Source organism: Cryptomeria japonica, chromosome 7 (genome assembly GCF_030272615.1).
Source record: "Cryptomeria japonica chromosome 7, Sugi_1.0, whole genome shotgun sequence".
Lineage (NCBI taxonomy): Eukaryota > Viridiplantae > Streptophyta > Pinopsida > Cupressales > Cupressaceae > Cryptomeria > Cryptomeria japonica.
In genome coordinates, this window is record NC_081411.1 from 715,836,460 (window position 1) to 715,980,638 (window position 144,179).

General features: G+C 37.8%; 1 protein-coding gene across 2 annotated transcripts; it reads left to right on the forward strand.

The window, feature by feature from the left end:
• Nucleotides 1–12,425: 12,425 nt before the first annotated feature.
• Nucleotides 12,426–72,498, forward strand: LOC131040261 (OPA3-like protein). Of its 2 annotated transcripts, XM_057973157.2 has the most exons (4): nt 12,430–12,752; nt 36,160–36,294; nt 36,678–36,764; nt 72,159–72,498. In XM_057973157.2, the coding sequence occupies exons 1-4, from the start codon at nt 12,624–12,626 to the stop codon at nt 72,324–72,326; spliced, it is 519 nt and encodes a 172-aa protein (XP_057829140.1). In that variant the 5' UTR covers nt 12,430–12,623; the 3' UTR covers nt 72,327–72,498. The 2 variants fall into 2 exon arrangements, with proteins under 2 accessions (XP_057829141.1, XP_057829140.1); XM_057973158.2 differs by lacking the exon at nt 36,678–36,764 and having other exon boundaries at nt 12,426–12,752.
• Nucleotides 72,499–144,179: the final 71,681 nt, after the last annotated feature.

The following is a 144,179-nucleotide window of genomic DNA, read 5'->3' on the forward strand; positions in this document are numbered from 1 at the left end:
TAATTACATAATTTTGTCTGATAATGAAGTTACAACCTTTGCTTCCCGATCACAAGAAACTAATGAACTTTGGGTTATGGATTTCGATGGGAGTTGTTCAATATCAGGCTCAAGAGCAGGAGTTGTTCTTATTCCCCCTTCTGGAAAATATCTTCCTTTTTCTTTCAAGTTGGAGTTTAAGAACACAAATAATACTACTGAGTATGAAGCTCTATTATTAGGACTCTCTGAGGCAAAGAAATTGGGAGTTCAGTTGTTGCAGGCCAAGGGTGATGTTGAGTTGATTGTGAAACAAGTTAGAGGGTTGTTTAATGTCAAGAATGAGATGTTGCGACATTACAGGAATAGAGTGTGGAATGAAATTGAAGGTTTTGATGCTTTCTCTATTGAGGCCATTCCCAGGGAGCAAAATTCTAAAGCTGATTCTTTAGCGGTATCAACTTCTCTTCTAGTCCCTCATCCCGAGTTCACAGATGATACTTACCAAGTAGAGTTGATTTATCGACCAAGTGTACCTAATAATTTAGAATTTTGGCAGGTCTTTGAAAATGACAAGCAAATCAAGAATTTCTTGCATTGCGCATAAATGTTCACTGCCACCTTTTTCGAAGGATCAGAGGCTGAGTACAAGAAGTTTTCTCCGGAACCAAGTCAAGAGACAAATGATGGAGTAATACAGCTAAAAGGAAATAAGATTCCTAAAGGATTAGTCTCTTTGGAAAGTCTCTTTGATCACCATGATGCTTTTAGGAAAAAGGAGGATGAGCGAATTCTTGCAACTCAGGATGCAGGTGAATATGAAAGAGTTAATATTGGAACAGAGAAGGATCCTAAGTATGTTAACTTAGGAAAATGTTGCACGCCTGAAGAAAAGAGAAGGTTCATAAGTCTCTTGATGGAATTCAAAGACGTGTTTGCCTGGTGTTACGATGACTTAAAAAAATTTAGAGAAGGAAAGGTTCAACATCATATTCCTTTGAAGCCTAGAACAAGCCCTTTTCGGCAAAAACTGAGGAATTTTAACCCCAAAGTTGTTGAGGCCATTTTTAAAGAGGTTGATAAGATGTTAAAAGCAAAGATTATTTATCCTATTCATCATTATACTTGAGTAGCTAATATAGTTCCTGTTTGTAAGAAGAATGGAGAGATAAGGATATGTGTGGACTTCAAAAAATTTGAATCAAGCCAGCCTAAAAGATAACTATCTGTTGCCTGCAATGGATAATATTCTGCAAACAATCTCAGGTTCAAAAATGATGTCCATGCTTGATGGTTTTTCTGGTTATAACCAGATTAGTGTTGCAGAGAAAGACCAACATTAAACAACTTTCATTACCCCCTGGGGCACCTTCGCATACAATAGGATGCCATTTGGTCTAATTAATGCTGGAGCAACTTTTTAGAGGGTAATGGACTTGTCTTTTGGTCACCTGAAGGATAAAATAATTTTCGTATATCTTGATGATTTAATGGTCTTTTCAAAAAGAAGAAAATATCACCTAAGGGACTTAAGGCGGGTATTACAAAGATACAGGGAGCATGGAGTGCCTTTGAATCCAAAAAAATCAGTGTTTGGTGTCACCGAAGGCAAATTATTGGGTCACATTGTTTCAAAAGAAGGTGTCAAAGTAGACCCTGAAAGGGTGAAGACAATCCAACAATTAAGTTTACCATCTAATAGAAATAGAGTTAGGTCTTTCTTTGGACAGGTAAATTTTCTGAGAAGGTTTGTCCCAGATTTCGCAGAGATCACTTGGAATATTGTGAACTTGATGAGTGAAAAGCAGGTATTTAAGTGGAGTGATGAGGGAAAGAAAGCCTTCGAAGCAATAAAAGAAGCTATAGCACATGCACCTACTCTGGTTAATCCCGATTTAAAAAAAGACTATCATTTATTGTTATACCTCATAACATACTATGTCAGGAATCTTGTTGCAGAAGAATGACAACAATGAGGAAATTCACATAGCATTAATGAGTGTCCCATTGAAAACGCATGAATTCAAATATTCACTGATGGAAAAGAAAGCCTTTGTTGTTGTGAAAGCAGTAAAACAATTCAGGTACTACATTCTTCATTCTCATGCAGTAGTATATGTGCCTCACTCCGCTATTAAGAGTATTCTAACACAACAGGATATCAGGATGAAAAATAGAGCTTCATGGGTGTCCAAGATCTAGGAATTCAATCTAGATATCAAACCAACTAAACTAGTAAGAGGACAAGGCCTGTGAAAATTAATTGCAGAAAGTAAGAGTGAAAGGAATGAGGAATTACCCTTGGTTTTCTTTGTTGGACTTCAAGACACTTGGTTTGCAAATGTTGCTTATTACTTGACTTATGGAGATTGTCCAACGCATCTCTCTCTGAGAGAAAAGTGAAATCTTATATTAAAGGCCACTAAATATGTCATTTTTAAGGATGTGTTGTACAAGAAAGGGTTGGATGGAACTTTCTTGCGTTGTGTAGATAAGCCACTTCAAGAGTCACTGTTGAAAACTTTTCATGATGAAGCCTGTGGTGGTCATTTTTCATCAACAATAACTGCTTATAAAATCCTGAGGAATTGTTATTATTGGCTGGGTATGTTCAAAGACGCTTATGTTTGGGTAGCTAAGTGTGAAAAATGTAAATTATTCACTAGGAGGCCACAACTTGCAACATTACCTCTCAGACTTGTAGTTATTGATGAACCATTTAAACAGTGGGGTTTAGATTTTATAGGTCCATTGTCACCTCCATCAAGTACTAGACATAATCACATATTGAGGGCCACTGATTACTTTACTAAATGGGTTGAAGTCATTCCTGTGAGGAAGACAATGTCTGAGGTTGTTTGTAATTTTTTTAACGAAAATATTTTGGTTCGTTTTGAGGTTCCTCAGAAAATTGTGGTTGATAATGCAACCAATTTCTCTTCCACTGAGATCTCAATGTTTTGTTATGACCATGGAATTTCTCTTGCTCACTCTTCAGATTATTACCCACAGGGTAATGGCCAGGCATAATCAAGCAATAAAAATTTGATAAAAATTATGAAGAAGTTAGTGAGTGAGAACTTCAAAGATTGGCACAAAAAGTTGTATGAGGCTCTCTGGGCAGATCACACAACCATAAAAAGAGCAATTGGAATGTCGCTATTTGAACTAGTGTATGGCATGGGAGCTCAATTATCACTTCTTTTGGAACTTGCGGCTTCGAAGTTACAAACAGTTGTTGAGGATGCATATTTTCAAGATTCTTCGGAGAAGAGAATTATGCATTTAATGAGAATTGAAGAGGAAAGAGATAAATTGGTTGATCAAATTATAGAGCATTAGATGCAGGTCAAGAAAATATTTGACAGAAGGGCCAGGCCACGAAAATTTATGCAGGGTGATCAATTTTTACTTTGGGATAGCAGAAGGGAATTAAAAGGGGCACATGGAAAGTTTGAATCACTCTGGAAAGGACCGTTCTTGATTCATGAGGTAAAATGGCCAAATTCATTTAAACTTGCATATAAGGATGGTATCGTTCTTCCCCTATCCTATAATGGATAGGATTTGAAATTATATCAATTGTAAACAGGAGTCCCCTGTAGGTCTCGTATATAAAGTTTTGTTGTGTTTAGTTAGTCGTTGGTTTTGTTTTGTTGTGTTTCAGTCCTTTCTTTTCGAAGACTTGTTTGCATAACCAGAGATTATGAAGTCCATGTCTTGGTCCTTTACTATCCTAGTCCCCAGTCAGAGCCAATGTTAGTCCACACTTGTATTATGTTTTTCCGCATCCTTCAAATTTTCTCTTTGTAATTTTTCTTGAACTGAACCTGTCGTTTGAACCTTTTCAAAAGTTCAAGGTTCAAGTTCAGGTGCGGTATGTGGTATAATGGCTTTGTTTTTTTAATAAGGTGCTAAAGGTCTTGGTGGTAATAGCTCATTGAACTTGAACTTTAAAACTTTCTAGTGGTTCAAGGTTCACGGTTCAACATGTCAAAGCAAGTCTTGTGTAAGTCATGTTTTATAATGTGTGAGCTTAGGTATGTTCGTATGTTTTTCTCTAATGTTATTTTGAAATTGAACCTTGAACTACTTTTCGAAGGGTTCAAAGTTCATGGTTCAAGGATCGATGACTTTGGAGATAAAATGAAGAAGTGTCAGCATGTAGGGAATATTTTGGATTTAAAAGATGAACCTCGAGAAAATGAATTGTGATGAAAGTTCATACTTGGGAATAATCATTCCAAAGAAGGATATGGAGGGAAAAGACTTGTTATTAATAAATTGTCAGGATTAAATATTTTTGGCATGATTTGGCACAGATAAGTATGCAGTTTCAAATCATGATGAATCGTGCGACCAATATTTTAGGCCAATCCCTAAGATCTATTTTATTTAAAACAAGTTACTTGCGTTTTATCATTTTCCCAATTTGGTAAGTAGAAGATTAGTGCAGGCGATATTTCTTGCTCCCGACTCTGTGAATTCTCAGTTCTGCATGAAAGGTGAGCTCAAGTTCTTCCTCTTTTCCTTCTAGTTTTCATAAATTAAAAGTGTTATTTGATACTTCAGTCAGTTCAATCAATTCTTCCTGCTGTGCATTTTCTGGTTCTAAAGCTAAAATGAGACCTAAAGTACCTCAAACAAACCAGGAATCTTGGTTAGTCTACTCCTTGCCTGACATAGGGGATTCTTTTCTGTCGTTAGTAGACTTAGAGGAATTCCATGGAAGAGCACATAATTCTATTGGTTCCCCTTTAATACAGGAAATTTTAGATAGTGGGTTGGTAGAAGCTGCAACATTTCGTCCAGCTGTGTCATGTCTAGAAGTAGTTTTGGAATGTATGACCAGATATGATCCTGCTAAGAGGTGTATAAGGGATGCAGAGGGTAAGGTTTTGCTTACAATTAGTCGGTAGGTTATTACTGTTGTAATGAAAATAGCAGAGAAGGAGCAATATGAGGACTGGATGGTATGTAAGTCGCAAGGGCTTTTCTTTGAGAAGAAGTCATGTTATAGGAGTGTCATTGCTAGAAATTGGTTACAAAAGTTACAAAAGGGGGGTTCTAGACTGCCAAGCCCATTAACCCGAGAGCATCTAATTCAAGAAGTAAGGAATATAGTCATTTTACTACATAGAATGCGGGGAAATCAAATAGCCTTTTATTTGGAGAATTGGATGTATTTCTTTATTCAGGTCATTTTTGGTGAACAGAGATACATAGATTGGGCAGAGTTAATTATGGAAAGAATAAATGAGGGTTTAAGTCATTTTGGTAACAAAAAATTCTATATATCCTCTTACCTCATATACTGTTTAGCCTACACCCGTCAATGGGTAGGTCTGTATCATGAAAAATGGCAGAATGACATGAGGATATATGAATATTACCCGCATTTGCAACAACATGGAGTCACTGAAAATTATTACAAGGTTCATAATATTTTTCTTGGCAGGTTAGTGTTTGAGTTAAAAGGAGATATTCATGAGAGATTAACTGAGGAAGCCATGCAGTTTATAAACATATATGGTAGCTTCTATATCCAGTTCTCCAGGTTCACTTATTTGAGGGTTGGTGGTTTTGAAGGTGAACCCTACAAGTTGTCGAGATATGTCTTTGACAGACAAGTTTTAATTGAAGTGTGCAGGAAAATTGCTCATATAGACAAGAAATATAGGGAAGAACACCAAACAGGGGTTTCTTTTCCCATTGAACTGACATATTACACTTGTAACAATATTTCAGATGCTTTGAATTTAGAATTAGAGTTCAAAAAGTTCAATTTTTAGTTGTATATTCCTCACACTAAGTTTGATATTAAAGGATTTCCAATGACCCACCTTACACTCAGGGATGATTTTTAAACATGTACCAGGTGTAGAAGACTTTTGGGCAGATTGTGTGGATGAGTACGAGGTTCAAAGAAGAGCTCACTTAAGATTCACAGTGCAACAAATTAGGGATTATAGTCTGAAGATAAACACTGCAAATGTTGTTGATGATGAAAATGATTTGCTTGATTCCCAATTTATTGATGGTATGCAGCAAGGAGTAATACCAGAGATTGACTGGAAAAGAATGAGGAAGAGAAGATTCAAATTAGGACATTCTCGGTCATTCAAAGAATAGAAAAGTGGCTTAAAGAGCGAAGACTGAGTAGAAGCTCAAGGAAAGATTCAACCTCACCCACTAAGGTCCTAGTATCTAATTCACTCGTTCCATCTTGTGCTGGAGGTTATTCATAGAAACAGAGTAAAGGAGGATAGAGAGAAAAGACAGTGCAAAGCAAAGAGGAGTCAACTTCTGTTAGAATCACCTGCTCCAAAGCAAGGAGCAAAAGAAGATCCTCGCCTGTTGATATTGTGATAGTTGACCTTGAGATGGATACCACCTCAATTGATTCGAATAAAGAACAACGAGGTTTGGCTGATGAGAGTAGTAATCAACAAGTGCAAGAAGCCTTAAATGTGGTCACTACGATGATAGTAAGAAATGAAAAAGAAACAGGAACAGATCCAGATAAGTCTCAAGTTCCTTCAGGACCAATATGGTTAGAAAATATATTAAGCAGCAAGAAGAGAAACATTGTTCCAACCTCAATTCCAGTAGAGGACATGGTGAGTAAATGCCTGGGAAAAACTCCTAAAGCGAAGAAGTAAAAAACTATGCCAAAAATTGATTTTGATGCAGATAGTGGGAATTGGATTACAGAGATAGCACATCCGTTGACAGATGAAAAGACAAAAAACCCTACAGCTCAGGGCTTTGCTATTGAAAAAGTAAATATTGGAACTGCTTCTCGAGTTACAGATGTTCTTCATCTCGAGGCTTCAACAAAGAAGATCATGACCAGGACTTGGAAAGATGAGACAGATAAGCATCAGATGAAAGAAATGTTACGAAGGATGGCAGAGTATATTGAGGCAATTAATGATCCAAACCCTCAACCTTTGTCACAGATTACAATGTCTTTTGATCCTAAGTGCAGAGTTATGGGGTAATGAAGTTTCTTGCTGAAAAACCTGTGGTAGGCCTGGATGATAGCATTTTATATGTTTGTTAGAGGAACATTGAATGGAGAAATTCCTTGAGAAAATAGGCTTATGAGGAATTGCGAAGTTGGTAAATTAACTTGCAGAATTAGTTACCTCCATGAGAAATGAACTTGTGTGCATTGGAATAAAATGTCTGAAAGATGATGGAAGAACCCTCGAAGTGGTTGAGGTTATAACAGAATCATTTAAAGGCAAAATCAATTATGTGAAAGAAGCTAAGGGTCTAATTCCGGATGAATTAAGTATCATTGCTAAAATTGAATCGCTCTTGTTTTTATGCATTGGACATTTGGATAGTCACTTCGACAAAGTTGCACAGGTTCACAGGGAAAAAGAGGTCTGGAAGCAACGAATGACACACGTGGGATTGCCTCATAACACAACCATTCAACACTTTGTCGTTGCTCATGCGGATTGGAAGAAAGGAGCAGTTATCAAAACTGCTTAGTAATGTTTTCCGTAGATGATAGGTCCTGTTCACTTGTTAGTTGCAAGATAATTTTATTCTGTTTAAATGCTAGTTCCACTGACTTTGCGGGGCAGAAGTTGTTGGCTTTTCATGTTTCCCGTTATAACCGTTGGCCAGGTTGTGGCTATATAACTATGTTTTTGATACTTTAGAAAGCTCTGAAACTTTTTTAGCGAGATAGAACAAGGGCTTTTTTTTTTGCAGTGTTATGTATTTGTTGAAAGAAGGACAATATGATATGTGAATGAAATTGCATCAAGTTCCATTTATTAAATTTGTGTATTTAATATATTGAATGCTAATCTCTGTGAAGATTTGATTCAAATCCAGAATTTGTTATCTTTCTTTTCATTATATGTGAATGCACAAAAGAAAACTTGGAAAAATCTATCTTGCTGTTAAAAAAATGAAAGTCTGTGATCTTTGAAGAAAATTTGTATTTTAAATATTTGTCGTATTCATCTTGTGTTGACAAATGAATACTTGTATGCCTTTAATACTTTCGGGTAAAAAGTGTGCATAAAAATTGTGATAACTTGAAGCTTATTGAAAACCATTTTTTAGGGAGTTGTACCCATATACAAAGGGTAGCTATTTTAATAGTTATCCAACTGTTGGTTGGTTTTGTTTTTTAATTAATGGGCATGTAGAGATCAAAGAATGGAAATGTGTGAAAGACAAATCTGTTAACCAACAATGTCAAATAACACATAATAACTAAAAATGAATAGACTAAAAAACTAAAGCATATCGGAGCCTTAGATGGATGTGCTATGGTTGCAGGAGGTAAAGTCATAGATGAATCGGTTATGATCATTTCCTATATCCATGGTAAGTGATCCAGAAGGAGTTAACAAGAGGGTTTCAACTCCGTTGTGCACTTAGTGAAAAATAGTTGATCTAAGACAGACATACCTTTTCCCTTTGTCTTGTTGGATCCCATATTATATGTGTAGGACTTCTAATGAAATGGAATGGTAGAACATCAGCAGGAAGTTTGGAAGGGGTCTGCAATAGGTTAAAGACAATTATACAAGTTAATAACCCAAAGTTGTTGACAAACTAGATAGAACAACTATTTTTAACATATGTAGAACAAATGCACACTGAAGCCTCGTATAGTTGTCCCGTAACCTTAGGAGGCCTAATCGAATTTGATGCAGCTATTACCATTTCCTGTATGAAAAATGATAACATATGATATAAACATAAAAGGATTTAGTTATTTCAAACAAGGAAGAATGCAATCCAAAGTGAATATGAAGATATCACCTCTTCCCTCTACTGAACCTCATCGACATTAGGTGCGTTCATTAATTCCGTAAACCCCATATGTTTCTGTATATAAAACAAATAAATTAAGTGCATTTATCAATATCTACATATACATGTTTAATCATAATACATTTCAACAAATGAATTTAAATTGTATTGAATTACCTTCTGTCGTTTGGGTGTCAGGGAGGATATCTTTTTCTGCCTCAGAGTGCTAGAGGATGGCTTTCTCACACGAGATGTCCTCGAGGCAGGTGGGGTAAACTAACATAAAAAAATTAACATAAGGGAAAAGATCATGTATTTAATATATCACTTAAGTCAAAAATATATAAATCTAAATGGTAATGCATAGCTATCTTGACCAAAGTCAATGGACGAAAGCATGATATCATCAAGTTGGGACATCTTAGCCCCTGATAAGCCCTATAAAACACCAAGTAATGATACATATAATTAACAAAGGAAATTTTGAAACCAATATATTATTATATTTTTAACAAATTTATAAATCTTTACCTACGGTGGGGAAACTACTTGTGACCATGGAGTCGACTGAAAAGTATGCGGTGTACTCCCACCACCTGCTGCACCCTGCAATGCATTTTATTTATGTCACTTTAAATTGTTCTAAAAATAAAAATTCATCTCTTTTTATAAGATTTAGTCACTTAATTGATAACATGTCATAAACATAATTAAATGCACATGTGTCTAATAGCGAGGGAACAACATACTGATCAGGTTGTCGGTGAGGGCCACATCCTCTGTAGTGAAAGCATGGCATCTACTCCCACAACACGTACACAAATGAGATGTCGAACCATCCTCATCTGCATCAGTGTCTACAACAGAACATACACCCTGGCAGGTGGTGCACATATGCTGAATGGGTTGGCTTGTGCCAAAAGATGCATGAGGTGACGTTGATGAAGGAGGTTCCACTGATGAAGGAGGTGCCGCAGGTGCTGGTACATCCTCTGCTTTGACCAACTGTGTGCCATGCTGAAGAATGACATCAGTCAGTGATGCAAATACCTAAAGAGTCTGTAATTCCATAGACTCCTTCAAGGATATAGGGACAATGACATGAACCATGGGTTTAGGAGTTGTACTCCTCTTATGCTATGGTTGTACCACCCTATGGGCCCTAGGTATATCCCGCAGAGCCTCTCCCTCTACCCTGAAATTATCGGATGTCAAAGTAATTCGACTTCTCGCTAAGGATAAACTCACAATACAACTTTCTCAAAAAATATAGAGGCACCTCCCAATTATTACAAGATGGTTGGTCAAAGACCATATACCACCTATCCCAAAAAGCTTCTTTTAGCCTAACATGAACACACCAATGTATAGGAAACTGAGTCGTATTTAGTTCTAGGTTGTTACTGGTAACAAGATTGGTGAAAAGAGCACATATGTCAGCTTTAAGTATGCCCTTTTTTTTCACTTGATCATATGGCAACCCATTCGCATAAAATGTTCAACATCGAGCCCTCCATGAACCCCATTTCGTAACCTCCTTAGATACCTCATTTGCACTATTGGCCATTGTTTCTAGTGTTGTGGCGAGGGTTGAGTGGTGCTCAAGCCTAGAGGACCTCAACCTATTCACCAATATAGAATTTTGGGCACTATTTTGTGTAAGGCAATTGATGAGATCCTCTTGTGTGGCATCTACACAATCTAATGGAGGACGTGGAGGGTTTCGAGGTGCTGGTGGTTGTTGAGGAGCAACATTTTGAGGATTTTGTGGTTGTGGAGCAATGTCTTGAGGGTTTTCTTGTTGCTCATGTGCAATGTTTACATGGTTTGCTTGTGTTGCTTGTGCAAGAGGAGGTCTTTGTTGTCTATTTTCGTTTTTGGGGATTACTTAAAGAATCTGACATCAAATCAATATAAACAAAACTTAAATCAATTAAAAAATCCCACTTCAATTAAAATGCAAACAAAAATAATCAAACCAATCAAATCTTACCTGTTCGAAGGGGCACTGCCATTGTTGAAAATTGCTCTTAATGCTGGAAAATCCGAAATGATTACAAACCCGTGCAGGTTCTGTGGTTTTTTGGCTTCCTTTTGCTACTGTTCCACAGGTTTTGGCGTGGGCTACCTAAAAATATAATGTTGTACGGGTTTTGAGGAACTTTTGATTTTTTATTTAAAAACATAATGTTCCTCAAAACCCATACGAGTTTTGAGGAACTTTTTGTTTTTTAAATTGTTTTTGGCTAGGCTTGGTGTTTTTGAATTTTCAGAACCTCCACGGGTTATGAAAAATTTAGTTTTTTTTGGCATGTGGCCACTTTTCTGTTCACCATCTTGGGTGCACTTACCCATGATGATGAAAGATTTGATAGAAGATAGAATGAAAGAAGCTTCAATAGAAAATCAAACAACACAAAAATACATTGAAATGACTCTTATTTATAGATTTTTCAATAAAAAATCAAGAGCCAAGATACATGGGTTGATGAATGGATAATATTAATGAAGATTAGGGTTTGGATTAAAAGTTGTAGTCATGTGACAAGTGTTACATGAAGGATAGGGGCTAAATTTAGGATTAGCATTAGAACACATCCTTGTGTGAATGATTGAGATTTGAAGATGTAGTATGAAGTGAATGAATGATATGCTAGTTAGTTTGACTTTTGTGGCAAGTGTCTAAGTTTAGTGAATTTAGACAAGGTTTTAGTTAGTCATGTGACTCAACAATAAAATTATTCAATTAATTATCGAGGAATGGTGATGTGAGATGACATATTAAATAAAAAACTTTTTAAATTAATTTGACTACTTGAAAAAATGGATTAATTAATTAAATAAGATCTTATTTAATTGATTAATTTAAAAAATACCATAAATGTATAACATAAGGTGTTGTTAGGAGGATGAACGACTATGTAATGTTAGAAACATCTAATGGATGTGGTCAATTTCAAGTGTATACAACTACAATTTATCAACACAACCCTAACTCTAACCTTAATTCTAACTTTAATTGTAGCCCTAACCTTACATCAATGCTAACTGCTAATAACTAAATTAATGTCAACACAATTATTCATTGGCACTATTGTAAGGTTAAATTTGTGGAATATTAACTACAACCTTAAGTTTAAAAACATGATGTAATTAAGAATTAGGTTTACACTTCAACTTTTTCTTATCAATTCAAAATACTTTATATAACATTATTATTACTTAAATTTGAAGTCAACCCCATTTAAGTGCCTACAACATGAATTTATACTTCTAATATGAACTCAATTATGTTACATCTACAAAAAGTCACTAAATGTATATCTTAAAATGTTTTTTAAGTCAATTATTTATTTATATATATGATTAATAAATTTAATACTTCCAATTTGAATTTTTATTTTTATTTTTATTTTTTTAATACATGGTCATACCCAAAAATTCATGTTACACGTCTACCTTCATGAGCGTCTTTCAAAACGAAAAATTACAATTTTAAACCTTACAAGTAGTAACATTCAAACTATGACCCAACATGCATGCTGTAGATTCAAACCAAAATGGAACAGCAATCAATTAACTAAAAAAATTAAGAAATAATGCCAGCTAAGATAAATTATAAAAGCGATTCCCAATATCTCTCTCCACGCTAAGAGTCGCTATGAAAGAAATAATGATTAAATTATTTTTTGGTGGGTTGAGATTTCCCTGAAGTGGAAAGGGGCAAAATGATGGCTTGTTTGACAAGGCATTCATTCATCCAAACGAATAAAATGAACTGAAATTTTTTGTAATGCCCGTTGGGTCGAGGAGAACATTCAGTCATATTGGAGGAGGAGATCTTCATAATAATCATGATTCTTCCTCTGGCGAAATTGGGAGCATTATTGATCAAAACTCTAAGCAAGCCCATTGCCTCCAGGCTTAAAGTACAGGCCGCTCGCCACCCACGCTTTCGCTCTCTCATTATCAATGTGGCTCAGGTTAGTAACTTGGATTTGATGTTACTCCACTCCCCTTTTTTTTTTTTTTGGGTTATGATAGGCTCTACCTTTTCTTGTTTAACTTTTAAATGGGGGAATATTACACCAAAAAATGCAAATACTTGTAAGGATCTTGTGGGCATTGATCACGAGGGCTTGGCTGTTTTTCTTTTCTTTTTTTTCTGAGGACGATGACATATTGAATCTGATTGCATCAACACCATACCCACAAAAAATTGAAGTCTGATATATTGTTCACAACGACAACGGAAGGTCATGATAGTTTGTTTTAGCTCACCACCAAACGAAACGCTAATTTAGTGACTCCCGAGTTTTCATACGAAAATTGCAGCATTAAACTTACCAATCCACTTGTGGCGGAAGTTATCGATTCATAATTGGGATTGCATCTGACGGGTGAAAATAAACAATGTGCCAGCTTGTTGAGTTCCACCGTATCTGACTGAATAGTCAAATCATGCTGTTAAAAGCATCCTCGCCCTAGATGTACTCAATGGTGGAAAACAAATTAGAGACCTGATCATAGATATTTAGAAAATGTAGGCCAGTTCAAACTCAAAATCTATTTATTAGTTAATTGAAAATTTAAAAAGCTGTTGTATTCCAATCTTCAATTAATTAATAAATATGGTCAAAGGTGATCGTTATTGTATTAAAATTATTAGCATTTTGCAGAGCAATTGAATGCCATCATATTGCATTATGAAAGATATTTATACAGGAGTATGATTGCTACAGTGTGCTTAATCTGGCACTCACGGGATTAACAAAATAACAAATACAAGTGCCTAAATAGACTAACAACCCATATCAAACTACAAACAAATAAACAAACCAAACAACCCATACGGGAATGATGTAATACCCAACAAAAATTAGAATGCCACAGAAATAGTTGCAACAGCCTAAGTCCTCTGCAATGACCAGACTCGAATTCAAACTTAGGAAGTAACAGTTTCAGACACTAAATTAAATCTATAATTATCAATTCAATAAGCAATTTGCCAGTACACAGCCAGATGTAATTTTATAATTAGTAAAATGTATCTATAACACTCGAGTTAAATGTTGTACATTACATTAAATCTGTCATGGTCCCTTTGTTAATGTTGTAATGTCCCTATTGGGAATCTTCCTGATTTCTATGCCTGCAAATAATATTAATTGCTAAATACTGATATTAGAAATATTAAAGATCAAGAAATTATGATAATTTTCAAATCAATACATCATAGCATCATCAATATTTGGATCAATACATCATAGCATATTCCTCGCAGCCAATCACATCGTGAATTCCAAGGAAATGCTTGCAAATGGCAATTATTAAGGCTGTTTGTCCTTGACTTGCCGAGAGTATGGAAGGTGGGCCGCCCTTCCATCTCTCAGTCTACCTTGGAGGCTTGCCATTCTCCTTGATCAAGCCCAAGAGCATGGAAGGTTGGCCGTCCTTCCAACTCCTATTCAACTTGATAAGAACTTAAAAGTGGATCCGTCCTTTCATCTCTCTTGAACTTGGAAGGGATTTTGTCCTTCCTATTTGTAGGACAATTCCACAAATTCAAAACTGATTTTTCAAGGAGTTCACTAGATTATTGCTAACTAAGTACCTATCGATGAATTAACAAGTTTATTCTCAAATGGCTGATGAATTAACAAGTTTATTCTCAAATGGCTGCAACAAATTATTTTCTGCTGTATATGCTTGTTTTTATAATCTGAATTTCAATATATTCTTCAATTGATGATCTGAATTCTTGGAATTGCTTATGGATTGGCAATTTAATATTTAAATAATTCTTGAAAGCTTTATAACAGATTTCTGCCTGAATGAAATATAACTATTGCTGATTTTATTTCTGGCTTGTTGCTCTAAATTGAGTATATGCTGTTGAATATATTTAAAATTTTAAATGATACTTGGATGTGAATTTTTCTGATTGATGCCCTTCTCCAATAAAATGCCACCACTTTTATAACTCCAATTTAGAGAGAGTCATAACACTTCTTCAAATCCCTTACCTTTTTTTAGAGTCACACCCTATTGCTGTCTAAACACTTAATTTAATTTTAATTATATGTTTTTGTGAATCGCTGCAATCACCTTTCTTTTATTCTTAATTGGTCTCCTTTGTGGAATCGCTGCCACTTTATTTATCTGCCTAGATTTAAAGGGCAGCGATCAATGAATTCCTTATAACTGCGATCATTTAATTAATATTGTGATTTGGTCCTCCTTGGTGGGGGCATGGCAGTCCAACCATCCCAAGGTTGCTTGTCCTCAAGCAATTTTAAATTAGGATGATAAAAAGTTTCTAGTCCTTCCCAAGTGGCGTCCTCTATAGGCAAATTCTTCTACTTAACCAAATATTCTGGATAACCTTATTCCTTAATTTCTTTTCTCTCATATCAATGATTGCCTCAGGTTTTAAAAATAATTTTCCTTTGTCATCAAGTAGGGGTAACTAGCACGTATTTGAGGTGTGATACATGGAAGACATTGTGAATTCAACTGTTTTCTAGCAACTCCAATGCATAAGCAACTTCGCTGATTCTTCTTATAATCCCATAAGGCCCATAGAATTGTGGCTTGAGTTTCTCAGCTCCACTCTTTTTGATAGAGGATTGTTTATAAGGTTGTAATCTTAGGAAGAGTAGGTCTTCAACTTCAAATGTCCTCTCAGATCTTTGACAATTGACATACATCTTTTGTTGATTTTGGGTGTGATGCAATCTTTGAGCATGTTTAATACATCTACACTTTGTTGCACCAAGTTTCATGCTCCTGGAACACTACTTTCTGTTAGAACCAAATCGCCAAATGATATTGCCTCATACACATATAGGGCCTCAAAAGGACTCATCCTTATTAATAGATGATGAGTAGTATTGTAGCAATATTCTTTGAGATGTAGCCATTTAACTCAAGCTGTCTGTTGTTTTGTGATATAATTCTGCAAATATCCTTCAATCCATTTATTTACAATTTTGGTTTGCCTATTTGTTTGTCGGTGGTAGCTAGTACTTGGGGTAAGTCCTGTTCTAGACAACTTGAAGAGTTCTTGCCAAATTAAATTGAGGAATATACTATCTCTGTCACTAACAATGTTATTAGGTAGCCCATGTAATTTGAAGATTTCTCTAAAGAAGAGATCGACTACTTGTGGTGCTCTATATTCAGAAGATATTGCATGAAAATGAGCATACTTAGTCCGTCCACCAACATAAATAGACAACCCTTCCCTTGCACTTTTGGAAGTCCTGTAATGAAATCCTTTGAAATGCTCTCCCATTTTTGATTTGGTATGGGCAAAGGTTGTAAGTTGTAACAACCCTGCTAGAAATGTGTGTTCTCCATTATTTCTTTTACATACCATACATTCCCTTATATGTTTCAAAATATCTCCTTGGATGCCTTTGCAAGAAAATCTCTCCCTTACTTGTATGCTTGATAGTAACCTGGACGACCGCTAAAGGAGTATCATGGTATGCTCTCATAATCTTTTTTTTTCACTTTTGATCTTGGGATGAGATATATTCCATCTTTGTAGAGAATGAGCTCTTCCACCATCTTGTACTTATCATCTTGTAGTTTCCCTTCCAAATGTCATTGACCAATGCATCCTTGGCATATTTTGCAAGTATTGAATTCTTCCAATCCTCTTAGATGTCCAACATAGAATGTAGGTGAGGTCTTCATGATAATTCATGGGTCACAACACTATTCTTTCCCTTCATATACTCAATATCAAAATCATAAGCTTGCAACTTGCTAACTGTAATATCCCTTGGCTAATCTGACCCTGTTTTGCTTATATGAACACCAAGGAATATTGTCAAACATTTGGCATACAATGTTTGAAGCCGCTGTAGTGAATTCTTTATTTGTCTTCTTTGGGTTTGTAGGCTGCAAATGAAGTTATGGAAAGCTTCTAACAATGCAAAGTTGTTATAGAAATGATATACTAGCTGTTTTAGACCTTTCCACACATATGTAATGACTGAAATTAACTAGTACAACTAGTTGACATTAAGACAAACACTTGTCATGCATCCCAATGTATACCTACAGCCATTAGGCATTTAAGCAAACAATTGGCATGAAAGCTAAGTGGCTGATCAATGTTGAATGTTACCATGAATGTGGAATATGCAAATTATGTCTCCATTAAACATATGCAACCTCCAAGTATTTCATGATATAATCATAATAGAAAATGATGCAATGAAGTAATGATTTTCTAATACAATGACCATAGATAGAAAACCTGGTATTTCAATGGCTGCCTTGATATATTGGTTTGATTCTCCTCATATGCAAATCCCTTGTCAAATATATATAGCTGTTCAACCTTTCTAAATCCCCTTCTATAGAACTCAAACTATTGTAGCGCACTGTTCACGGCACTGTAGCGCACTGCTCACGGCCCTGTTCACGTGCACTGTAGCAGCAAGAACAAACTTGCAATCTGCTCTTAAAACCTTGAATAACTTGTTGATAATCTCTCCCAACAAGCATGATATAACTCCATGTGCCAAAGAAGGATGATTCACAACCAACTATAAATGTTCTCAACAATAAACTTCAAACCCTTGTAGAAAACTTCACCAATTTGCACAAATGAAAGAACTGAAGTATTCTTTCCCACAACTGCAATAATTCAGGTGTTATTTCACACCTTCAAAATTGCTATCAATAGGAAGTTTTCGTTTCCTATGATCAAAGAAGAAAATTGCGAAAGCCCTAGGCTCCACAATAAAAATCAATCAAAATACTATTCATCAACTGGATGCCGAGAATGAACTCTTGCCTTTCCTTTTATTCTTTCCTTAAGAGAGCTCAAACACCTTCCTGGCCAATGTGGGATAAAAGATTTATTCCCACATTAAATTATTCACTTAACGCATTTTATTATATTAAAGTGGCTTTATTATTATAAAGTTACTTTAGAACTTTATAATAATATTAAAATATTAAATAAATCACTTAAGTCACTTAAACTTTAATATCTCTTGATGTACTTGTCTGATTGCTAAGCCGTCTGAGCCAGGAGTCGACTCTCCCTGTTCTCCATGTGATTGGATGCCTGTCTAAAAATAGAAACCCTGAATAGTGACTTACTATAAATAGTAAGTATGTGGAACTCAGTCTAGAAATAGCTGCAAAGGCCCAATCAAGGTCGACACTGCCAATAAGCTCTGCTCAGGTGTCTTTCTATTAATAGGAACCCTGACTCTCCCAAAATAGTAACTTACTATAAATAGTAAGTGTGCCAATCTGAGTCAAAAAACCTGTGCAAAGGCCAAAACCTAAATCCAGCTGAAGAGTAATGTCTCTAATCACCAAGTAACTGCCACACGAGGCCCTCTATCAATAATTGTTAGCCTACGAGGGTCAAATGATAGGCTAATTCTTACAAACTCTGATGCTCGCAAAATGGGCACATTACAGTCCGCCCTCCCTGAAATTGCTTGTCCCCAAGCAATCTCCATTGCAAAGAAACTCCAATCCTCGGGAGGCCCAAAAGGAGAATTGTGAAATGTCCCACACATCCTTAACCGACTCCTGTAGCACCAACATAAACATAGTTGCGCACAATATCCCTGGATCCCAAACCCGGAATGGAAGTCTGCCAAGCCTAATACCCTCTGACTTCCTCTGCGCTACTCTGATCTCAACTTCACCATGCCAGAAGTGGTGAAGCAAACCAATGGGACCCATCCAATACACTGTGCCAAACCTGTCGCCTCCTGGATCCCAAAACAACGGAACCCCACATCCATTCGCCATATAGAGATAAAAATATCTGGAAGCGTCTATAACACAATATCTCTCTACAGCTCTCGGTAAACTCCCATGGATGTGATAACTAACCAAACCATCATGCCCACTGACACCATAGTCATCCTGTAACCATGTACCCATAAGAAAACTTTGTGACATAGAAGTAGCAAACCCTGTTGGATACATATCAGCATGATGTATAACTGACAGCTGTCCCTGCAAGTAATCCCCCATAAACTGCTGAGTCGGGCGCTCGCAACTGCTAATCCCATCTTCTGAAGATGATGAATACCCATCCCACAAAGGATGGCATCTCGGAGCCAATCCACACGGATGCATCATCAAGTCCTCTGTGTGTGGATCAAAAGAAAAATGATGAGCACTCCTCACTGTGTAGTCGCGGTAAAATGCTCCAACCTCTGTCAATGGCTCATCACTAACAACACTTGAATCGAGCAGCTGATCCCTTTGATTCTGAAAAACAACAAGCTGGCATCCAAAATCAGCTGATCCCTTTGATTCTGAAAAACAACAAGCTGGCATCCAAAATCAGCTGCATGGGATGAAGTGACAGATTTGCTTCCAGGAGATGGAAACAAATCAACATGGGAGCCATACTCCCAACTAGATGACACTCTGCAAATGCCCTGTGAGGACGGAGTAGCGTTGTGTACTACCACACAACTCTCAAGAGAATCCACTATTGTGACACAAGAGCTACCAGTAAACTGTCCTGCATCAACTGTCACAGTACTGACCTCAGGAGAACTTGATGCAACTAGTGGTTCTCTACTGCTCTCAACCAAGGTACTCATCCCAGCTGAAACTTTCGTACCTATATCTGTGATAGATGTAACCACATCCTCACTACAACCAGTGGATATAAAATCCTCATCAATTGCCTCTGTATATAACTGTACTATATTTGCAGTTGGTGGAGACTGTGCCAAACTCAACTCCTCGGTAAGCTTCTCAACCTGTAACTGTGACTCTTGAAGAGCCAACTCGGCACTCTGCAATGAGTCCATAGTCACCTCAAGCTCATGAGTGAGCTCATCGACCTGCTCCTCCTTTCCCTTCAATGCATCATAACAAATGCAATCCCACTCGAGAAGAAAATCCCTGTCCGCAAGTAGTTTTAGGTAATTTTGTTTCATCATTCCAATTGCTTCTCGAAGTGCATGTATCTCTACAAGGGAAAAACCACTATCACCATGCTCATCTGTCAAAGGAGTACTCCAACCATAGGTAGCCAACATCTGACGAGCAACATCAAAATGTTCAATGGTTGTGGCAATCATATTGTCATTCACTTTTAGTTGCCCAACCAAATGATGAGGATTCTGTAGCTTATGACCCCCATACAAGTTTTCCGGTTCACAATATGCACTATGATATGAGGCTGATTCGTCATCACTCACTACATGATAAGCAGCATCATGTGTGCTTTCATCCATGCACACCTCAACATCTAAGGTACTGCTGCTTTGTACCTCAAAGGATGGCTCAACTGATAAGGTAGAAGTTGCTGGTATGACAGTATCTTCACACACCTCCACTCTCAAAGTAACTGCATGCCCATCCAAAGCACGATCTTGGGATTCCGTATCAACATATGAATCTTCTAGCTTGTTTTCAAAGGTCTGATCTGGAAAATCAGACTCACCATGACATGAATCCTCCACATACAATGCATCATTAGTACCCAATTTCTGAGTACTTTCATGTGACAATTCAATAGGATCATTTTGCACATGTGAAAACACTGCTGTCTCATGCTCATGCAAAGTTTCATCATTGCTGTCATGAAAATCAGAAGTAGCCTCTATATTAGAAACTTCTTGAGTCACCTCTTGCAAGGATGATGTAGATAAATCATTACCCAAAGCTGTGCTAGTGTCTTCTTGAATCAAATCAGCATGTCTATCAAATTCATCATATAAATTTCTGCATACTTCATAGGAATTTGAAGATACCAAATCATTTTGATGAAGAGTTGTATCATCCTTATGTGTAGATTCTCTATCCATTTCATGTGTAAACAATTTATGAGCTATAGTGTGATATTTCTTCGTTGCAAACTCTGTCTTATGGCAAGGACTCGGGTGCAAATCCATGTAACTCATGAAAGGAAGTTCCTTCTTAATTTTTTGAGGAAGAGTGCTATACTCCTTAAACATGCTAATCACTTCTTCTTCTTTGTTTTGTGGTGTTCGACCTTTGCTGGTAGGAAGTGAATTGAATCTTTTAGGCAACCCAAACTTTGAAAGCGTTTGCTCTAAACGCAACAACTCTCGGCTGAGCTTGTATTGTGATTGTTCAAGTTCTTTCAATGCCTGTTTATCGCTGAACAATGTTGTCATGTAGCCCATTTTCACTACCCAACTGAAAACCAAATCAAAACTGATTTGTACACGGATGATTTTCCCACCAATTGAATGCAACCATCACCCAACAGGTTGGCAGGAAACCGCTCTGATACCACTGTAATATCCCTTGGCTAATCTGACCTTGTTTTGCTTATATGAACACCAAGGAATATTGTCAAACATTTGGCATACAATGTTTGAAGCCGCTGTAGTGAATTCTTTATTTGTCTTCTTTGGGTTTGTAGGCTGCAAATGAAGTTATGGAAAGCTTCTAACAATGCAAAGTTGTTATAGAAATGATATACTAGCTGTTTTAGACTTTTCCACACATATGTAATGACTGAAATTAACTAGTACAGCTAGTTGACATTAAGACAAACACTTGTCATGCATCCCAATGTATACCTACAGCCATTAGGCATTTAAGCAAACAATTGGCATGAAAGCTAAGTGGCTGATCAATGTTGAATGTTACCATGAATGTGGAATATGCAAATTATATCTCCATTAAACATATGCAACCTCCAAGTAATTCATGATATAATCATAATAGAAAATGATGCAATGAAGTAATGATTTTCTAATACAATGACCATAGATAGAAAACCTGGTATTTCAATGGCTGCCTTGATATATTGGTTTGATTCTCCTCATATGCAAATCCCTTGTCAAATATATATAGCTGTTCAACCTTTCTAAATCCCCTTCTATAGAACTCAAACTATTGTAGCGCACTGTTCACGGCACTGTTCACGTGCACTGTAGCAGCAAGAACAAACTTGCAATCTGCTCTTAAAACCTTGAATAACTTGTTGATAATCTCTCCCAACAAGCATGATATAACTCCATGTGCCAAAGAAGGATGATTCACAACCAACTATAAATGTTCTTCAACAATAAACTTCAAACCCTTGTAGAAAACTTCACCAATTTGCACAAATGAAAGAACCGAAGTATTCTTTCCCACAACTGCAATAATTCAGGTGTTATTTCACACCTTCAAAATTGCTATCAATAGGAAGTTTTCGTTTCCTATGATCAAAGAAGAAAATTGCGAAAGCCCTAGGCTCCACAATAAAAATCAATCAAAATACTATTCATCAACTGGATGCCGAGAATGAACTCTTGCCTTTCCTTTTATTCTTTCCTTAAGAGAGCTCAAACACCTTCCTGGCCAATGTGGGATAAAAGATTTATTCCCACATTAAATTATTCACTTAACGCACTTTATTATATTAAAGTGACTTTATTATTATAAAGTTACTTTAGAACTTTATAATAATATTAAAATATTAAATAAATCACTTAAGTCACTTAAACTTTAATATCTCTTGATGTACTTGTCTGATTGCTAAGCCGTCTGAGCCAAGAGTCGACTCTCCCTGTTCTCCATGTGATTGGATGCCTGTCTAAAAATAGAAACCTTGAATAGTGACTTACTATAAATAGTAAGTATGTGGAACTCAGTCTAGAAATAGCTGCAAAGGCCCAATCAAGGTCGACACTGCCAATAAGCTCGGCTCAGGTGTCTTTCTATTAATAGGAACCCTGACTCTCCCAAAATAGTAACTTACTATAAATAGTAAGTGTGCCAATCTGAGTCAAAAGACCTGTGCAAAGGCCAAAACCTAAATCCAGCTGAAGAGTAATGTCTCTAATCACCAAGTAACTGCCACACGAGGCCCTCTATCAATAATTGTTAGCCTACGAGGGTCAAATGATAGGCTAATTCTTACAAACTCTGATGCTCGCAAAATGGGGACATTACACTAACCCACCTTTGCTGTCTATCATTTAGATCTTTTTGGTCAAAAAATAATCTTAGATTGTTATGGTTGGTCTTGACGATAAATCTTGCACAAACAAAGTTTGTCTAAAATTGGCCAAGGCATGCACAATAGCCAGCATTTCTTTGTCATAGATAGAGTAATTCTTTTGCATCTCTTTATGCTTGCGACTTTCAAAAGCTATTGAGTGTTTATTTTGCATTAGTACAACTCCAATATCTTCCTTGGAAACATTACATTCTAATTCACATGGAAGAGAGAAGTCTCGAATGGCTAACACTGGACACAAACTCATTATTTCTTTGAGTTTGTCAAAAGCTTTTTGGGCCTCTTCACTCCATGAAAAAACACCTTTCTTAGTCAAATATATTAATGGAGTAGTTAACTTTGAAAATCCTTTAAAAATATCTTCTATAATAATTGTAGTCTTAAAAATCCCCTCCAATAAGTTAAATTTTGGTCATGGCCAATCTACTGTTACCTAGATCTTTTCTTCATCCACACTAACTCTTTGGGTGTTGATCTTGTGCCCTAAATACAAGATTTCATCCATCCCAAATTCACATTTGGGTGCTTTAGCAAATAGTGATTATTGCTCAAGTATTCCCAAGACTTCGTCAATATGTCTCAAGTGATCCTCCCAAATTTTACTATAAATTAATGTATTGTCAAAGAACACCAAAAGAAGTTTCCTTGATTGTTTGCTGAAAATATGGTTCATGCATAATTGAAATGTGGCTGGGATATTGGTCAGTCCAAATAGTAAGATTGAGAATTCAAAATGCCCAGAATGACTTTTAAAGGTGGTTTTAGGAATATCATCACTCATTCTTATTTGATGATAGTTAAAAGGTAAGTCTATCTTAGAGAAGTATATTGCACCATAGAATCCATCTATTAGCTCATCAACCCTAGGGATGGGGTATTGGTTCTTCTTAGTTTTTTTATTAAGAGCCCTATAATCCACATACATCCTCATAGTGCCATCTTTCTTTTTTACCAATACTATGGAATAGGCAAAAGGGCTAGAGCTAGGTTGTATATGCCTTATCTCAAGTAACTCTTTAATTGTTATTTCAATTTCTTCCTTATATCTTTTTGGGTGGTAGTAAGGTGTGATAATTACTGAATTGGCTTCTTCTAGTTCAATGGTGTGCTCAAAACCCCTCTTAAGAGGTAATCTCGATGGAATACTGTGAAAAACTCCCTTATGCTTCTCTAAGATCGATTGAATATCAACATGTATAGTCGTTCTTCCTTTGGACGAAGATCTATCGAGGATCATACATTTGGCCATCCACTCTACTTGCCCTTGTCTAAAAGATTTTTTCATTGTTTTTGATGACACTACTCTTGGAGATCCATCTGATTATCCTTGTAGAATTATTTCCTTGTCATTGTGCTAGAAATGTAGTTCCATCTTTTGAAAATATCGATAATATCTACCTAAGGAATGTAACCATTGAATGCCCAAAACCGCATCTATATCTCCCATACTACATAAAAATCTTCAATTATTTGATGTCTGCCCAAGGTAATGCTTAGTTGCTGAATTCTTTGTGTGCAAGAGGTAGTGAATCCATCTTCCATGACTACCTTGAAACCTTCAAAATTTTCAGCTTTTAACTTCATCCTCATTACGAAACCTTCATTAATGAAATTATGGGTATCACCACTATCCACTAAGACAATCACTTTTTGTCCTTGTAAACACTACAAATTCTAAAGGGATGATACTTGGGTGCCCTTGAAAGTGTGGCCAATGTACTACTTGCAAACTCTTCATCATCTTTTTTCCAATTTTCCCTTTTGGGTTGAAATTCCCTCTCCTTAGATTCATCATGTGTTATTACTTCTAACTTGTGTACTTGTCTCCTTTTTGAACATCAATAACCTAGTTTCCATCTTTTCTTACAAGCAAAAAACAACCCTTTCTTGGATTCCTCTATTATGTTGGATTGAGGAGGCAATGCCTTTGGTTGCTAATTTCTCTTGTAAGAGGGTTGCTTATGTGACCCCAATGGTATATTGTTGGAATTGGTCTTGTCCTTAGTTGTTGTAACTTCTAACCTTAATGCCTTTTAGATTGCATCTACTAGGGATGTAGATTCAAGAGCACCCACCAAGCCATGCAACCTCGATTGTACATTCTTGGAATATGTCTTGTTCTTAGTTGTTGTAACTTCTAACCTTAATCCCTTTTGGTTTGCATCTTGTAGGGATGTAGGATTTAGAGTGCTCACCAAGCCATAGAGTGACTCTGTTTATCCCTCAATAAATAGGTATGTGAGCCTTCCTTTAGTAACATCAAGCATCATGACTGAAATTCTTTGAAATTCTGCCACAATTTCCTCCATCAAACCTTGTTGTTATGGTTGTGTCAACTCTTTGAAATGTCTTTCAGGATGCTTTTGATCAAATTGATCTATGAGTTTGTGTAGATTCATCTTATGTTGCCATGTTTTGATGCCCGTGTGTGGCAATTCCATGGTGCCACCAATTTGCAACTCCCTCTAAGTGTAGAATGACAATTTTAATAGCATCTTCTTTTGTCATGGGGCTAAGAGAAAAATATGTGTCTAGGTTTTGGCTCCATGCTCATGCAGTGACCTTCCCTAATCCATCAAAATTGGGAAGAGTAATCGTACTCACTCTTTGTCGTAAATCTATGTTGGGCTGCCTTCTTTCTTTTCTAGAGGTGTTTCTTGTTCTTGCGTCACACTATTCTCTAAATGGAATATGTCTTCTAAGGTCAGGGTCAATTCTTGAATATGCTTCTACACATTCGTCAAGGTCATTTGTTGCCATGTCGGGTTCTTCTTCTTCTCTTGGTTGCTGTTCTCTAGGTAAGAATGTATGTCATGCCCCGCTTGGGTCTAGGGCCAACCTAGTGTTTAAGGGTATTTTAAATTAGTTTAAATAAAACATTTCCTTGCTGACCCTCCTGGTTCTAGCGCCCATATGGGCAAGGAAAAATAAAAGAACTAATAATAATAATAATATAAAATAATAATAATAATGAAATAATAATAATAAGTTGGCTGACCTGGTTAGAAGGGTTGCCTCTTTTGGTGAGAAGGCACTTTTGAAGGGTATAAAAGGAAGGCTATTACAATTCATTTGGGCATGAATTCAATTGAAAAACAATTCCTATTTAAGAGAAGATTTGCAGCAGACTTATAAGCAGATTTGAAAGAAGATATATAAGCAGATCATGGGAATTAAGATACAACAATCCATTCAAAAGAAACATCATCGAACCTAGCAGAGTATATATATTTGATAAGGCATCCAATATACAACAGGCATATTAACTGAAGTTGGATTTTAATCAAGAAGAAGGTATTCTCTAAACCTACTTATTCACTTGGTAATCAAGAATTAGGGAAATTTAGGGCTTTCCCAATTAAGGGACATTACAATGTAGGCCTTGCTAATCTAGGTGATGATCTTAATAGAGTTGTATTATTATATTTGGAATGGTTGGAATTAAAATCTTTTCTATTGGTTTGGTTAGGCCTAAAGTATTGTTGGTATTGTTCATGTTTTGAAGTGTTTGGAGAAGCAATTGTGTTGTCTTCTCTTGCTCCTTCATAAAAGCCCTAATTCATTTCCTAAATTAACCTCATGATCACCCATTTTATTATCTTTAATTGGGTTGCTACTTGCCTCTAGATTTCCTCTTTTCTCTTTTCAGGGTTCATTGACCTTTTTGGCTTAATTGCCTATACTTCCCTTTGATCCATAGGCTGGCAAGACCAATGCTCTAATACCAATTGTAATGCCCCTATTGGGAATATTCCTGATTTCTATTCTGCAAACAGCATTAATCACTAAAAACTGTTATTGGAAATATTAAAGATCAAGAAATTATGATAATATTCAAATCAATACATCATAGCATTATTATTATTATTCAGATCAATACATCATAGCATATTCCTCTCAGCCATTTACATCATGAATTCCTAGGAAATGCTTGCAAACGGAAATTATGAAGGCTGGTTGTCCTTGACTTGCCGAGAGCATGGAAAGTGGGCCGCCCTTCCATTTCTCAGTCCACCTTGTTGGCTTGCCCTCCTCCTTGATCAAGCCCAAGAGCATGGAAGCAGGCTGTCTTTCCAACTCTTGTTCAACTTGATAAGAGCATAAAAGGGGGGCTGTCCTTTTGTCTCTCATGAACTTGGAACGGATTTCGTCCTTCCTATTTGCAAGACACATCCACAAATTTAAAACTAGTTCCTGCTAGATTATTGCTAACTAAGTACCTATTGATGAATTAACAAGTTTACTCTCAAATGGCTGTGACAAATTATTTTCTGCTGCATATACTTGTTTTAAAAATCTGAATTTATTCTTCAATTGATTATCTGAATTCTTTGAATTGCTTATGGATTGGCAATTTAATATTTAAATAATTCTTGAAAGCTATATAACAGATTTCTGCTTGAATGGAATATAACTATTGCTGATTGTATTCTCTGACTTGTTGCTTTAAATTGAGTATTTGCTGCTGAATATATTTAAATGATATTTGGATATGAATTCTTCTGATCAATGCCCTTCTCCAATGAAACGTCTCCCCCTTTATACCTTCAATTTAGAGGGAGTCATAACTCTTCATCAAATCCATTACCTTTTGCAAGAGTGACACCCCATCACTGTCTTAACACTTAATTTAATTTTAATTATATGTTTTTGTGATTCACAGAAATCTCACTTTCCTTTATTCTTAATCGACCTACTTTGTGGAATCCCTGCCACTTTATGTATCCGCCTAGATTTAAATGGCAGCGACCAATGAATTCCTTAAAACTGTGATCATTTAATTTAATTATTGTTGTGATTTGGTCCTTCTTGGCAGGGGCATAACAAATGCGGGCTTGTTTAATGGTGGACTTCCTGTAGTTATCTGATAGTGGGTGAGTGTTGCAATTTATGGAATAAAAAGATACTTCTGGTGAACGCTGTTAAATTGCAAATCGAAAGAATAAATACAGATTTAATGTAGTGTCTACAACTCTTCTTGAGTTCTACAATTTACCAATAAAAACATTGTCATTGAGTACTGGCAAATTGCAAACTGGAAATATATGTATAGATATAATTTAATGTTTATAACTTTTATTTCCTAAGTTTGAGTTTCAGTTTGGTCATTATTTACTGAACTTTTATTTCCTGAGTTTGAGTTCGAGTTTGGTCATGATTGTGGAGTTGGGCTGTTTCTTCTGGATTCTGTGGCCCTCTAATTTGAAGAAATAATGAATGTGTCATAGGCTGGATTTGATAACGTTTTCTAAAACTCATGTTATGAACTCTCATGTTTGAGTTTGGTCATTATTGAGGAGTTGGGCTATTGCTACTGGATTCTGTGGCTCTCTAATTTTGAAGAAACAATGAATGCTTCATAGGCTGGATCAAAGATGAAAAACTCTTACTCCGCAATAACTCTTTTGGCCCAAAATTTTTGAAAACTCGGGACTCGGCAAATTTATCCAACATTTGAAAATATATAATTCTTAAAATATTCTTGAAAACACACGTATACACTGAATTTGTAGAACATATTACTGTTTTCCATCATATATAAGTCAAAGTTTGAGTTAAATACGTATCATATACCCAAAAAAAGTGCAACCTCTAAATGAATTTGAGTTCAATACATATTATAGAGGATTTGCATTCCTTTAATCTCCTTTTTGTGGAATTAAAACTTCTTCTACTTCTCATCTTCCATAAAATAAATACTTTGTTCAATAGCTGGCATTGGCATGTGCAAACAAAGCCTTTTAAATTTTCAGCTCATCTCATACACATTGATGAACTTTGTCAGCCTTCACAACATACCTTCAGCATCAAGGACATGGTTCAAGAAGCACAAGATTTCCACATGAAACTACCATATCATGCAAAAACACCATACTGAAGTTTGCCTCACACATACACCCAAAGGATTCACATTCTTGCCTCGGAGATGTCACATCCCTTGAAGGCACCTATTCTTAACTTGTTGTGGATAGGTACACAGTTACACTAATTGATTCACAAATGACGAGGTGCAAGGTTATGCAATCAGTTGCATTATAGTAATCAGTAAAAGAATACCTGACAAATCATTACAGCAGATTTATTTGAGTTTTTTTCCCCTTTTTTTGCGATTTTTTTCAATAAATTTATAAAACTCATGTTATGATCTCTCGTGTTTGAGTTTGGTCATTATTGAGGAGTTGGGCTATTGCTACTGGATTCTGCAGCCCTCTAATTTGAAGAAACAATGATAGGCTAGATTTGATAACATTTTCTAAAATTCATGTTATGATTTCTTATGTTTGAGTTTGAGCTTGGTCATTGTTGAGGAATTGAGCTATTGCTACTGGATTCCGTGGCCTTAGCTTTGAAGAATCAATGGATGCTTTATAGGCTGGATTTGATAACATGTTCTAAAACTCATGGAATGATGTCTCACATTTTTTATCTCTGACTTGGGTAAAACTCTACACTACTGAATTGTCTAGAAAATGAGCTGTTTCCAGGTATGCGTTCTACCAGAATTAGGGACAGCTTGGAATTGACTGTAGGTTTGCACAGGGTTCGACTTGTAGCAGTCTGAATTGTTTGGAAATGTCATAGATCATACCTGGGTGATTCTGAGGTCAATGTGATGAGTCCAGAAGTTGGCTAAGTTTTCAATGCATTTTTTGTTGATTCTTTGACCTGCAGAACCCTAAATGACTATCACCAAACACTATACCTGGTAATTTTTCTGAAAGGAAGCTGAGTGAGGAATAATACTTCCAACACTAATCAATCAGGTTAGTGAATGCAAAAATTTCTTACAAATCCTTAAGCAGTTACAGGTTAGATGTACATATAAATTTCAGATTTAACGAGTAAAATCAGAACACCAGATTTATGTGGGAAAACCCTTTTGGGAAAAAAACCCACACTCCAAAATACAGAGCTCAATTGTATTATCAGCAACAATAGTTACAATACAATGCACACAGCCAAAGCTCAACAGGAATAGTTACAACATCGAGAATTTTGGAGCAATTCCAACAGAGTAACAGTGTTTTAGAAAATGATCAACCTGTCTCATAAAATACACTATGGCACCAACATATTTATAGAGCTCACTGGGAGCCCATGGTTTCCAAAACCAACTCCCACGCCTAGGTAGTCAAGTGGTGTCTAAAACAGCAAGTTATCATATCCACGTTGCACATATCAACTTTCAAACCACTCTCACCTTATTCTTCCATAATGGTCATCTTTCTACATGCACTACACCCACTACATAGAAACTGCCAAAGCCATAATTAGGCGTATCCCTTACACATAGATACCTACTAAAAGGAACTCAACAATAAATATCAGCTGCTTGACATTAACTCCTCATGACTGTTGTCATTTTATGACACCCTTGGTCCATCAGTGAGAACTGATCAGAGATATGTTCCATGGACCAGCGCTGCCCAGTTGATCAAGGAGAAAAGCAGTGAAATCATGGTTTGAAGTGTTGCCTTGTCGGAAGTTCCTTGGCCCTCTCTTTCTCTTCTTCGGAACTCCGGAACCCCGAGGTTCCGAGTTTCTTTGCCTTAGCCTCTTTCTTTCCTGCTCCGGAACTCCGGAACTCCAAGTTTCCGAAGTTCCCTTCCTTCCCTTAGCTTTTCTTCTCTTCTCCTCCCCCGGAATTCCGGAACCCCCAAGTTCCCAAGTTCCTACCCCGGAACTCCGGAACCCCTAGGTTCCCTAGTTCCGTGTCCAACTACGGTGACCTCGGTCTTTGAAGTTCCCCAACTACGGTGACCCCGGTCTCCGAAGTTCCCCAACTACGGTGACCCCGGTCTCCGAAGTTCCCCAACTCCGGAAGCCCCAGGTTCCGAAGTTCCTTGCCCAACTATGGTGACCCCGATCTCCGAAGTTCCCCAACTCCGGAATCCCCAGGTTCTGAAGTTCCTTGTCCAACTACGGTGACCTCGGTCTCCGAAGTTCCCCAACTACGGTGACCCCGGTATTCGAAGTTCTCCAACTCTGGATCCCCTAGGTTCCGAAGTTCCTTGTCCAACTACGATGACCCCGGTCTCCGAATTTCCCCAACTCCGGAACCCCCAGGTTCCGAAGTTCCTTGTCCAACTACGGTGACCCCGGTCTCCGAAGTTCCCCAACTACGGTGACTCCGGTCTCCGAAGTTCCCCTTCTCTCTTAACCCTTTCCCTCTCTATCCCGGAACCCCGAGGTTCCGAAGTTCCTTCCCCTTTTGCCTTCTCTCCCTAGTTCCTCCGGAACTTCGGAACCCTGAGGTTTCGAAGTTCCTTGCTCCTTCCCTTGTCTTCCTCACTTTGGGAGTCCGGTCTCCGAAGTCTTCCAAGCCTACTTCCGACTTGCAATGCTTTCGGATGGCATGATCGACACTCAAGGCTTTAAATGCTCTGACAGTTTTGGTGACTTATGCACTTTTTTTGTGGAGCCACAGGGGTGCATTTAATGTTTTTGGTAGGATTTCCATCAAGAGAGGTATGGGGCCATGCTTGGTGACTTGTGTCATGACTGCATACTCTGACTTTGGAAGGTTAGTCAATCTATCTTCCTCAAAATTGCCTTTGGAGGTATGGCTAGGTTGCTTGTATGTACAAGCCAAGTGCATGCACTTCTCTGCACTTCGAGACTGACATGCAGGGGTCATGATCACCATTGTAACCCATTTTTCTATATAAGGCTGTTAAGCCTCATTGTAAAGGGTTCTCTCCCTGCTGCCTTGAGCTTTCTTATGCTCTTCTCTTCTCTTGAAGACTTGTAATCTTTGCATTTCTGCAACTGTAAGATTGGTGTTTGGCCTTATGATTAATTGAAGAGCACTATTCTTGCCTTCTTTTAACCTATGTATGTTGTGTATGCTTTCTTACCTTCATCATAGGTGCATGTTGTGGCTCTTTCTCTTCATATATGTTGTGTTAACTGGTTTTCTGAGTGTGACTTGTGGGAATCCTTCTCCCCTCTTGACATTTAGTGGATTCTAACCTTCATCTATGCGTTGGGGTTACTCATATAACTGAAAGTTGTGCATCTTCAGGGTGTTTCAGTTAATTACTTGTGTCATTTAGGTAGTGAGAGGAACTATCTCTTCTTGGTGCATCACCTCCTTTTATTTCAAGCAATTTCTCTCTTCTCTTTTCCTCTGCAAGTTGTTAGGGTAGGCTTAGGAATTAGCTTTGAAGTGTTGAGTTGGTTCAACACCTGCACCTAGACAGAGAAGGAAGCCGGCCTTCTCCGGAGATTCAACCCCCTTGTGCAAGGTCCCACACTTCGGGGTTGTTTCCATGTTTCACAAGGTTGCTGAGTTGATAGCTTAGCAAGGGTACAAGCTTTTGTGATAACAATGACTCTTCCACTAGACTAGTACCTGTATAGTCATGTAAGGAAATTGTCAAAGTCCAAACATAGCATCTTACGGCACTAGTATCCTAAAAAATAGGAACTCCAAAGTGGGCGCCAACATCCTAGAAAATAGGAATTCTTGATAAGTAGGAGATATTTTCCACAAGAAGTCAAATTATAATATTGCTAACAGGATTCAATTGTGTATGTGCTTGAATTTCTAGAAAAAACTTTGTATGCTTTTAGAATCGACGTTTTGGATTGCACTTAGCAATCAACTTTTCCTCTTCCTGATGATGGATTTCTGAGTGCAATCTGAAACGTTGATTCTAAAAGCATACATAGTTTTTTCCAGAAATTCAAGCACATACTACATGCCTACTATTCAACTATGTAGTTTTCGAGTCAAACTCATTGACACATGTTTCATGAGTCAATGAGTTTGACTTGAAAACTAAACAGTTGAATCCTGATAGCAATATCATAATAGGAATTCTTGTCATATACTCACCTTCTATGTAGGATGCCACTTCACCAAGAGGTCCCACAGAGTGATATGATAATAGGAAGTTATAAACTTAGGATATAACAATATATTCAATAAATAATTAAATAAATCAACATGTTATGACTCTAAGGTTAAGACATCTTAATCCCAACATTTTTGTGATGTCCCCTACTTGGAAGCTGTCATATTTCCAACAATTGTTATACATTGCTGAATGCATTACCAAGTTATTATGCCTTTTTACAATTAATTCTATATTTCTTAATTCATAGCCTTTGATATTATGATTTAACCTTGTTACTATCAAACCCTAAGGGAGGAAGGGGTGATTATGTTGCCAGGGCACTGAGAAGCCACACTACAACAGGCTCCCTCAAGGTTTATGGATGCAGACCCTTACCCCATCTTGGGATTATAACCTCAAGGTTTACAAAATCTGATCCTCACCCCATCTTGGGACTACCTAATTGGTTGGAATTAGATGGTCTCTCCCTGAGCACAAATCTAGCCCATCCTCCATAGGCATTAGCAAACAAGCAAGGATTAGGCTATGAGTATACTAACTTTTCATGTATTATGAATATATGAGAATTTACGTATGACTGTCATACATATTGCAGTCTATATTAATATGTCTATTAAATTCTGCATAAGAACATTATCACGCGTCATAGGTTAAACATACATATTAAGCACATCCCCATGCAATCCACCAAGAACAAAGATGTTACTACCTGTAACTTAAGAACAGTTCTTATCTAATCTGATCCATGGTGATTTCACTGGATGCTTTTGATCCCTTTCTTTTATATCTCTCAATGTGAGGGAGAGGTCACACCTCTTCATCATGTATGCCCTTTGGCAAGAGGCACACCATTTCACCATTAGCACCCTTTGAAAGAGTGCAACTCTTCATTATTTCTGCCCTTTGAAATGGACACAACCTTTCACAATCAGATCCACACTTCTTATTTAAATCAGGTCTGCACTTCTGATTTCCAAATTGTCCCCCTCTCAAATTCGGTTCTCTTCTCCCTTTTTATATCTCATTGTTGAGGGAGTCACAACTTTTTCTTCCATGTCGTTTGACCATTCATTAACTTAATTAAATTTTAATTAATTAATTTTAATTATATTCTTTTATATTTTAATTTAATTTTTAATATATTAATTTTATTATAATTATTTATTATTAAATTCTAAGTTACCGGGTTTGGCCCCCTAGACCCTTGGTACTGGTTCGGTACGGTCTTGGTTCAGGGTTTGGGTCCGGTTTGCTTGTGGTTCGGACAGGGTTCGTGGTTCACAGGCCTGGTTCGAACCAGGGCGAACCCAAGAGGACCTAGGGTCGAACCCAAGAGGACCCAAGTCGAACCCAGGGGTCTGACAATCCAAAAATGGATTTTTTTTTTGGCAAAATTTATTTATTTTTGAATTCCACCACATAAAAAATTAAAATGACCCTATGTCTCAAGCCACACACCTATGCATCGTACAACCAAGAGAGAAGCACAAGTTTGTACGAAAGAACAAGTCAGAAAACACAATTCCCGTACGGGAGAATGCACCTTGATTAGAATTTTGACTTCTTTGGCCTTGTTCCTGACGTCTTAAAAAAGCAGAAAATTGATGCACGCCATGGAGTTCCGTGTGGGTTTGAAGGTTGTAATTTGGTGTTGGCGCTGCCCTGGGACCCTTCGAGGGGCGCTGCCCCTCGACCCCGCAAGGGGCTCTGCCCCTTGACCCTGCTGGGGGCGCTTCCCCTTGACCCCGCTGGGGGCATTGCCCCAAACCCCCATTAGAGAATCCATTTGATGATCAAACTTTAAATTGTTGAAAGTTGAAACAATGATACTTGAATATTTTATCATTTTGATATTAAACTTGATGTGTATGATGCTATTATGGTATGATCATGATGCCATGATTACAAGTTTATGTTGGTTTTGTTGTTTATATGATGCTATGTGACATGCTAATCTTAATTCATGCTTATAGGCTGCATATATATATAATTTACATGTTTTTGTACTAACGAACCCAAACGAACTCAAACCCCTTTTCAAAATTTTGCCATTCCGGCATACTGGGTTCTTCGAACCCCAACCGGTGCCCGAACCTGAACCGGTAACTTAGATTAAATTCTATTTCAAAGTGGGGATATCACAATTTTCAAGGAAAATTTACCTATTTTGAGTGTCAACTGCAGCAGCAAAGAAATTTTTTGGCAGACTTGGAGACGCGAGTTTCAAACAGAAGGCATATTTTGATAGGTCAAAGCTTGGGTTCTTATTCTTTGCAACTTTATATTTTTAAGGAAGAAAAACATAGCTCATTGTTGCAATTATCAGCACTTAACTCCTATTCACAGGAAACAGTAAATGTTTTCCAATCAAAACAAAACATATAAAATAAATTACCTCACGTATCTTTAATGCTCTGATTTTTATATGTTTGAAGTTTATCTAAAATTCTAAAATATAACATATTAATTTATTGTTTATTTAAGTTTGATTGAATTATTATACTGTATTTGTAATATTTATGATGGTTTTATTTAACATATGTATGATATTCTATATTCTGAACGTAATTCCTTTTTTTAGGCTGTCAGTGTATAACTATATATTATTTTTATATTTTTTTTGTATGGACATACCCAGCATGTACCCAGGCCCAAAATTTTCTTTGCCATACCAGCACACTATACCCATACCTAATCCCAATTCAGTAACTTAGGTAAAACTTGGCTTAGATTATGCGTGCCTTTAACAGGGTATGGGTTACGATTTGACCATATTATTAAGCATATTAAACATGCATTATACTCATATGTACCCTATAACAGTTGCACCACAACCTTGCCACATGCCCACTGAGATTATGGGCTACCTCACTGCAGTGGGGGATTTGAATCTTGTTTATTCTGTTAGGGTCACTTAGGAGTGTACCCTGTTAATATTGCACCAAACCTCTTGAACTTCCTAAAATGAAATTTAAAAAGATGTTTTTTTCTCTTTTAATCTGTTTGCTTTCCTATTTTCATTCATAAACTATATAGATTTAGCTATATGATGTGTTGTATGCCAGTATGAGCTGAGTTGTAGTTGTAATTTTGTACATGACATTGACTTTTCTTCAGAGTTATAATTATAGTGATAAACTTGACTATTTGCTATTACAGTAGACATAGATGCATTTGAGGTTAGATTAGAGCGGACCCGACAGCCATGAATCTAGGATCCATATTAAAGAAGATATTCACCTCCTTATTCCAGACCTTTTTACAGTATATTTACTTTTTATGTGCCCAACAATTTATAAACAAAACCCCATAGGCCCATGACTATCTTTTTCTTATCTCTACTGTCTTCAAGATGCTTGTAATTTGAAATGGCATCTTGAGAAAGAATTATTGATTAAGGGAGTTATTTGTGTCATAATTTGATAGACTATTTTTCAAATCAATTGCATATGGTTTACCAACAACTCAATCATTGTCATCATGTCTTGATGGCCTTGCTCTTATATTGCCTTAATGTGGTGCTCTCTTGTGCAGACAAATCATAAATTTTCCACAAACTTGCAAAGGCGAATTTATGGACATTCCACTGATGTGGCAGTTCACCCCTTGAATGAGGAGAAAGCTGTACAGGCTGCCACAGATCTTCTTGGAGAACTTTTTATCTTTTCGGTAATATTTTCTCACTTAATAAGAGTTTGATATTCTTTTTAATATACTTGTTGAATCGGGTGTTTGGATGACTGTTCAAGAAATTTTGAGTTATGGACCAAATGTTTATTTGCTCATCCATACAGTAAGAGTTAGCTTGAAGTAGGTATGATCATTCAAGTAGATTTGTTTTGGGTTCCTGCAGCATATATCAATGTAGATTGCATTTTAGGATTCCTTTCCAAGTGCTTTATGAAAGTGGGAATAATGGAAACAGAAGGTCAACGTTTATTTGTGGCTTGTCCAAAGCTAGCTCAGGTTTCAGAATTTCAGTGTATATATTTTTAAATATTTGTTTGTATTTATTCCTTGATGTGATTGACTTGGGTTTTTCACTTCACAAGGTTGGGGGTGTTGCTGTAATATTTGAAGTACAGAGGAGTGTCAGATCAGAAGCTCGCAAGGAAGAAGCTCGCAGGCAAGAACTAGAAGTGAGTATATAACTTCTTTTGTAGAGTCTTTGATACTTAATGGAGGTCACTTTTTGATGAGTAAAACAAATATTTGCATTATCACGAGAGTCAGTCGTGTTTGCAGTTAAGAGTATCATCAAGTAGATAGATTTATGGTGTATGCACACTATAGAGGCCGTCTAACTATATAGGAGTACAAGTCTAATATTTGTGGAGCTGGGTAAAACTGCTTTGAGCAATCCTAGCATTAACATGCCGTAATGTTCCCTTATTATAATTTTTGTTATTTTCTGATTTTTCTAGAACACACACCACTGGAACAACGACTAAAAATTGTAATACAAATGCTGATTGCAACTACCAAGTTGGAAACTTCACAAAAAAACCTTAAATAACTTTAAATTATGCTCGGATCTGATTAGAAATCAATATGAAAGCAGCAAGAACATTGATCTTATCTAATTGCAAGATGAAAAGAATGATGACAACACTGATGTGCAAGTTGGAAAACTTTTTTTCAGAATTACTTCTCTCCCAAATCAAGCCACGAGTGAACAATGACAGATGTTGTGAAATATAGCCACTGATAAGGCACTCAAAACGATTTATTCATGCTCTCAAAGGCAGGTAGAACACTATTAATGTCTGATATACTTTTTTTTTAACTGGGATATTACCTTATATGACTGGTATAAACTTCCAGAATGCTGGAACAGTGTCATGTGTACTATTCCTCATGATAAGAGGTGAGCACATATGTGTGCAAGGAAATGGAGTTACACTCGAATATTTACTTGTAAGTAATATTGTTAAACCTAATAAAGGAGTTTCAGTGAGGGGAACCTTTATCTAAAAGACAAATGAGGTGTAGGGTAATCCAAATTAATAAAAATCCTAGTCATATTACCAAAGACAAAAAAGGTGAGAAAGAATATCAATGAAATATGAGAAATAAATCTATCATATGGCTCTAGGACTCTAAAAACCAAGGAATGATTAATCCTAACACCTCTTACCTGGGTGGTCCTATGTTGTAGCTGTTTATTCATAGGATGTGTCTTAGTTTAGCACAACTCTCCCTAGTAATGGTATCTTTGAAGTTTTCGATGACAAATTGAGATTGTATGGAAATGATAGACTAAGAGCAAGATGATTGAAGATATCTAATGCAGTAGGAGCTTATATAAGCCAAAATTTGCATTTAGGAATTGATAATTACATATATCAGTTATATTACACCATATCAAATCTTATTACTTCCATTTCCCATCATCCATGACAGGATAAGTTAGAAGTGTCAATGGATAATTATCAGTGCTTCCGAGGGATGTGTCCCCTGCCTTTTTACCCTTGTCCACTCTAGGGAATGTTTTAGGGATGCCTAGGAAACGTTCCTTGCCCTCCCTTGTCCCCCTTTTTGGTCAAAATTTAGAAAATGCTCACCATCTGTCTCGGGGACAGCTAGCCATCCCCTAACATACCCAAGGACATTTTAGTTACTCTTTAAAAAAAAACTTAGAACCTTTCAATGCTTGTTTGGTTTATGACATGTCCATTTAGGATTTACAGAAAAATATGAAAATGGTGTTCCCATGAAGGTCTATGTGGTTTAGAAGGTTTTAAGGTGGGCTTGGTTGTGAGAGCTTGTAATGTCCCCAAAATTGGGCATTATATCGCTAGCATTCCTCAATTTTGTGAAGTCTCTAAAAGAGACAAAATTGCAAAATATAGCAAAAGATAAAAGAAGCAATGAAGGCTATGTAAGGAAATAATGTATTAGTGAAAGGATATAGCAACAACGATCCATCATTTTCAGACGTCAACAATGTAGCAAAGGCAGTGTTCATCTCCACAACAGCGATCAGGTGCGATATACATTGGAGAACACTAAAACAAAGGTATCAATAGCCATGCATGGATAGACCGATGCTCATGTGACTGGTGGAATAAATGATTGCCTGTTGATTAGTAATGACCTTTGGTCATGCTCAACAAACCATTATATTGATCGACACATATTATGCCTTGAATCGGTGATAGTCAAATATGATTGATAGTTAAATAACCAATGCCTTGAACCGATAATGATCAAATTGGTTTAGTTAAATAAACCGATAATTAAAGAAATCATAAGAGTGATCGCGGAGCCTTTTGGAGTCAGGAATTCCACAGCAAGAGTATTGGCAAACGAAAACACCAAGCAGCAACGGTGACATAGTGGCGCTAACTGGAGCGATCTGAATAACTGGAGCGATCTGAATAATTGCAAATATCGGTGACTAAGAGGAATCTGAGCAAATGAATACTTCTCAGAAGAAAGCTCTGACGTGGCATACATATTTTCAAAAGAATCAAAACCATGTATACATCAACAGATAAATGTTTGATTGCTTATAACTAAGTATCACGACATATGAAGGTGTCTATCGAATATGTTTCCAAATATGATAGAGCACGAAGATATCATTCAGTATTGCCGTGAATAATAATACATATCGTAGCTGTTGCCGGGAATAATCATTATGTTATGTTGTCATATTATGTTTATGTTGTCGTCGGTAATAATGAATTACGGCAGTTAGTTAGTTAGTCGTCCCGAAGGGCAGTTGGACGCGACGGTTGGTCGCACCCCTTCGGGTATTATATATTGCATACTGTTCCTTCTTAGTATCATCATGATAGTCGTGTCTGATGCAATGTTATAAGCACTTGATGTACATGGACTGTTGAATGAATACAAAAACTGGTTCTTTAATATATATCAATTATGTTCTGTGCATTTACTTTTTGCATTTAATCATTTACTCGTAGGTGGCAAACATTTGGCGCCGTTGCCTAGACATACTCGGGAAGGAAGGAGTGGATGGCGTACGGACATGATGGGCCTACCCGTCGGTGAGATTAACCCAGAGGCCGACGCCGCGCAAACGGAAAAATCGTCATGGGACGTAGAGCGTGATGGCAAGAGGCGAAGGGGAAATTGAACCCTGTAATAATCCCGGCACAATGTTGAGATAAATTATGGCCGAAAGGGAAAATAAAAATAAAAATAATTTTTTTTTTTTTTTGTGTACATGGTGTGTGCTTGCTATGTACGGAAGTGATTTATGCCAAATATACTAAATAAGAATAAAAATAAAAAGATACAAAGTGACGAATGGGAAGTGGCACAAAGAGTGTTGAATCTCAGACAGCAAATAGAACGAAGGTGTAGGCTAAGGCAGCTTGCCGAGGGATGACCGACCGAGGGGTTGCTCGAAGGGAACCTAGGAGGTGTCACGGAGGTTGCGGAGGCAGAGATGGAGAGAATTACACTCTCTACACTATCGTAGGGTTGCCCGAAGGGAACCTAGGAGTCATGGAGGGTGCCGAAGGAGAACTCTAGAGTTCGCCAGAATACCACCGTAGGGTAAGAAGTCGTGAAGAGTTGGTGGAACAAACAAGGCGAAGTCTAAACCTGATCGACGCTATCAGAGACCTACTAAAGAACTTGTCCATTTCGGAGGACAACCAGAGGGAGATGACCGAAGGTGACGGTACGACCGATGGTGCCGAGGGAGCACAAGGGTACCCGTTGACGTGTATTTTGTACACAATCATATACAGAATAAAATACCCAAAGGCATCTTATCCTCTCTTGAATAAAGTCGCTAACTGCTGAAGATTTCGCAAGAAGGATCAGTTAGGATGACTCCAATGTTCTTTTAATAGGGTCTCTACGTGTGGATAAGCACCAGTGGTCGTTGTGATTGCTGTGTCATCAAGGGGCCTTACGTTGCCGAAGATTTTGCTAAACTAAACAAGCTTTTCAAAAAAATAACAAAAGGATAGGGTTGCAAGAGGTCTAATCTAGTCTAACCCTAAGAATGACTTGGTGTGAACAAGACTTGGTGAGATTCTACCAACTTCAATTTTGCCATAAATTAACAACTCAATTGAAATTGATGCGATCTTCTAAGGTAACAAATGATTTTCAACACATCAAAGATCAAAGACACTACCACGAAGGTACATATCCAAGATACAACAATGATTGAAGGTTTGAGTGATTCCAATATCTCCAGTCGACCACACAAGGCGTTCCTACAATCAGCAAGAAGCTAGTGGTTTGGAAAGCGAATCCTACCAAAGATCAAGTCCAACACTTTGTCCTTCGAATTAACACACTACTTTGATTGAGAATGTTTCAAGGAAAATGAACAACCATGAAGATAACCAAGAGAATTGCAACAAAACACCATAACTTCAATATTTCATTGATTCCAAAGTCATCATGTACAACAATTGTTTGAATTCCTTCCTCAAAACTCAATCTTGCTACAAAAGTAAATTGCTTCTAAACTCTAATCTCTCTAATACATCAATAATCTAATCTTCTTCTCACATCTAATTATGAAAATGAAATGAAATGAGGGTATAAATAGCATCCTCAATTACAATGAATGGTCCAGATCAAAAAGCAGATCAACGGTCAAGATCATGACACCTAAACCCTAATTAGGGTTTGTTACAAAAGTTCCCCTTTTATTGCACAACATTAAATGCATAGCCAATTATAAATTTGGCACGAAAATCTAGGAGACATAGACCAATGACAATTAAGGTGCCATGTCATCTATAACAACCTCCCATCTAGAATCTTATTCCCTTTCCAATGCTCCTTTTTAGCATATGCAATGAATCTTGATACGATTCCTTCGATCTCAACAATTGGAATCTCGGGAAGATTCTTCATTCTCTCTTCCAAGTGGATGACCTGATCAAATGCATCTAGAAGAGCTGCGTCCCATGTAAGTTCAAGTTCCTTAGTCTTTTCAATCAGGAGCATGGTAGCAAACATCTGGTCCTGTTGCTCATCTGTGATATTGGCGTCCTTGCAAAAGATGACCTTGATCCTATCCTCCAATTCCTGCAAATCCACATCTGTCTCAACTTCGATCCTCCTGCCAAGAATGGTACGTAGTACCTCAAATACTCTGTCCTGGATCGGGTTGATCACCTCCTCAACATGACTGCATCTAGTACTAATGTCCTCAAAGAGAACTTCCTTCATCTGGAGTAAGGTTGACCACTGAAGTAAACTGTGAGGTCCTCCATCCATAATCTTTTCCTGTGCTAAGACCTTCCTCGATGTTTGTCTAATGACTTTCAAGACAGGAATGATAACATCCTTGGTATGAGCAAAAGCGGCCACTGTTATCATCAAGTTATGGATGATCTCAAGAACCTGAATAGCTCTATGAATAGTCTTCATCATCCTTGTTGTAAATTCTACGGCAACTGTATGAGATTTGTCCATCCAAGTACTCATACGCTGGACCATACTCCTGAATCTCTCTGCCTCACCAATTGATTGAAGGGGAAGTGCCTGTATGGGTGATCTCGCTGGATCCTGACGTCCTAAAGGCTGATTGAGATGGCTGAAATATGTTCTCCATGCACCGACCTCTCTCTCAAGCTTCCTATTCTTCTCCATTTCTTCCCTAAGCTTGTCCTTCAATGCCTCAAACGAATCGGTGGCATCATCTAATGTCTGCTCGGCTGTGGATGGACCTAGCTCAAATGTCTCTATATCATATTCCTCTGCTAAGATCTCACCTTCATACTTGTCCACTGCCGGTGTAGCTATCTGTAATTTTCTGGATCCAGTCTCATCTCTAACCATCTTGGACATCTTGGTAGCCTTTCTCTTCTCTGTCACTTCCTGGGAATGTCCAACAAGGCTCTCTAAATCAATCATATTGTCTTCGTCTTCGATCACAATCACCTTGGTTAATCTTTCCTTCAACCAATCTGGGATGGCTGATCTTGTCTCTTTGACCTGTATTTCCTTATGCAATATTTCTTCTTCTCTGTGAGGAGATGTTACTTCGTCATTATTCTTGTCTTCATGTAACTCATAATCTTGGAGAGATCCACTTGGTGACCCTTGAGGTACCTGTCCCTCTTTATCATTCTGTACCATCGACTCCATAGACTCTTCCACTTCAAGTGTCCTTTTCTCTTGTCGAGAAGATGTACCGGATGAACGATCTCGGCTGGCCTCTTGTTTCTTCTTGGAAGATTCTCTCTTTCCAGGCCTCTCTTTCCTCTTCGAGCCTCTTGGATGGAGATCGCCTTCACTTGCACTTCGAAGGTTGCCCTCACTTGTATTTCTGGGATTAGGATTACCTTCGCTTACACTAGCTCCACCTTCGGCTGGTTTCTCTTCCAAAGTGAAAGTCATAGCTATGCCTTGCTCTCTCAACTTCTGATGCTGCACATCAACCCATCTGCGGGTACAAGACAAGACTGGAGCCATCAAAGCATCTAGATCCATGACCTCGGGCTCATTCCAATCTAACCTTATTGATTTGCTTTCTCGATCATAGGATGACTGGAGATGTCTGCCACTGTCCTGGGCTTGGTCGGCCACTCTGTAAATCTTGCACTTCCTGATGAAATCCAAAGGCAATCTAGAATGCATCTTTCTTTTCACTTCAAGATCGTCTAAGAGATTCATCATAAAATCTTCTATCTGAAACTCATGCTTAAACTTCCTACTGACTGTCTCCTCTATATATCCATGTGGATCAAAGCTTTCCCTCAAAGCAAAGAATGAAAAAGAATACAAAGCTAACTCCTTCTCTGCGTCATCCATGGCTAAAGCATTAGGACATACCTCAACTGAATTGCCCAATATGATAGGTACCGGAACTCCATTTCCATGTCTGTGTCTGAATGCCTTCGCATAAGCTGCCAACTGTCTTGTTACCTCAAGTAACACTATTCTGTCTGTCGGATATCTCGGCAACATGTATGGAGGTGAAGGACATCCATGAACTCTGATATAAGTAAACTTCGGAAATTGGATAAACCAAGCACCGTACCTCTTTACTAGTTCTTGTGCATCCTGAGATAATCTATTGTGGATCCCGCCTTGCAACGTCCTTGTAATGTTCATAGTGAAGGTATCATTAACTAACTTGTAGTTGCTTCCTGGTGGATGATGCAAGTGAACATAGGAATCACAAACTCTGACCTCGCCGGGCCCTCTTCCAATCACTCCTCTGTGAGGTAGTCCTGCGTACTCGAAGCTCCTGATCAAGGCATAGATGACGTATGAACTCATGTGGAATGACTTGGTAGCCTTGAGTCTCCTCAACTGTACGTCCAAGCAATGGCTAATCATTCTAGCCCAATGAATTGTTCCTTTACCCTGAACTATCACCTGGATGAAGTAGAACATCCATTTTTCAAAGTAAAAAGCTTGAGGTGCACCTATGACTCGGTTGAGCATTGTAATCAAATCTCTGTACTCCTCCTGGAAATCAATCCTGTGTGGTGTGTTCGGTACCTTGCTCAGGTGAGGACGACTCTTGAGTAACCAGTTCTTGTTGATGATGCTTAGGCAAGCATCTGGATCATCTTCGTACATTGACCTGGCTCCCTCTATGCTCTTGTAGACCATATCTCTGTGCTCTGAAAGATGGAAAGCCTCACTTATAGCTTCCTCTGAAAGATAAGCTAAAGTGTTTCCTTCCTTGGACACGATCGTTCTGGACTGGGGATCATAATGACGAGCACACTCGATCATCAACTCCTGGCACTGTACTGCTGGAGGGAAGCCGGCCGCCTTAATGATGCCACTTTCAATTATCCTTCGGGCGACAGGTGATGGCTTGCCAATGTAAGGGACATCTCGAAACTTCTTCGTACTGAAGTTGCCCAAGTTGGTATCTCCAATGTTGCTCCATTTAGACACGATCTTGGTCTCCACTTCTTCGGTCTTTTGATCTTCCTTCATGAGAGCAGGACGACTGGTGGATGCTCCCGCCTTCGGGGTCGCCATACCTACACAACATTTCATAATAAGTAACTAGATATTGCAATGCATAACATAGATTAGAAATTAATTTTAGGAAACTTCATGATAAGTCTTTGAGTTATCATTTCCTAAAAACGATTGAGCTACTGGAATAAAATTCAAAATTCAAAATTTGAAGCTATGACGATCAAAATTCAAAATTTAAAACAAGGGACCACATCGCCATACCTTGCCTGAGAGTTAACTCTAAAATGCAAAAAAAAAAAGAAAATTCGCCCAGGCAACAATCGAAATTTGAAGCTTCCCACGTGATCCCTCTTCAAGTGAATGTCCTCCTTATCAATTCGCCACCCTTGGGGTCTTTGATATGATCTTTAATGTCTTTGGCAAGTTCGCCTTACTTTAACTTCAAGTTCGCACTCCCTTGATGATGTTTGCGCCTTCCTTGGAATGGAAATTCGCTCCACTTAAATACCAATCGCACTTCTCCAAAATCGCATATGGAAGATGATAAAATGATAATGTGAAAATGAAAATTTCACCCTCCTTTTATAAGCGCTCACCTCTCATTTACCTCAAGGCCGACTTTGCCAAAATAAAGAAATTAAAATGATTTTTAAATAAATAACAAGGCCGACTTTTGTAAAATAAACAAATAAACACCAAGCGCCCCATTTTATTATTTAAAATAATAATTAATTAATTAAATGCCATCGTTTTTTAATTAATTCGATTTTTAAATAGGCAAAAATTAATTAATTAATGCTTATGCGCAATTTTTAAATGCTATCAATTGATTTATCGATTTTTTCCTAGCATTTAATAAAATTTAAAAAATTGTTTTAGCGCCAAAAATTGGGAGAAGGGAAAGATACAAACCCCATCGCTCTGGTCCCTGGGAGAGGGACAGGAGCGAACTTCATTTTGGCCTTGATTCTTGTGCTTTCGACGTTCAAAACCATCATCTTCACGTTGAAACTGGCATATTTGCAAGGAATTTCGAACTTGATTAACTTGGTTTCGTAAATGAATGCCTCTTGTGACCATCATCGCCCTGGTCCCTGGCTGAGGGACAGGAGCGATCTTGGTGTTTTCTCCTTGATCTTAGCTTCTATGATCACCAAATTTCATCATGAGGAAGAAACAACGTTATCCTTTCGTTTCATGCTTGTTCTACTTGTCGTTAACAAGGCACCTTGATGCTTGGAGGATTATCGCCCTGGTCCCTTGGTGAGGGACAGGAGTGAACCTTGTATCTTAGCCTAAATTTGTCGCTTTGTAACCTTTGTTTCTTGTTCATTGCCTTCCAAACGATATCCTTGATCTTGTGTATCCTTGCCTTGTCATGATTTTGAAGAAAAATGGATGATCTTGTGAAAATCGCCCTGGTCCCTGACTGAGGGACAGGAGCGATTTTGTCTCCTTGACTCAATTGATCACCTTTTGATGTTTGATTTCTTTGTATATCATCTTCTTAAGACACCTTGGACCCTGTGTAACCTTGTACGTCCTTGACTTGGCGTGATTTTTGAAGGATTTGGCCAATATGGTAAATATCGCCCTGGTCCCTGACTGAGGGACAGGAGCGAATTTGGGCATCCTGGGCTCAACCTTGTTTGTATCGACTCGCAATCACTTTCACCATGTAGAATGAGGTCCTTTGATCCCTCCTGGACACTTAAAACTTGATAAACCTTCAAAACTTAGGCCCTCATAGAAATTTCGCTCTGGTCCCTGACTGAGGGACAGGAGCGAATTTGGGCATTTGGTGCAATTCTTTCAATTTTAGCGACCTTTGATACTTCGTTCTTCGTCAAGACGCTTCAAAACGTCCTTGCCTCCATGCATCCTGGCTGGGAGTGGTTTGAACTTGAGTGGAAGGCAAGATAATCATCATTTCGCCCTGGTCCCTGGCTGAGGGACAGGAGCGAATTTTCATGTGCAAGCTCAATTACACTTTGCCAACCCCAAAATTTATCTTCAACGATCTTGTTGTGCATCCCTTCATTCATCCATGGCTTGGAATTCGTTCTAACTTGGCAAGAAATTGACCTAAGGCAAAAATCGCTCTGGTCCCTGACTGAGGGACAGGAGCGCCTAGGTCAATTTGAGTCTCCTATTGATGTCTTGTAATCTTCAATTTGCCTTCAACGGGTTCATCTCACCCTCCTTTCTTGCCTTCAAACTTGAAACTTGCTTGCTTTTGCCTGAATTTTGCCCTATGAAGAATTTTGCTCTGGTCCCTGGGAGAGGGACGGGAGCTACACTGAATATCGCCCTGGTCCCTGACTGAGGGACAGGAGCGAACTTTGCATTTTTGGTCCGTTTTCCTTCACGAAGGCACTTCAAGTTATATTCAATTGATAAAACATATCTCCTTTGATCTCTTCAAATCGTCAAGTTGTTTAAATCCTGCAAGGACAAGGCAATGTTTGGTTTTGCGCTCCGGTCCTCCACTGAGGGACAGGAGCGATTTTCACTCATGGGGCATTTCTGTGCTCATGAACTTCTTCAAATTATATTCAACGGAAAGATCATGCCTCCCTTTACTACTTCCACTCGAAAAATCATCTTGATCCTGCAGGGACAGTAAGATTTTTGAAAACAAGCTCCGGTCCTTCACTGAGGGACAGGAGCGATTTTGCTCCTACAGGCCAAAATATCATGATTTCGGGATTACAATCACTTCACAAGGCAAAAACAAGACCTTTCCAATGCCCGGGATCAAATATCAAAATTTTCAAAATTTGGTCAAAATCACTCAATTGGACAAAATTCGCAATTTCATCATTCACACTTAGACAAATTTAGACTCTTCATTCAAAATTCCAATTGAAAATAGACCAACTCACTTAGCCTCTGGCGAATTCACTTTATTCAAAATTGCATCCTGCGAGAGGAAGCTCAAAAAAACTCTCAAGACTGACTGGACTTTGGCCTGAAAACGACAAAACAGAAACCCTAAGGCTTGACCCTAAATCTAGACAACTGACGAACTACCAAAAACCCTAAAAGCAGAGAAAAAGAACAGGCAACACGAGCAAAAAGAGGGGGTCCCCATTTTAATGGGGCGATGTGTGAAATGGTCACAACATCTGACGACACCACTGAGAAATGTTGAAAAACATTTGGGAATCAATCTTTCTAGAAGAAAACTCAGAAAACCTCCCTCAACAAAACCAGGAGTTAAGAAACACTTACAAGAAGAGACCATCATATTGAGACAAAGTATCAAGCCCGCAGTTACCCATGTGTGTGCAAATGCGTTAATTCCCCTCAACAAGACAATCATGATCTCCAGGTTCCCCTGTGATAAGCTACGTAGTTTGTCTAGACTCCAAAAGCATCCTGGATAGAGCCTCGTTGCCAGTCAGACGTCCATAGTCCCGACGAGGTTATCGCCGCAAGCTCACGAACATTGCTCCATTGCCGGCTAGGCGTCTATAGCCCCGATGGAGTTACTCGTATATTCCCTTTAGCCAATTTGGTATTTCCTTTTAGCTCATCATTTTCTTTTGATTTTTTTTTCTTTTCTCATTTTCTCATCTTTTCTTTGGATACTGCTTTTAGTCCTGTCAATTCTTTGGCTCGTGAGCAATGAAGCTCACTAGGGTTTGAGGATTGCGGTGGCGCTGAAGTCAGACTTTAGATTTTTCACTGATCACAGCTTCGCCTGGAAACCATAACGACCCGGAGATTATAAGTGTGAAAAGATATAATAACTGGAAGACAAAATACATGAGTTCAATAAGCTACTCTTGCTTCAATGTAAATACGTCCTGACTCAAAGCTTTACTAAAAGAAACTCCCTTTGTAATTCCAAAAGATCTCATGATTGTCCAAATGCAACCAACAACCTAGCAGGAAGTCAGAGCGTTACATAACAAAATCGCCCAATATCAAATGGATACCCCTCAGGACAAAACAACTAACCTAAAACAAGACACCTAAACTAAGAAAAAACGAAAACAAAGCAAAGGCAAACCAAAACGAAAGACAAGCAAACAAACGGAAAACAACGAAAGCAAACTAAACTAACTATGTACAAGGGAAGGCCTTGGGCATTTCAGGATTGGAAATAATGTTTGAGATACCTCCCATTGACAGGCAATGGGATGTCTTCTCCAGTTAATGTCTTCAACCTAAATGCATTTTCTCCCAATATCTCTGAAATTTGATAAGGGCCTTTCCAAAGCTTATCAAACTTATCATGTTCTCCTCTTTTCTCATGTGCCTTGTCCCAATATAGGACGAGATCTGAGATCCGGAATGCCTTGACTCTAGCTTGTCGATCGAACCATCTTTTCACCACTCCTTGGTGTTTTGCAAAATTCTCCAATGCTTGATCTCTCTTTTCTTCCAAATTCATCAACTGCGTTAATCGAGCTTGAACAGCATCAGTGTCTTCCATGTACTCCTGAATAAATCTCAAAGTCGGGATCCTGAGTTGCATGGGAAAGACTGGATCTTGGCCATAAACCAGAAAATAAGGTGAAATGCCTAATGCGTTCTTGGTCCTGATTCTGTCTGCCCATAAGGCGAATCTCAATTGGGTATGCCATTCTCTCGGACTTCTTTCTAGCAATTTCTTGATAACGCTGAGCAAGTTCTTGTTGGTTGACTCAGCTAACCCATTACCTTGAGGATAATAATTTGATGAAAATTTGAGGGTTATTCCATATTCAAAAGCCCAATTCGAGAATCTCAATGACGTGAATGCCGATCCATTGTCGCAAACCAACGCGTAAGGACATCCAAACCTTGTGATTATGTTGTCCTCCAGAAATTTGATTACAACTTCAGTAGTGCAAACTTTAAGTGCCCGTGCCTCCGACCATCTGGTACAATAATCAGTAGCCGTGATGATGTACTTATGTTGTGCCGAGGATGCGGGGTTGATGACACCAATAAAATCCATTCCCCATTTAGCAAATGGTCTGGCTTCAATCACTAGATTTAGTGGCATGGCAGGATTCTTTTCTCTAAAAGCTGCGACTTGGCATGTGTGGCAAGTCCTGATATGATTAAATGTATCTTTGAAAAGTGTAGGCCAGTAATATCCTGCCCTTAGGATCTGATGAGCTGTTGCGAGGTTGGCTCCATGTCCGGTTCCAAACTTGGAATGGAATGTTCAATTATCTGTTTTGCTTCATCTTTGCCAACACACCTCAAATATACTCCTTCGTGATTTCTGCGATATAGAACAGATCCTTGAAGCATGTAATGTTGACATTTCATTCTTAATGCTCTTTTCTGTGTAGGTGTCATGCGAGCAGGGCATGTGTGATTAAGCAAGTATGTCACAATATCTTTGTACCATTCATCAGGGGTGACATCCTCTAATTCATAGATTTGCTGGACTAATCCTGGTCCATTAATTGCCAATGTCTGCGCCAATGCTTGTCCTCGAACGAGTTTCATGGGCTGGATTTCAATATCAAATTCTTGGATGATGGCGACCCACTTTCCTCTTCTTTCTCCTAATTCGTTTTGCATGAGAAGAGTCTTGACTGCTGCATCAGGCACTATTGCATAAATTTTGGCCCTCAAAAGGTAATGTCTGAATTTCTTAACGGCCTTTACCAGTGCGTATGCTTGTTTCTCAATGTTAGGATATCTGAGTTCTGCATCTTTCAGCGGGGTGCTCATGAATGCAATTGGATTTTCATCTCTTTCTTCACTTCTCTGGGTCAGAATAGCGGCACAAGTGTAGTTAGAAGCGAAGGAATATAAATAGAAGGGCTTGAGATAATCTGGACTGATCAATACTGGTGCTTCTGTGATGGCCATCTTTATCTCTTCGAATGCCCTTTTGGCTTGTGGAGACCATTCAATCTTTGCATCTTTCTTCAACATCTCGTTCAGGGGTCTGACTATCTCAGCAAATCCGGTAATGAATTTTCTGACGAAGTTGATCTTGCCGAAAAATGATTTGAGTTCTTTCTTGCTAGCCGGCAAATTGATGGTGGATATGGCTTTTACCCTTTCAGGATCAATGGAGATTCCCCTTTCTGAAATGACATGTCCTAAAAGTTTTCCTTCTGTTACTCCAAACATGCATTTCTTCGGGTTGAGAGATACACCATATCTTCTGCACCTTTGGAAGACTCTTCTTAAGTCGTCTACATGGTCTTCTCTTTGCCTGGAGAAAACTGTGATATCATCAATATATATAATAATGCATTTTCCAATTAAGTCCCTGAAAGCGATATCCATGGCTCTCTGAAATGTGGCCCCGGCATTGATGAGTCCAAAAGGCATTCTCTTGTACGCAAATGTTCCCCACTTGGTGGTGAAGGCAGTCTTTAGTCGATCTTCAGGTTCCACTAGAACTTGGTTATATCCTGAATATCCATCTAGAAAGGACATCATCTGCGACCCATTGACAATCTGCAATACCTCATCTAGTGATGGTAGAGGATAATTATCCTTTTCTGATGCTCGGTTGAGATTTCTGAAATCAACACACAATCTGATCGCTCCATTTTTCTTTCTGACAGGTACCAGGTTGGCGACCCACGTCGAGTGTCTTACCGGGAAGATGATCTTGGCTGAGAGCAGCTTCTTCACTTCTTGATATATCAGGGGTTCCAATAAAGGATTAACCGGCCTTTGTCTCTGCCTGAATGGCTTGCTTCCTGGCTTCAACGGGATTGTGTGGGTGATAATTGCAGTGTCGTAGGTTTTGAGATCTTCATAACTCCATGCAATAACATCTGGGAAATCTCTCATGTTTTTTAGGATTCCGTTCCTTTCGGTTGCCGTGCAGGACTTCCCAATAAATACATTCTTAGCTTGTATATCGTCACCTAGATTGATTGTGTCGCACACGTTTCCTTCCATGCTGTGGTTCTTCTTTTCTTTCAATTTGTCAGGATCAAAAATTCTCTCCAATTCTACCATTCCTTTTGGAATAGTGTTTGTCTTTAAATTCAGGACACCTTCGGCATCAAATTCCGCTTCTCCCACTTCTTCTTCATCAATGATCTGGGTTAAGAAGACATCTGTGTTGGTTAAGAAATCCAATATGTGCTTGTCGTCCTCGAAAACTTGAAAATTGGTAATGTTATCTGGGACCGAAGGTACTGATACTAACTCAACCGTGAATTTCTTCAATCCTTCCATTGCTAATGGTATCAAAGAACTGGCAGCCTGTGCGAGGGAATTAGCCACCTGATTCTGATGTCTGTATATAGAATTGATATTGAAAGCTTCAAAACTTTCAATGAGATCCCATACTCGATTTCTGTATCTAGTCAATCTTTTGTCATGGCAAACATATTGCTTCCTGATTTGCCTTATAGCTATTTCTGAATCTCCATACACTTGTAGTATTTTTGCCTTCTTTTTGATAGCTAACAATAACCCATGAATCAAAGATTCATATTCAGCTACATTGTTGGTGCAAGGAAATTGTAATCTGTGAGCGGCGAGGTAGGTTCTTCCCGTTGGGCTAATCAATTCATAACCGGCTCCAGATCCTTGTTTGGACTTAGACCCATCGAACCTTAATGTCCATATTGCACTTCCTTGATCTTCCGTCTCTTGGTCTCCTTGACTTTCGGATGATGTGTCGGATAAAGTTTCATCTCCTGAGGAGCTTTCATCCTCTGAATCTGGAATCTCTTCAATGATCAGCGTCTGCGGGGCTCTTTTGTATACTTGTTCTAATGCAGTCTGACATAAAGCACAAGATAGTTCTGAATGGACGGCATTGTGTATTCTACACCAATTTGGAAGAAGCAAATCCTGGACGGCCGCTAAGTTGCCAAGTTGCACACTTTGCTGTATGTTTCTATGTACGAACCTTCTGAAATTTTCAAACATTCCATCATCTTCTTGGTCGGATCCTTGATCACTCTCGATGACCATTTCTGTAGATTCCATTGCTTCTTGTTGAGCATCTTCATCTTGTTCGTTTCGTATCATCAGGATTTCTTCCACTTTAGGCTTGTATGTCCCTAGGTCGGATTCTAAAAATAGAACTTCGTTGTCTTCCCCATATTCAGTTATCATAAGTCTCAATCTCGGAGTGCTGTCAATCTTGATTTGATTCGGGACTCCTCTCCATGGTAGCCACATGTGTGCAAAGTCTGTCGACACATACCCATTCAATTTTCGTGACCAATCTCTACTCAGAAGCATCCCATATGAATCAGGGATATCCACCACTGATATGTCTATGAAATTTTGAACTCTCGGGTCCGCGGCCAATTGCATGTGAATATTGTTCAATTCGCCCATAACTGGAACTTCTGTCTTGTCTAGCTGGGTGACCTTTCTTTTGGTAGGAGCAGGAGTTATTCCTAGCCTTTGACAGACAGCCAGGGGCATCACATTACTGGAAGCTCCTGAATCATAAAGGCAATTGTGCAATAATTTCCCAAAAATTCTAACTGATAGCAGGAACGGGGCCGGTTCATCTTTTCCTTGAGAAGGGGCTAAAGAATCCCCATTGTGTTCTTGATGTTTCACTTCATTGACTTTTGGATAATTGTCTTTTGCTAGACTCTCCTCTTTTGAGTGATCGGCTTTGTTTGAAGATTTCGCTTTCTTGACCACATCTTTCTTAATTGCAACTTCCTTTTCTGGAAGAATCTGGCTAGTGGCGAGGCCCTCTTTGATAGTAGGTTGAGTTTTCTTAGTCTCGCCCCTTTTGAGTAATACCTTTCCTTCCAACATATCTTCCTTTTTAGCTGGGAAGGTTATGGTCTGGACCATACATTCATTTTGTTCGGATTGTCCTTGGTCATAGGCTTCTTCTTGGGTCACATTGATGGTGGCTTGGGTCCTGTTGGTCGAGTCCTGAACATTTGACCTTACTGTATTAGACTCGCTCAAACTATTGATCACTGCATCTTTGATTTCTGACACTTTGAGTAATTCGTAGAGTGGTAGACTTACTTTGACTTTCTTGAGTTCATCTAACACCAATACTGCCAATCTTTTCATTTCATTGCCTACAGGGGGTGCAATATTCCTCTGTTTGTACTCTTGTGTGTTTTGTGGATATTCTGGATTATTGCTAGCTTGGGGATCCGGGGGAGTAGAGAAATTGTTTGGAGGAATCGATGTAGTTAGAGGTTCTTGAGTCCTCTGATTTCTATGATAAACCCTTTGGTTCACACCTCCTGAAGATTGGTGAAATACCTCTTTTATCCCTTCAACTAAGACACTGTTGTTCAATGGTGGAAAATAATACTCTGAATCTTCAATGGGTCCATTTGCGGATGCAGGTGGGAACTGGGATCCTGGAGGTACCATTGGTCCATTAGCAGATTCTGGTGGAAATCTCCCATTTCGTGCTTGACTAACCTCCTCTTGTGAATACTTGCAGCTTTCAACAATCATGGCTTGACCGTACTGCGTGGTTGGGACCATCTTGTATCCTGTCGTGGGCGGATTTTCAGGTGGATCAGTGCTGCGCATCTCTTGTTGAAAAATGTCGGCCGCGATCTTGAATTCAGGACACTACAACTCAGAATGTTGGTTTGTATTGTGGAGTCTACACCAACTGGACAAGGCCGCCTCTGCTAGAAACACTTTGCTTGTAGGAGGATTTTCTTGACTCTGTGAATTTGGTGGGTTATCTAGTGGCGTCACCACATTTCCGTTGTTGGGAGCTGTATTCCATGGTCTCCTCTGGAAGCCTTGGTTATTATTTCCTTGATAATTATTTCTAAAACCTTGGTTGTTATTTCCTTGGAAATTTTGATTGTTCGTATGTTGGCCATGGTTGGCCCTCTGCATACTTTGGAGTTGATTATTCTGGTTCCTCAGGTGAGTTACCTCGGTTGATAGCTTCTTGACTTGTTCAATCAACTCTTTCATTTCGTCCTTCTCCTCTTGTGTCCTTGACGAGCTTGTGGCATTTTGCAGGTACACAATTTCCAGCAACCTTAAGGGGAGTGGCCATCGACTGGTACTCCGATATGGATAAGGCCAAAGTCGGCACATGGCTCGACCTAAAGGAGTAGTTCGGGATAGAGTTCCGCCTCCTTAGAGACGACAATGAAATAGTAGCTGAAATCTATGGCACAAAGCAGAACAAGAGCGAGACTGTTCGAGCCTATAGTCGGCGGCTCAAGGAACTGTTGGGGAAAATGGAGAGTCAACCAGCAGATGGGCTGAAAAAGAGATGGTTCGTGGAGGGGCTGAAACACTCCATCCGGAAGAAGATGAAAATTGTTCCACCAACCTCGTACGAAGATGCATATAATAGAGCGATGGATCTCCAGAGCGAGACCAAGACATCCAAGAAGAAAAAGAAGAAGGATAGCTCGTCCGAGGATGATGACTCTTCCGAGGGAAGCAGCAGCGATGGCGAGTTCGGCAAAAAGGTGCAAGCCTTGCAGAAGGACATGCAGAGGATGATGAAAGAGCTGAAGGCTATGAAGGGAGGTCTGAGCAAGACCGACGAAGGGGAGCTTTGGTGCACGGATTGTAAGACGGACGGCCACACGAAAGGCTCCTGCCCAAAGAAAGCCTATTGTGATATATGCCCGTTGATGGGGCATCCCACTAGGGAATGCCTGTACAACATGAAAACACGAAACCAACAAGTATTGCTTACGCAGGAACAACCAACTACGTCAAGCGGTACCGACAGCTCCCAAGCGAACAACAATGTAACATCGGGAGGCTACTGAGATAACCGGTGGGGAGGACGAAACAACAATAACAATACAAGGAGCCGGATCCAATACGACTCCAAAGGCCGACCAATGGTACAATGCAGAGCGTGCAACCAGTGGGGGCACTTCGCCTGAGACTGCTCGAAGGGAGAGGCCACACAATATTTGTGCAAATGGTGTGGACCGGGAGACCACGAAGACGCTACCTGCCCGAAGTCCGGTGTCAACTTGCTCAATGTCGAGGAAACCAAAGAAGAGGAAGTGCTGGCCGTAACCTGCGCCCAAGCCAGACATGCAATGTGCCCAGACTTGGAGATGGAGAAGCGAAGGGTACGGGAAGCACGGGAAGAAATTGAGAAAGAGATATGAGAAAGGGCAAAGGTGAAGGGTACGACGAGTACTTCTAGCCAACCGGAGGCGGAGGATGCTATACTAAATCAAATTTTAAAATTAAAACTGGAGGTGCCTGTGAAGGTACACAACCTCCTCCAGACGATGCCTCAATTACGAACGGCGTTGCTGAATAATCTCTCCCAACCACGCACCAATACCAACGACCGCACAAATGTTCCTGGGGGGTCTGCAATAGACCCAAGGCTGTTGGCAGTTAACACTGGAAGGAACCCGACCATTGTGGAGATGGGTATCCTTGGCACCATTCTAACCAATACCATCGTCGATGGTGGATCAGGAGTGAATGTTCTTCCAGAAGAAACCTGGTGGAAGCTGAGGAAGCCGACGCTGTGGCCATCTACATTCAATCTGCCGGGAGCAAATCAGCATGGAATCAAACCCATCGGGACACTAATGGGCCAGCAAGTTACCATCGGAACGCAACCCTTCATACTAGACTTCGTGGTAATCCCACTAAAGAAAAAAGGGTATGATGCGATCTTAGGGAGAGGGTGGCTGGTGGCAGCCAAGGCCACCCACAACTGGAAGAAGAACACTCTGTCTATGGAGAATGGAGGAAGGAAGTTTATCATAGACCTCGGGACACAGTTGGTTAGTGAGGAACTGGCATCATCTTTGGAATCAGAGGGTGAAGGAGAAGGCGACCTGAGGAACGAAGGACGAGGCTGTAGGGAGCCCAACGACGAAGGGATTCTCAAACTAGGAGAGTGCTCTGAGGTTGAGACGAGGTCATTGAATGGGCTCTTCCACTTGCAGATGGAGGATTACGAAATGTTCTAGAACTACAGGCTCGAAGTAGAGGAACCAGAGCAAGCAACAGAGGAGGTGTACCTACTGGAATACAGAGAATATTGGAAGGGAGATGCCCCAAAGCTCGGTGATGTAGATAATCCCAAGATCATTCGTGTCGGCAACGATTGGAACCCTGTGTGGAAGGCCGCAGCCTTCAAAATCTTTATTCTTCTTCTTCTTCTTATGTATGGGAAGGAGACTGTGGTTCCTGTAGAATTTATGGTTCCAGGTCTTCGGATGGCCATTGAAAATAGACTTGCCATCAATGGGTCCAAATTGAAACCCTACCACGAGAAGCATGCAGGGGACCCGAGAGGCCAGAAGGACACCCGAGAGTCTGGAGGGGAACCCGATAGGATGGAAGGGGACCTGAGAGGCCGGGCAGGCGACTTGAGAGGCATGGGACCAAAGCGGGAGACTCTCGGGTGAGGCAAACCGAGAAAGGGCGATCCCAGAGGCACGAAACCCGAGCCGAATCTGGACATTTAGAAAAAAAATAAATCCGTACGATCCGTACAACATCAAAAGGAAAAAAAGAAAAGAAAAAGAAAACCACGGTGGAATCATCGTACGGTGGGGGCCATCGGCGGTGGAACCACCGTGCGGTGGCAACACTGGCGATGGGGGTCACCAGCGGTGGAACCACCGTGCGGTGGAAACCACCGTGCGATGGATACCACCGCCCACGCAAGAAATAAAACACGCAGCCCCCGCACTCCGCCCAACAATGCAGCGCCCACGCAAGCACAGGGCAAGCACACGCAGCCATACACAGCCATCCAGGAGGTAGTTAAGCGTTCGGCGTGTAGAAGGAGGCCCGTACGGTGTGTATGGTAGACGGTTGGTCGTGTATTCCGTATGGGGTGATTCGTACGGTGGAGGGGTGTTGACCGCACGGGAAGGTGGCCATACAATTGGAGGTGTCAGTGCTGTTGTTGACCGTACGGGGAGGTTGTATGGCCGGGGTGCCATTGGGGACATTACAGTGAAAAAAACAAAAACAAAAAAAACGATGACGACCAGATTGAAAAATCATTCAATGACATCTGGAGCCAGGACGCTGAAAATATTAGAGTGGAAAAGAAGGATTTTGACATCTTAAAATATCACAGAAATGATGCGCGCCATGGACTTTCTGGTGGTTCTGAGGGTTGTAAATTGGTGTTGGCGCCCTGCGAGGGGCGCTGCCCCTCAACCCCGCTGGGGCGTTGCCCCCAGACCCCCAGTTTATTTTTGAGCTACAATACACTTTTTGGAGTTGGGCAAAGGGCATCCGAGAAGTCATGGTAAGTGTTGGGGTTGTTCCGTACTGTGAGAAAGAAGCCTGAAGCTAAGAATTGGCGGGGAAGCCATAAGCCGTAGAGGGAGATGGATTTGGAGGTTGCGAACAAACAGAGTTTGAAGGAAGGCATTGCAAGAACGCGAAGTCGTACGACAACAGAGAGTTATTCAGTTCAGTTATCAGCCTCTGGGGAGTGTGATGGAGGATTTGAGGCGTCTCCTAGCCTTTGTGCTAGAGGGTTGTGGCCACCTCTAGGCAGGAATGGTACGCTTTGAGGAACTTGGAGTATGTCTCGGCTGGACGTGAGGTTGCCTTGGTGGATGCACAGAGGGCTCGGGAGGAGCTGACCACAGGCTGGAGGCAGTAGTAGCGTGAGAATTAGCTCAGCGTACCCAGGAGTTGGATGTCGAGAGGGTAGCGCGGGTGGCTATCGAGGACAAATTGGCTAGGGAGACAGTATCACTTGAGTAGCAGTTGGTGGAGGCTGAGACTGAAAAGCGTGTTTTGCAGACAAGTTTGGTTTAGGCATAGGAGGATTCTAATGTCAAAGGAAGCACTAATGGTGAAATCCGCACTTGAGCATCGGATGGTAGCAGAAAAGGGTTTTCAAGCGAGGACGCAACAGGTGTATGAGTTCCACGCTCGACTAGCGTTCGCAATTCCTGCAGTTCTCTACCTTGGTTTTGTTTAATGTCATCTCTATTTTGTATTAAGTCGTTCTGGAGACGACTTCTTTTCTTGGGGGGGATGATGTTGCCGGGAATAATCATTATGTTATGTTGTCATATTATGTTTATGTTGTCGTCGATAATAATGAGTTACGGCAGTCAGTTAGTTAGTCGTCTCGAAGGGCAGTTGGACGCGACGGTTGGTCGCACCCCTTCAGGTATTATATATTGCATACCGTTTCTTCTTAGTATCATCATGATAGTCGTGTCTGATGTAATGTTATAAGCACTTGATGTACATGGACTGTTGAATGAATACAGAAACTGGTTCTTTAATATATATCAATTATGTTTTGTGCATTTACTTTTTGCATTTAATCGTTTACGGTGGCAAACAGTAGCTATGGTGTCTCCAATTCCTCATTAACCGCTTATTACTAGGGAGGCATCATTATGAAGAGACGTATCTCCAAAAGGCAACTTTTCCATCTTATATAGGGAGTTCAACTCACTTAAATGGGAGCATGGGAATATAGGGAGAAATTATGGTTTGGGGAAAATCAACTTCGCTGCTAGAGGAATTAGGATTAAGGCCGGTCCATATTTAAGGAGCAGGCCGTAAGGGTACACTCAGTACCATTGCTTACCCAAAGAGGATAAGAATCGGAAATGCTATCAAACTGAATATCGAGGAATATAATAAATTATACTGCAATCAGATAGCATAGTAAGTTAGAAACGCATACAGGATCAGTAACATCATAGGGACTGATCAAGAGTCATGCTGTGATTACCGCCAGTCCAGTATGGACACATTATCCATAATTGAAGAAAAGTTTCATAACAGTAATACCCCACAAGATCGGCATGTTTTGCATTTTATTTCTTAATCCCGTTTGGAACAGCAACGTGGCACTAAAAAGGGATACCAACATTTTCATCTGCATGACCATCTTAGCACATCAGACAACGCAGGCTTACATAGCTTATAGCTATTGTCATAAGGAATGGCCAATACCATGTGGCACTACAAAGGGATTTTATTTCCTAATCCCGTTTGGAACAGCAACGTGGCACTACAAAGGGATACCAACATTTACATCTGTATGACCATCTTAGCACATCAGACAACGCAGGCTTACATAGCTTATAGCTATTGTCATAAGGAATGGTCAATACCATGTGGGGAGGATGAAAACAATAATGTTATGAAGACACAGTAACACGATGACACAGAAAGGACCATGAGTATTATCAGGTATCACCATTTTTAAGGAGACTTTTCGAATTTTTATTTATATCCTGATTATATGGCTCAGTTAAGCCACAGACTTATAAAGTCCCAGATGTATAATTACAAGAAAGTGCTAAAAAGAAACAGCATCATAAGAACATCACATAAGCAAAAAAAATGTAAAATTAGAGAGAATGACATATGGATCGGATTAGTATTATTATTAAGTTACAGGCAGTAGCATTTTGTCTTTGGTGGCATGCAGAAGGAACATTCCATTCTCATTGTCAAATCAGAAAAAGACAGTGTTCCACGGGGACGCATCCCCCCCCTTTTTGGGCGCGTCCCCCCGTCAGAGACGTCTCGGGGACGGGGGGACGGGGACGCGACGTCCCTCGCCGTCCCGCCACCGCCACCCAAACGCCGTTGGGACGTGGAGACGTCCCCGCGTCTCCGCGTCTCCCAGGGAGACGTGGAGACGTCTGGGCGTCTCCTGGGAGACGTCTGGGCATCTCCGTGGAAGACGCCTGGGCGTCTCCCGCGTTCCCACGTGAAAAAAGACACTTTTTAAAGTTTTTTTTAAACATGTGCCTTTTTGGGGGGGGTTAAGGGGTAACCCTAATTGGACGTGGGCCCCACCCTACCCCCCAAAACAACACAAAAGCATGTTTATTTTGGATTTCACTCTCATTTTGGAAAACTGATTTTTTTTCCAGCAACTTGAAGAGGAGGAAATACTTGAAGAAGATTGATTGAAGGGGTGAGAAAAGTGATTGCAAGCGTGATAGGAGCTAGAAGAAGCAAGAAGAAGAGGAAGAAGAAGATTCTTCTACATTTTGGAGAGATTTTTCAAGCACAAGGTAGGGTTTTTCAACTTCTTCTTGTTTTTTTTTTGTTTTACTTTCTGATTTTCATTGTTCTATGTCATTTTTGGTTTTTTTTCCCTATTCATCTCAAGACTCAAAATGAGATTTGATGTTGAATCTTGAGGGCAAAATGATGAATCATTTTGCCCTCAAGATTCAACATCAAATCTCATTTTGAGATGAATAGGAAAAAAATTTAAAAATATATTGTTAAACAAGGCTGATTTTATTTTTATTTTTATTTTGTGAAATGCAGTGTCAATTTCACAATGAGCTCCCAAGGCATGAGTGAAGATGACATGGAAATCCATTTTCATAGTGAGAATGATTCAGAATATGAACCTGAAAATGAGGGGGGTGACCATGGGGCTGATCTTGGAGCCCAATCTAGTTCTATGGCAAGTGCACCAGCTAGTACAGGTTGCCCTTCAGAGTTGTTGGCACCATATGCTAGGGGTCATTTTGATCCTAAGTCTCCTCTAAAACAGTTTGCTTCACGAATATCAGTACAAGGCACTGCATCACATTCAAGTGGGGGAACAAGGAAGTGGAAGTGCAATATTTGTGACAGAGAATGGTTCGGTAGCATTAGCAGGGTGAATGCACACTTTTTGTTTTGGAGAGGAAAAGGCGTGAAACATTGTAAGTTTTTGGAGGAACCCAAAAATATACAGTACAGAATTGAGTTTAACAGGCTTTGGGGGGTTCCAGATGACACAAATATTTCAATGCCTACTACTTTGTCTGCTAGGGCATCACTTCACGACAACCAGAATGTGCCAGTGCCACATACTTCTCATGCTTCGCAGGCGGGAGGAATGATGTTTGGATCTCCATCTACTTCCACTTCTACTGCTGCCAGGGCTGGGAAACGTAGGTTGCATACACCACAGAGCAACCCCATTGCTGATATGTTTAATGTGCAGTTGAGAGATGAGATAGATGAATCCATTGGCAAGTTCTTCTTTGCCAATGGCATTCCATTTCATGTTACACGGTCTCCTTATTATAGGGAGATGATGGCTATGGTGGCCAAGGGAGGACCATATTATGTGCCACCAGGGGAGACGAAAATGAGGACCTTGATCTTGGATAAATGCTATTCCAAGATCAATATTTTGATGGAGAAGATGAAGGCATGTTGGGTGGCATCGGGGTGCAACATAGTTATGGATGGGTGGACGAACATTAGCCATCGTCCACTCATCAACGTCATGGTCACATGTGCAGAGGGCCCATACTTCCTTAGAGCAGTTGATTGTACAGGGCATCGTAAAGATGCTGATTTCCAGTTTCAGGTCCTCAGGGAGGCTATCGAGGAGGTTGGGCCACAAAATGTGGTCCAAGTAGTGACAGATGCAGCCTATGTGTGTAGAGCAGCAGGGAGACTCGTTGAGGCAGCCTATAGACACATTTGGTGGACCCCATGTTGTGTGCATGCCATGAACAATGCACTCAAGGACATGGGGAAGATAGACTGGATTAGAGGAGTGGTCACCGATGCGAGAGATGTGCAGATGTTTATCTGCAACCACCACACTTCACATGCACTCTTTAGGACCTTCGCGAAGAAGGAGTTCTTGAAACCAGTTGAGACTAGATATGCATCCTATTTCATTCTCTTGGAGAGAATGATTGAGTTGCAAGAGGCATTGCAACTCATGGTTATGACTAATGAGTGGAATAGGTGGGCTGAGGCCAAGAAAGAGCAAGGGAGAAGGGTGAAGGAGATAGTGAAGAGTGATGTGTTTTGCACTGATGCGAAATACATTGTCTCTATCATTTCTCCAGTATTCAAGGTGATCAGATATGGGGATGGGGATGCACCTAACCTTGGAGAGGTGTATGAGTGCATTGACTCTATGCTTGACCAGATGAGGGCTGCTGTGCGAGTGAAGGACCCCTCTTTAGCATTCTACAATGAGCAAATCCAGCCTATCATTCAGCGTAGATGGGACAAGTTGAACACTCCTTTGCATATGGCTGCCTTTGCCTTGAATCCTAAGTGGTACAAGGCTAGACCGGGTAGACTGACACCGATTCAGGATGATGAGGTGAAGGCGGGTTTCTTTAGGTGCATAGAGAAGATGTTTGATTCCAGAGATGCCGGCACAATGCGCACTGAGTGGGGAAGATTTGCCACTCTTAGAGGTTATTCAGATGCAGCAAAGATGGATATAGACAGCATGGCACAGGAGGACCCACTTTTATGGTGGAATTGTCATGGCCCGAAATCTTTGACCACCACTCTAGCCATCCATCTGCTATCCCAGGTTTCCAGTTCTTCAGCTGCTGAGAGGAATTGGTCTACATATAGCTTCATCCACTCTCTTAAGAGGAACAAACTTACCTCTAAGAGAGCAGAGAAGCTTGTGGCTGTACACAGTGCTTTGCGTCTCATGGACCGCAAGACACTTGTGTACAAGGAGAGTCCAGTGGCACGATGGGATGTAGAGCCAGAGGAGCCTTCACAAATTGATGAGGATGATCCTACCACTTCAGATGCAGGGCTAGTTGGTGTGAGCTTGAGGGACTTTGATCCTCAGGAGTCCAGCAGTTCCAGTGAGGAGGAGTTCGCAGATGATTAGAGGCCTCCATTAGCTACAGTTTGAGTTTTCAGTTTTGTCATTTTGTATTTGACTCTAGTCTCTTTTGTACTGCTATTGCTACACGTATTTGTATTTGGCTACTCATCGTAATGATGAGCCATGTAATCATCTTTATTGTTATAGACTTTGCAATGGCATCAAATATTCGTATTTTGAAATTTTCATTTTCCTTTTTCGATATTCATATGATAGAAATGAGAAATCTCCAATTTGACAATTTCATTTGTCAAATTTTATTTAGCATTTAGCAATTAGTATTACTAATCTAAGTAATCTTGGTATTTCCTATAGTTTCATTTGAAATCTAATTCTTATGCTGTTATACTGTTATACATCTTTTCAAAACTAGTTTTTCAAGTACTATATGTATATATATGAGCACACCACCCCGCCACCCCCCCCGCTGCCGTCCCCCCCGCCGTCCCCTCGCCGTCCCCAAATTTAGGCCCTTGGTCCCCTCGTCCCGGAAACGCATCCCCCCCGTCCCCCCGTCCCCCGTCCCCAATGCCCGTGGAACACTGGAAAAAGATAAGTTCTTCCCTCCAAACCATTCTTGATTTTTTTATAATAAAACATATGTAATTTTGACAAAATTGTAATTAATAATTTCTTACAACTCTAATTAAACTTAGAATTGTGTCTCAGGACCGAGTATAAGCCAAGTCCCAAAAGGGGACATTACAGAGCTCTGCTCCTTGACCTCGCCTTGTATCTTGGACCCTGCAAGGGGCTCTACCTCTTGAACCTGGTGGGGTGTTGCCCCCAAACCCCCAACAAACTTTAAATCTGTCATGCCTCCGATCTGTCACACACCCAAACCACAAGTTGTCTTACGATTTCAGAACTTCTTACTCCGATTGTCAATTAACAGCAATCCATGTTCATTATTGTCAGAGCCACGATCTTCCCTAGGAGGTAAGAACAGATTAAAGATTAGTTAACAGAATACCAAGGGATTATGAGCAGCATCTGAGGAGGTGTGGTTAGCAAGGGACACACACCACTCCAAGCGACACCACTTGGCATGTGCATGGACATACACTTTCCATGGGCCACAACTTGTAGAAGGGTCACAACCCTTCAAGACTGATGGAGTGGTATAAGGGAGTACATAAGCTAGATCAATTTTGGGAGGAAAGCAAGGAAAACATTCTAGCAGATCATTGATGGACAACCAATAATAGCAGATTTAAGTTTAGAAACTGCAGATAGCAGACTTATAAATTGACACGTAATTGGTATGCTGTATCTTACTTGGATCATATGTTTTTTTACATTTATGTTATGTCTGCATCGTATTAGGAATAATGAGCCAATATATATAATATAAGTTATAATATTTATTCTGGTATCAATACATATAAGGAGTATTGTCAACAAGATTTGCAGTTGATAATAATAGGGAGATCAGATTTATACTTAATTTCATTTATGTACGTATGCATTCATATTACATGAAAGTTTATTATATTAATGGCCTAGTGTTTAATCATTCGCTATTGCCTTTGAGAGGATAGGTTGGTGTGTGTAGGGAGATGCAGAGTAAATCCTCACAAGATAGGTAAGCCCGAGATGGGGTATGGATGGAGTCCTGAAACCTTGAGGGAGCCTACTTGTAGACTGGTTTCCAAGCACCCTATGACAGTAAATCCCTGTCCTCCATTAGGGCTAGGAAAGAAGTAAGGATGGGGCCTAAATATAATAATTATTGATTGTATTATAAATAATTAATTGTTCTCCAGTTTCAATAATCTGATTGAAGGCATGAGAAGTGATGATGATGTATGTTTAATTATGGGAAACAGGCTTACTCCTAGTAGGGGACGTTACAAAGTCTAAATAAGTAATAGAACAATGATGAATCATGACCACAAAATCTACAAAATACATATCCCCTAGTTCAAATCTCTACGTCTTCACAATCAAAGTCACAGTCAAGGATTATCTTGTTTCATACATTGGACAACAACTTGTTTAGTATACAAGGACTCACACAGGCAGAGTTGGCATGCTACAGTCATTATATAGTTGAATATGAGTTAAGTCATAGTTGGTAGGAAATGCCATTTTTATAATGCAAAAATGTATTTGCTCAAACAGCTCATAGAACAATCCTATCTATCAGTAGCCCATCTAAAGCTCAAATTGGAACATAATCAGTTATTTTTTTACTTTAGCCGTTCTTTTTTGTTAATGAGTTTGACAACAAAAGGCTTTAGGAAAAATTTAATCATAAATCCCTCACTTAAATACACATGAGTTAGGCATGTCTTTATTATTTCATGCTTATAATTCCTATTCAATTACCCGTGCTCACAAAGGTTCTATAATGTCTATGATGAATGCTTTACCAGTGCTATCATATGACTATTGAATTTTCCTTATATTTTAAAAAAATTCTTATTTTTTTAATACCTTTCCCCTAAAAAATGGCCAAAACATTCCCCATATTGGAAACACGTCCTATCATACCTTGCCATCCCTTTCTTGGAAACTTGGGGAAGCATAGATAATTGTCTTTATTTTCCTTATCGTTAGTAGATAAACACCTTATGATCCGTGTGTACTTGGATTATATATTTTCTCTTTATTATATGAAATTTCTAACCTAGTAACCGTGGTAAAATATTGGACTTGGATCATATCTCTTCCAAGCTTTTGTTTCAAGGTTACCCCTTCATTTGCAAGATAAACATGAGAATGATAATATTGAATTTGGGTGAATTGATTTAAGTTTTTTAATTGTTCTTCTGAGGTTGACTCTTACACAATTTCATATCCTCAATAATAATGGTGCTAGAATCTCATCAATTGCCAAGTTAACTTTCCATAAAATGATAGCCAATTCGATACTCTTTGCAGAGCTCTGATTTTATCTCAATTATTTGCAAGGGTTTAAGTAAAAAAATATTTTTTGAATTCTGAACAATGACCCATCATTTCTTGTGTTATGTTTGAAGCACCATCATATCTTAGCTTTGAAGATTTCTCTAATGAGTGCTCTTTTTTCCTCGGCTTTATGGATCTTTTCTTATTGGGTCATTTAGGGTCTTTAGTACTTTGTGATCAAAATTATTAAAGAAAGTGAAGTTTAAATATAATATCATAAAATCACAATGTATTGCTATTTTTAGATACATCTTCCTCCCCTCCCACAAAAAAATATCCCTATGTCTTAAGTTATTGATTCTAGTACAAGTGCGGGTATGGATATGGGTATTGAGTATGGTGGTACAACAATTTTTTTTTTCTGAGTATGGGTACATTAACATATATATGTATTAAAAAATTTAAAATTATATAATATAAAATAGTGATACTCATAATTGCCACTAAACAAAATATTTGAATACCTCATAATTTGTAGAGATGAAAATACTCATTAATTCATTATTTAGTGATTTGTCAAATATCAATATGCAATGGACATTACAGTCAATATTTAATAGTCTTCATATTGCTTTTAATCAAAAGTATAGAAGTCAGCATTTGGTTCAATTTTACATGAAACACAATGAGTTACATGCCACTTATACTAGCCATGCATTGTACAAGCTGCCTCATCTAAAGAGATTTCTAGCAAGTTGTGTAACAATAACATCTTTTGTCAACACACTCAAGAGTAAGATCTCAATCCCTCATCACCCCCTCATCGTAATCAAGTTTCTTGTGTAACAAGAAATCTTGATAACTAGTGAGGGTTTCGGATTGTAGATCCCAATGGAGTTGAGGGGCAGCACCCCTTGTGGAGCTTTGGGGTAAAGCCCATAGTGGGGTTCAGGGGGTTGTGCCCTTGGTGCATTCCTTGTTGCGATACAAGGTGGTGTCAAGGGGCAAAGCACTCGCCACCAAGCCCAAACTAAGACCTTCATGTCACATGCCTTTTTCACAATTTAATCACTGACGAGTGAAGTGAAATTAGGTATGCAAGCACTTTTTTGTTTATAAAAATGTTTTAAAAAATTAACTTTCTTCCTTTTTTTAGGGCAGCCCTTGCGTTCTTTTGGGTTTGCTTGGGTTCAGCATAAGCTCGCCTGAGGTCCCTCCCAACACCTTGGGTTCCTTGGGCGAACCTAGAGGGGAACTAGCTCAGGATTGGACCTAAACTGAACCCACATGGGTATGGGGGTGGTTCAGGAACCTGGTAACATGAAAGACCACAAGGAACTTGGGATGCCCAAGAGGGACCTTGGGTGAATCTAGAGAAAACCAGCCCAAGGTCCGGATCCTAACTGAACCCATACGGGGATTGGGGGGGTTTTCAAGAGGAGCTTGGTAACATAAATTATAACTGATATCAGATATGGATATGAATATGATACACCTTGGACGAGCTATGGATACAAATCAAATGCATATCCATATCCTTATATGTATAACTTTTGTATGAGATAGGGAGGCACAAGATATGACCAATATGAAATCTGAGTGTATCTTACAAAAATATAATTTTACAAAAAGTTCAACCAAAAAAAAAAAAAAATACACACTAACAAGAGATCAAAACATCTCTCTCTTCCATCTTTATCCTTTTTTTTTGACCATTGCCTGTAGATAAAGATCATAGATCAGGTTTGTTGCAACCTTTGTCTATTTCTAATTAATAAAAATTGGAATCCACCAGTATGGATTTCATTGTATGTTTGCCTAAGGTTGAAGAGAGGACCTCTGCCTTTGTTATTTTTGATTGGTTACCCAGGTATATGCTCACTTATTGATGCCACCAGCCAGGCCTGACAAATTGCTGGGTTGTTCATCCTGCATGTCTGTAGGGTATATGGGTATCCAAAGAATATCTGGATATTCAAATAATCTTGTTAATGACTGAAAACTGCCATTTAAAAGCAACTTCTTGAAGACCTAATCCCAAGTGCTTGTTATTATCCTTAGACCTTTTACCAAACAAAAATTGTTCATAAATGCCTAGAAGTATAGTTAGGAACCTATATAGCAGGATATCCATCTTCTTGGCTAAGGTCATTTTGCGTATCGGTATAATACAACATACCACATATTCGTAGGAATTTCAAGCCCCTCTACAAGTATTTTTAATTTTGAGTTGGTATGATTTAGGACTCGAGTACACGCTACTTATTTCTTACACTTGTCAAATTATATCCTTGGCCACTAGAGACATTCTTTGGTGCTACCGTGGGGATCTGGGACTTCGATCTTCTTCTTGCAGTATCTAGGTATTACTCCAAATTGAATGTCACTTTCACTCCTAGTTTTCTTATTGTTGATGTGTTTTTATGCACATACGAACATAGAATAAAATACCAAAGTACTTTATCCTCTCTTGAACAAAATCACCTCAGATGCTAAATGTCTGATCAACTAGAGTGATTCCAAGGTTTCTATGGTCAGGTCTTGACAGGTGGGTAACTCAATGGTTGATGTGAATTGCTGTTTTAACTTGGGGACGTACACAATTGTATGGAATTATCAAACTTATCATGGATTGGAATAGGTTTTGCCAATGACTTAAGATTTTGCAATATAGTTCATGATCTAATCTAACAAAGATTTCAAATAAAATGAAAAAGGAATGGGGTTTAGAAATTCTATTCTAACATAGAATGCAAGATGCAATGAACGATTTAATGGAATCCTACTAGGCAAGGTCTCACCATCAATGAACAATTCAACACAAGCTTAGTGCAATCATCTAAGGTTAATTTATAGATGTTCAAATTATCACCATCAACATCAATACCATCAAGACAATGCATACCAATGGACATGCAATAATTAAGTTAAGTATAATTTATATTCCAATTGACCACACAAGGCAATCTTACAATCAACAAGAAAGCTAGTGGTATGGATTAAATGGATTCCACACAAATGCATTCAACAACTCTTCATTCAATCTTAAGAAACTTGAAACAAATTCTAATATAAACTTGGAGGCAATGAGAACCACAAATGTATACAACACTTAAACAAAATCACCAAACTTCAATGATTGTATTCAAATCTGTAGCATATAGGCGACAATTCTCAAAAATGTCTCTCTTACAAATGAGAGGCAATGGGGTATATATAGAGTCTCAAATGGAATGAAGGGTCAAGATTCATTGAGAATCAAGGGCCAAGATCATACCAACACTGCCCTAAATTTTCCCTAATTAGGGTTTACATCAATAAAGTAATCACCAACATGTGACCCAATAGTACGACGCCTAGTCATCAAGTAGGGAAACTTCTAGAAGATTCCAGCTTGCATCCCTCTCTTTAGCAACATATTCCAAGAATTTGGCCAAAACTGAGTTGAGCTCCTCCATGGTGACACTGGGCAAAGCCTCCTGCTGTGCATCAATCACATCCAACGCATCTGAGAAAGAATCAAAGGCATTCTCCCAATCTGGCATAAGCTTTTGCAAATTGTGGATGTGGATCAATAGGGAAACCAAACTATCTATCTGGCTCTTCTTCAAAGATTCTAACTGATTGAAGTAAATAAACTTCATCTTTTCTCTCAATTCTTCTAAGTGTAAACCACTGGAAGCATTGACATCCACCCCTAACAACTCTTCAATAGATGTAAGGATCTTTGATTGAATCTCTTGGATTGATCCTTCCATCTCTGCACAATCCAACTCGCATGATCATAAGTGGATTTCCTCATAGCTAAGGAACAATACCATCCTTGAAAATCATAAATATCTCCCTCGTGCACAACTCCCTTTTGGATCAATGTGGGCATCGGGTTTTTGTTCAACACTTCGAGGCGAGGAATTGTCTTCTCTCGTATCGACTGGAAATCATTTCAAACTCCTTCCAAATATTGTATTATGAACATGAGCATTGACAATTTGTCAAATGCTTGGACAAATTGAGCTAGGAAATCATCTACTTGTTTTGTAACATCTTCAATCCACTTTCCAAATTCTGTATGTGTATTCCTTATTGCCTCATGATCAAAGGGAAATCCACGATCAATTGCGATAGATGAGAAAAAGGTAGGATCCTCATGCCTATTCATCCTTTCAATGTATTCCTTGAGTCTCCTATTCTCATTCTTGTACATATTCTTCTTTTCAATTGTCCTATCTCGATGCAGGAGCACCGGTCTAGTTCTTACCGGTTGGGCAGTTTTCAGTGGAATTGCTTGAGAGCGTGGCATTTCTTCATGTTTGAGTGTTTAGCATTGTGGTTTTGGGTTTATGCCCTTGTGTTCTTGGTCATTGTTGTGTTCAAGTTTCATAGCATTTGGCCTTGTTTCCGGTAGTATGTGGATCCCGGTATTGTCTCGATTGATGTGCTTACTGGTTAGCTTGCAGAGTGTCAACGAAGATTATTTCGGGTTGCGATATGTTGCTATTGCCTCATATATTATTATTGCTGGGTAACAGTTGTGCTATCTTTATAACTAATTTGAGCCATATTTTGTTCAAAAAGTTTGGACTTCTGTGTTCATGCTCTACCACGGTCGTCCAGTCCTTGCACAACTTTTGGCTCCTCACCCATATATGTGCATCTTTTTTCACACTCATTGCGGGAACTCTTGTACGCTCTTTATGTCACATTGCCTATGTATTTTGGAGAGTTGTACATTTATATTTGAGCATGGTGAGAATGATTGCCATCTTGGTAATGTAGGTTGTAGATATAGTGTTCTGTATATATTCGTGTTATTTTTTATTTTGGAATGGGTTTCAGTTGATTCTTCTATGCTACATTTTTGTGTGCTTTTTTAATTGAATTTGTGTTTATAGACTTTACGTGCATCCATAGAACAACCATCTAGAGTGTGAAGTCAGAGACATGAAGTGATACCAAGTTGTATTTTTAGGGTTATGTTATATACCATAAATTCATTAATAGGTAAGGTGGCGAATTGGATGAAACAAAACCAAGAGGAGACTGATTGATATAGTTACATTTTTCTTTAAGACATTGCAATCAAAGATGGCATGCAGTATGAATCCCAAGGTGCTTTTGGACTTCTAAAAATATGATTTTTGATCATAACATCTATGTTTTCTTAGATTTATCCTAATCTTTAATAATCTTTATGGTAGCAAAAGTGCAATGATAGCTGCACACTATAGACTTTGAGTAATGCATTAGCTCCAACCTTTTATTTTTTTTATTTTGCATTTTTCTGAAATGAAAATTAATTCAAATCTAAATGCATTTTTACAGCTGATAAACTTTTATTTGCATGGTTGATGTTACTTGGAACTGTGTAACTGCAACTGAAGTCCTACTTTTAGCCCATTTTGTACCAACAGCAATATCACTATCTCCTAACTTGAGCACGACTGTTTGCTTGATGTTTAGCTTGCAAATTGGAAGGCAGTTACATGTATATATGCAAAGTTACTTCCTACCTTGGACACATTTATATGGAATGCAGTTAGATAAGATTGGTTAAAGGAATTTAGTAAATGTCTATGTTAACTGATTGAAGTGTAGTGCAGCCCTTAAGCCATTAAGCTGATAAAATTTGTTCTAGTGAAATTGGATCCGATCAAATTTCTTCAGATGTCAAGGCTGACAAAGTACTTTCTTTGGCGTGTCTGTCAATTGCTGCTGCCCCCCATTAAATCTTTTAGTTCTGTAACATTTATGAAGGGATCCACTGAAGAATCAGTGTCCAAGCTGTTGCAACATTTGCTTACACTGGATATTTAGTATTCACAGTAACTACCTATTTGCAACAAGGCATGTCCCTTGGAAATTGAACTACGTCTGACCCTAAGGTAGGCATCAGTCTTTAGCTTTGATCTAATTCTTGGAGGCAAACATTTTGGATGGGAGATGAGCCTCGGCTAAGCCTTGAATGGGAATTTAGATTAATTTAAACTGCTTGGTCTCATGCATGAAAGCTTAAATTCCTAGGCCTCCTTGAGTGCTATAGCAAATTTGTTTCATTAATGGTTTTCACAGAATCCTATTCTATTCTCTTGAATGGCTCAGTTTATCATTATCAGTTTGCATCTAATTCAATACAGGAATGTCTGTCAGCTTTTCTTGGAGAGAAATGCAATTTGTATTTTTCATTACATTGATTCATGTCTGCTGTTTTTTTATAATGGCATCCCATGCTGGTATTTATTTGATATGATGTCTGATATACCGCATATCTTATTACTAGGCATTGAGGCAAAGAGATGATGATTTAGCACGTGAATTGGTGCTTTTGAAACAAAGATTTGATGAGATAGAACAGTATGCCAGGGCCCGTGGTATTGCAGGTATCTTTACCCTTCGGAACTCTGTGGGAACTGAAGAGAAAAAGCAAACTCAATCAGCACCCACATAATCGATCTCTTCTTCTACATGTGAAGGGATTTGCAAAGATCCTCAGTATTTTATCATATATTTTTTTTTCTTACCAGCCACATTGATCCTAGTGGCATCACAAACATTGCTAATCTTGACCATATGCAATTTGTTTTTATCAGCGAGAATCGAAATTTTGACTATTCAGGTTTGCCATTTTTGTTAACATCTATGTTACCATTAAATTGGTTTATCACTTGTGTACCATGAGCACGTTATAGACAGGACAACTTTTGGATTTTTTTTCCTCACCATAGTGAAATGTATTCTTCCATCAGCAAATAAAGAGGGTATCGTAATTTTTATGAAAAAAGAAACTAAACCACAGTTTGGAGCTTGATGATTAGTTTTTGAAGAGCTAATCATATTATGGTAAAGATGGAAGTTGAGTTGAACACATTGCTTACGAAGTTTTTGAATGTTAATAAGAGAGATTTATCATACTTTATATGTAATTCTTGGACTTCTTTTCTATTCCCAGACATTTATCTAGTTGTGAACAGAGTTCCAATAACAAATAAGGAGGACCATCATTGCCCAAATTAGTATTATTTACGAAACCCTCAAAACTTGGATGAAACTTTTGCTTGTTTGGATTTATTTATACCCAAGTTCAGAATCTCATTAATATGATTAGCTTGGATTGAACTAACTTCCTCAGCACAAAGACAAAAGCTAATTTTAAGTCACTGTCAGTCTATAAAAATTCTATCAGACAAAGATTACCTGGTTGAATTTCCTGTAATTTTGTCTTCTGTTGAAAGTAGACATTTTACCACAGGTTCCAATAGGGTGGATGTGCTGTATAGTACTTTTGATGAGATTGCCATTGTGTGTTGTTCCTTATCCTAAACAAATTTGTTACAAAGCCAGGAGACATGCTTATGTTTTACACAGCAAATTGGTTGCTCACATTATCATCTCTATAAATGATTTATAGGCTAAGGAATGGTTATTGGGAGAGCATTTTGGCATCATACCATTCATATACATGGTGGTTTTTGATATTGGTAAAAGTGGGATTTATAGGGCCCAAACCCTTGAACAATAGATCAGCCAACTAGCAAACGCGCACGATGAGATATAAGACGAAATAGCCATCAAAATGAAACAGAGTGACACACAAGTGTAGCCAATCCGCTATACACAGCAATAACTAAGAAATAAATAGCATAGGGACCCGAGGTCCACATTAGACAATGATAGATCCAACCTTGTTCAGATTCACACCCTTCATTCTAATACAAGATTGGGAGATGGATTTACGAGGACCTTTCTTCTGCCTCTGTATTACAGTCCAAGAAATATCATTATCCAAATCCACAAAACAAGGAGATTGGGCAAGGATTCCTCCACAAAGGGCCCATCATTGTGCACAACAGAAACATTGGAATGACAAGGCAGAGAAGCTAGATGTCAAATTTCCACTACATGAGTAGTTTAAAGCTGAGTTGAAGTTGAAGGAACAGTGAACCAAGTGATGGGAGTAGGAGGATGAGACTCACCAATGCGAGCTGACGGATTTGTAGGGAGGGGTAGGAACTGCCAGAGTTGTTTTAGGTGCTTGAGATTCAACATGTTGAGAACACATCATCATCTTGAGAGGAGTTATTAATTAGATAGTTGGAGGCATGCATAGTCAAGTGATCTTTGCTAGCATTCTTCCACCACATCATTGCGCCCATGCATTTGTGGATGAAACAACTAGGTGATTGATGGTAAAACATCTTCATTAGAAGGGGAGACTCATAATTGAGTAGTTGAGTCCAAGGCCTATCCCTTGCTATCAAAACCATGTCCCAATGAAGAGGCCTGGAGATATCAATTCCATGAAAATATGAGCAAAGGTAGAGTGACCCATATGAGAAGTGGTAGAGTCAACCTTTAGGAAATGTCTAATAGATTTGCCTATGGCCTTATTGCAAGAATCTTTCCAAAATTGTAGGGGAAGATTCAGAAGATAACACACAAGTTTGACATTGAGAGGTTTGGAAAGGAAGTTGTAGAAGAAGACCAAGGCTTGATTGAGAGAGAGTGTGTGCTCTCCTCACAACTACAACCTATCATTAAGCATCAAATTCTTGCCCATTGAAGAGTCAAAAGATGCAATGAAAAACCACCTGGCATAAGGGAAGAGCTTGATCCTGCCCTCAATGATAGGCCTCCAAGAATTCAACATCCATTTCTGAAGATTAGGATGGGAAGGCCAAAGATTACTGAATGTACAAACCAAACCCTTATGCATATAGAAGTATTCTTTTTCAAGAACATTTTGGCCACAAACCACCACAAGGGTGGATTGTGGACAGAGAAGGGGGCATAAGTTACTTTGCCGAGGGTGAGGAGAACCCAAAAATCAATGATGGTGGACATGTAGGCCTTGAAGCAACCTTCGTGCTAGGAGTGATATGATTACCAGGAGAACTAATTGTCATTTGAGTGGAAACCTATAGGACCCTACTTGAATTTGAGCAAGTTTTGATGCTGTCCGTAGAAGCTTTTGAGAGTAGACATAGATTTTGTGCCCAACATAGTCCTATTGTATGTCAAAGGATTAATAAAAGGCTCTAGATCATTTTGAGCACTCAAAGAAATGCCCATCATTTGAAGAAAGGTGAAAACAAAACTAGAATTGTCACCGTCCCCAATATTGGCTTGAGTAGGGGGAAGGTACATAATGCATGAGACAAAAGAAGAGCCACTGATGGTTGCAAAGGGAGTTTGCATTGAAGAAGAATGGGACAGTGAAAGGGTCGTGCTAGGATCAACAACCATCAAAACTTCATTAGAAACATTCTAATATGAGGCGTTGGGAGAATGCCAATAGTGAAATGCATGCATTTGTCATTGACTTGCACAAACTTTATCAAAATAGAGGGTGGGATGATTGAACCATATGGTGGGATTGTGTAATTTGAAAAACAACTTTACTGTAATGGATAAGAGAGCCATTTTTTTACCATTCTACATTTTTTCCCCCTTTTTAAAATGAGCTTATCATCAAGTGTTTTGTAAAAATGGACAGAGGATGGTGAGAGGAGGTATCTATCCATCAAACAATTTTTAAAGTGGGAATCTTATGCAATAACATGTATTCTATATGATATTATTGAATTATCACTAAGTTGAAAGTACAAGTGTTTTGATATATTTAATGTTTCCAATGTCCACAACAAGAAGAAAAATGCTTTTAAGGTAAAAATTGCTTGCCAACATATTTTATCAACATTATGGATCGATATCACATGATCGAGATGAATTGGTGAGGATGAAAACATGTTTTTCTAATATAATAACTCCAATTAGATACTTGATGACAACCTGGGGTTTACTTCAATTTTTTATTAGATGTAATTATGTCCCAATTAGAAAAACTATATCATTGTAACAAATTATTAAACATAATCAAGGATCAATTTTGTAAGGCTATAGAGAAGTTTTAATTATTTTAGAAAGGGACCAACTAATCTCATACCATCATCTCTATTGTAGCTTTACTCATATTTGCCAATCCTTGTCGCTTTGGTCGATCACCTCTTCAAATATGATCGTCAACAACAACAATTTGTGTGTCCTCAAATCTAAAGTGGTGTTTGATTGTATAATATTCATTTGCTAAAGATGATTGGTTAGTCCTTTCATAGTTTATGCCCTTTCTCTATACATGTATTGATTGGTCTTCCCTATACCATATGCCTCCTTTATCCAAAATATAGGGATCACCATACAAACACACAATATGATACACTATATACGTTTTATCCTTAGTTACACTAAACAATTTTCTTTGTAACTTGATGTGTGATTTTTTGTTTTTTACATTTTATTTCTTTAGAATCTTAGATATTCCAATAAAGATGCTTTCAACATAGAAAGAAATATTAAAGTCCAGTCATCAACTATTCACATTGATGTTCATGACTCATCTTGGCATGTTAGAAGGTCCTAGTGATATGTCTTCCCTTATAATGGTTCTTCTTTAACACCTCACTCAAATGTTTTAATTAATTTTCCAACTTTTTATTATCTAATATTTTAAAGTCTCTAAGAGATGGAGTTTTGAAAAATAGATTTTTAGGCCAAGTGGTGGTGATGAGAGAAGTCACGTGCAATCAAGATCATTACGGGCACTATTCCTATAAACATTGCACACTAAATAATTATTATCATTCACTAGGAAAACATCTAAGAGGGTTATCATTACCTTCTACCTCTTTGAATAGCTCAACATTGTCAAAAAGTCCATTGATATTCTTGGAAAAGTCTTCTATTTCATCTATGCCATCTTTCTAACATTCATTAGTATCATCCACATCCCTTTTTCACCATTCAAGATTGGGCATAAATGAGTTGAGAGCCTTCCCACCTATCAAATTATTTCATAGATAGATTGACCACTATTGGAGGAAAAAAGAACCTATTAAAATATTCACTATTTTCTCATCAAGTATTCTATTCAAATCGAAGAGAGTAAACCTTAAACACAACTCAATGTGGTCTTCCATTTCCTCATTAGTGAGAGATCTGCTAATACCAATCTATGCTTTATTGGAAATTTGGTGAAAAGGAAGATCAAATTGAACTTCACCAATCTGTCATGTTCCTTAGACTTCTCGTCCTTCACAAACTATACAAAATGTACATTCCTAAATAGAGGACGTGTGATGTCTTGAGTGTCTCAACCAAGAAAGATGTCACCTTAGAGATGCCTACTTTGTGGATGTTAATAACTTCATATTTCCTTGATGTGATTTAGGTTATAAAATTAAAATCATTTGAATATTTTCATGAAATAGCCTCTATTATCGAATTGATTTGGTTATACTCTAACTTCTTATAGCTTCTAGTTCTATGCAAATAATCCTCTATTTTTTATGTAATCATCCATTTTTATTGCCACAATTATACTACCTTATCCACCCTAATGACAATGATGGTTACATTTCTTTTAGCAAGTTGTTCATATTTCATTTTTGCAAGTGATGACAACAACCGGTTCAGTGTTTGGTCCTCTAGAGTGCATTGGAATATTCTTCCATATGAAGTTTTCAAAACACAAGTCAATTAATATTTGTTTACAAATACACTTGATTGATGGTAGTTAATGCATTGTATACATTTCCCTTATAATTTATCAAAATCTTCAATTACAAAACCACATTTCTCACAAATAGTTGAAAAAGGATTTACAAATGCATTTGCAATTGTGAGCTTTCCCTATACCTATATGGAAATTAGACATGCATATGTTAGATAAAAAAATGTGCAAATGATGCATATAAGTCGATGATGATATCAATTATTTTGTATTTTATATGACGAGTTGATGAAAAATGCAATTGTACCTTAAATGTTTTTTATTATTAAAAGCAACAAAACAAGGGAGCTGGCCCTATATATAAAGAGCCCATAGGTGGCATAAAAGAAGTTAGCAAAACAAGGGTGTTGACAATATACAAGCTTAGGTCAAAGAGGCCATTAACAATAGGTCAGAAGACCATTGTTACCATTGTTAAAAGGCCTACCAAACCAACAACACAATAGAAGAAAGCTAGGAACCCACCTCAAGAGTGGGGAAAATCACCTGCAACTCGACACATAAGAGTTTAGGGGTGGGGGGGACGGGGGTGAGGGGAAGATTTACCTTTACACTTACGACAAATAACAATCTAGACAATGCTATTATTAGGAACATCATTGCAAGTGGGATCAAGTGGGAAAATCCCCTCAGAGTGTCTGTTAGCACCTGGAGTAGATTGTTGCTACATAATAACACCTGTAGCGGACTCACCAAGAGCAAATTGTTGCTGCTGAACAACATTAGGAGCAAACTGTTGCTGTAGAACAAGAGCAACAAGAGTAAAAACCTCAAGGCCTACGAAGGTCACACCACTAGGATCCAGGTGGAAGCAGAGGACACAACAACAGTAAGAGACACAACCTCATCTCAGGAGGAGTCATCATCAACATGTGAATAGTCATTAGAATTAGGAGCCTCGACAACCAAATGATCAACACTAGCATCTTTCCACCAAGAAGCAACACCTTTATGATGTGAGAGAGAACAATCAGAAGCTAAGTGAATAGTTGAGAAGCATCTACGACAACGAATGGGGAGGCCCTCATAGTCCAACAGTTGAGTCTGTGGCTTATCCCCAACCATAAGAATCACATCCCTAAGGAGAGGCATAGAGATGCCATTGTCGATTAAAATGCGAGCAAAAGTAGAATGACCCATGAAGGACGTGGCATCATCAACCTTTAAGAATTAGCTTATAGAGTTGCCAATGGCCTTGTAACAAAAATGCTCCCAAAAATGAAGAAGAAGATTAGGAAGGCGAAACCACACCAGACACAAATTGAGTGGTTCAGTAAGAGGGTTAAAATAAGTTGTCTAGGGTTTGATCGTGAGAGAGAGAACTCCCCAAGCCCACAACTTGCTCAACACCAAGTCATGATCATTAGAAGAAGCAAAGGAAGCAATGAAAAAACCCGTAGCACAAGGGAAAAACACAATGTTACTAGCAATCAAAGACTCTAAAGAATCACTCTCCCAACGATGTAGATTAGAGTGAGAAGGCTAGAACCCAACAAATCTGTACACCAACCCACAACATTGGTAGAAAACAACATTTTCAACTACATCTTGGCCATAAACCACAATAGGGGAGGTCTTGGAACAAGGAAGGGGGCGAGATTTCCTCTTGGAAGGATGAGAAACAACAATTCTGGCAACACGAGAAAAGCTCCACCCACCAGTAGTAGAAAAAGGTCCAGGATGGACCCCAACACCTGTAGTAGCCCTGACATGACCACCACCATCAGAAGCCCTTACACCATTTGTAGCAGGTGGTGTAGAAGCATCACTATCGACGAAAATCACAAGAGACGTAGAGGACTCAGGCTTAGACCCAAACCCAACCAAAAGGGGCACCCTAGGCAGAGACGTAACTGGCCCAGAACCAAGCAGGCTTCATCATGCCTTAATTGTTAAGATGAGTAATGATCACAAGTTTTCCAATGCTATTTTGTCATTTAGTTCAATGATGAATGTGGATGTGGCTATATGAAGTGTTGTAAATTGTGCTAGTTTCTTTTTACTATGTTTTTTGAAAAAACTAAAATGAAACTTTTCCAATGTTACATTATTCAATTGATGAAAAAGAGATGCAATTGCATGAAACAAATAAAATAATGTTGGAGGTAAAACTATTGTTAGAAGAAATGCATTGAAATTAGAAGAAAACAAATGAAAATGGATGAGTATGTGATAGTGTTCTTATTGTATCATCATGATATAGGACCATTTTTGAGATATGTTAGAAGCATCACCGCCCACAAAAATTATAGGAGATGTTGAGGACTTAGGCCTAGACCCAAACCCAACTGAAAGGGGCACCCCAAGCAAAGACGTAACTGGCCTCGAACCAAGCAGCCCAAAGACTGTTGGGGGAGCAGTAATATTTTTCAAGATGGATGTTGCAGGAGCAAACACTACAAGAGCCATCATCTCATCTAATTGTGCCTTAAATGTTAAGACGAGTAATGATCACAAGTTTTCCAATGTGATTTTGTCATTTAGTTCCATGATGAATGTGGATGTGGCTATATGAAATGTTGTAAATTATGCTAGTTTCTTTTTACTATGTTTTTTTTAATAACATGAATGAATTTCTTCCAATGTTACATTATTCAATTGATGAAAAAGAGATGCAACTGCATAAAACAAATAAAATACTGTTGGAGGTAAAATTATTGTTAGAAGAAATGCATTGAAATTAGAAGAAAACAAATGAAAATGGACGAGTATGTGATAGTGTTCTTATTGCATCACCATAATATAGGACCGTTTTTGAGATACATTAGAAAGACCCAACATGTGTACATTTCAAGAATCAATATTGAAAGGAAATAACTAGTTTTAATTGGTCAAAAGAAATGATAAATTTAACATTTGTATAGAATATTAGTAACTAATGACTCGGTGGATTAGTCAATGTGTAAGATGATATTGCTTCAGTCCAACGTAAAGCCACCTTTCACTTAAAGATCGTGTTACAACATATAAATAACTACATATTTGATTTAGTGTAGGGCGAGCCCTAGGCTTGCAATCGATTCTCAAGCTTAGTTGTTCTCAATTCGGATGTTCCCTGATTGGAGTAATAGAAAAGCGTTGTACTTCCCACCTCTTCCCACTCCCCTACCACTCCCGATGAACAGGGTATGGATGATGTGGTGCTCGACCGACGGGCCACTGGCGACCGACATGTTCTTGACCAAGAATTCCCTCCCCCCTGCCCCTACTATCTATAGGGAGATTCGAGCTAGAATCGAGCTAGAATAGGGAGTCCACACATGTTCATTAATGACATCAATACCATATAATTGTAGGGTGAGTGAATTAATCTAATCTAATCAAATATAATAAAAAACTATATATATGGCTTATTGTGGATTATGAGTCTTGCAAAATTCTATATTCAAAATGTCCCTCTTGCATTCGTTTGAAATCCTATCATTACTATCAATTGCAATCTCTTTGATGCTGACATCTAAAGGTTGTGCATTTTTAATTTTATCTAAGAACTATCAAAAATCCTTTTTCTGGTGATGCTCCTCAATCACTAATGCCGCATGATCTTTTGCACTTGGCTCAAGTGACAACATTGTGGGTAACATCTTTGCATCTTCTCTTAGCCACTTTTCATTGGGGTTGGGTAAATGAGGTGGTTTATGACTAGCCTTATGTGGCCTTAAATGGTCCAAGGAGAATGTTGATTCTCATTGCCTTCCTCAATTTGGTAAATATCGAACCTTCTTTAGTCATAGTCCTACCTTATGGTCTGTGGGTGGGATGTGATTGAAAATGAATATTATTATAGTAATTGAAGTTAAATCTACAAATTTAATCACTTTCGTCCTCTTTTAGACCTCCATAAGTGGTTTTTGGAATCTTGTGTTAGAGTTGGTATAGAATGCTGTCATACCTCACTTGAACTCACCTAGAGATCATGTGCAAAACAAAGATGACCTTCCACAAGAGATTATGCAAGAAATGAAATTTCTTTTAAGATCTATGATATGATCTTTTGATCTATGATACAAATGTACAATGGCCTTGCTTATAAAAGCAAGGCAAGAGATAGGATTAGACAAGATAATGACGTGTCTTAATCCCATAACATGAGACAACTAACTTGAACAAACATAAAATGATGTAGGGAACAAAGTAAATAAAATCTAAAAGATAAGATTAAATTGACAACTAAGACTTTTAGAAAGATTCGTAGGACCTAAGCAAACTTAATATGTGAATAGGACCTACTAGGTGAACTAGTTAGGTAAAATATATTATTGACATCAACACCCCCCCTTAAGTGGAACTTAGGGAAGATAAAATCAATGCAAATGATCCAATGATGCAAGCATGGGTCTTGGCTATGAGGCCTTTTAGGTACCCATTTACAAAACATCTCTCACAAATGGAGTAAAAGAGGAAAAACACATGGGAAAAAACCTCTCTCCAAAAGGGAGAATGCAACAAATAATCATGTACAAATGATGAAACGAGGAATGAATGGAGCACTCATCAATACCCCTGATAAGAAGGAAAGGGAGAGATTATGTAGCCCCCCACAATGTATAATCTCTTGCACAGATGGTAAGTGCTCAAAGACAAAACGTGATGTAATGTCTAGAACTTGTCTCCCATTTGGAAGAAACATAGAAAAACACAATTGTAGGAATGCTTCACATTTTGAATAGGAATTGATAGGATTAAACATAAATATGTAAGATGATGTCCTTGAAATTTGCTCATATTTCTCCTTGTCCATGGAAGATGATGATGCCACAATCAAATTCGATACATGCCTAATCAAAGAAGAAGGTGTCAAACCGAAACTATGCAAAAATTGATAGAATAATATTCAAGCCCAATGATGGTTTGATAATAGTAGTGTAATGATTATCATCAAAGAGGAGAGATAACGCCTCAAACATGTCCAACTCTAAAAGATAGTGAGATATCTGCTACAAATAACCACTAAATGCTTTCAAAGAAGCGACTTTGAACTCTGATGAAGCAATAGAAGATAGATGGTCCTATTGGATAAAAACAATTGAAGAATCAATAAATGAATATGAATGAGGAATCATTAAAGGTGAAGGCATAACATATATCTCTGAAGGAGAAGGAGCCTGTGAAGAAACCTTGTCCTCAACTTTTGAAGATTCAAAGTACTCGACAAAATCAAAATCTTGAATAGTATCATAGTCATAGGTTATCCTTTATAAAAAATGAAGAGGCACAAGATAGTCTAGAAAAAGATCATTTGAGAATAAACGAGTATCAGGATCTTCATATATCTTTGAAATTTTAGTGCAAAGAGCACAAGGAAACTCAAAATGAACAATCACATTCAAATGTTCAAATGTCAACCTCAACATGCATTGCAATAAATCTTAGGACGACCCTTTTTGCAATTCGAAGAAAATTTCTTACTAGGTGTACTTGGAGGGGGAATGAGACCATAAAATGTGACAACAAATGAATCCAATCAATATGGTTTATTATGTCATCTCTCCATTGTTTATAGTTTCCCCTTTTCAAGATGACCAAAGAAGGATGAAATTAAAAAAGCCCATAATGGATTATGATAAAATGGACAGAGGACTGAATCTAAAAAAATGCATGTTGACAATGATAGAGCTCCTTAAACCTTCCCAATGTTGAAAGAATCACAAAAATCAGATATCATGGCAAAAATATATAAGCTCAAAGGTCCAAAAAGGGAAATTTGACTTCAAATAACAATTAAATTTACTCGTAGCAAAATTCAACAAAATGACCTGTATCGATCTAAAAGTATGTGCAACTAACTTTTTGACAATATCTCATTTGCAAAATTTCAGCATCATGGTAGAATGGAAAAATAACAAAAAGGCCAAATTTAGGTAGATGGGGGGCCAAATTCAATTCCTAGGGGGATTAAAATCAGTTGTCCGCATGATCACATGTGCACAATGGGTTTAAAAACTCATGGCCCTAGGCAATATTACCACTTAGGTGATGGTGGTAGTTGGGCGATGGGCAGAGCCACGCTACTCATAGGAATTAAGTCCCCAGTTTCCACTGTGAGCACTAAAAATAAAATAGACATTAATATTTTAATATTAAAAATTAAGATTTTTTAAGACCTAATAGGCTCAAACCTTTGACGTGATGGTGATGTAGACATTACACAACACTCATACCCACTGATGCAAAGCTCAAAATAAGCCAAGAAATATTTTCTTGATTACATATATCTATTGCGACTATTGATGCTTGTGCATGGTTTGTATGGTATGGATTCAGTAGGATTGTATAGACAAAATATTAACAAGGGGCAAAAAACCTCTAAGGGATTGGGGAAAACGTCTTAGATTTGAATGATTTGAATATAAATCTTAGGGTTTTGGGCCCCCTTGATGCAAAAGTAAGGTCTATTTTGGCTCAAAATGCTCCAAAATGTCAACTACCTCCCAAATTTTACAACCACCTCCCAAATTCAAACCCTTGTATATCTAGCCTCACAAGTCTGATTTGGATGAAATAAAAGGTAAAAATAACTTTCTTTGACTCCCTAAAGTCAACGATGAGCTCATATTCTCTCCAAAATACTTCAAAATGAACTTGTAATAGAAATCCACAAAAAAGGAAGACCCTAAATTTGGTGTTTCTTTCATTTTTTTGTTCTCCAAGTGATTATATGATGCAAGAGAAGAGTATACTCAACTCAACTAAATTCACCAATATCTTCAATATTATAATATCTCTAAACTCAAATTTGAAGAGTGTTTTGGAAAAATGGAACTCTGATACCATTTCATAGTTGGTATAGAATGCTTTGATACCATGTTAGAGTTGGTATAGAATGCTCTAATACAACACCCATTCACCCCAAGATCACCTCCAAAACAAAGAGAACCTTCCATACGAGAGTATGCAAGAAATGATATTTCTTAATATTAAGATCTATAGTATGATCTTTTTATCTATGATACAAATGTATAATGGCCTTGCTAATAAAGCCAAGGTGAGAGATAGGATTAGACAATATAATGACGTATCTCAATCTTACAACATAAGACAAATAGCTTGAACAAATATTAAATGACCTAAGATAAGAATTAAAGAAAAGACAAAAGATAAGATCCAATTGACAAGAAAGGCTTCTAGAAATACTCCTAGGACATAGGAAAACACGTGAATAAGACCTACTAGGTAAACTATTTAGGTAAAATACCTTATTCACACCGACATCTTGGAGGCCCAATCAATTTTTTTCCTTGTGCGAGGGGTTTATCACATTATTTTAAGCTTAAGAGGACATGTATTTGGTACTAAATAGTCAATCGTGGATGTGGGGCAATGATTCATTCTCTAAAATCATGGTTGCCTTCTTTTAACTCTAGGGATGAACCTCTCTATATTATGTCTATTTGGGTGAGATTGTCTAATTTCCCTCTCTAATTTTTGAAAGTTTCCTATTTTGAGGTCATTGACAATGTTATGGTTATTTTTTTAAGGTGGATTGAACGATGTCTAATCATTGACTATACTACCTTCGACAATATTTTGGTGAAAATCAACATTTATAAGGCTCTTCTTGGGGATGCTGTATTGATGGTCGAGGATAGATTGTGGATTCAATTGCTTGTTTGTGAGAGCTTACTATTCCAATGTAGAAGATTCTTTTTCATTAAATATATTTCTTGTAAATGTCATCATTCTTGCTATAGGACTATGAGATCAACAACATGGTGGAAAAATATCCTTGATCATTTGAATATGCACATTTCTATTGTTTCTAGCTTTTTGGTGGATGAGTCTCCCTATCCCACTCCTCGCCAATGGATGATGATGTAATTTGGAGGCTCATCTTGAGGTGGGTTCCCCTAGGGTTGGTGGGGTTCAAGATATTTTTTCTCCTTGTTAGGCCTTCACATTCTAGGACAATTTAGTCATCTCATGTGTTTGATCCCATGACAAAGTTGATGGGTTGTCAGGGGATTCTCACTCTTTCTCAATTGTCATATTTTTTTATAGCACATTATATGTCTTTTAGAATGACTTTTTTGGTAGTTGTTGCATTGTCCTTGTTAAAACTCAATCATTTTTTTGTTTACTATTTTGTTGTTGCTCAAATATTTTTTGGTTGATAATTTTCTGTAGAAGGATTTTAGGATCCTATGGAAATTTGTTTACCCTTTAATAAAAAAACACATTTTATTTTAAAACACTAATCACATTTAATTTTTACTTGGTGACAACAATAACTAGTTTAGTGGGCAGTCCTCTAGAACACATAGGAGGCTTTTCTCATTTGAAGTTTTAAAAACACATGGTAGCTATTGTTAGTAACAATATACACTTGACTAGTTGGAATTAACACATCCTATAGTTTTAAGGTTAATACAAACATGCGAGATGAGTGGGAACTGGAGAGCGAGCGAGAACAGTCGCATTGGGGCTTCTACAGATGAAGATTCATGCGATGAATCTGATGAAGACGAGGAAGTGGTGACACAAATGGCTTTGGTGAGGGCCCATCCTCTTTGGCCTCTGTTTACTCTACCTCATACGTATTTTGGAGTGATTTTGGATGCAACATTGGGAGGTTTTGGGTTGGCTGAGGAGGGGTTTGGGGTTTTGTCGAGCCTATAGGTGCCATGCTTGTTCTAGTTGTTCTAGTGGAGTCCTGTGTTGGTCTCTGCAATGGGCTGTCTCTTGTGGATTGGGTTGTCGCTGTGCCTGTCAGTCTCTTCCAGCGTATGGTAAGGGTTTGTTGGGTGAGCCTCCTTGCGTTTCTTCTGCGCGTTATTTTTGTGAATGGAGATGGTTTGGCCCATGCATGGGTCAAGGTTCTTGGAGGGTTTTGGCTATCACGTTCCCAAAATTTTTGCTTTGGTCCGGGTTCGTGCTCTTTGATGGATCTGTGGGTGGGGTTTTTGTTGGCCCTGCTTTCAGATGTGGTTATTTTTGCCCCTCTGGCTCCCCTTCTTTGCCCTTCCCTATTGTCTATGGCAGGTGTGGGGGGTTTTTGGAGATCTTTGGGAGTTGGGAGCTTGTTTCGGTTCTGTTTCATGTGGTTTCCCTCAATGTTCTTCGTGTCTCTTTTGTGGTGAGGTATTTTTTTGTTCTTCGTCCCTAGCATCCTGGGGATTTTTTTGTGCTAGGTTTCCCTCCTGTAGAGGTGGAGGGGCTACTTTTGTGTTGGACTATGAAAGGAATGTTTGTGATTTTGGGCTTCTCTCCTCCTTGTCTGTTTGAGGTTTCCCTTTCTCTTATTGAGGTGGAGATTTGGTGGATGAGAGTGGTTTGACTTCTTCTTGTTGTGCAAGGGCTTTCTGGGTTGTTGATCTACCTTCTTCCTTATCTTATTGAGGTGGACATATTTCCTATTGAGGTGGGGAAATGGAGTGAAGAGGCCTTTCGGTTCCTACTGGTTGAGGTTGCCTATCATTTCTTTCATGGGTATCTTCACGAAAGGGTCTGGGTCTATTTTTTCCCAGTTTCCCAGTTTGTTTTGTGGGTTGAGGGAGCCCGTTAAAACCCTCTTGGTTCTTTTTGGGGCCAGTTGGTTTGTGGCCTGATCCTTTTGTTTCAGGTTTTGGGAGCCTTGGAAAACTCTTTCAGGTTGTGGGTGTAGACACCTAAAATTAATTAAACCAATATTTAATTAATTTAAGCCTGTCAACATAATTAATTAATTTAATTGTGTTATCCTTATTCCTCTTAGAATTAATTAAATCCAATTTAATTAATCCTGCCACTATAGTCCAATAATTAATTTATCAAATAAATTAATTATTTCCTTATTCCTCCAGAGTCATCTCAATCATTAACTCTTCTAAATCCCTTTTGGTTAATTAATTAATTAATTAACCTAATCATGTGATTCCTACAAATCACTTTTCCTAATTCTCACTTAGCCTAATTAATTCTTCTAGAATCTCTCTTAATCCCACTTATCATTATTTCACAATTTTATATTCTCCACTCATGTCACATCAACATTGAGCCTCTCAAAGAAATTCAAATTTATTTGAATCTCTCCATCATGTCACATCAACATTGAGCCTCTCAAAGAAATTCAAATTTCTTTGAATCCCTCCATGCATCCTTATTTTGGAATTTTTAATTCCTCATTTTGAAATTCAAATTTCTTTCCCCCCCTTTTCTCAAGAAATTTTATATTCTTGTTTATTTTCTTGAGGCACCCTTGATCCATGCCTTCTATCTTAAATCGATCTCAACCCTCCATAACCAAATCAATCTTGGTCCTTCATTTTGGCCTCCAATCTATAAATTGGAGTCTCATCTCTTCACAAAGCATCCACTTCTCATACATTGTCATGCTGCTCATTTCTCTTCTATTTTCTTCCTATCATACCCTCATAATGCCCAAATATCCTCTCATCTAATCCAATTAATCTCATTCATCCTCATCATCCAAATCCAATCCAAACATAATCTTGTTGAGCAAAGGAGAGGAATCCACATCCATATTAAGCAATGAACAAATCAAGTGGAACATCAAAGGGGCACATCTTCCACTTCATCAAGCTCAATCCAAAGGAGAAAGTAGAATTAGCAAGGTATAAGTGATTTGTTTAATGTTTAATGTTTTATTTGGATTCTAACCATTAAATCTTACTTTGCTACATTTTCCCCTCTTCAATGGGATCCTTGTAAAACCCATAGGTGGATTGGTTGCTAGTAGTTTTCAAGGGCCCAGTCTGGCCATCCGTTGTTTTTGGTTAGGATCAGGTTTTGGTATGAACCCTTTGTTGTTAGTTTTGGGAGCCAGTTTAAAACCCAGGTTGAAGGTGAAGGGAGCCTTTCAAAACCCTTTGGGTTCAGATTGGGAATGTATGATTATATGCTGTAATTTGGCATCTATGAAGGTTATGGGTGCTTGGAAACACCCTTGGTATCCGTTTAAGGTTAAGGGAGCCTTGTTAAAACCCTTGTGCATGAGATAGGTGGCGACCTTTTCTGTCATGGCTGAGGTTGGGTTGCTGGTTTTCTATGTTTATTTCTTGTGGCAACATTGTATTCTGGGTTCCAGATCCTAGTAAAATGTGAGGGTTTTGGGTCCCTTCAAAACTTGTTGTAAGGGGTTTCGGGTCCCCCTCAAAACCTGTTTTGTCCTTAATAAAAAACACATCGTATAGTTTTCCCTTGTAATTTACTTATCACATCTCATTTAATTTGCCTAGTTCAAATATCTAACTAGTGTACAATTTGAGTAATATCAAACAATTATGAAAGACAATTTGATTATCTATCTTTTGAAATATAAAAAAATGATTATGATGATGACTTATTATGTAAGTGTGACATGAACTATTGACACTCTCTTAAATTGGAGCGAGTATCATCAAGGAGAGGCTCGAGCCATTGAAGGAACTTGTCATAATGAAATCAATACACATTCACTTAGGTGGGTTAATGAGGGATTAGAGTGCAAGTGGGAAAGTTAGGAGGAAGGGACATGAGGAGAGAGAATGATTGGAGGAATATTTAATTGGAAGAAATGATAAGGATGATTATAATAGGATTAATTAGGCTAAATAATAGGATTAGGAAGGGTATTCATTGCTTTAAAAAATAGTTAAGTAATAAAACAGTGAGATGAGGCCGCTGCGTTCCGTTGTCGCTGCTAGGGTTCCACCTCAGTGGGGACCCTCTGCAAATACATTTCCACCTAGGGGGCATTCTTCCTAGGCTTTAGTGGCTCGAAATGGCTACTCCCAAGCGGTGTATGCTATGACTTCACATCGAGGTAGAAAGGATGACACTTCTTTTTCTTGTGATAGCCATTTTGATGGTGCAGACAAGGGTTTTAACTACATGAGGTACGATCAAAAGATTCAACTCCCTCGAGGGTATGGTGCGAGGAATGATGGGAAAGAGTGGGTTGAGCTCATAAATGTGGTGGTTGGGAGGTCTATTTCATCCAGGCCTCAAACCATAGCACAATCTTCCTAGCTCGCGGAACCGACATGGCTCCTCTCTTTGAGCTTTGGGTTGGTGAGTGTTATGCTTATCATTGTTAATCTAATAGAGGAGGTGGAGAAAGAGGTGGATCATAATGAAAATGTTTTTTTTCTGGGCTAGGGCTTATTGGGTGCTTTAGGGGTTTATGGCCGAGTCTCTATGATTTACATAAGTGGATCTCTATGCATTGGGAGCTCATTTTAGAAGGGTGTGTTCAGATTTACCCGCATGCTCGAGGTTTTTTTGTCATTGTTTTTGAGAATGAGTTGGACAAGAATGAGATTCTGTGCCATAGTCATTAATGGTGCTGGGAGGACAATCACCCATTGATGTTGAAACCTTGGCACTCGACTTTTCTTTGTCAAAATATTTTGACCATATGCCCCTTTGGATGAGGCTTCCTAATAATCCCATGCAGTTTTGGTTTGACTCCTTTTTTGAGGTTGTTGGTAATTCTTTAGGTAGCTTCTTAATGGTTGATGATTGCTCTCCGAGTCTACTGCATACTACCTTTGCTCGAATTTTGGTGGATATGGATGTGTCTAAGGCACAAGTTCCATCAGATATTTCTATCCAAATTTTGAAAGGATGTTGGGTTTAACTTGTGGATTTTGAAGGGGTTCCCTTTCAATGTAGAAGGTGCTTTAAAATTGGGCATAATGATACCTTCTCTGACAAGCATAGAGTAGAGAAAAAAAATACTTGGTGGAATGAGGTGACTTCTCAACATTACACTATGGAAATTAACAACACAACTACAGGTTTGATTGGAGGGAGTATGGATGGCAATGAAAGGGTGTTGGCGATTAAGGAAAGTGATGGTCCAACGAGGGGTAGGGATGCATCTCAAGGATTAGCAGAAGATGTTAGGGATGGGGTGAAAGATGATGGCAACATCGATTGTTGTGTTCATCAAGCAAGGAGGGTTAAATTTCATGAGTCGAGGGAAAACACCAACTCAAAGATGGGATGTGTTTCAAAGGAGAATTCTAAAAACCAAATATGTCTAGAGGAAGGAGGGAATAATAGATTTTGGTGTTTCCGAGCTGAAAATGCTAGAAAATGAAAGACATGATGGATAGATAGAGGTGAAGAGGAAGACAGATAAGAGAGTGAAGAAAGAGAGTATCAGTGAGATCATTCATTCTCAAGAGATGGGGGGAATTGAATCAGATTTGTAGTCTATGGTCCATTATGGGATCAAATATATTGGGAAATGTGGCTCCCTGGTTGTAGCCCCAACTAGTTCGGGCTAGTTCAAAACCCAAATTTCAATAAAATCAATCACTATTGCCGATAAAAAAAAAGGATTAGGAAGGGTGATTTGTAGGAATCACATAATTAGCTTAGATAATTGAAACTAATTAACTAATAGAGGTTGAGAAGAAATAAAGAAGGTTTGAAATGATTTTAGAAGAATGGGGGATAATTAATTTTGATAAATTAATTATAAGGCTATGGTGATAAAATTAATTAAATTTGATTTAATTAATTCTAAGAAGAAAGGGACCACCACAATTTAATGAATTTATTGTGGAAAACTTTAAATTAATTGAATATTAATTTAATTAATTGAATATTAATTTAATTAATTGAATATTAATTTAATTAATTGAATATTAATTTAATTAATTGTAGACGTCTACATTTTGCCCCTCTTTTACGCAGTGGCAAAACTAGCAATGGGTAAAAGTCAAAGAAAGATGGCCTAGCATGAAGATGTGGGCGAGGTATGTTGGATTAGTTGAAGGACTAAAATATTGAAGGGGGGGGTGATTCAGTATTTCCATAGATCTTAAACCTTTTGCTGATAAAGATTAGATTCATCAATTATGAATTGCATGCATGAAACAACAAATGTAGAGTAAACATGAAAATACACAAGGAACACCGGATTTTATACATGGAAAACCCAAATGGGAAAAACCAAAGTGAGGGTTAACTCTCAGGAGAATATAACTAGTTGTATAGTGTTTTACAAAGGGGTGGCTCACTGCCAGGTGACTCACCACCTGAATACAAAAACGACTCACTACCAGAATGCTCACTGCAAAGATAGAACAACGACTTACAGCCTAAATGCTCACTACAATAGGAAAGGTTGAACTGAAAAGGATTGCATATGATGAAATAGCTTTGATTCCGGGTAGACAACTAAGAGAGAGGGCGGGGGGGGGGGGGGGGGGAGGGGGGTGGGGTGAATCAGTTGTCTCACAAACTCACACAAATTAAACTTATTCTCATATCTGATTATTAAGCATGAAGTTATGAATCAACCACACATCAAGAACACACATAACATCAAGATTTTTGACGTGGAAAACCCAGTCAAGGGGAAAACCATGATGGGAACCTACCCACAATATGATGATACTTTTTTAGAAGTATATGAAATATTACAATGGGGAATGCACATGCATTCAAACACTGCTAAAAAACAAGAACAACATGGGATACAACCCTGGAAAGACTCACTATCTTACAAACACATTTGGATTACATGTGGAAGATCATGAACTGATAGAATAACATCTCCTAATGTCTGGTTACAGTTCCGGTTAAGCACATAACAAATTCTCACTCTTCTTCTCTACCTCCGAAAGATGTATACATTATTCGCCTTCTGATTCTCATCCACAGACTTGCACAATTACAAAGACATTACATTTATTTATACATGACATCAACCTCACCAAGGTTGGCTCAACACATATTACCTAATTATAAAATAAATCATACACGCTACAAAATCATATGCGGACCAAGCAATGTTAGCTAAGACATAGCACAAACCAATATCACACGCCTCGAATATGAAACATCTCCAAGAATTATGCATCAAACATCCGCACCATGCTACAAGCATCTAGTCAACTAAAACAGTGATGAACACTAACACATTGGAGAAAATCATCAATTATGCGCACAACGATTAGTGCAGACCACCATCAAAAAGGGCACATGATCAAGAAACATCCATATGCATCATGAATCACCACCACAACATCCACAACAACTCAAATTACTAGAATCATACCATCATTTTACTAAACTTCAAGAACACTAACAACAACGATTGTCAACCTGAAAAAATCACTTGCGAAGCTCCAAACCATGAACCATCTAAATTGAAGACACACATTAATGTCCCACACATTCCTCCAAATCTATAGATCAAGATATTACAATGTGGAGCAATGCAGATCAAATTATTGACAATCTAGCACAACTGAACAATAGAAAAACTGGCCACAACACAGATAACCATAACTCACTCAAATCTTCATGCAGACCTCTGAAAATTGCACTGAATCATCTAAACACAATCATCTACAAACCATTTAATCCACAATCTCTGATCATGAACATGTTGAACAAACTCACTTACTGACCACCACTTTAACACTATCATAGGCAGAGAAATATGTTGACATCAATGACAACACATCTCTCTGATATCATTAAAGCACATATTTGCAACATACTAACAAAAATATCCAACAACATCTCCAAATGCATGAGATCAATTCCAAGATTAAGCTTAGATCATAATTTGCAAACTCTACAACAAATCCGGTTAAATATCTCTGTACTACTATCCTACAATAGGTCTAGTGAAGGACTACTGCAACACAAGGTGCACTCTAACTCTGTCTTCGTTGTCCACAACTCACACTTCACACTCTGCTTCTCTGCAAACTTCGCTGCTATGTCTCTCTTTCATACACACCTCATATACTTCCTTGATCTCTCACTTTCTTTTTCATATCATATCACACGCTTCCATACATATATATACCGAGATAATGTGTCGGCCTAGCTCAACAGGTTATCCAATAAAACCTTGACCATGTTAGCCTCCGCAAGATAACAACATGCTTCCTTTTACATAATCCATTGACCAATGCACATACCATGATTATTCCAATGGGATAGGGTCATCCAGACCCATTATAAGCACAACATCTCCAATCTCCAAAATACAGATTCCACACATACCAAGAGTACCTCAACAATTGACATGACCAAAATAGCTAATACGAGGACACAAGATTGATACCAAGACCATAGCAAACATAATACAAAATTTCAAAGATGGGGATCTTCCAGATATCACTCCATTATAACAATTCCATCTTATTACAACCAATAGATATACTAGAATGCACATCACCTGCTCATAACAAAAAGTTACACATATCAACAACATACAACATCTAGACCAATCTGGATAACATTGAACTGCATAAACTGTCCAGTCCAAACCAGATAATTGATTTGACATCAATGAAAATAATATTCACACAATTCTAACAATCTCCCTCTTTGTCATTGATGGCAAAACATATCCAAATCAAATCTGCATATGAATCAACTCCCCCTTACTTATGCAACTCCTAAAATCCAAAAACTGTATCCCTTTCTCCCCCTTTTGACATCAAGGACAAAGGATGCCTTTGATGAAAAAAGAAAAGAAAGAAAAAAAGAATATATACACAATTGCAAAAATTGTCAAAAACTGAATACAACTCTAGAAAGGACCTTCAATTGCTCTTCTTCAAAAATATAAGCTTGTATTTCTCCTTCAGTTATGAAAGAAGAACTTCCCATGAATTTGTTGCCAATTTAATGCTTACTGAAATGCTTCTACATTCCACCAACAGATCAATAGCATGGGAGAAACTGTTCGGAGCAGATGGGTTCTGTTCATACCCAACTGCACTTCCTAGCAATGCGAAAAAATGCTCCAATTTTGCCTCAATAATCTCCTTCACCTTCCAAAACATATTCACAAATTATTCTCTCTTCCTTTGTAAGAATAAGAGTTCAGCTTGAATAAAATTAGCTCTTTTCCTCTGCTCACTATCTTTATCAGCTATAAAATCAAATTTTTTACCTAAAGTGCTCAATTCATCTTCAACAACATCAATTTTGGCTTTGTGGTTCATTGTTGTTGTTGGCCAAGAGATACAGTACCTGTAGACCTTGCTAGCATTGCAGATACAGTTTCTCAATTTGTTAATGCATGTTGATAAAAATTCTTTGCATCATCACAATCACTTAACATATTCTACATATCAAAACCTTTTTCCTTAGATACTCTAGCCTCAACATATTGCTCAAATAACTTCTCCTTAAGAACTTCATTTAGGGACACCGGGAGCAAGTTATTAATATATTCAATGCTTATGCTATTTTGGATCAAATGATTCAACATGACACTTTCAATTCTATCCGACTCTACTAAAGTCAACCACATCACACCAATTTTCTTGATACTGTCCACACTGTCAACTAATTCTAGCAAATTAGATTCATAATCTGAATTTTCATCTTCTTTCTTTGCAACCGTCAAATCTCCTCCATCTACAATAGATTATAGATCATCAATCAAAACAATAGCTTCTTCTATGAGATCCTTCTTGGTTTTCTTTGACTCCGAAATACTACCGGAAATTGATTGTTTTCTCTTCTTCTTTCTAAAGGAAGAGCCTCCAAAACCAAAAGTAGGGGATACCAGACCAATACTCCACATGTCCAGAAAAGATTTGAAATATGAATCACATGCTACTTTATTATTTAAACTTGTAATGGTGGGAAAATGGTGAATGATAGATCAAGAGGAAAACTACCCTTTCCCTTGAAGAGAGATGAGAGTCTCACTATTGATTACCCTTCAAACACTTTTCACCATGTTACGTTAGGAAGAGGAGAGGATAATTCACTAGATTCAATCTCTCCACACAAGGATGGTAGATTGAATTCTGAATGAATTGGGAATGATAAGTTGATCCCCTCTTCTTTGTTTGAAATGGAAAGGAATTGACTGAATTATGTAATGCAAAAGTGACAAAGAACTGATAATAACTTGAGATCAGAATATGGGATGAAGTTGTGCACCTGGATCTGGCAGTAATATGTCGAGACGAAGTCGCGCTATGAATTTGAAAAAAATTTGCCTAGACCATGGCAAAAATGTACACGGTCCTTCGAAAAATCCGCAAAACGAAAATTGTTTTTCCGGCTGCAAATGGAGCCTAAATCCGAAAGTACAGCTGCACACCTGCAACCTACACACAGAAAAGAGATGAAAATGGGTTGGGATTGGGGGCTTGCCTTTAGGTCAAACCCCACTTTTGGAATTAACCAAGAAATGAAAGAAAGTACTTGCAAGAAGACATAAATGAAAGACTGAATTGTAAATCACCTCAAGGGAGGTTGTGATAGCAATGTTGATAGAAATGGTTATGTGGAATTGAATGTTGAAATCAATCTCCTCTTCCATGGTTGAATCCTTGACTTGAATGCAACACCTAGCCTTGAAGAAAGACTTGAGAATGCTCAATGTTGGAAAAGAATGCTTGAATGCTTGAGCTCATGTAAACTTCCCACTCATCCCACTTATGAAAATGAGAGGACAAATTCCCCTTAAATACATGATAGTGGATTTGATTTTCATCACGGGCCGACATCGAGGGAGTTTCCTGCCCGATGTACAACCAACAATGCAACCCTAGGAAGGGTCCTGCCCCAAAATAGGATAGGCATAGGGGCACCACACCCCTATCATGGGAGGAAAAGGGTGCCACACCCCTATCCAAGGGGGCACAATGGTGCCACACCCCTGTCCTACCCCTTTCTCCAGGGCACAGTGCGGACGGGGTGATTCAAAGGCCAAGGCAGAAGTTGTTTTTGAGGGTTGAAATCTCTGCTTTGATCAAGCTAGAGGATTCGAACTCGCATGCATGAGGAACCTAATGCAGTCGGAAATTGCTAGGGTCACATTTTTATGACACTACAAAACTGTTCAAATACCTGAATATTTGCCTTGCAACTAGAATGCCATATTCCCATATAACATCTTCTTTTGCTAGAAGTGATCCCAAACAATACATGACTAAACATACTAACAACGAACTAAACCAGAACAGATAATTCTACTTTTTTGACATTTTAACATTTAAAAAAAATAATTCTCTCAACAATTGACACAAGTCAAATGATTTGTTTTCCATCACAAGCATATGTGTCATATATACTACAATTGTTGAAGTGGCAGGTTCCCTATTCCTGAAATAGACCTTATAAGAAATGTCATAGGCAACATACCTCACCATAGGGTTGATAATCGTGTTCATGATTAATGCTCACTGATCACCCTTTATGCCAGTTACAAAACCCACTTCTCAATTTTTGATTGACTTCTTTGCCAGAACCTCTCCATTGTTGCACAAATCGGTGATCATAGAGATAACCTCCTTCATGATTGGATAGGGTTTATCCAACACGATGCTGTCATCTCGCATGCGAATAAGAATTACTTTATAACCTTTGCATCATCAAACCAAGGGATTTCATTCCATAGATTTAGACCTTTGCTCTCCAATTACTTAATTCTTTGCAATTCACCATCATTCAGACCAACTTCCACATTCCTGATTTTCTCCAGGTTGAATTCATCTAGAAATACCTTGGTCAAGACTTGAAACCCATTGCTAGATTCTCTGACGATCATCTTTCCCTCCATGATTGCATACTTTTCCTTCTTGCTCTACTGCTCTTCTACTGTTCACACTATTCTCAAGAACAAATGATTGACAATGAAAGAATGAATTCAAAAAATTGATACTTATCTCACAAAAAATTTCCTTTTAGGGTTTTTCTGCCAAGAAATGTCTTATCGATGATGTCAGCAAAATGTTCTTTTATTATCGGATAGCCTCTAAACACAGCCATCCTGGATTAATGACACGACCCACCCAGACAGGGGAGGATAACAGATTTTTCAAATGAGAACTCCCCCTGACCCAAAGCATTATACTTAGTTACCAAAGGAAGAGGTGCCTGCACCAGATTCTGGTATATTAGGCTCACTTCCTGTATTCACTTCTTTCTTTCTCTAGACCGAGTTTTCCTTCTTCTTTGATTCATCATTCTTTATCACATTCTTCTCAGCAGATTTCCCCACATTTCCATTTCCACATTGATTGGCATAGTGCCTAGATTTTTTGCACTTGAAACAACTGATAACCTTCCTTGCAAAGTTTACAGGATGAGTCCATATCTGCATTGATTAGCTTTATGACCATAGCCATTGCAAGTATAACAATATCCATGAAAATTGCAATTCATCTTGTTTGCTTCAACTGGATTATTGTTTTGACTCACAATGTGATTTCTACAATGATTTGCCTTATGACCAAACCTCTTGCAACTATAACACTGATTTCTACATTTAGCAACCTTATGTCCAAATTTATTGCATTGAAAACAATAAACATTAAAATATGGGTACCTTTGTGCATTAGGTTAACGATCTGGTGGCCTTCTTTCATTAGTACTTTGATTCCAGGTCTTTCTTGCATCTTCTGACTTCTTCTCAACTTCAACTTTAACTTCTTTGTTTTTGTCTTTACCATTCTAATCCGAACATCCACTAGGTTGAAATCCAAGTCTGGTCTTGTCCGAATGAGCATTCAGCATGCTGATCAAATCTTTTAGGAGCTTGCTATTGTCAAGGACTTTGTTTTTTGCCTATAGCTTCTTCACTTCTTTCTCAAGCTTTCCATATTCTTCAGATTTCAGCTTGATTGATTCTTTCAAGGATTGCTCTGACTTGTCTTTCTCCTCAATCTTTTGCATCAGATCTTTAATATTCTCATTCACTTGTTTCAACTGATTGTTAAACTTCTTATGCCTCAATTTGAATTTCTAAATGTAGAGTAAACAAGAAAATCACAACCACACAAGGAACACTGGATTTTATATGTGGAAAATCCAAATGGAAAAAATCACAGAGAGGGTTAACTCTCAAGAGAATATAAATAGCTACGTAGTGTTTTACAAAGAGGTGGCTCATTATCGAGTGGCTCACTGCCTAAATACAAAAATGGCTCACTGCCAGAATGCTCACTACAAATTACAACAATGACTTATAGTTGGAATGCTCACCGCAACAGGAAAGGTTGAACTGAAAGGGATTGCATCTCCAAATGCACGAGACAGTTCCAAGATTAAACTCAGATCACAATTCACAAAATCTACAATAGATTCAGTTAAAGATCTCTGTACTACTATCTTGCAGCAAGTCCGGTGAAGGAATACTACAACACTGCAACACAAGGTGCACTCTGACTTTGTCTCCACTATCCGCAACTCACACTTCACACTATGTTTCTCTACAATCTTTATTGATATGTCTCTCTCGCATACACACCTCATATACTTCCTTGATCTCTCTCTTTTTCATATCACATCACACACTCCCATACATATATACATCAAGGTAATGTGTCAGCCTAGCTCAACATGTTATCCAATAAAACCTCGACCAAGTCGACCTCCGCAAGATATCAATTCCTTTAACATAATCCATTGACTGATGCACATACTGTGATTACTGAAATGGGACAAGGCCGTCCTGACCCATAGATAGTGACCCATTATAAGAATAACATCTCCAGTCTAAAAAATACAGATTCCACACATACCAAGAGTACCTCAACAATTGACATGACCAAAATAGTTGATATAGGGACATAAGACTGATACCGCGACCAGAGAAAACATAATACACAATTCTGGAGATGGGGATCTTTTGGATATCACTCCATTATAACAACTCCATCTTATTACAACCAATAGCTATACCGGAATTCACATCACCTGCTCATAACAAAAAGTTACACATGTCAACAACATACAACATCCAAACAAATCCGAATAACACTTAACTGCATAAACTATCTAGTCCAAATTGTTAATTTTAAGCAATTAGATGTTAATCTAACCAATTAAATTATAATCAGACTATGAATAAACAATAATAAAAATAAAACACAAGACACAAGACACCAAATACCCTGGGAAAACCTCCCTCTTGGAGGAAAAACCCAACATCAAAGATTCAGATCAGATCTCTTATTTATAAGTAGATTACATGAACAGTATATCAAACTACTTATCTGATTGTAGTATCAATATAGGGCAGATTCAAACCAAGTATATGCACCTGTAGAATATCAATCTTTAGAAGGGGCAAAATATCGACACCACTTGGAGAAGAAAATCGTTGAAGTATGAAGACACCAATTTTCCTAGCAAGCTGCCTAATAAGTTCGCTCAATGATGAGATAATCTCGCAACAATATGAAGGCTTAAGTCGCTCACCAACTTTGCACACTAATATCCAAGTTCGTTGATTAAGTTTGCATAAGGCATATGATATACTTGCTTGATGAAAATGATATATTTGAAGTATGAAATGAATCTTGTTTATATACAAGATTCATACTCATGTTTTCCCCCAAGTTAGCTAGACAAGATTGCCGCCACTTTACATAATTTTGGAATTTTCTTTTAGCGCCCAATTTGGGGCCTACATAATTTACAGGTTACAACACGTTTCATTTTGAGCCCAACCCAATAGACATGTAATCGCTCAAATTATTATAATATGATTAATATTTTAATTGCCACTAGGCAACATTAAAATATAATCCGAACTTAGCTATCCATTTCAACACTCCCTCTTAGCTAGGGAGGATTATAACAAGAAATCACATATTGTAATAATACATCATGGACCTCTTCATCTTACATTGCCCATAGAGGATGAAGGGTGACCTGCAAGAAACCAACAAAACTTTCCATCTTGCATTTCCCGCAAAGGATGGATCCACCTTGCATTGCCCACAGAGGGTGGAAGAGGTCTTTCACCTTAACCTTCTCCCAGAGAAGGAAATACCATCACCTTGCATTGCCCGTAGAGGATGACTCCAGCTTGCATTTCCCACAGAGGGTGGAGGATGCAAACTAAATTGCATTACTAAGATTGAGACTCCCTCTCAATCAATACTGTGTTCTCCACAATTCCAAGCTTTTCTCTGAAGTACTCAAACTTCACTCGAGCTAGAGGCTTGGTGATAACATCTTAAACCTGTTCATCAGTGCTGATATATTTTAGCTGGATGGCACCTCTTTGTGCCATATCACGAACATAGTGATAATGAGTTTCCACATGTTTTGACCTATCATGAAACACGAGATTATTAGACATTTTAATACAACTCTAGTTATCACAGTAAATGACAGTGGATTCCCAAGGTTGTCCAAACAACCCTGCAAGAAGCTTGCGAAGCCAAACTGCTTCTCTAGTTGCTACACTTGAAGCAATGTATTCAACTTCTGCATTACTCAGTGCAAATGAGGACGGTTTCCTACTGGCCCAAGAGATCATAGCGGAACCCAAGTTGAAACAGATTCCTGAAGTGCTTTTCCTGTCAGTAACACTTCCAGCCCAATCAAAATCAGAGTAGCCTTCCAAATTGATTACTATGTTGATTGGATACTTCAACCCATAGCCAATTGTTCCACGCAAGTATCTCAGGATGTGCTTGGATGCCACCAAGTGAACATGTTTTGGCTGGTTCATGAATTGGCTAAGTGCACTCACTGCATAGCAAATATCTGGTCTAGTGTTGACTGAATACATCAAGGATCCAATCAACTGCCTGTACTCTGAAGGATCTGCAAAATCAGAGTTAGCTACAGAAATACTCAACTTCTTCAAGTTAGTTTCCATAGGAGTAGACATAGGTTTACAATCTGTTGGTAAACAGATTTGTCACTACGGTCGTTTATCTGAAACTGACCCTGTTTGCTCGATGAGCAGTGACAAACATTCCAACAGTTGGAGAGATTGAAGTGAAACCACAATCTTCCTCTACGTTTGAGAGGGGTAGCTCCCTTGTATGATAGGAGTATTTACGATTTTTGTGTACTTTTAACCTGAAAGTACATAAAGGAGAAAACATAAAACTAAAAAGAAATAAAGGTAGAAACCCCAACAATAGACATACGACCATCAATTGAGATTTCTCAACATTAGCAACAAATTACAAGGGGATTTTATAAGGTAATATGCTTAGGCATGAGATGACGATAAAGAAGAATGACAAATCTCAACATATAGAGAGATAAGATACTTCAACACATTCAAACTGAGATACCAAAGGTTGCTTGTGCATCATCACATCAATTGTACAAATCACATATGCATAAAAAGACTACCAATTTGACATACGAGAACTCAACAATGATAACACATGACTACATTTAGAACACATGAACTAAGACGTATTCTTCATTATCCTTTTGGAAATATACAAGTCCAAAATCCTTTCTATACATAGTGCAAATCAAAATGTCATTACAAGTTTCTCCTAGAATTCCAACAGAGTTTTCCCCTCTGTAAAAAGTCTCCCTATTACAATGCAAAGGCCTTGTCTTTATAGACTTGTAGGATAACTACCTTATAACCAACTTCAATCCTGGGTTAGTAACTAACTCTTTTCTGCCTAAATTTTAATGAGTTAGTAACTTACACTTTTATGCGCAAAAGAAGTCAACTTTCTAACCTTTGGTTACAATAAGTGACATAAGTCACTTTTTACAAAAATAATTTCAAACCCATTACATTGAAGAAATAACTTGTTGTTTTTGCCAAGGTGGCCTCTGTGACTTCATTTGCATCTTTATCTTTGTAACTATTTCATCATCAATTCTCTGCTTACACTACAGAGTGTAGCTACATGCAAGAAAATGTTAGACAATCATAGCTTTACACTTCATTATCTGCACATTTGCTTGAAATCTTTTGGATCTCCTTTCATCGAATTTTGTAGTCATCCTTTCATGTTTTGATGGATAATGATTCTTCACTTTAGTACGAGCTCCGAGGATGTTGACATAGGTTGTAGAATGAGCTTTACGCTTACCAATTTTGTTTCCATGAATATTTTTGAAGGTATTTCAACATTTTAGTTGATATTCATGTGAAATCTGCATGCACCAAGAGAGCACGTCTACACATATTGAAAAATTTAGGCCGATAAACTTCAATTCTTTGTCTTCCTTCTTTGAAAGTACCATACACTACAGGCTTGAAAGCTATCACATTGGAAATTGCATCATGACATGATTCTGTTGTAAAGATATTGTTTGGCTATCACAAATTTTTCCACAATCATGCTTTGAATAGAAAATTTAAGTCCACCAAGCTTATTAAGGTCCCTCCATCCCTTTCAACATCCTGAACTATAACCTGTTTTCATTCTCATGCATTTCTTTCTCTATTTTGTCATGGTCAGTTTCATTTGTTTGATATCAACCTCTATTTTCCAACATCTTTCATTTGTGTCGATGCCTCCTTATAAGTAATAACTTTATTTCATTGTGGGATGTGAGATGGTATCATCTAAAAGCATCTATGACATGGTCTGCATGCTATCTATGCCTCCATTTCTTGCTTTCAAATGTGCAATGAGGATGTTGATGAAATGATCCTTACCCTGGCGAATGACATTTCTTTGTATATTTCTAAAGATTTTTCAACGAATCTCACCTTCGGTGTGGTGATATATATATGAAGAATTTATCAAACAACTTGCAATTATCACATGTCATGAGATGGCATCGGTTTGTGGTTTTTTGCTAAACAGTTCATATACACGGAATTCATCAGGAACCAACACCCATCCTCCCAACCCAATTGCGAATGCATGCAGGGGATAGTTTCAAGAAGTGTGAACCACCATGCTGCAAAGAAGGAGGTGCAAAGTATCTTAGGTCTAAGCATGAAAATTACAATCTCAATGAACAATTCCCAGCCACCAGCCACTACTCAAACAACCCCCTATCAATTCTATGGCAAGCTAACATCGACCCCACAATTTGCATGCTTTTCTTCAATCGTGGCATGTCATGAGATGATATTTCTTTGAGGCATTTGTCAAACATTTTTCTTGCCTTGTCTAATCTTCTACATTCTGCAACATATGTCACCAGATGAGTTCAAACAATTATCCTGCAATGTTGATGCTTCCATGATTTGCAGCAGCTACGACTACAACATCTAACTCAATTCCACTATCTTTTATGCTTTGATGAATGTCTGTTGACAATTTGGTGCATATTCTGCAATCATTGCATTAAAAGAGGCCACATTTCTTTAAAGCAATCTATCAAACACTTCACATGCCATGTCTGAGCTTTCCATGATTGCATTTCACGTGGTATTCTGTCAAACACTCCACATGCATTGTCCATGTTCCACATTCGCAATGTCATTCTGCCTGAGTATCTTGTGAAACAAATCACATGCATTGTCTATGCATTCACAATCTGCATCCATGTCTACCAAAGCAGTCACAACTAAAATGACTGGCAAAATTCCTCTGACCTTTACACTTTGATGAATAACATAACCTATTTGGAAACCTGTATTCTTGCACAGGCAGGTAGGATGCGAGCAACAGTTGTGTGCTTGGGCTTTACTCTTGCAGATTGCATTAGCCTCAAGTTTCAACTATCTTTAAATAGATGCATTTAATGTCTCCCATGCAATCATTACCTTCGATGGGGTGATATCTCTTTGAAGCGTTCTGTTAAACTATCGCGTGCAAGCATTATGTCAAACAATTTACGTGTATTGTCTAGGCTTCCATATTTTGTGTGCATGTTTATAATATCTGACAAAAGTTTCCCATCAATATGCTATGATAGAAATCCATATATTGGTCATATTATATGTGCAACAAGCATCATTTTTAGATGGTCTCAGTTAGCATCGCTGGAAATCTCAGCCAATTCATCCAATTTTGCCTTTACTTGAGTCCATGATTTGCAATTCATATAACCATATGATTCTGTCAAGCGGTTCTAACCAGAGCAGTTCTTGCCTTTGCCAAGCTTTCACAGTTTGCATGTATGTTTCCAGAACAATTGCAACTTCAACATATGATGAACTCCCTCTCTTCTTCAATGCATTGCTGAATGTGCATAGCCCGTTATTTGAAGTTTCTTTTAAAAAGACTCTTATAGAGGAGGTTAAGAATGCTCCAGAATGGGGTATTTCTAACCTTCCTGACAAAGCGGGCCCACAAGGTTAGGAAATAAGGTTAGAGATGCTCCATTTTGGAGCATTCCTAACCTTTTTTTTTATGAGAGGTTAAAAATATGGGTTAAGAATTCTCCAAAATGGAGCATTTCTAACCTTCTTTTGCGAAGGTTATGATTATGGGTTAAGAATGCTCCAAAATGGAGCATTTCTAACCATTACTTTGAAAGATTATGACCTTGACCTCTAGAAACCATCGACTACGGAGGAGAATAAAGGAGAGATGAAAAGGAAATTTTTAGACGATTTATACCTCCTTAAATGACTTCAAATATATAAAAAAAATTTAAAATATTAAATTATTTATTTGAAAAGTAATTTAAATACTTTAAATTTAATGCTCAGGCTTGAGAAAAATGGTCATATCTTCCAAACAGCAAGGAGTTAAGTCCCGAAATTTGAAACACGCTTTGATGGTAGGGAAACGAGAAAAGACCATATTTTATTCCTCATGAAGATACCTAGGATGAGATATTTTGATCATTTTTGGATGAGGGACACCAAAATTTGAAAGTTTAAAATATGACAAATTATGAACTGGGTTCAGGCAAAAATTGGCCACATGACACAAAATGATGCTTAGATCTTGACTATCAACTGATTTCCCTCAATTCTTGGTAATTTTCAAAATTCATCCACTTTTCATATTTTGATTGGCAACGACCTTGGATCACGTGCTCACGGCTTACACATAAATGTGTATTGGATCTTCATTCAACATTGAGATCGATTTGAAATTCAAATTTTAGGTATGCCAAATATGGGGGCAACACAATCCATCATACCAGATCTTTTCAATATATCAATAGGTATGCCAAATATGGGGGCAACACAATCCATCTAACCCTAGAAAGTAATGCATTAGACCTAGATCCTTCATTTCAAATTCAATAGCTAATTCTTTCTTACACCTAATGATGAGACTATCTTCACTAGTTAGAAATAAATCATCAACATATAAAACCAGAATTAGCGTTTCACCATTAAATAATTTAAAGTAAATGTTACCGTCAGCATCATTCTTATAAAATCCTAAACCAACTAATTACTTATCAATGCTTTCATACCAAGCTCTAGGGACTTGCTTGAGACCGTAGAGAGATTTCTTCAATCTACACACATGAGTCTCTTGATTATGAATCTCATAAATTTTAGGTTGTTCAATATATACTTCTTCCTCAATAACACCATTAAGGAAGGCAATCTTTACATCCATTTTATGTAATTTGCAACAATAGCTACAATAGTTCTACTAGAAGTATATCTAGCAATAGGAGAAAATATTTCTTCATAATCTATGCCTTCCTTTTGAGAAAAACCATGAGCTACAAATATAGCTTTATATTTCTCTATACTACCATCAACAACATGTTTAATTTTAAACAACCATTTGGAAGAAACAACAAACTTACCTTTAGGTCTAGGCACAATATCTTGGACATCATTCTTGATGATGGATTTATACTCTTCGTCCATAGCTAACTTCCAAGATTTCTAGTTCATAGCTTCTTCTGTGCTGGATGGTTCAGCCTCAATGATGTTTCACATCATTGCAACATAGTTAGAGAGCTTCCGAGGTCTCTTACTTTCTCTAAAAGTGCCACTAGGAGCTACAAACTTTTCTGCATCTTGAATTGTGCTTCTAACCCAAAGTGCTCTTTTCTTGCTAATTGCAATATCTCTAGGTCCATCAGTTGGAACCAGAGGCTCAGGAGGATAATCATGCTCAATAGGTTCAGGAGGCTCAATAGGCTCCCTCTAAATCTCAGGGTTAGAATCAATATCCATATCTTGATTATCATTAACTTCTTTATCATTATCAATAAGAGAACCTTTAGATTTCTTGAAAGCAATATTTTCTTCAAAGGTGACATCCATACTTACCTCAATGTACCTTTGACCAGGAATGTAGATGCAAAATGCCTTGGAAGATTCACTATATCCAACAAGGATACCCTTCTTCCCAGAAGGCTCTAACTTAGTCCTCTTTTCCTTTGGCACATGAACATAGACAAGACTTCCAAAGATCATTAGGTGGCTGATATCTAGTTTGACTCGTGTGAAAGCTTCCTCGGGAGTTATGTTCTTCAGGACACCGTGAGGACATCTATTCTGAATGTACACAATAGTCTTGGATGCTTCAACCCATAAGAAGGTTTGTAGGTCTTGATCGTGAACCATAGCTTTGACAGCTTCACCAATGGTTCTATTGTTTCATTCAGCTACACCATTTTGCTAAGGATTGTAGGGAACACATAACTCCCTCTTAGTTCCTATTTCTACACAAAAGTCATTGAAGCTACTTGAGGTGTATTCACCTCCATTGTCAGATCTTAGCACTTTAATCCTTTTACCAAACATATTTTCAGCTAGAGCTTTAAATTCTTTAAACCTACTTAACACTTCATCAGATTCTTTAGATTTTAGAAAGTAAATCCAAGTGTTTCTAGAGAAATAATCTATAAATGTAACATAGTATAGAAATCTGCTAGGTGAAGGAACAAACATAGGTCCACATAGATCAGAATGAACAATTGCTAATTTTTCTTTAGCTCTACTTTCACTTTTATGAAATGGACTTTTAGTGTTCTTACCCAATGCACAACCTTTGCAAGCATCATCATGAGATTGATTAAGTTTAGGCATACCTTTAACCATCCTTTCAAGTGAAGGAAGTGCTTGATAGTGAAGATGACTGAGCCTTCTATGCCATAGCTTGCTAGATTCAGGAGCTTCATGAATGAGTGCTCAAATGGGGTTAGCTGAAAGATTATACAAACTATCATATCTATTTCTAATAACACAAGTAGATTTAATACTAGATTTCTTAGGCCATGCAAGTACTTTACCCTCAGAAAATGCTATTTGATAACCTTTTTCTTCTAGAACAGAAATAGAAATTAAATTCCTCTTAACTCTAGGTACAAATAAGATATCACTAAGATGCAAAGACATGCCACATACTAAATTTAAAGAAATGCTACCAAAACCTCTTACCAAATACTGAGCATCATCATCAATTGCCACATGAAGGTTGGAATCTTTCTTCATCAAGTCTGAGAGATTCTCTCGATATCCCATGATATGTCTAGATGAACCACTGTCGATCAACTAAGTGTTGCTATCGGTTGGCACATTGTTGGACAAGGAAGGAATGAAGAGATAGTCTTCATTATCCTCTTGAGTTTGCAACTTCATTCAGGTTGGCCTCCCCTTGCATGGGTGGATTTTGACATTCTTTGGCATAATGTCCAAACTTGTCTCATTTGAAGCAACAAAAATGTGAAATATCCCTTGGATTCTTCCTTGAATCGAAAGCAGGAGGTCTGAAGTCTCTATCTCTTTTGAAGTTGTTCTTCTTCCAATGGCCTCCCTTTCTTCTAACATGTTGAGATGCAAGCACATGTTGATCTCCTCCACGAGAGCCTTTATGCATTTCTCTGGCAGCAAGGCGTGACTCCTCTTGAATGCAATCTGACCGGAGGTGATTAAAGGAAGGGAATTCAACTCTTCCACTTATGCTTTAAATGAAGGGATCCTAAGAGTTAGGAAGACCATTCAAAGCAATTATGCCAATATACTTGTCCACAACCTCACATCCAATGGCACTGTGTTGGTCCTTCAATTCTAAAATCTTCATGAAGAAGGACATGACTGAATCTCCTTTGCACATTTTGACTTGAAGAAGTTGCTGCCTCAATGTGAGTGTTCGACTGATGTTGTTGATCTCACATATCCCTTCTAGATGTTTGAACATCTCTTGAGTTGTCTTGAATTTGGAGATGACTAGAACAAGATGATCCTTCATGGAATCAATAAGGAACTTCTTTGCTTTGAGAGCATTCTTCTTGAATTGCTTTAGCTCTTCCGGATCTGAAGGTTCAGTCAGATCCATATCTTCCACAAACTGTAACAACTCTAATCATTCAAGTGCAAGAAGGACACAAACCTTCCATGATATAAAATTGAGGGCACCTTCAAGTCTATCCTCTACTTTCAGACCTATAACCATCTTGCAAAACTAAAACAACAAACTGAAAGTGAAGGGCAACTAATAATTTGATTATTTGAATGAACCTAAAGCTCTGATACCATGTTAATTTTAAGCAATCAAATGTTAATCTAACCAATTAAATTATAATCAGACTGTGAATAAACAATAATAACAATAAAACACAAGACACAAGACACCAAATACCATGGGAAAACCTCGCTCTTGGAGGAAAAACCCAACATCAAAGATTTTGATCAGATCTCTTATTTATAAGTAGATTACATGAATAGTATACATTAGATTACTTATCTGATTGTAGTATCAATCTAGGGTAGATTCAAACCAAGTATATGCAGCTACAAAATATCAATCTTTAGAAGGGGCAAAATATCGACACCACTTGGAGAAGAAAATTGCTGAAGTATGAAGACACCAATTTGCCCAACAAGCTACCTAATAAGTTCACTCAATGATCAAATAAGCTCACAACAGTATGAAGGATTAGGTCGCTCACCAACTTTGCACACTAATATCCAAGTTCGCTGATTGAGTTTGCATAAGGCATATGATATACTTGCTTGATGAAAATGAATCTTGTTTATATACAAGATTCATACTCATGTTTTCCCCCAAGTCAGCTAGACAAGATTTCTGCCACTTTACATAATCTTGGAATTTGCTTTTAGCGCCCAATTTGGGGCCTATATAATTTACAAGTTACAACACATTTCATTTTGAGCCCAACCCAATAGACATGTAATCGCTCAAATTATTACAATATGATTAATATTTTAATTGCCACTAGGCAACATTAAAATATAGTCTGAACTTAGCTATCCATTTCAACACAAACCAGATAACTGGTTTGACATCAATGACAATAATATTCACACAAGTTGAGCAAGGTATGCCTCCTCGAGAATTCTAATGAAAAATTAAAACTTTTACGAAAAATTCTCAAAAAATGAAGAAATCACAAGGAAAGGATTAAAAAGGGAAGAGAAAGATGGGGGAAAGAAGAAATTTGAGGAAAAGTAAGGAAAGAGTAAAGAACATGCATCAGAAGGGCAAAAGAAGGGCCTATATAGGCCACACGGGGCCCATGGAAGGGTCATTGTCACACTATTCATAAAGCCCATAGAGAGAAGAGCGAAGGAGCATCATGCCAAGGATTCCAATGTACGAGCATCGCGGCGACAGGGTCTAGCTATACCAGAGAGTGCCAAAGTACGACCCACCAATATTTACCTTATCCATGACTTTGTGATTTTGCTTAGTTAGCATTTATTATGAGAAATAAATGAGGGGAAAAGGGGTTGAGGCGTAGACGTTGATCGGTGTCTGTGGTCGAGGATCACTACCTGCACGGATGATCATTCTTGTAGGAACCCCCAATTACTAGGACAATCTACCAAATGGGTATAAAGCTACTTATTGTTTTTCCATACAAGTCCATAGACAAAGGAACCACCTTGATTTTTGTTGTCTTGATACTTTTCATATATGGGCATGATTAGACACCAATCTCAATAGGAAAAGGGAAGCTAGGCTTATGCTTTATTCCCACTATTTTATGGACCTCTACTACTTCCTTGCAAAGTTCCAACAAAATCAACTTATTACTTGGGTATCTTAGAAGTTTGTATAGGGATTTATGACGTCCAACAACTCTGATGTATAATTTTTTTTTGAACTAGATATACTAGTATTTCCATTTATCTAGCTCTACATTTGTATTCATAGAAAATATCTTGGAAAAGTTATTTTTCATTTGTCTAATGATAGAAAAAGTGAATGCATCATTGACCAGGCAATAGCTCTTTTGTCTTCTCTCTAATGTTAGATAAGTGTAATTCTTGTATATGCTTGTCCTAGAATCTCTTAGGGAACCCACTCTCTCTAGACCAGGGAACGTGGCTTCAACAACTAGTAAGTAGACTGGATATGAGGTCATGTAAAACTTAGCCTCATTTCTTATTGTATTCAATTATTTTTGGAGGTTTTCATTGATAATGGTGCCCTAATAAATCTTATCTTGGTTGGTGAGAATGGTTTTGAGAAATAGACACATCCACAGGTAGAAATCTTTAGCTAAGAAGTGCGATTTAATCTCTAACATCTAGATGGAATTCACATAAGTGTATTACCTTGTCTAGTTTAGCCAACACCTTCCTAGTCTTAGTTAATAAGTTGTTATTAATGAAGCATTGAAGTCATGGGGATACTTTCTTGCCTTATAATACTCTATTCCTTTTTGCTAATTCACATCCAAATACTCTTCATAGACAAGTATGCTAAAGACCTTTTCAACTACCCTAGGCCTAATGTCTCCTAAGGGTCCAATAACTTTCCTCAATTCAAATATGTAATACATTGTACAAGTCAACACTATATTTGGAGACTACAAAGATACTAGGAAAGTAACTGCTTCCACAAACTTTGACCTAGCCAAAGCAAGGCAAATTTTGTTCTATTTTGCTCATTCGTAATTCTTTTTAAGAATTCTTTTGTGTAGTGTGAAAATGGAAATGAGTAAGCTAAGACCTAATTCCACTCTCATTCACAGATTGGAATATGAAAGAACCTAAGGGTATGATTCACTTTGACTTCTTCTTATGAAAGAGAGTCAAGGAACATATTTAAGGTTTCTATTCCTTTGTTGCTATGAAGAGGAAATGAGCTAAATATAGACAAATGATAAGCTAAGAAAGGGAGATGAACAAAAATGATGATAAAAACTGAAGTAATAGCTAAATGCAGAACTAAAATTGAGATGTAGACTACAAAATAGGAAATTAAACTTAGATGTGCACATATCACTGAAAGCTAAGATGGATTGAGTCGGACCAGAGCACTAGCGCCTTGGTCCTTGTCATTGTGTTGATCTAAAAATCTGTAATCTGTCAATTGAGGTCCTAAGATGTAGAACTACCAAATAATGCCCAAAAATGAAGAGGACTAGGGCACTGGGCGCCTTAGTTTTTGACCTGGGCACTGAGTGCTCCGGTCTTAGAAGTTTGAGACCTTTCTCCAGATCTAGACCTATACCTGCAAATTCTAGCTTTCCCAAAGGTTTTTGTTCCGTCAGATCTCTGTACTTGCACCCATAACTTGAAAAATGGTGTTTGGGTGGCTATAAAGGGTTTTTCCTAAGACAAACCCCTTGTTTTGGTGATTTCCACCTCCGGAAATAGCCAATAAAATGTTGAAATGTTTGTGTGTGTCCTAGAACATCATGTGTTTACAAGATCCTAATGAGCTAGAATGAAAAATTGAGTTCCACTCTATGTTTTGAATATAAACCCTAAATTAACATGATGTAAATGAGAGTGCTTCAAATCACAAATGCATAATGGATCTAAAGCAATAATGTAAATATGAAAACAAGTCTTGTGAAGCTCACATAAAGATATGAAAATAACATGAAATCATACCAAACCCTAAGGGAGAGGTACAAGCCAATCAACAATCGGTGATCTCCTATTATTCTTCAATATCTTCTAAGATTCAATTGATGGTAAAAATGATTGATGAAGACTTGATGAATGCTTGATTTTCTAATTGAGGACTTCACATAAACCTATACTTTCACTTCATAAGAGGCTCCTTCAATTGCTAGAGTTGTTGGATCCTTCAAATGAGGAAAGGTAAGGCTATATGTATGAAACCCTAACTTTTTTAAATTATCATAGGCCGACCTAGAATTGATATAGTTTCACACAAAGTCAGATTTAAATATTATAATATCGCCAAAACATGATCCCAAAATTTGCGGAGAAAAACTCGGGATCAACTGATTTTTTTTCTAAATTTTTAGTGATGCAAGGCATCGTGATTACAAAGTAAATCCCAACTCGGTGCAACAATTCAAGGTGTTTAGATATACGAAATCGGGCCTTGAAGGTTGAAATAGGGCCTAATTAGGACTTTAATGAATTAATTGATTAAAAGGATAAAATAAAAAGGGGCACACTTAGGGTTAAGGGCCCAATTTTATAAAGTGTGGAGTGATAAAAGAGGACTTTAGATTTAATTAAATTAATTAATTAAATACTTAAAGGGGATTTAAAATACAAAATGCAACACACTAATGCAGGTGCTAACCGAAGCATGAAATTGTACCACCCAATTAAGGGTGTACAATTTAGGACACTACATTTATCCCCCACTTTAGCGATCATATGACACTACGTGCATATGCAAGCTAAAGTACATAAAAGTAAACATTCATGAAAAATAATATATCCATAAGGTGTCAAATGAATCCCCCAATGGTATCCACAATACACTATTAGGAACCACATCCTACAAAAGCATATTGTTAGATAAAATCACAAAATTGTTAGACACAATGCACCACTGAGAGGGGGGTGAACCAGTGGTTCTCAAATTTTTTCCCTTTAAGTATCCTATGTGAGTATTCCTGTTCATAGATCAAGCTCAATGAAGACTTACCGGTTAGTGGGGAGACCGACACAGATGCAATCACACACAAGGGACAATTCATAACACTAGTATGTACAAGGAAAACCCAAGATGGGAAAAAACTCGGTGAGCAATGCTGCTGGAGTCTACTGCTCCAATCCATCCTCACAAAGAAATATCTATTAGAATGTTTAGGGCACCAACCTAAGGAGCTACAACCCCTATTTTGTTTATGGGCTACAACCCAAAGGAGCGCCAACCCCTAATTTAGGGCACCAACCTAAGGAGCTACAACCCCTACCCTATTTATGGGCTACAACCCAAAGGAGCTACAACTCAGTGATCACAATGAAAACATCAAATTCAAAGGTAGTAATCTAGTTACAAGTGAATCTTGTGACAACTCAGTACAAACTTCCCTGCGGGTAAGATATCTCCTCAGCCTTACCAGTTCTCTGCTCACTTTGACTGAATCTCTCTTCTCATTGCTATTGCTTACTGGTTCACCTTCCACTCTGCTAATTCTCACTTCCTTCAACTCTCTGCTGCTCTCCATCGGTACTATACTTAGCTAGTTCTAAGTCTGCCTTCTCTACAGTGCTAACTTCAATTCTCTGCCGGTATAAACACTACCGATTCTCCTTTGCTACTGGTTGAGCCCTTCAACCTGGTTCTCCCTCACACTTATTCTTTTCTCAAATATGCATTGTGCACTTGATCAATTTTCTCTAACATGCAGAAGTAACGCAGTCACTTTGCAACAACACTAAACTCTTCTCAACAACAACTCACAATGATTTTGGCTTACTTATTTATCACCTAGTTTTCCTGCCCAAAAGCCAATTCAAAAACCTAGGCGGTGAGGGTTTCCTCATCATCCTCGAGGAAAACCAAATCCAATTAGATCCTGCCTGATTTGATCTCCTTGATAGCCAACTGTACACCTCCACCATTAACGTGCCTTCTTGATCACACCTTTTATCTTTGGCAATCTACTTTCAGTCTGACGACACTCCTTAGTCAATCGCCATAAATGGCTCAGCTGTTTCCTTCACCAACTTCGATCAACACAATCAATTTGTCCTGGATTTCTATTATCAAAATGATCTCGAGCCGCACACCTCTGTAACTCCACCTCGAGCTTCGTAGTCACCATTAATGTCAACCAGCTCTGCACCTACCCCGTCAGTGTACATTCCATCTTCATTCAATGCAGGTTTGCCACCTTGAATCTATGTGGCATCCATGTCGAACATCTGCTAGCTTGGCTCTTCAAGTTGGTCCAGATAGGATCACCAACCAACCACTCTACTAGTTTCTCTTTCCTACCAGTTTACTAACCCTATCGGTATCTCACATTATACCGATTCACTCATCATGTCTGCACTTAGCTGAATTGCCAGTGGAACATCTAAACCGGTCTCCAGACATGTATATCCAAAGTATGCTCATTCCCACAAGTGGGAAGTCTTCTGCATCTGCACCTTGTCCATATTACCAGTAAACATACATACCGGTAAGCACTCTTGATGACACAAGTCATCAAACTTCACTAGAATCCTTCTTCAGTCAGGCCATCCTTCCTCTATCTACATTTGCTTAGCTATTCCTTCTCCTTGATCATCTCGGACCATATCTCAGCTGGTTTGTCAAAGTGACAAACACTTCACACTTCATTTGTACCTGCATCTCAACATGCCTTCTCAGCCTGTCTAGTACACAACCCTATTCTCATGCACTTGAGGCATTCCTTTTGTTTCACTAGTGGATCAAGTGAGAGCCTTTGTGCACTTGCCTTTAACTCATCTTACTTATCTCACCAAACTATGATGCACACAATGCATAATAGGAGATAAGCTTCACTTACCAGTGGAGTGACACCTTGTCTTCTGCTTACTGCAATGCATTTTCACTGTCAGTCATAGCTTCTCATGATGACTGCATCTTCATCCAGTGGGAGTCCTACTATTCTACAACCTCACAACATACCGGTGACCTATTCATTCTTCTCTTCCGGTGTTGGTGTGATTCAGGTAACATTCTGCCTCTTCATCACAAACAACATCCAAGCACCTTGCCCTTCCTGCTTGTCCATCCTTGGTAACCACAGACTGCCAACACAACACTCATCAATTGACATCCTTTCCTTGCCTGTGATACATTGTGCTGGTACCGGTAACCTTACCATTCCATCCACACAAGTCAGGAACTAACTTGTGTACCGGTGTCACTAGTGATCACTCTTCCTTACCTTACCGGTGTTCAACAACACAAGGTGATATCCAAGCTATCACATCCTGTACTCCTCCATAGTAGTGTTGCACATACATCTCTTCTACCGGTAGCCATCCCATTACTGATTGACATCAATGACAACACAATTCCAACAAAAATCATGTAAATTCTTACTAAGTAATGATAAAATTTGAGGGTAGTGATATGCTCCCCTATTTCAGCTTGCTAATTAGTGAGTTGAAACAAGGTATCACATTTATCACATTGAATTGTGAAAATAAGTGATGACAAATGTTCTTAACGAATCTCGATACAAGATTTAAGGACATCATGGAACATTTGGTAAGAAAGAGAGTTGAGACACAATTCCAACACAACCGACAATGCATGAATTAGAGTTCCTCAATGCAAGATATGAATGATTAAGTGAAAATACAAAATTAGGGTTTAGAAAAGTACATACTTTAAATAGTCACAATGACATCGTTCATTTGTTATTTTCACCTTTTTATCTTGAAGTGCAGGAGAGGAGCCCATGTAGCACAAAATGCCTAATGGTAACTCGAGATGCCGACCTGGATGGAGATCCTATGACCATCTATGATAGAAGACATTCCTCTTGACAAGGTAGGTCCACTCAACTGCATGTGTACTTTCTATTGACTTTTTGTTTGACTAAGTTGACTTTATTGACTAGGTAGGAAACCCTAATTCCTATGTGCACCCAACGGGGCGCCATGGTCCACCTAGGCCACCATGGTCCTGATGGTTTCCCTAGTCCTCATAGGTTGCCATGGTCCCTTTGAGGTGCCCTAGTCCTCCCAAAGTGCCCTAGTCCCTAGGCAGGGTGACCAAAGGCACATAAGGAATCGATAATTAGGAAATGAGTTGATTGACTTTGATTTCAGATGGTTTAATAATTCAAGATTCTGGATTTTGCAGAGATTGCCATACATGTAGGAGCATACCACTGGACTCACATACCGAAATCTGTGGAGCTAGATTCCTCGACTATCATTAGAGGATCGACAACTTCTTTAGGCAATGGGTATGCGGTACATATATAGTATGCCTACCATCAAGTTTCATGCGACAATTCTCATGGCATTGATGGAAAGGTGTGATTCGGATACCTCCACCTTCATCTTACCTATGGGAGAGATGAAAGTTATATTACAGGACGTGTACTGCATTCTTAGAGTCCCTATCAGAGGACGTACAGTTAGATACCAGACAAATCACACATTGATGACCTTCAGGAGAGAGTAGATATATTGTTTTGACAAAGCTATGTGTGCGAAGATGAGGTGTTAGATCCTCATTCGTTGGTTACTTCACCCTACCAACAGAGTTCTACTCATGAGGAGATTGATGATAGATATAGTGGGGTTAGCCATATGCCCCAATGGGTGAGGCAATCACATGCATGAGAGCCTTACATATACCATCTGTGTGATGGAGGAGCAACACATTGTATTCTTACGGGGGTGGAGCATGCTAGCCAATCTCTACCATGATTTAGGAGATTTTGCATATGGAGAGGGAAAGAGTTTGATGACTTGCACCCTTCTATAGGTTGGGATCTTTGAGCACATTACATGTACTAGGCCAACACAATTTCCAATAGATGTGGATGTCGATGAGCCTAGGTCATATGCTTATCCACTCACTAGACCATGGCATAACGGTGATTTTTTATATTGGAGAGTGACTATAGATAGGTTGAGATCAAAAGATATTGTGTGGAGGTCATACCGATGGATGGCCACTTGGCCAGATCAGCATAGAAAACTTTGCCTCATGCAGAGGAACCACTTTATAGAGGGCCCCCGCAACTATATTGTCGTCACATTCTATTTTGATCAAGTGAGGTGATATTTTGGTTTATATAAGGGCATTCATCGAGCCATATTGATCTACATATGACACTCTCGAGCTGCTGTGAGACTAGAAGCAGTCCCTAGGCCTACCACAGATGAGATAGAATTGATAGATTCAGATGATGAGGAGATAAACATAGTGGTCTCATTTAATGATGATGTCAGAGTGCAACACAACTACATCATATGGTGGGACATGAACTACCTCAGAGCCATATCCCCATTAGACTATCCAAGGGGGAATCTCGATGCATGGATGAGAGCAACTTATTCCCACAATGATGATCATGAGGCATTTGAGGATCCTGAGGATTCTCAAGACCACTAGGATGAGGGAGAGGAGGAGGAGGGAGGATAGGAGGAGGATGATGATGATTGGGAGGGAGGAAAGGAGGAGAATAATGAGGAGGATGAGGACAAGGATCAACAAGAGGAGGACGAGGATGATGCTCCCGATCATTCAAGTCATAAAACCATAGTCCTAGATCCCATAGCAATAGAGGTTAGAGGAGAGAATGCAGTGAGAGATGTGGAGGTGACAACCTTTGAGGGTCCAATCTTTAGATTACATGGATCATTTTCGATAGGCCTACATCCTGAGGTACAAAGGCAATACGAGCGTGGAGAGGGAAGTGACTCTATACCACATATGATTGTAGCACATGCCCCATCATATTTGACCCACACTGGCAGGAGGGAGACCCAGGTCAAGGCTTATTATTATTTTAAGTTAGTCATTGAATTTCTAAGGATAATGCATATATAGTATCATTTTCTCTTCTAGAGTCAGCATATAGGGGTGACGAGATCTTATCTATCACACACTATCTGATATCGTCACTTCAGCATGCATTCCTTGGTCTTCGCAGATCATGCATAGACCCCAAAGGAGTGTGGGACAACATGAGGATTTATTTGATTCACTATGAATAGATCTGGAACTTGGATGAGAGGAGAGGGAGTAGCTATAGTGCAAGCTTACATAGGCCTGCATGGAGTCAACCATGTACATGGGCATAATGATGGACCAAGATTATAGGAACTCATTGAGAAGTCACTCACAATCCTCTACCCATCATTATACGCCCATGCGACCACCATGACAGGGACCAAAGGGCTTGAGTAGCCACCATCCATAGATAGTGATGATATAGAGGCCACATTTTGTATCTAGTGGTCGGTTTTGTATATGATGCACCTGATGTTTTTGATGACGATGACGACGATGATGATGATATATATGAGACAAAAGATCATCATCATCATCATCATCATATATATATATATATATATATATATATATATATATATGATGATGATGATGATGATGATGATGATGATGATGATGATCTTTTGTCTCAAATGTGTTCTTTTAATTGCAAAACATGTGTTATATTGCTTTGATTAAAAGGAATGAATTTGGAAATGTACATGTATGTCTAATGTAATTCTTATGTGATTGATTGCTCAATACTTCATGATTAAATTGATACATGTATGATTTAAGTAAAAAATGAAGTGTTTAATTAAATACAACAATCAATGATGTAGAGATGTGTTTAAGTTAAACTACATAACTAATGTGATCTAATTAAGGACTTAATTAAACACAACATGGTGTGTATCAACTCAAACACAAAGAAAATTGCATGACAAGCTAGTATAACATAATGTAAACTCCTACAAATTTACACAATGAATTCAAGACAACAAAAACTTAAAAGATGTTTGTCAAGAATGAAGCAATATAGATTAAATAACAATAATTTAATACCACACACTTTAATGAAGACATGCTAACACATCATACAATTAAGATTAAAGAGAAAGAAAAGAAGAGAAAAGGTTTCTAGGGATAATATCTATGAAGATGCATAGCATTTATGGGTTCCTTAAGAGGCATACCTTCAATATCCGCTATTTTATAAGCACATGATCTTTAAACATCAGTGATGATATATGGTCCAAGCCAGTTCAAGCTAAACTTTCCTTTTTCTTCAAGTAAAGCATTTACATTGTGCTAATTCTCATAGAGCACCAAATCACCCACAGGGAAGGAAAGTTGAATAACTTTGTCATTGTAAGTTTGTTTCAAGGAGTTATGATAGGCTTGAATATTCTCAAGAGCATTTATGCGTTGTTCATCAAGAATTTCAAGTTGTTGAAGGTGTTGTTCTCAAGAAGAGTCATCGTTGACTATCCTTTTAATATAAATTCTTAGTGAGGGAATCTCTAACTCTAAAGGCATAATTGCATCAACAACATAAACAAGATTGTAAGTAGTACCCGTAGCTATGTGAACACTTATCTGATAAGCCCAAAGAGCACAGTTAAACTGAGTATGCCAATCCTTACCATGCTTATTTACAGTCTTACGAAGAATTTTCTTAATAATATTATTAGAAGCTTTAGCTTGACCATTATATTGAGGATAAAAAGGTGTTGAAAAATGATGTTGATTATGGTATTTCTTGAGGAATTTCTTCACATCTTTATTCTTGAATGAGGTACCATTGTCATAAATCAAAGCGGAAGGTATACCAAATTGAGAAATAATATTATCTAAGAGAAACTGATAGATTACCTCAGTAGTAGTGGATCAAAGAAGAATCGCTTCTACCCACTTCATAAAATAATATGTAGCCATAATTATGAAAGTATTCCCTTGGGATGAAGGAGGGGAGATTTTACCAATGAGATCCAAACCCCATAAGGAAAAGGGCCAAGAGGCCACTTGCGACCTAATTTCTTGTGCAAAAGCATGGATCAAATTGTTGTGTTTTTGACACTGATGACACTTTTTAATGAACACAAAGGAATCTTTCTTCATGGTTTGCCAATAGTATCCCATTCAAAGCAATCTTTGAACCAAAGAGTTACCACCAAAATGCCCCCCACAAGCACTTGAATGTGCATTCTCAAGAGAAATCAGGATCTCTATTTTGTTGTGACAACACAGGAGAAGACCATTATAGCCTATTCTATAAAGAACATTAGAAAGGATAATGTATCTCACAACTAGCTTATGAATTCTAGCTCTAGAATTTTTACTTGTAGAATCTGAAAAAGTACCATCGGTCAAATATCATGAGATATATGAGTACCATTCATTAGAATCTATAACACAACAATTAGCTACATCACTAGAATTATTAGAAATAGATGGAGAAGAAAGATTATGAATAATGGAAATTAAATCAACCAAAGGATCTTCGAGGGATACAAGAGAAGCTACATATACCATCACATCTGCATGTCGATTATCCTTTCGAGGGATAGGTTCCATTGTGTAAGAGGTGAAATTTTCTAACAAGGATAAAGTGAAGTCATGGTATTGTGATAATTTGTTCGGTTTAGTTTGATAAGTTCCTGTAACTTGCCTTATAATCAATTGTGAGTCACCATAGATATGAAAATGTTTAATATTCATAGATAAAGCCACTCTAAGACTAGAAATAAGGGCTTCATACTCAGTGATGTTATTAGTACAAAGGAAGTTTAGATGATAGGATAAAGGGATAGGTTTTCTTGAACAAGATATTAAAATAACACCAGCTCCTAAACTTGTTCGACACTTAGATCCATCATAATACACTTCCCAAGTTTTGTCAACATCAATAGGAAGAACAAACTCATCGAGAAAAGATTCTTGATTGGGTAATGTAAGAGGTGAAGGTGCATCGAATAAATGGTCGGTCAATGTTTGACCTTTAATTTCTTTTTGAGAGACAAATTTAAGGTCGAATTCTGTCAACATTATAACCCATTTCACTAAACATCCTGAGAGGTTAGTTTTTGAAAAGAGATGTTTTAAAGGATCAAATTTGATAATAACATGAATTTCAACATTCAAAAGGTAGTGTCTCAACGTCTTCCAAGTTGTGAAAACAAGAGCGAGACATTGGACCTCATAGTCGAGTAAAGTGCAACTTATATAATAAACTAGGAATTTTTTACCATCGCTATTATGTTGTGCCAATAAAGTTGTGAGAGCATGAGAAGAAGAGATTGTGTATAGAAGAAAATGTTGAGTAGGAATAATAGGTTGCAAGATAGGAAGATTATCCAAATAAGTTTTTCCATCTTCAAAGGCTTGTTGACAATCTTCATTCCATTGAAAGGTGGTGTTTTTCTCAAGCAATTGAGTAAAGAGGAAAGTCTGATCCGTAAGTTGTGAAACAAACCTACGAATAGATTGAATTTTTCCTTGCAAACTTCTCAATTGAGAGATGTTTTGAGGAGGTGGAATGCTAACTATGACATCTTTTTACTTTGTATCCACCTGAATACCACGATGCGAGACTATGAACCTTAAGAGTTTTCCACTATCCACACCAAAACCACATTTTTGGGGGTTCAAGCACATGTATTTATGAGTTCTTTGAAAGATTTGACAAAGGATCTTAGCATGGTCTTGACAAGATATAGACTTAGCTAATATGTCATTCATGTAATCTTCTAAGTTTTTATGCATGTAGTCATGAAAGATGAGAGTCATAGCATGTTGATAGGTAGCGCCAATGTTTTTCAACCCAAAATGCATCATGAGCCAACAACACATACCCCAAGGAGTTGTGAAAGTAGTTTTGAATTGATCAAGCGGAAAATCATCTTTCAAAGAAGCCTTATTGAGATATTGAAGTTGGTGCACATCCTAATTTTGTTATCAGGTTTAACAATGACAACAATGTTCAAAATCCAAGGGGAATAATCAATAGGGTGAATAAAGACAACATCTAAAATCTTTTCAATTTCAGATTTAACAAGAAAAGCTATTTTGGGATTCATCTTTGTAATTTTCTGCTTCACAGGTTTAGCATCGAGAATTAAGACAATGTTATGAGTGACAATTTAAGGATTAATGCCAGGCATGTTGAAATAGATCCAAGAAAAGATCTCAGGAAATTCATACAATAATTCAAAGTATTCTTTTTGTTATTCATCAGTTAAACATTTTCCGTTCTTTACGACCTTCTTTTCATTGCAAGGATCCATCAAAACATCAATAGTATCACTTATAAGAAGGTTACATTGTTGGGGAACATCCACTGGTTGAGGTAATTCCTTTATCATCTCATAATTATCTTTAGTTATTTAGCGTCTTTCCCAAAGTATGATTCTTCATTCAAACAATATTGAAATCCATGATTATGATGATAATGAGGAAGGCTATAATAGGCTCCTAGGAACTGAGCCAAATAATCATCAATAGAAAAGACATCAAAAGAAGGTTGATGAGAATTGGAATCAATGTATTTGGGATGTTTTAATGAAATCTAATTAGAAGAAGAGAAAATGACATTGACATTAAGGAATGGTCTCTTAGAGGCTTTGGTGGGTTTGAGGGGATTATATCCAAGTCCAAAAGATGTTTCATGAGCATTATTCTCTAAAGGAACTTTTATCCCTTATTATTGAGCACCGCAACAATTTCCATTATATCCACTCTTAGCTAAGATGTGAAAACCAGGATCGTAAAGAGAAGTCATTTTCGTAAGGGAAGGAAGGGCGCCTCATATGTCTGAATGTCATAATCAATTGAAGTAGAAGTGGATTGAGGTGCATAATTTGAAGCAGGCACAAAGTTGTTACTTAATTGCTTAGACAAAGTGGGTTACTTTTTAGGTTCATCCACATCTTTCTCCTTTTCAACCTTAGGTTTTCCTAGAGGGACTTTATATTCTCCTACAAAGGTAGGGGTAAATTCTAAAGACCCCCAATCATCACCTAAGAGGACATCCTCTTGAGAAAAAGTCTCTTTGGGAGAAGATGGTGATTCAGTTTGAGTGGAGTCCTTTTCAGGAGTATTGGAATCACTAGGAGTACTTGAAGAAGTAGAAATGTTTAAAGAATAATCAAAAGTGGGTGAAAAGGATTTAGAAGATGATTTTTGCAAGCAAGCTTGTAAATTGGTATCGACAAACAAAGTATACATCTTGTTGTTGTAAATGAACTTAACTTGCCTATGCAAAGTGAAAGGAACAACTTGCATACTATGAATCCATGGCCATCCCAAAAAAAGATTGTAGGTTAAATTATCAAGCATAACATGAATAGGTGTGGGTAAAATAATAGTTCCTACCTTGATAGGTAAGGTTATGACACCTAACAAAGACCTAGCAATGTTATTAAATCCACAAATAGTAAGAGAGTCTGGTTTAATAAGAGATGTGTCCACCTTAATCTTATGTAATATACTAATGCTACAAACATTAAGGCCAAAGCCATTGTCAACAATGGTTTTTTCTTTTAGCGTTACCATTAATAAGGACAACAATCATAAGAGGATCATATTGGTGTTGAACCTAATGAGAGGGTAACTCATCTTATGTGAATGTAATTTGGGCTTTAAGTGCTATCATGGTGTCAATTAAAGAAGCCATATTATTAGGTGTCATTGTGGGTGGGACATCTAAAGTATTTAAAGCATCTTGTAACATTCCATGATGCATAGATGAAGTTTGAATTAGATCCCAAAGAGATATCTTGGTAGGAGTAACTTTTAGTTGTTCAATAAGATCATACTCCTTACCAAGAGTTTGTGAAATAGAAGGTGCTTGTGGGAGAATAGGTTAAGAAGTAGGAAGTGAAGATGGAATAACCTGAGAAGGATTAGGTTTCCTATTGTTCCTTGTGTTGTATGTATGAGAAACTGAATTATAACTCTCTCTGGTAATTTATTTAGCATACTCATAAGGAATCTTGGTGCAATATCTTGTTGGCAAGAGACACTGCATGTATTTACAGATATTGTCATTGATGACAACTTGATTCAAATATCCAATCCGCAGTACATGATTCATTGATACCTGAAGATTGATTAAGGTCCGGTGAGGTCTGGTGAGAAGAGTAGGATATCCGACACAGTGTACAATTTTTTGGTTGGTGGTTCATATGTGTTGAGTATTTGGTGTTGTGGATCTCAAAGATGTATTGTGAACATGTAATATGCCTTGTTCCAAGTTTATGGCCTCCGATGTTGAGGCTTGTGTAAATTGGAAGATCTAGTAGACAAGTTTTCTGGTAGAATAGTGTTCATTAGCAATAGCATTTGAAGATTCTTTGTGTGGATCATGCAGAGTGATTTTGGCAGTTATTTTCTTATTTGAGGATGTTGAGCCGACATATGGGAAGTGTGCACATAATTTGTTTTGGTCTGCTTGGTTGTTTTTGGATTGGATTAAGCCAACTTGGGTAACATGTTTCATTTGCATGTTATGCATTTTTGGGCCGACATGGAATAAATTTACTTTGATGTTGTGGATATATATAGGTGATTGATTTGATCATTTTTTATATCTATGGTTATGTGTGATGTGTGTATGAGTGATTGTGTGCAGTTTCACATGTGCAGTTGAAGGATATGTGCTCCAGATTACAACAGAATATCAGAATAGAGAAAAGTTGTAGAACAGAGTATTTTGTGCTTAATCGAAACCATTTCAAGAATTTGTAGATGTTATTCATCAGTTCAAATATTCCAATTATTATATGTAATTATTTGTAAGGCAGCGAGCCTTCCGAGGTTGTAGCCCTTACTTGTAATTGAGCAGTGAGCTCTAGGAAGTGTGCTTGAATTCATGTGCATTTCCCTCACATAATATTATTATACTTCTAACAAGGTATATTAATATTGTGGTTTTGAATCCCACTATGGTTTTTCCTTTAAGCAGGTTTCCATGTAAAAATCTTGTTGTTATGGTGTTGTTGATCTTTGCTTTCTGTTTCTGCACTTTACTTTTCTTCATTTGCATTAAGTGGTTGAAATAACATTATAATAAAGTTAAAAATTACAGAACACTGATTCACCCCCCCTCTTAGTGTTCCTTGATTCCAACATATCCTCCTTGGACTATAATAATAGGTTTGTTGTGAGTGCAAAAGACATCATTACTATAGCCACCTTGAACCACAAAGAGAGGCTTGTTAAGAGGTTGTGATGTTGGAGAAGATCAAGCACCTTGGACCACAAAGGGATTTATTAGGAGGTGTTTGAAAGTTATGTTCATTCACATTTATAAAAAATTATCATGTTAATTAACCTCTTAGATGTGTGATCTTTGTTTGAAGAAGTTGCAATTGACATGAAATCATTAAGAACATCATTTAACATATCATAGTCATGTCTACTAAATGATTTTTTTTTAGATTGAAAAGGAGACAATTCATCATAAAGAGGATTGTTATAAACCATCATGTTACTAGATTTGGAGGATGACTTGATAGGAATGACTTCATGAGGAGCGTCATTCAACTTATGTTTATCATCACTACGAAATGGCATAGGAACTATGTTGATTACTCTTTGGAAAAATGTTGGTTTAGGGTAACGAAACTCATCAAGAGCCTCATCAAGTTCTTCCTTACCAAACACATAATCATCATAAGCAAATGTATCATCATATGGATGAAAATCTTGTAAAATGTGACATATTTGAAATGAAAAAAAAATGAAAGATATCGGCGACTGGTTCACACAACACAAGATATAACCAGGAAAATAGGAAGAGCAATCCTTATAATAGTTTAATGAGTTACATATGCCCTCGGGCTTTACACATGCTAGACCACAGCCTAGGATTATAAAACAATCCTTACAACTCAAATTTATGATTCTCAGATCATATGCTCAACAATTCAGCCTTTGGTAACAGTCTGCACTATTCTGCACTAATCGGGATGTCAGTCCCTCCGGACTTCAGTCCCCCTAGACCAAAATCCCTCTGGAAACTACATCTTCTCTAGATCTCTTCTTCTTCGGATCTTTGTCTCTAAATGAATCTCCAAAATTCCTCTTCATACCATCCGCAAGCAACAACAACTTGATCAAGTCGGCCAAAGATCAATTGGTTCATGATGAAACGTGCAAACAATAATATGTCACCCCAAATCATAAAGATCATCTCCAAAATGCTTAGAACTTCATGCGGACCTCCAAGAACATCGGTCAATCCCAAAACAACATCTCCCAATGATCTGCAAGTTATAGAAACCATATGTAACCCAATTTATCTTCGCATTACACACTTCAAGACCAACTGGTAAGAACACACCAACACTAGACTAATACCAAAATTGATATCTCACCAAAATCAAATCCAAAGGTCATGAATCCTGAACATGATTAAGACAATGGTCTCTAGGTTATAAAACCAAATCCACAATGCTAAATTCTCAAAAAGGAAGAAACACAACAATCTCCAAGCAATTCCACTGCTAACTGATCCAACCGGATGAACTACTCCAGTGCTCTTGCATCATTGAGCTAGACCGGGGCGTTGGCACCTTGGTCCCAGTTATTGTGCTGATCTAGAACTCTGGAATCTGCTAGTTGAAGTCCCGAGATGTAGAACTACTAAAGAGTGCCCAAAAATGTAGAGGACCAAGGCGCTGACCACCTTGGTCTTGGACCAGGGCATTAGGCACCCTAGTCTCAGATGTTTAAGACCTTGCTTTGGATCTAGACTTGTATTTGCAAATTTTGGCTTTCCAAAACTTTTTTGTTTTGTTGGATCTCTGTACCTACACATACAACTTGAAAAATGGTGTTTGGGTGGCTATATAGGGTTTTGCCTTAGTCAAACCCCTTGTTTTGGTGATTTCCACCTCCACAAATAGCCAATAAAATGTTTAAATGTGTGTGTGTCCTAAATTATCACATGTTTACAAGATCCTAATGAGTTAGAATGCAAATTAGAGTTCTACCCTATGTTTTGAGTATAAACCCTAAATGAACATGATGTAAATGAGAATGCTTCAAATCACAAATGTAATAATGGATCTAAGGAAATAATGTAAATCTGAAAACAAGTGCTGTGAAGCTCACATAAAGATACGAAAATAACATGAAATGATACCAAACATTAAGGGAGAGGTACAAGCCTATCAACAGTCAACGATCTCCTATTATTGTTGAATATTTGCTAATCTTCAATTGATGGTGAAAATGAGTGATGAAGAATTGATGAATGCTTGATTTTCTGATTGAAGACTTCACAAAAACTTGTACTTTCACTTCATAAGAGGCTCTTTTAATTGCTAGAGTTGTTGGATCCTTAAAATGAGGAAAATAAAGGTTGTATGTATGAAAACCTAATTTTTTTTTTATCATAAGCCGACCTAGACTTGATATAATTTTTCAAAAAGTTGTATTTAAACATTATAATACCACCAAAACATGATCTCAAAATTTAGGGAGAAAAACTCAAGACCATGGCGAATCACCATGGTCTAGCCGAGTTTTTTCCAAATTTTTAGGGATGCAAGATATCGTGATTACAAAGTAAATCCCAACTCGGTGTGAAAATTCAAGGTGTTTAGATATACGAAATCAGGCCTAATCAAGACTTTAATGAATTAATTGATTACAAGGATAAAATAAAAAGGGGCACACTTAGGGTTAAGGGTCTAATTTTATAATGTGTGGAGTGATAAAATAGGACTTTAGATTTAATTAAATTAATTAATTAAATGCTTAAAGGGGATTTAAAATGAAGAATACAACACACTAAGGTGGGTGCTAACCTAAGCATGAAATTGTACCACCCAATTAAGGGTGTACAATTTACGACGCTACATGTTCTAGGTCCATATGATGTAAATCTATAGTTGCAATCTCTTTATATGGTGAAATTATCTTTGAAGGTGGGTGATATTCCTTGAACTGATACTTCATTTTTATAGGTTCCTTTGACATGATTTCAACACATGAAACCTTTTGTTAAAAAATAAAGCAAAAAATACTATTTGGGCAAATCAGAATTTGATTTCAATGTTGCATAAGAGTTAGTTTTCATCTCCTTAATATTTAGAATAAAACTAATTAGTGTTATTGTGTCTTCTAGACTGAGGAACGAGGATTAGGCTTATGAATTCTTTATTTACTAAACCTTTGGTATTATATCCTTGATAAACCCTAGGCCCATGGCCTGATGATCACTTTAGTGTCAAGAGGGTGAGTTAGAGGTCAAGGACCAATTATCTTATAGGGTGTCCTGAAGGATGAATGAACAAAGAAAGAGCAATAGTTCCTCCTTCTGGTAGCTCACCATTTAATTTGGAACCCATGATGAAGATTTGAGTGTGACAAATCTACTGAATTCTTATGCAAGATATTTTAGGACTTGATTGGTATGTAGAGTTCAAAAGAAGTTTGAGGTAAGTTCAAAATGACACCACAAAAGTTGGATTGAGAGTGTTTTGAAGATAATAAAATCATTCATTAGGGCACCATCAAATTCCTAAATAATCTTATAATTATTGAAAGGATGACATTAGATGAGGTTTGGGGATTAGTCTTATGACTTTTCGAGTTTACTTAGGATATGGGTAAGGGGAAGGAGATGAGGCTTTAGGGATCAAACATCCTCCCTTTCAAATGCTAGAAGGGAGAAATGTCGATGTCTGAGGCCCAAAGAAGAGAGGGACATAAAAGTATAAATATGGGGGAAATTTTTTGTTCTTAAACACTTTGCAAGAGGAAACTTTGACTCTTATTTGGTGAAAGGGAGGAAAAGAAAATAAAAAAAGATAGAAGAAAAACAAAACATAAAAGGGATAGAGCCAACAATGCAGCAAAATAAAACGAAGTGCCCCTTTTTTTCAAGTGACAAGATAGGGCATGGGTGTAAGGCGGAATATGTACCACCACCAACAAGTTTTGGGGCAAGAGGAGAAAGAATAGGAGGAGTAGGGGGAGCACTTGGATTCCCAACCCACTTAGTTGGAGATATCAACAACTAGCCATATAATGAGGAACATTTTTTCCATTTTCACAAATGTATATGATGAGATGATGATCTATATGTTATGAGAATTTATTGATGATCTATTTGGTTATATAAATATGCATATGATGGACACTTTTATTTTTTGTAATATATATGGATGTGATGGTTGATTGGGTGATATGCATGTATGATGATAATCTATGGTGTATGTGATTGTATGAATGATGTTCAATATGATTATGCTCATGATGGATGTATACATGTGTTAAATTATGTGATTCTTTTATATATGATGCTAATAATGGTGATGCAGGATATGTATTCTTACGATGTACTCATTATACATATTTATGTGGCCGACATGTGTGATGCAGGATGTGAGTGTCAATGTGATTATGATGCTTATGTATATGGATAATTATGACTATGATGATGATTATGTATGGTTTATGGAAGAAATTAATGTATGTGATAAATTTTATAGATATGAATAAATGAATCTTAAAATGAACCTAAATGGTAAGGAACACATGAAATGCATCTAATAAGTAAACGATAAAACAAAATGCACCTAGTGGATGATGGTAAGTTAGAATGAAAATATGGTTAGAATAACAAATCTAAACATACCTAAAATGATTCTAAAAGAAACTAAATGACAAGAAAATGAGATGAATAATAAACGATCGATAAAATAGACTAACAAGCATATATCATTCACACTAAAATGAATATAAAAGACAATGAACTAGATGAAAATGATTAGTGGATAGACTAACAAGCCTATAATATGTAAACTAAAATGAATCTATATGATAATAAAATAGATGAAAGTGATTAGTATCATGCATAGGATATGTGTAAATGATATTGTATGGATGCAAGTGCCATGCCATAGTACATTATTAGACACAATGACCAAATATAGGAAAATATGGAAAGGTGAAAGAGTATACACATGCACATAAAATTCATTATTAATTGGTGGGTGATGAATGTAGAATGAAAAGGGATGAATAGAAGGTAAAAATATAGGAAAAATGGATTAGAAGCACGTAGGATAATGGATGGGGAAATATGAGTGTTGCATTTAAACTATCATATAGTGAGAACCTAATTTGATATAGCATGAGATACTATGCACTAAGGTATGAGGAACCAACATGAATTTATATTGCACACATAGGATAGACTAAACAAACAAGAAGGTTAGTCCAACATCTCACAAAGTTATAGGGAATTTTGCTAGGTACAATGCTAGAAAACAAAAAACAAAGAAAATATCCCAATATAACACAATGTCACAAAGACCATAGTGGGAACAAAGTGAGATACACTATGAATAAAAAGCACACAAATGTCAAGAATTTCCCCTAGTTTGGTGATTAAAATCACACAATGATTTGATGAATTGTGGTGACCTTGAGTAGGTAAATTAGGAAGATCAAGATAAAGATAAAAAAATATTGAAAAGCACTAAAAAATAACATGCATCTCAAGTACCCTTTTCCATAAGGATGGTGGTTGGGGGAGATGTGTCTTGATGTGAGGAATGATATATCTTATGAAGGCCAAATATGGATGGATTTAAAACATAGGATTCATTTGACAATATATGATGAAGATACTCGACTTCAAAGGGACTAGTAGATTTTGATGAAGCATCATCTTGATAGGGGGGTATTGACAACACACGAGGACAATAATCATAGTGATAGGATCTAAGGACACCTATGTACAAATAAGTCTAGGTGATGAAATAAGAATAAAAATATTTACAAGATTTAAAATATTTATATAGGATGTTATCCACACGAATTTATAGTTTTCAATGTGTAGTTGTGATTATGTTATAGGATTGTAAGGACATATACATAAATAGATATATGAAGAATAGGAATTAGGATGTTTATCTAACTCATCAAATGTTCATCTTAGAGTATTTTGGGGAATATGGGATGATTGTAAAGTGATAATAAGATGGTAGTGGTGGTGAAGGGTAGTGGGATAACACAAGGGTTGGGTGAAGATAAATAGGATAATAGAACTGCCAAACTACATATGGTGCTTGTTTTTTGGTTCTTAAAATGGTACTCATCCAAGAAACCACATGATTATTGATCTTTACTATTTTTTCTTTATATATGTATATTTTTAATTTATTTTCTATTTTTTAGTTTTTTAGTTTTTTAATTTTTGAAAAGTGTGATAGTCTAACATATCTAGGGATGATGTTTAGAGGTTCATCCAAAAGTTCCTCTTTAGGTGTATCAACCTAATACATCCTATATACATATTTTAAAATGATGACATTAGGACCTAACCAATTTGGTTCAAATTTTCCTTTCTTCTCATAATCTTATTGATTCCTCTAATTTTCTCTAGACACAAGGTCACCAAGCTAGAGCCAGTGAGGCCTAATCTTCTTGTTATAGATTATCTAAAGATGATTAGGATAGGATTGAAGATAATTTTAACTTTTGAGGAACCAATTGTCAAGGATCTCAAGTCAACTCAAGCATGTCACCCTATATTCTTTATCACTGATAAGATTTTGCAATGATATGCATAATGATGGGAGTTAAACTTTAATTGGCAAGATGACTTCAACATAAACAACTAGATAATAATATGTGGAACTATAAGAGGTGCAGATTCTAATGTAGTAAATACATAAGGAAAGGTTAAGATGGAGGTTCCAATCATGGCTAATTTCATTGACAACCCTCTTAAGGATTTTAAGTAATGTTTTATTGGTATCCTCAACCTAGCCATTTCTTTGGGGGTAATATAGAGTAGATCAACGATGTTGAATGTGGAATTGTTCACAAAAATTAAGAACACATTAATTTTTAAATGGTCTACCATTGTTAGAGATGATAGTGGATGTAATTGTTACCAATTTATGACTTTCAATCCAAATAGGCATCCTAGTTATTGAATTTTAGTTTGGTAGTTCTTATGTCTTTCCTAGTATTGATATTTTTATAACTTTTCAATTGCAAGAAAGTTTTAAGGTGAAGTAGGAGGATTCATGGGTCATAAAAGGTTGTAGATAAGGTTTTCTCATGTATTTTAAGCTTCATATCATCATGTATTTTATTTCAATGTTACTTGAAGTGTGATGTATCAATGTTAGGTAGGTTGTATTTTTATTTCTAGGCTTGTTTAATGTATCTCAAACTCATCAAGAAGGTTTCTTTTCCTCATAGAATATTTGTATATTGGTCAAAGGGTGAAAACAATTTGTTTCTCGTGCACCAAAATACCTCACATTTGTCAAAAAATGAAATAATCATGGAGTTAATACCTATTTAAAAAGTTGAGGTTAACTATTTGGGTCATGAATCTTGTGGTTAAGATGTGGTTAGGTTTGATGTACATTAACTTTAGAGTTTTTTTGGTTCTATGGTTAGATTTAAAAAAAAAAAAAAAAGTTTCATCTTGCATGGTATGTCAAAGAATCCATGCATGGTCTCTCACACTTTGGAACTTAGTCAAATGATTAAGATCCACATGGTTGAAGACACCAAGTTAAGCTAAAGACTTTTAAGATGTGTTTGAAGAAACTTGTAGATGGTTGAAGAATGTTATAAGATTTTTAGATGGATATGTATACCTTGAAGGAAACTCATATTTGAAGCTTGAAGATAAAAATTCCTTTCTAGAATGCTTGATTTCTTGGTCATCCTCTTGATGCACTATCCTAAGGGATTTAGTGTTGAAAATCGAGATTGTGAACTAGTGTTCAATTTGGTTTAAACATTATATCATCATTTTTTTGGCATGTATAGTAGTTATTATGACCTTTTTATGTGAAGAAATTAGCTCAAAACTTGAATGATAAGGACACAAGTTAGGGGAAGTTCAATTTTTTTTTTCCCGAAGAGGATGTAGAACAACCAAAAAGAGTGCAAGTCTATCAATAAGAACACTTTCTACACCTCCTCCTACTAGTCCCTTTCATCAAATGTTTTTCAATCAAGAAACTTTGATTCCTATGGATACAACTAGGAATCTATTTTTTGTACCATTCAATGGGGGCATCCCACTTAGGGGACTATCTCTCTAGTCAAGTGTTCTATACTTGCAAGTTGTTGAAGACTTTGCAATTCCTTGTAAAACTTCTTCAATTGTTTATTAGACATTTGTATTGAAGGGTTTGTTGGATTGTTGGGGAGATTGTTGGATTTGGTTGTTGTTATTGTTACTGCTAGGATATGTTGTTGTCATTGATGTCAACATATTCCTATGATTTATTCCAGTGAGTTTGGAAAGAGTTTCTGATCCAGTTTTGAAGTTTGGTTTTTCTTATCACTGTTTTGCAGAATCCGATATTTCCTCCTATATATTACGGTGTGATCAGATCTTGTATTGAGACTTTGGGAAATTGTTTGGGATGATCTTGTGTATCTTCATTTCTGATGGTTTGTGATTTGATAATCCGCAAGTTATCTTTCTTTGTGACAGTTGCCGATTGGTTGTGTTCTTGAGCTTTCTGGATGTTGATCGAAGAAGATTTGAAAAGTGGTGTTGGTGCAACTATTCTGGATGGTTCTAACATTCTTTCTGGTGTTTTCTAGTTGTGTCCTATTTGTTTTGGTGATCTGCATTGATCATTGTGCGATTTTTTGGTGATTTCTGTGAACCGATGATGATTTTCATGCTATGCGGTATTTTTGGTGGTGTAGTGTGTTGCGGTTTATCTTGGCATGATTTTCGGTGGATGTGATCATTTGGGAATTTGAATTAGGTCCATGTTATGTGATGTAAATCATTATATTGGTCTGGTGTTCGATCTTTGTATCGTGTAATATATTTTTTATAATTATGAGTTGAGGTTTGAGGGTTTAGCCCACCTTGTTATCAAGGTTGATGATTTGTATTTATAGGTGAGATACTTATGTAATTTAGGTGTTGGTATTGTGTCTGCATTATCAGAGAGAGGTGATTGTGTGAACAAGAGACTTATCATTCAGTGTAGTGTTGAGGAGAGATTGGTGTTGCAGAGAAAATAATTGTGCTTAACCGAAACTATCATCAGACATTTGTAAATGCTATCATTGTAGTTCATTTCTTTTGGATTATAGTCTGAATCATATTCTAAGTTAGTGAGACTTCCCTGAGGGTTGTATCCTTCTGGTCATATATCTTTTGAGTAGTGAGCTTGAGAAGTGAGCTCTAGGCAGTGTGCCTAAATGCATGTGCATTCCCCATTGTAATATTTTCACATACTACTGCAGAGTATCATCTTATAGTGGGTAGGTTCCCACCGTGGTTTTTCCCTTAATTGGGTTTTCCACGTCAAAATCTTGGTGTTGTGTGTTGTGCTATTAATTTGCTTTTCCGATTCATTGCTGCAGTTTATCAGTTTATGTTTTGAAGTTTAATATTATTTAATTCGGTGAAGACTAATTCACCCCCACCTCTCAGTCTTATTGATTGTTGCTAATAATTGGTACTAGAGCTAGATCCCTGGTAGAAGCTTAATCGCTTGAGGAGGTCTAGAGGTATTCTTTTCAAGAAGGATAGTCTGAGGTTTGATGGAAGTAACTATATTATATGGAAGAGCCGGATGGAGGTGCATTTGAAATGTCTTGGAGAAGATTACTATGAATGTCTATGTTGTTCCTCAGAATGAACCATCCACTCTTGATGAGGTTAAGGAAGTAGAATATAACATCAAAGCAAAGCAATTCCTTGACTGATTCTGAAATGACAAATTTTATGGGACTTCAGACCACACATGAGATCTGAGAGAAGCTTGAGATCCTGTATGAAGGTGATAGCCAAGTGAAAGTTGCTAAGTTGCAGGGCTTGAAAGGAAAGTATGAGACATTGAAGATAGGAGATGATGAGAACATACATTCATACATGGCTAAAGTGAATGAACTTTTCCTTGGTATTAGGAATGTCGGTGGAAAGATTGAGGAAGATGAGATTGTTGCTAAGGTGCTCAGATATTTGCCTCCTACTTATAAACATAAGGTTGTTGCTATTGATGAGATCCAGAGTGTGACTACAGTGACAAGAGATATGTTGGTTAGAAAACTTGTTGCATTTGAGCTAAGAAAATTTGGAGAATCACATGGAAAGTCTGAGACTGCATTTAGAGCATCAATATCAGTATCTGGTAAGAAGAAGTATGATCCTGATGAGTACATGATATCCAGATATGAAAGAGAAAGAAGAGAGATAGTAGAGCAAGAAAATAGCTTGATGAGCTTGAAGCACTGATTGCTTGGAGATTGCCTAGAGGTGTCGGTAAGTATGATGAAAAGTTCCCCTTAAAACATTTTTCTTGTTATAAGATAGGACATTTGCTTCTAGATGTCCAAAGAGAATGGCTAATTATGACAAACATGATAAATTTGATAAGTTTGATAGGAATGATAGATGTGAGTGATAACACAATGATGAATGAATAGTACCAAACCGGTACTGAGAGGGGGGGTGAATCAATACAAACAAAAACACAGTCTTGAACCGGTTTGTCTGCAGACACTATGCATTGACAGACAAATAGTGAAATCGGTCCTTAAATAGAGTACAACCGGCAAAACCCAGAATAACTGAGACAAGCATAAACTGGTTGACACTTATCTTCTCATACAATCTAGCACTTCATTTCCATTTCAACCTAATGCATGAATAGGTAATCTACAATCAAAGATATACATATAAGCAACTAGATCAACATGATTCACTGCTAGACAGAAAACAATATAACATCACATGAAAAGGACATCACACATGACACACATATTTTTCACGTGGAAACCCAACTAGGAAAAACCACGGTGGGGATGAATACCCACAAGCTTGTTTTGAACTCTTTAGAAGTCCGCTCTGTTAGGAGCCTTGTCCGGTTAAAGACTGATACAATAGGTTTTGTTAGGAACCGATCCTGTTAGGGATCACCCGGTTAAGGGATGGCTAGAATACCCGGTTAAGGGTTAAAACCTGTTAAAGGTTACCTTGTTAGAGGATTTCAAGAACTCAATGGTTTTGAGTCACCCTGTTAAAGGATTTACAACATGCCTGTTAAAGCTACCTTGTTAAGGGATTTATCAACTATTGAAGTGGTTAGAGATCAATAGGTATTACAATGATCTAGTAACAACACTCAACGCCAATGCAGATCCACTTAAGCTCCTCTTCACCTTCTGTACTTACACTCTGCAGGCATCACTTATCTCCTTTGGTCTGGCAAGAATCACGTATCTCTTCTCTTGGATACACACACACAACTTTTGCCAACAACCCTAGAAAGAGTCACACCATCGACCTTATAGGAAAACAGATAGGTCAGTAGCATAAACCCTAAACCTTAAACCTATTAGGTTAAGGAATTCAAACGGTTCAATCCTAACTGTTGAGCACACTGCATTAATCTCCATCATTCGTTGTCCACCGATTTCATGGTGGTTGATAACCCATCACACGTTATCATCGTTTACAGACTTCGTACATTCCTGAGGTAGATAGGAATAATCTTCTTCATGCAAGATCCTTCATGCACACAAGGATTACATGGCAACACGAGCCATTCTTTGTTATCATGCTAACTCATCACACAAAGTCATCGGTTGAGCCACACAGGCTTGAAGCACTTAAACCGAAAACCCTAAAGTTGAGATTACCAACCGGTAGTCATACAATGCTTCCATGTGCCAGTTCCCATAACCATATGCCAGTTCACCTTGAACAAGCACACCACTTCACTTTGGCATAAATGCTGGTTGATAGTGTTATACTGGTTCTCACATATGCCGGTTCTCACCTCTTTAGTGTATTGACAACAATGACAACATACAATGTCATTATGTCCTCATACCAGTTCACATAATGCCAACAATCTCCCCCTTTGGCATTGATGGCAATATACAGAGATATCTCTCCACTTCACATTTTCTCCCCCAATTTCTGCAGATATCTTCTCCGCTTCACATCTTCTCCCCCTTTGACAACAATGCCAAAGTGGAGGCACAAGCTTCCCTATTCCATTATGCTACTCCCCCTAAGGAGTAGCATCCTTCAACACATCAGTCCAAAATAAATTTGACTATGCAATACCTGACTAATGTGGAGCATATGCTTTTAGTTTACCTCTTGAAGGGGCAACACCCCTAATTCACCTCTTAAGTACATAAATGTAGCCTTTGGGAGAGGCATGGTGAATATGTCTGCTAACTGCTCCTTACTGGAAACATGTTCTAGTGCAATCTCTTTGTTCTGAACCTTTTCCCTTGAGAAATGATACTTAAGCTCAAAGTGCTTGGTTCTAGAATGTAAAACCGGATTCTTGGAGATATTAATTGCACTAGTATTGTCACAAAATATACTTACCGGTTCAGATACAAGAACTTTGAAGCCATTTAATACATGCTTCATCCAAATTGTCTGAGTGTAGTTCATGAAAGCTGTAACATATTCTTTTTCCGCCATAGACTGAGAGATACAACTTTGCTTCTTACTCATCCATGAGACCAGCCTACCACCGAGAAAGAATGCACCACCGGTTGTGCTTTTCCGATCATCTACATTACCTGCCCAATCAGCATCTGTGTATACTTTCAAGTTGAAATCCTTGCTATATGGATACCATAATCCATAGTCAACGGTTCCCTTCAAATACCTAAGAATCCACTTGATTGCAACCAATTGGGATTCTCTTGGGCTTTTCTGGAACCTTGCAGTAATGCCTACTACATGTGCAATATCTGGTCTGCTATGCACTACATAATGCAACTTACCAATCATTGATCGGTATTCCTTCTCATCAACCAACGTTGAGTCATCCTCTTTGGATAGTTTACAACCGGTCACCATCGATGTTCCAACTGGTTTGCTATCTTCCATGCCAAAGGTTTTCAACACTTGTTTGACATACTTTGACTGAGTGATAAAGATTCCATCTTTCATCTGCTGGATCTGCAGTCCAATGAAGAACTTAATTTCCCCTATGAGTGACATCTCAAACTCTTTCTTCATCTCATTTGTAAACTCATGACTCATCTTGTCATCTCCACCAAAGATAATGTCATCAACAAATACCTCACAGATCAGGATCCGATCTCCTTCAGACTTCAAGTAGATATTGCTATCTTCACTTGTTCTCTCAAATCCAATCTTCACAAGATGGCAATGCAGACATTCATACCGTGCTTTAGGTGCCTACTTTAAACCATATAAGGCTTTATGTAGCCTACATACCATGTCACTGTTTTCAGATAGGACAAACCCATCTGGTTGCTCTATAGACACCTCCTCTTCAAGTACACCATTTAGGAATGCAGATTTTACATCCATTTGATATACTTTGAAACCTTTAAAAGCTACATATGCAAGAAGCATACAAACTCCTTCCAATCTGGCTACAGGAGCAAAGGTTTCTCCATAGTCTTCTCCTTCTTCTTGAGCATATCCTTTGCACACCAATCTAGCTTTGTTCCTAATCACCGTGCCATCCTCTTTTAGCTTATTTCTGAAGACCCATTTGGTACCAATGACATTTTTATGCTCCGGTTTAGGTACTAAAGACCATGTACCATTTTTCTCTATCTGGTCAAGTTCCTCTTCCAATGCTTTGATCCAGTCTTCATCTTTATGTGCCTCTTTGAATGTTTTAGGCTCAAATTCAAAGATCATACATGAGTTTTCTCTGACCTTTCTTCTTGTAAGGATTCCTGCATCCTTATCTCCTATGATCTGCTTAGGATCATGATTCGTCTTAACATACCAAGGAATGGTCTTGATGGATTCCTCTTGTTTTTCTTCTTCATCCTTATCTTCATCAGTATCAGCATCTACATCTGCTAGTGTAGGAACACTGTTATTGGTACTCGGTTGACTGACAACTGGTTCTTAGAAGGTTGCAACTGGTTCATTTACCGCTTGCTTACTATTGGTTTCCTCAGTTTTCTTAGAGGTTTCATCAACTCTTACATTGATGCTTTCCATAATTCTCTGAGTCCTATTATTGAAACACTTGAGAGCTTTGCTCTTGGTGGAATACCCTAGGAATATTCCCTCATCACATTTAGCATCAAATTTTCTTTGGTGTTCACTCCTCTTGATGTAACATTTGCTACCAAACACTCCAAAGTAGCTAACCATAGGTGTCTTATTGGTCCAATACTCATAAGGGGTTTTATCCTTACCTTTCTTGATGGATACCCAGTTGATTGTATAGACTGCAGTGCTCACCGCTTCTCTCCAAAAGGTGTAAGCTACCTTTCCTTGAATCAACATGGTTCTAGCTGCTTCAACCATAGTCTGGTTATTCCTCTCTGCTAGGCCATTCTGCTGTGGAGTCCAGGGGGCAGACAGTTGCCTTTTGATGCCATGTTCTTCATAGTACTTGTTGAATTCACCAGAAGTGAATTCCCCTCCTTGATTAGTTCTCAGGCACTTGATCCTTTTACCACTTTCCTTCTCCACTAATGCTCTAAAAGCTTTGAATTTTACAAAATCTTCAGACTTATCTTTCAAGAATGTGACCCACATCATTCTTGAGTAGTCATCAGTGAGAATCATGAAGTACCTATCACCCTGCACACTCCTAGTTTTCATGGGACCACACAAATCAATATGCACAAGATCATGTAGATTGTCAGCAATGAAAGATTTACCTTTAAAGGTTGAGGAAGACATTTTCCCCAATTGACATTCTCTGCACAGGGTATTATCCGGTTTGCTTAGCATTGGAAATCCTCTAACTGCCTTGATCTTACTAGCCTTCACAATGTTATCGAAGTTTACATGGCAGAGTCTCCTATGCCATATCCAACTATCATCAAATTTAGCCATGAGGCATGTACTTATATTTGCATTTAGCTGAAATAGATTACTTTTGGTTTGCATGCTGGTGGCCACCAATTCTCCATTCTTTCCTTTGATTCTACACACTCCATTCTTGAATTCCAGAGTGATACCACTGTCATTCAGCTGGGCAACACTCAAAAGGTTGTGTCTGAGACCATCAACCCAGTACACATTGTCAGCACTACTCTTTCCATTCAGAGAGATGGACCCTCTACCTTTGACCATGCATGGTGCATCATTACCAAAGAAAACCATACCACCATCATACTCTTCCAAGGATAGAAACTTGCTTTGGTCACCAATCATATGGTGAGAACAACCACTGTCAATGATCCACTCATTGGAATTATCAAACTGGGAGACAAGAGCCTTCTTGTCTAACACATCTTCCTTGACAACAACAAACACAATATCTTCTTTTTCTTCATCCTCTGATTCCTCATCTGTGGCACCTTCATCAACTACCACAAAATAGTTTCTCTGGTTTCCTCCTTTGAATTTCTTGAACCTTTCTGGTTTATCCTCCTTGTCGCCATTAGGAAAATTTACAACAATATGTCCTATCCAGTTACAAGAAAAGCATTTCAAAGGAAGCTTACATCTGTATTTGTCGGTTCCTTTAGGAAGTTTCCTGGCAAGGAGAGCTTCAAATGCCATCAGAATCTCCTCATCATCCATTTCTCTGCTCTTTCTTGGTTCACCACTAGTGCTAGCTTCTTTTGCTTTTCTGGATGGTACAACAGAAGCTTTAAAAGCTGATTCAGTCTTTGAAACACTGCCATCAAATCTATTTAGCTCATAGGCTATCAATTTTGCAATGATGGAGTCTAGGGACACCTTATTCTTATCTATTGATCTCAGTTCCTGAATAGCAGCAACCCTTGTTGCATAGACTAGCAATAGGGATCTCAGGACTTTGCTTACCATAATGGAATCTTCCATTTTACCACCTGCACTCTTGATATCTCCAACAACGGTTTTGATTCTTATTCCATACTGTTGAATGGTCTCACCTTCAACCATCTGCATGTCTTCAAAATTCCCTCTAAGGCTTTCTTCCTTAGTTTGTTTTACATGCTCATCACTGCCATAGATATTTTCAAGAGTATCCCGTACCTCTTTGGGATTTACCTTATCTTGGACATCAATAAACTCAATGTTAGATAAACTACTAATTAGGGCTTCCATGACTTGCCCATTCTCCTGCATCTCTCTCTTCTGGTCATCGGTGAGAGTACCAGTAGGGGCAACATAGGCATTCTCAACATAGCTCTAGTGTTGAGCACCCATGCTTCTGATGAATATCTTCATTCTATCTTTCCATATACTAAAATTTTCTCTATTAAACTTTGGACCTTCCCTCTTCATCATTAGACTGGGATCTTTACCTCAAGCGGTTAAGCTTATAACACAAAGGACCTGGAGGACGCTCTGATACGAATTGATAACACAATGATGAATGAATAGTACCAAACTGGTACTGAGAGGGGGGGTGAATCAGTACAGACAAAAACACACTCTTGAACCAGTTTGTCTGCAGACACTGTGCATTGACAGACAAACAGTGACACCAATCCTTAAATAGAGTACAACCGACAAAACCCAGAATAACTAAGACAAGCATAAACCGGTTGACACTTATCTTCTCATACAATCTAGCACTTGATTTCAATTTCACCCTAATGCATGAATAGGTAATCTACCATCAAAGATATACATATAAGCAACTAGATCAACATGATTCACTACTAGACAAAAAATAATATAGCATCACATGAAAAGGACATCACACATGACACACATATTTTTCACGTGGAAACCCAACTGGGAAAAACCATAGTGGGGATGAATACCCACAAGCTTGTTTTGAACTCTTTAGAAGTCCACTCTATTAGGAGCCTTGTTCGGTTAAAGATTGATACAATAGGTTCTATTAAGAACCGATCTTGTTAGGGATCACCCGGTTAAGGGATGGCTAGAATACCCGGTTAAGGGTTAAACCCTATTAAAGGTTAGCTTGTTAGAGGATTTCAAGAACTCAGTGGTTTTGAGTCACCCTGTTAAAGGATTTATAGCAAGCCTGTTAAAGCTACCCTATTAAGGGATTTCTCAGCTGTTGAAGTGGTTAGAGATCATCAGGTATTACAATGATCTGGTAACAACACTCAATGCCAATGCAGATCCACTTAAGCTCCTCTTCACCTTCTACACTTACACTCTACAGGTATCACTTCTCTCCTTTGGTCTGGCAAGACTCACGTATCTATTCTCTTGGATACACACACAACTTTTGCCAACAACCCTAGAAAGAGTAACACCATCGACCTTATAGGAAAATAGATAGGTCGGTAGAATAAACCCTAAACCTATTAGGTTAAGGAATTCAAACGGTTCAATCATGACCATTGAGCACACTGCATTAATCTCCATCGTTCTTTGTCCACCGATTTCATGGCGGCTAATAACCCATCACACATTATCACCGTTTACAAACTTCACACATTCCTGAGGTAGATAGGAACATTCTTCTTCATGCAAGATCCTTCACACACACAAGGCTTACATGGCAACATGATCTGTTCTTTGTTATCATGCTAACTCATCACACAAAGTCACCAGTTGAGCCACAAAGGCTTGAAGTACTTAAACCAGAAACCCTAAAGTTGAGATTACCAACCGGTAGTCATACAATGCTTCCATGTGGTGGTTCCCATAACCATATGCCATTTCACCTTGAACAAGCACACTGCTTCACTTTGGCACAAATGCCGGTTCACAGTGTTATATTGGTTCTCACATATGCCAATTCTCACCTCTTCAGTATATTGACAACAATGACAACATACAATGTCATTATGTCCTCATACCAGTTCACATAATGCCAACAATGAGAAGCATGAAAAATATGATAAGCCTTACAAATCTAATTGAAAGTTTAGGAACCAGAAGAACTGTTATTATGTTGCAGATGAAGGTGTTATAGATGATGAATCAGAAGGAGATGAAGTCGTGTTTATTGCCATTAAAGAAGATAGACTTGTACTTGGTGATTCCACAAGCTGTTCTGTTGAGGAGAAAGGTTTGGCCCCTAAGGTAGATGAAAAGGGTGTATGGGTGATTGACAATAGTTGTTCACATCATATGACCTGTGATAAAAGAAAATTTGTAAGCATGGAAAGGTATGATGGTGGAATAGTTAGATTTGGAGATGACAAAGCCTTTGTAATCTGTGGGAAAGGTTTTATTTCTTTTCATGGTAAGCATAACATTGTTGATGTCTTGTATGTTGAAGGTTTTAAACATAATATTTTGAGTGTTGGGAAAATGGTTGATAAGGGTTATGATCTACAATTCAAGGATGGTAAATGCAAGATCTTAAATGTCTCTGGTATAGAGATTGCATTTGGGATTAAGACTGAAGGTAACATTTTTCATTTGAATATTGGTGAGAAGAGTTATTTGATTGCTAAGATAGATGAGAGTTGGTTGTGGCATATAAGGATGTGTCATGTAAACCTTGATTCATTGATTAAGATCAGTTCTACACAAGTTGTTAGAGATCTACCTAAAATTGTTAAACTTGTTAATCCGATATGTAAGGAGTGTTAGTTGGGTAAGCAAACAAGGATTTATTTCAAGAGAAAACCTTATACATCTGATGGATTGTTGGATCTTGTGCATACTGACCTACGTGGACGTACAGATGCTAGAAGAGTGATGTGTCTCTTGGTAGGCCTCTCTTAAAAAGATAAAACTTTGAGTGTTATTAACACTTTTCTCTTGCACCTAGGACCACAAAAGCCAAGGGAGAGGATAGTGTGTGTTAGAAGTAGGACCACTTGACAAAATTTGCACAAGTGTGCCAACCACTGAAATCAATTGTTCTTTTTAACCAAGTTTATAGCAATGTGATCTAAATATTTGGAGATGTTGCTCCAACAATCATGGTGTTCTTTTTAACTTTCAAGGCAATATGTTTATGTGATCTATGAACTTGAAATCCTGGTCAACTGAATTTGAAGCACGTTTTTGCTTGAAGTAAATTGCTTTGAAACTTTGAAGGGACAAATGGTTTGTTCTTTTTAAACTTGCCCAAATGAAATGTTGATTGTGATTTTAGTTTGATGCAAGAAATAAATTTGTTTTTGTCTTGTTTTAAGCCCAAAATACAATGATCCCTAACTTGCAAAAAGAAATTTTGTTGGGTTTGAGTTTGTAGTTATTTTTAACTTGACAAGTGAGGTTGCTTTTATAAGCCCAAACAAAATATGTGATTCTTTTTATACCCCCCCAAAAATGTGAAGTTTATTTAAGCTAAAAGAGATAGTGAATTCATTTTAAGCCAACTTTGAAAAGTTAATAAAAAGATAAATTTACTTCCTAATCTAATTTAAAAACCTACAAAAAAGACAAAGAGTTAGTAAAAAAAATGAAAAATGAAGTTTTGGTGGGCTTCTACAAGCCTCAATTTTGATTTTTCGGTTACAAAAAGTCTTTTTACAACTGTCTGTTGCAATAGCACTACTCTGTGTGAAAACAAAAGCGCTATTTAACATGAAAGCGCTAAATAACATACAAACGCTAAAAGAAGTACAAAAGAACTATAAAAAGAGACATAAGCTCTAAAAGAACTCGATCAAACAGAATAAATTTTGTGAAACAACGAGCACAAGTGCTAAAACTAGACATAATAGCACTATTTAATGGTCAAGAAGGATGATAGAGCCAGTT

Excerpts from the sequence above, each read along its gene's own strand:
- LOC131040261 (XM_057973157.2), top strand. The coding sequence starts at position 12,624 with ATGATTCTTCCTCTGGCGAAATTGGGAGCATTATTGATCAAAACTCTA. Across the intron at positions 12,753-36,159 it reads TCATTATCAATGTGGCTCAG|ACAAATCATAAATTTTCCAC; the intron begins GTTAGTAACTTG and ends TCTCTTGTGCAG. Across the intron at positions 36,765-72,158 it reads CTCGCAGGCAAGAACTAGAA|GCATTGAGGCAAAGAGATGA; the intron begins GTGAGTATATAA and ends TCTTATTACTAG.